This window comes from Ptiloglossa arizonensis, chromosome 8 (genome assembly GCF_051014685.1).
Source record: "Ptiloglossa arizonensis isolate GNS036 chromosome 8, iyPtiAriz1_principal, whole genome shotgun sequence".
Lineage (NCBI taxonomy): Eukaryota > Metazoa > Arthropoda > Insecta > Hymenoptera > Colletidae > Ptiloglossa > Ptiloglossa arizonensis.
The window spans coordinates 11,897,790-12,041,968 of record NC_135055.1 but is presented as its reverse complement, the minus strand read 5'-3'; the positions used below and the strand labels follow the sequence as shown (position 1 = coordinate 12,041,968).

General features: G+C 38.4%; 4 protein-coding genes, 1 long non-coding RNA gene and 1 other non-coding gene across 10 annotated transcripts; 3 read left to right on the top strand and 3 right to left on the bottom strand.

Annotated features, from left to right (window-relative positions):
* The first annotated feature begins 5,605 nt into the window (after positions 1–5,605).
* LOC143150676 (uncharacterized) lies at positions 5,606–5,906 on the top strand. Its single transcript, XR_012993131.1, has 2 exons — positions 5,606–5,681; positions 5,762–5,906. It is a non-coding gene; the product is annotated as an uncharacterized LOC143150676 (long non-coding RNA).
* Positions 5,907–76,649: 70,743 nt separating this feature from the next.
* Wrnexo (WRN RecQ like helicase) lies at positions 76,650–85,060 on the bottom strand. 5 transcript variants are annotated; one of them, XR_012993093.1, is made up of 8 exons: positions 84,802–85,060; positions 84,663–84,728; positions 83,867–83,997; positions 83,549–83,773; positions 83,320–83,464; positions 83,085–83,186; positions 80,358–80,485; positions 76,668–76,788 (listed from the first exon to the last, which is right to left on the bottom strand). XR_012993093.1 is itself a non-coding variant. In XM_076318893.1 (8 exons), the coding sequence occupies exons 1-7, from the start codon at positions 84,850–84,852 to the stop codon at positions 80,426–80,428; spliced, it is 780 nt and encodes a 259-aa protein (XP_076175008.1). In that variant the 5' UTR covers positions 84,853–85,060; the 3' UTR covers positions 76,671–76,788; positions 80,382–80,425. The 5 variants fall into 5 exon arrangements, 3 of the variants coding, with proteins under 3 accessions (XP_076175009.1, XP_076175008.1, XP_076175006.1); XM_076318893.1 differs by having other exon boundaries at positions 76,671–76,788; positions 80,382–80,485; XR_012993094.1 differs by lacking the exons at positions 76,668–76,788; positions 80,358–80,485 and adding exons at positions 82,579–82,715; positions 82,780–82,905 and having other exon boundaries at positions 84,802–85,059.
* On the bottom strand, positions 81,753–82,571 carry Lipt2 (Lipoyl(octanoyl) transferase 2). The gene has a single exon (XM_076318895.1). It carries the CDS (start codon positions 82,569–82,571, stop codon positions 81,846–81,848), a length of 726 nt encoding a protein of 241 aa, XP_076175010.1. The 3' UTR covers positions 81,753–81,845.
* A 992-nt stretch (positions 85,061–86,052) lies between the features above and the next one.
* On the bottom strand, positions 86,053–99,165 carry Sap-r (prosaposin). The gene is made up of 28 exons (XM_076318890.1): positions 98,930–99,165; positions 98,211–98,286; positions 97,665–98,019; positions 96,952–97,257; positions 96,679–96,867; positions 96,456–96,575; positions 96,108–96,371; positions 95,873–96,007; positions 95,633–95,797; positions 95,331–95,547; positions 95,069–95,206; positions 94,391–94,699; positions 93,884–94,192; positions 93,377–93,685; positions 92,870–93,178; positions 92,363–92,671; positions 91,856–92,164; positions 91,349–91,657; positions 90,842–91,150; positions 90,335–90,643; positions 89,828–90,136; positions 89,321–89,629; positions 88,814–89,122; positions 88,307–88,615; positions 87,682–87,990; positions 87,233–87,372; positions 86,918–87,148; positions 86,053–86,840 (listed from the first exon to the last, which is right to left on the bottom strand). Exons 1-28 carry the CDS (start codon positions 98,964–98,966, stop codon positions 86,787–86,789), a joined length of 6,753 nt encoding a protein of 2,250 aa, XP_076175005.1. The 5' UTR covers positions 98,967–99,165; the 3' UTR covers positions 86,053–86,786.
* A 1,427-nt stretch (positions 99,166–100,592) lies between these two features.
* Positions 100,593–100,665, top strand: Trnav-aac (transfer RNA valine (anticodon AAC)). Its single transcript has one exon. It is a non-coding gene; the product is annotated as a tRNA-Val (tRNA).
* A 7,144-nt stretch (positions 100,666–107,809) lies between these two features.
* On the top strand, positions 107,810–129,066 carry LOC143150470 (cilia- and flagella-associated protein 276). Its single transcript, XM_076318748.1, has 4 exons — positions 107,810–107,872; positions 127,516–127,775; positions 128,568–128,708; positions 128,863–129,066. Exons 2-4 carry the CDS (start codon positions 127,572–127,574, stop codon positions 129,064–129,066), a joined length of 549 nt encoding a protein of 182 aa, XP_076174863.1. The 5' UTR covers positions 107,810–107,872; positions 127,516–127,571.
* The last annotated feature ends 15,113 nt before the right edge of the window (positions 129,067–144,179 follow it).

The window sequence follows — 144,179 nt, the reverse complement described above, 5'->3', positions numbered from 1 at the left end:
TAGATGTCAGTGATTCACAGAACTCGTTCCTGAAAATGACAAATACCACAAGAGTACGTCTAATTACGATCCAATGTTCAACTTCGTGGCACATTAAGGAATAGAATAAACCTATACCGTGAACGTACGAAGTGAGTCAAATATAGACTAACACATTGAAATTTAAAGCGACTCGAAAACAGTCTCTTCGATTATTCATAGCTTACACGACTACGAATAATCGTGTAGCAACAGCGAAGCTACCGACACATTCGTTCTTGCGTATTTACCTATTTGTCACGAAGAGGGTTCGATGTTCCTTCTTCGAGGTCGATATCCCACGTTGCATTGCATATATTAGACCTTTCTCGGTGAACAACTTTCTCAAGAATGATACGCGACGCGTGTATCGAGTTTCTCCATTTTGAAATAAAGAAAAAAGCACGAGGTAATAAAAGAACGATACGAGGCTTATCTTTCTTCCCGATGCACCTTGAAGCTTAAGGACGACACGTGCAATGCACTCTTTGTTCGAAACGGTAATACCTCGCGCGGCAACAAAACTTTATAATCGTGTATCGTTTAATTTATGACACGCCCAATATATCGATCCACGCCTTGAGCAATCATTCACAATCGGTGTACACCTGTCGTAAAAAAAAAAGAAAAAAGAAGAAAGAAAAAAAGAAAGAAGAAGTACGATGCTGGGTCTCCAGGATCGATACCACGGCTTACGGTGGGCAGTAAGCCTTTAATTGACTATAATTTGCATGCGAAGAAGATACCTCGTGATTGTAAACAGCCGACCGAACTCAGTGAACTTCGAGAAAAGCATACTCTAAGTCTGAGGTCGGCAACCCCACGTACCGCTCAGAAATCGTAACTGGCAGCAGACAGGGATAACCTTAACCCTGAATATCGCTCGTTTACTTCCGTACCTTTACTTCCGCAGTCGGTACGTGTGGTATACTAGGTTGTTGTATAAGTTTCGTCCTTTTTTCCATTGTAAAAAAAATACTGTGACACTTCAGCTTTGAACAACTGGAAATATAGGAACGAGTCGATAGATCTACACGAAACTTCACACTATTTGTCGAACAGTAGTAACATCTTTAGAGAAATAAAACGACGAACTTAATAGTTACATTTCTTATCGAACGACGAAATTTATCGAGCAATTTATTCATCGACTCCTTCGTAGATTGAATTTAAAGGCAAAGTACTTTACAAAAAAGATTAGATGTTAACTAATACGCTTTTCCACTGGACCACCCAAACTGTATAATATGTAAATTTTTAAACAATTTCTCACAAAAGTACAAAAGAAGAGTATAGAAAAAATGAAATAGATTATTGGAAATTAATGAAACAGAAAATTTTTAATTTTCTTTACAACTTGATGTAAATTATGTTTTCATGCAATGTTTAATTATTGGATAATACATTTCTTAATGGATTCATCTTTTTTTTTTCAAGTACTTGGTATTTTTCGTAATCTTTGTTTGTTAATGAATGTAAATTTTATACGTTCTGCAGCACAAGTGCATTCCTATTAACTGTTATCGATGCAAAATATACTGTGAAAGTTTGTCAGATTTGTATGGTATAAATAAAAATTACATATTTCTTTCTGTTCAAAATTTACTTCGTGTATCAATTAAACCATTACAGTTTACTCGAAATACGATTTCTATGTTCTGAAATAATTATTCAGCTATAAGCTGAAATAATTTACATACTTTCTGCTACTGACATATTGACTACCAAAACAATTTACTAAAAATTTTCCGGGCTTCTTCGTAAGTTGCTTTCTTTGAACCAAAGAGTACAATTTTTAATAGAAAATTGTACACTTTGAAGCGTAGAATATTTAAAAATTAAAACTTCCAAAAATTTGTTATCCATCGTTCACGTATCAATTACCTGATTTTCTGTGAAATGTCTTTTAAATTCTTTCGTGCAGAGCCTGATCGCTCAAATATTTACAACGCTAATTTTATTCCTTCCGAAAATAATTATATTTAAATATCAATCCAAAATGTAGTGCGAACTTACATATGCATGTAAAGATGGTGCAGATAATGAATCGCAAATCGTATCGCATACATTTGAATATACTTTCTCAATGATATACATACCAAATACATTTATTATGTAGACACGTTACGAAGTTGTAATACGCAATTGTAAATATTGCAAATTAATATCCGTGTAAATTCGATTGAAAAATCAATCGTACAATTAAATCGTTTAATAGTCAAAGCATTACCTTCACGATTTAAATTCCCCGTTTGCTTTTAATTCCACTTAGAAGATACGGTATCCCTAATTGTAAATCTACGCAATAAAATCGTTCAACGATCACGAATCGAATAACCAAAATAACTCGAATTTGATATTTACGACACTAACGAGAGACTACGGTACAGGAGTGGAACGTTTCGTCAAAACCGAGAATAAATTACACGCTTGGTTGTTGCATATGCTCGAAAACGAAACTAATTTAATCTTGCCACAGAAATTTCATTACACGTTGTTTTCGAGTGCACCGCCGTTACTTCAGATTTGCTAATACACCGATGCAACGCTGATACAACGTCCCGTGTAACCTTCGATCCACCGCAAACGTAACGGAGTTAATAGAAACATTCGAAAGTATAACAGAAGCACCGTGATTTAATTAGCAGCGTTCGCGAACGAGTTCCCCCCAGCCCCTGTCTCCTCACCGTTGCTAAAAAAATCGTAAAATTTTTGACACTCGCGGGCACTCAATTTCGATAAAAGCAACGTTCGATTCCGATATATTCGTAATATTTCGTCAGGCGGTTGGTTATCGCGGACTCGAAGGGCCCGATTGTAATTTACAACGGGCGAGTTAAATGTTATCCGTTCGCCGCATTTACAGTGGCCTTTAATCGTCGAAAACAATTTTACTACGCGGCGGTTCTATATTTCGAAAGGTTTCGCGGTGCCGTTTATCGATCGTTCGTTCACGCACGCGACGCGAATTTCCGAAAAGCACTCGTAAAATTAAAACGCGACGTTCGCGATAATGCAACTTCCGCTGGGAACCTGATACGGCGCAATAATTCAGCCGGCAGCGATCATTTCTCAACGTTTTCCGCGTCCCGGTCGCGGTCGAGGTGATAAGTCAACGACAACGATTTTTAGAAGCGCTGTTAGAAAGTCGACAAAAGTCGTGACAATAATCTATCGATCGGTGAGGGAAACCGTGACGGGATGGTTCGCCATTTGTTAGGTAGCCAGGCAGACGGGAAAAACAGAGAGGCGACGAGAGTAGTATCGTCGAGGCTCCTTAAAGGGGCTCTATTAATGTCGGCTGCATTTTTCTTGCCGCCTAATCACAGGGTGTTCTCTATGTCTGCCCTCGTTCTGCCGAGTTTTTCTCGCCCGCTTCCGCTACTTTGAGAGAGTCGAACAATTTCCGGACGCGACGGAACCTCCTCCGACTCCTTTTTTCGTTTAACGAAAGCCCGGCCACCGAGGCGCCGCGTTGCTTCTTGCCAGTGTGGTACAAGCCACCGATTTAAACATGATCATACCGCTGAAATGACCTGGCTCTTGTCTACCACGGTGGCTGGCTCTTCTTGCGCGAAATTGTTTAGAAGTCTACCAAATTGCCGACAAGGACCGTTCACGAACGTTTCACCTTCCGTGGATCGTTGTTTATTTAAAAACTAACACCTCTGACCCGAAGCGATCTGACGAGGAACTCAAAGAAGCTCTCTACCATTAGGCGTTCTTTCGAGCCTCTGGTAATTTCGGATCTGGATGTTCAATTTGCGTTTGTTTTTTTTTTGTTTTTTTTTTTTTTTAGTTTTAAAGGCACGCACTCGGGGATGTGTTCCGTGAATTGTATCGTAAGATTTATAGTGTTGACGATCGTGGGTAGAGTATTTTGGAAATTGTTTCCTAATGGCGAACGTGTGATAGTAACTTCTTTCTCTTTTTAAAAGTAGCGAAGATTTTCTCGGCACTGTGTACACGGTATCTCGAAATTAACATATTCGATTGACTCGAAATTTGAACGTTTTGCAGAAAACATTTTATCTAAGTAAATTAAATTGTTGAACGTTTTCACTTTTCAATGGACAAGAGATTACACAAACGAGATAGGTTTCTATTTTGAAAACAATGTAGGTTACGCGAACACCTATTCGTAGGTGGAAAGTCATTTGTCATCGAAAGTTTTAAAATTCGTGAAATATCAGATGACGGTGACCTCGATAATAGGACTATCTCGAACCTCATCCGGTAAACTTCTCGTTGCTTCACCGTGTAATTTATAATTCATATTGCAATAGATCAAATCGAATGTCGAAAGACCAAATAATTTAGATTCGAACGAACCGATCGAAATATTCGAGTACCCGAGTATTATTATCCAAATAAGGAAGTATTCGTGTACCTGCACCAGAGCTGAGGCTACTCGACTGATACTCCAAATCATTCGAATATCCAGATGCACGATCGACGCACAAAATATTCGAATAGTACTCGAATAATCAACCGTTCGAATAGTGTTCGAATAATCAACCGTTCGAATTATATTCGAATACTCGAAAGTTCGAACGAAATGCAGAAAAGCTTCGCAAGTAGTTCCCAGTTCCAATCCGAAATCAAAATTCCCCTCTTCGATCGTCGCTACTTTTTCCAAACACCCTCGTCCTCGAAATGTCGCGATACTTCGCCACCGGGTGCTATTCCGCGCACAGTTCCTAATCCCTATTAATCAATTCGTACGTAATTATATCATTACAATGCCACGTACACTTTCGCGCAGGAAAATCAATGTCGGCTGGAATCCAGGCTCCCGACAAAGCAGCTAATTACCCGAGTAACGCTGGAATTAGTCCTCGGACGTATACAATGCAACAAAACCAGTGTCCAGTTAGCAAAATGTTTTCGCAGCGAATTTACCTACCTAGCCTCGCGTTCTGTCCTCTTCTCACCGCTCGTACCCCTACCCGTAGCCCCCTACCATCGTCCACTTTTCTGGCGCGCCGAAAAGCTCGCCGAGTTTGGGAGATGCGCGTCGACGGATGTGCGCGATTGGATCCAGGTGCGGACGTCTGGCCAAAGTCTGGACATTTCCGGACTGGTATAGGTGCAGCCGACCGGAATGGGACGAGGAGAGTTAACGAGCCAGCCGCCATAAAGTCTAATGCATTTGTCGTCGTTGACGATGCACGAGCTCCCGGCAGTGTTGGTCCGCGAGCACGACGCCCGTACCCAAGGCCGTGGAATTTACGCAGCGCTCGTAAAACCGGGGACGGATTGACACGTCGACGGTAGTAAACGTTGCCGCTTGCTACCCGCCAACAATGCAAAGTGCTGCATTACCGACTGCATCGCCGCGGTGCTGCGACGTCGACGTAACCCCCCTCCGATGTCAGTGGTTTGCGCTCGTCGACAAATCCACGTGTCCTACCCATTCCACAAACTGGACACACCAGGTTCGCCCTTTGCCCTCCTTCGTTCGGCTCGTTGGATCTTCTCTCTCTTATCCCGACTGCTAACCCCCTTTTCGTTAACCATTCTACACCCACCCTCGTCTGTGGAACATCGATTCGATCTTACTCTCGAACGGATCTGCCTACCTGTCTTCGTGACATGGAAACGGAACTTAACATTGGAACTGGTGACTGTGAACGTGTTGTTATTTGTATCGAGTTACAATTGTTAAGTATCTTTGAGGTTAGATAGGAAAAGGATAAATCTATCTACTAGTACTAAAATCTACACCCTCCCTCGTCTGTAGAATACCGATTTCAACTTATTCTTGGACGGATCTGGCTACCTGTCTTCGTGACATGGAAGTGGAACTTAACACTGGAACTGGTGACTGTGAACGTGTTGTTATTTGTATCGAATTACAATTGTTAAGTATCTTTGAAGTTAGATAGGGAAAAGATAAATCTATCTACTAGTACTAAAATCTACACCCTCCCTCGTCTGTGGAACACCGATTTGAGCTTATTCTTGGACGGATCTATCTTCCTGCTTTCGTGATATCGAACTACATCTTAACACTAGAACTACTAACGGTGAACGTATGATTATTTGTATCAAATTAGATACGTATCTTGGAAGTTAAATGAAAAACTTACTGTTTGTAAACTTAACCTCAAATTATACCACGTTGAACGAAAAAAAAACTGATGTACATATGTACACTGAATCGACCGAATCAATGTCGTAGATAAATCACAATACTGGGTTTTTACACAACTTCTATTATTCGAATTTTTCTCATCTTTGATTTGGATCTATTTTTATTATAGGTGGATTTTTTTTAAGGATGAAATTTCAATTTCTATATTTTATTTTATTTATTTTACGTCTCTGTTGCACAAATCCCATGATATTATACATATTCATTTACTGTGAAGGATATAGGAAAAATAAAGCGTGCAAAGAGGTGAGGTGCAACTCTGAGGTACTATTTTTAAACTTAACCTAATTGTGTCACGTATTGGACCATACGAGTGTACAGCGATTGCTTTATATTTTTGCAGTTACAATATACTTTTACCAATTTCTTTTCTCTAGACTGTACTGCTTTTGAAAACTGTCTATTATTATTAACTAAATATTTATATTACGTAATTTCTACAATGTTTTGAATTACCATCTGGTATTCAATCTCTAATAAAACTTGACTCGAAATTAACATATGATATAGTATATTCTAATTTCGAATTTATATAAAAAATACACGATATTGAATTTTATCATTTTGTCATTTTTATATTATCTCAAAAAGGATAAAGTGTCAATGAATTAAGTTTCAACAATTTTTTCCTCACAGTTCTCTCAAAGTGTTTTTATTTATATTTCTGAAACAAAGTTTGCGACTCTTATTAAATACAGAAACAATTGTGTTTTATCAAATTTGTCTCTTTCATTTGCAATGCATCAAACATCAATTGTCGTAATAATCCAGTCAATACTTTTAAATGCAGTCTGTTTTCTGCATGTGGAATTACTAAATGCTTTTCCATTTGTTATAAAAACGCATGCTTTGAATTCTGTTTGTATCCAGAATCAATTCTAGTTTTATTTTCGTTTAAAATTGCCCATGTTGCAATGCTTGCACCATTCAACATTTCGTAGAATATTCTCAGAGGCCATCGACACGTTTGTTAACAAAGTTGGTCGTGTGTATATACTCCTTTTGTTGGATTGTAATATAGTACTACTTCTGGCATCTGCTTTACTTGGTCTACTTCTCCATACGTATGCATAGTGAATAATAATATAACAATCTTTCCTTTCTTAGGAAAATAGGACACTGAAGTTTTATGATCGTATGCAAATGCTGTGTGAGGAGTAGTTCTTTTTTTTTTGTATAGAAATATGAAGCTTATTTTTACGCATTGTACCAACCGTAGTTAAATCATTTGGAAGTAATTTGTTTACCAAATTAAAGGAACGACAAAAAATGATAAATTAGGGGTGAAATAACCCTTACACGAACGAAACGAGTACTGCATAATCTACAGAAACGAGTACTCTTTTATCCTACGTGAAGTTTTGTAACAATTTTTTAAAATATTTTTATTTCGTATATCGTATTCTTTTCTTCTTCGTTTGTTTGTCTAAACATTTACACGAATACTTTAACACTCGTTACCGTTGATATTCGAAAGCTAGTGTCTATTCAAACTCAATTGGCTGCTCAAGGTCACTTAGAAGCTACCCTCGCCAAACGATTTGACTACTGTATCTCCCGTCTGTTCTCGCAAACTTCAAACAAAGGAGGGAACTATTACATGGGGTAAAAGTGGTGGTGGTGCTTGAAGTGTCTCACAGTTGGGGAAGTGGTCTTAAACAGCCAATTGAGTTAGCTTAGACTATAATATTCCATATTCAGGGTTAGAGTAATAACAGTATATAACTGAATCTTGGACTTTACACTACAGATCACATTGTCATCGCATTCCGCTTCCTTATTATTTTATTCATTCTATTCGTTTAATTATCTTTTGTAACTGGCGTGTATCGATGTACACATTAAATCTATAAATACGAATTACTCGTAAACTACTAAAAAATTATCCGAAAAAGAATTCAACGATTTCGAAAGAGACATAATTTGTTGTAATTATTTTTTCGGTACGTGTTTCATTTCATGTGTTATTTTGTCAAAGAATTTGTAAAATAGAACAATGAAAATAATTTATTTATTTAAATGATTCATTTGCTCGAAGACATTGACTTAATTCTCAATTCAATCTTCTAAACTAATAACTTTTTTATATAAATAGATCGATGCTCTTTTGTAAGAAATAACAAACTGCATTCATTAATGCAGTAAAAATGGAGTAATTCCGTTTAAGAAAACGTATGTCATCTTCGTGTGACTTGTACACGTCCACGTTGAGAAAAACTAATTATAACCAATTATGTTCCCCTCGAAAACGTTAATTTCCTGTCTAAATAATTTTCTATACTGCGATTAGTTTAGGAGTAATTCGCATTTATAGATTAAAATATGACACCCTGTGTATAATTATGTGTCGCGTTATTACGGGACAAATTACTATTAAATGCATTCGAAGCGAGTGAATTCTATTTCTATACGAAGCATGTATACTATCGCGTTTATTCGATCTTCTTTCCGTCCGTCAATTCGCAGAATTCTCGGCAACGTTTTCTGGACCCTTCGATATTACGATGGAAATTGAACTGCTTGTATGTACATAACGATCAATAGCATTTCCCCCAACTTCATCGAAATATAAATTGTTCCCCTTTCATTCATAAAAAAATCGCAATTAGAAGATTTTAATCGAGGGACTCCGCCCCCTTAATTTCACGGTCACGCAGTTTGATACTATAATGAGTTTTATACTTTCATTACTCGTAAAATCTATTCTTTTCTTCGAACTTATTCACGATTACATTCGAACAAAATATCTATCTGCCAAAATTATTCAAGAACTGATTCATACAAATTTTACCATTTGCTGTCAATGAAATACGTTTTTACACTTCGATAAATATTATGCTCTAAATACTATTTTGAATTAAATCGAAATACACGATAAAATGATTCAAAATGCTTGAAAGTCACAACAGATCTTAAGTTGAGAGAGGCTGTTTTGACAATTTTTTAACGGATTAAAAATTGTCGAATATCTTCATTAATAGATTTATGGAGTAGGGTTTACGTATGTAATTTAAAATTTAAGTTAATTTATGATTTAAGATTTCTATTGCAGCGATAAATTTAATATGAACGTTGTGAAATAATTACAATTTTCCTATATCACGATATTTTGAGAACGCGTTTCCTATATAACAGGACTTAATAAACATGAACAACCTTCGTATAGCACGGATTTTCCATAACACTGTTTTACAGAAGTTTGAGTGGAATTAACAGAGGATTCCTCCTTGTATGCATAATAAAAGCTTCCTCTATTTTCCTTCTAACTACTAAAAGAGAAAGCCGCGGTCATTGTGAAAAGAGATAAGTTTAAAAGCTTCACTCTCTCTCTTAGAGTTAGTTTGAAAATTAATTCAGTTGTTTGCTTCGTTTTAAACTTCCGAAGTTTGCTTATCGAAGTTTATAGAAAAAAATGACGAGTAATTGTCATCGCAAGCAATATTTTATTTACTTAAATCCTTTCTCTTGTTCTCTTTGTTTTACAAACTTTTTACGTTTTTGTTCCAGCCTTCTCTAATAAAATATGGTTAATACTGACAGTATTTAAGATATGCAGTTTGTAACTATAACTGTTTATATTTCACACTATTAATACATACTGCCTCTAAATTATATAACTTTAAAGAATTGATATAAACGAAATATAGGTTTAAGTAATATTTATTAGTTTGACATTTATATATAATTCAAATAACTTAATTAGATGATACGTAACGAAAAATATACTAATAGTTACAACCTTAATTTTCAGCATAGTAAATTTCTATACTACATTATGTATTATTGTTCAATATTGTTATAAATGTAATTAGTGTAATTTCTATCAGGAAGACGCTATATGTTGACTGAACACATTTTGTTCACTTTATACCCACTATACAGCTCTAAATTCTTCAACCTCTATTTTGGATCATGCTATATACTTCAAGATGAGGATCGTTTTATCCAATTAATACGTTTATCAATATGATGCCAATACTATTCGATATTTAATAATAACTGTTTAAATTTCCCTATTCGATTGAGCAATATCAAACAATATTTATGTCATAACTGACAAAGTACCTGAATGCTAGAATCTTTCCACAATGATACAATGATCACTTATTACACGAACACACCATATTTTAACACGGATAACTTTTTCTCTGTTTAAGCTTCACATCCCTCTGAATATCGACCAACTTTGAATCACCCTATATGTTTCTCGAGATGAGAGACACGCTACCCAATTACCGTATCAACAGTCTGCAAACATTATTCGGTATTTAACTACGATTACTCCATCCCCTATTCTAACTGAGCAATATCAAATACTGCTTACAAAACTGACAGTTTTTCTTTCAATTATAGTACAACTCTCAGTCTCGCTTAATTCACGAACACTCTGTATACCGACTGGAATATTTTTTCTCTCACTCCTTGACCATTATATGGTCACTACACTACACTTTGACCTCTAAAAATCGCTCTATTCTGTTCTTCATGACCTTTAGTGTTTAACTATAACCTCTAAAAATCTATCTACTCTTTATTCTTCGTCACCATGAGTGTTTAATACAACTGTTCCCATTCCCCCTATTTTATACAGGTAGTGCCAAATAATATTTCCACAACCGACACTATATGCGAATAATGTCTTCCCACTATAATTTCCATGCTCTATATCGACCGAAATCTGTCCTTCGTCACCTTGAGTGTTTAACTACAACTATTCCCATTCCCTCTATTTTAAACGAGTAGTACCAAATAATGTTTCCACAATCGACAATGTATCCGAATACTCTAGACTTCCCACTATAATTTCCTTGCTCTATATCGACCGAAGTATTCTTTCTCTCCCTCTTCAACCACTATATGTGGTCACTACACTACACTTTGACCTCTAAAAATCGCTCTACTCTATTCTTCGTCACTTTCAGTGTTTAACTACAACTGTTCCCATTCCTTCTATTTTATACGAGTAGTACCAAATAATGTTTCCACAATCGACATTGTATTCGAATACCGTAATCTCCCCATTATAATTTCCACTTTGTACCTTGTACATCCTTCTTTCTGAAATTTGTTTTCTTTCTCCCTATACACCCCTAAAAATAGCTCTAAACCCCTGTTCTTCGCTAGCCAGTGTGCTCGTTCCAAGACGAGAGTCGTCTTATCCAATTACTGCATCATCAGTCTGGCGCAAAGATTTCGTACGGGCGGAGTTGAACGCGGTAATGTAGCAGAATACCTTAACCGTGTATTTCGTACGCGTTGTCAACCGAATAGTACGTCGAAACGACGGTCGTCGACGGTGCGGGGATTGCGTGTGCGTGTCACAGTATCAGACAAAACGTACGTCCGTTCGCGTGTGAGCGTGAATATGCGGCCTCGCGTGCGTGCATAAATTCGTTCCAGTGTGCGTGGGCCGTGTGTGGGTGATTCTTGAGGCGTGTGCGTGTATCGAAGCCCGGAGTTAGGGGCAACGGAAAAGGGAGTAGGGGGACAATAACAGAGCCGCGTTTTCGGGCAACGACCCGTCGCCATCCCTTCAACCTCCACCCAACCCCCCATTCCGTGTTCCAAACCAACCGGCAATCCACCCCTGGCCCCTTCCTTCATCTCTTTCCCTTCTTCGGGTTCTTCCTCCTCACACTTCACTTGTCGAGGCATTACGGCCCTCTCGTCGAAAGAACGCACACGTAAACGAAGAAATTCTTGCCCTCGAAAGAAGCTAAAACCAGGGAACATCCACAGACAGAATCGCGTGATTATTAGATAAGAACTTCCCTCGCTTTTTATAAGGGAAGAAACTCTATCACCTTCCTGGTGTAGAAATTTCGCGGGGAATTTCCGATTTTTCTTGGATCCACCTTTTGCACATCGAAGCTCACCAAGAAGATATTAATTGACCCTTCTCGGGGATATTGGTACAATACCTTTCTAAGTTGTTTTAAATATTGTAAGGTGGACGTAATTGCTAATTCCGAAGGTTGAAATTTGGCGGGAAATTTCCGATTTTTTGGATCCATCTTTGTACATCGAAGCTCAACGAGAGGAAAAGGATACAAATTGACCCTACTCGGGGATACTGGCACAATACGTGTACGTTTTTATGTTATTTTGAATATTGTAAGATAGAAATACTAACTAATTCTGAAGATAGAAATTTGGCGGTAAATTTCTAATTTTTTGGATCCACATTTGTACACCAAAGCTTACCAAGAAGATATAAATTGACCCTTCTCGGGGATATTGGTACGATACGTGTACATTTTTAAGTTGTTTCAAATATCGCTAAAATTGGAAATAAATATTTTGAATAAAGTACCTAATAATAAAACGCAACATCGTCGCGAAATTGTTGGATATCGAGGCTGAACATTGGTTTAAATTTTTACGTATTCGACGAAAATAATTCGTCGTTGAAGAAGTAAAGAAAATTCCTGTCTCGAACGAAGATGAATTCGAAAACGATTCATGGATAAAATCTGCAGCCCTTCAACCACGAAGATAAATAAGAAATTTGAAATTGTTATTAAATTTTCTCCTCGCGTTGTTTAGGTGTTATTAAACGAATGCATCGATAAACTATGCGTGACTGGTACAAAATCGGCAGTTGCACACGGATGATTTATAAAAGCACAGCCCTCCGATGAACATCAAAGCATTAACGCCGAAACCATTATTTCGCGCATGCTGCTTTTAAAAATATAGTGTGAAAGGGATTTGCATGCGCCTCGTGTAAAATCTGATAACACCGCCTTGTTCGCCAATAAAAGATCTGAAGATAGAAGGCGAAAGAATTCCGCGAAGGTTCAAGCATTCGGGAAAATATTCTCTTGGAAGTCAACTTGGTACAAAAACTAACGAGAAGGAAAAAGAAGGCTAGTACCGCAGAAACTATTACGTAACGCAAATTAAACAGTCCGTACGAATAATATTCGATATGTAGTGGAAATTAGCGCGAACAGAGCAAAAATTTCTTATCGACGCAAGAGAACCTTAAAACGACTCTTCGAATCTCTACCAACCCCGCTTCTAGATTATTTCCAGTTTACTTTGCTTTCTGTAACTCTATAAATTCTTACCTCGATGTTTAATCGGCATAGAAATCGTCACGTCGCGTTAAATATTAAAGAAACAAGAAATGGAAATGTTATGATGTACTGTTAAGTAACGAATTACTGTTTCTAGATAACGATCTATCGCGGTAAGTACTACTCTGAAATGACGCGATATAGAAATACATTTTTGTCGAGGAAATTAATGTTTTCTTTTCCATCGTACTTATGTTCGCTCGTGATACGACGGTCTAATGACTGGTGTCGGTACGACTAAAATATAGCTTTTAAAATATTCTTAACTGTTGCAAAATAATTGCTCATATACGGTCCGCAACATGGTAGCACAGTGCAAATTGACCCTCGGGCCAAAATGAGTTTGACACGCGTGCTGCAGACCATAAACTTTAATCACGTTTCTGAAATCACGTTCTACGGTCATTTTTACATTTTTCAACTTCCAATTTCTCGACACGATAAAAAAAATTTGATTTAAATTTAACCGGAATTAAATTTTTCTTTCATTTATTTTCTTCCTTGCCTCTTTCCATTACGGAACGAAGCTATGTTTCTTTCCACACGTTATCGATAAAAGTCCAAACGACGCAAGTTCGAAACGCTTAATGGATACACACATACACACACACACACACACACGCTCGCGTTGAACTACATTGTACCTCAATTTGGATTCACATTTATTATCGAATTCTGTAAAGATACAAGTACCCTCCTGCCGAAATGTGTCTCGGTACGCGCGACCTATTGACCCACTTACACAATCGTACAATGAATACTAATTAATTAATCGTTCGAGAAATTCATAGCCCATTCGTAGACACATCGCGTGTCTAGAAAGAATCTAAGAAAAAGGTGTACACTTCATGGGCCTAAACTTAACGAGTATCGGATCAACGTTCCCATTTCCCCTATTTTATACGAGCAGTATCAAATAATGTTTACCCAATCAACACTGTATTTGAATACTGTAATCTTCCCACTCTGAGTAGTATCAAATAATGTCTACACACCCGACAATATATTCGAATACTCTAGTCTTCCCACTATAATTTCCACTCTGTACATCGACTGAAACATTATTTCTCTCCCTCTTTGACCACTCTATGGTCACTATACCACTCTTGGTCCTCTAAAAATCACTCTACTCTGTTCTTCGTTACCTTAGTGTTCAAATCTAACTGTTTTCATTCCCCCTATTTCATCTGAGTAGTATCAAATAATGTCTACACAACCGATAGTATATTCGAATAGTCTCTATTCGTCAAATAGTACTCTATTCATCGAATAGTACTCTATTAATCGAATAGTACTCTATTCATCTAATAGTACCCTATTCATCGAATAGTCTCTATTCATCGAATAGTACTCTAGTTTTCCGACTATAATTTCCACTTTGTATATCAACTGAAATATTTGCTTTCTCCCTTTTTTATTACTATATATCTCTAAAAATCGCTCTACTCCTATTCTTCATCACCTTCAGAGTTCAACTACGACTGTTTCCGTTCCCCTTATTTCATCTGAGTAGTATCAAATAATGTCCACACACCCGACAATATACTCGAATACTCTAGTCTTCCCACTATAATTTCCACTCTGTACATCGACTGAAACATTATTTCTCTCCCCTTTGACTACTATATAGCCACTATACTACACTTTAACCTCTAAAAATCGCTCTACTCTGTCCTTTGTCACCTTCAGAGTTCGAATATGACTAATCTCCATTCCCCCTATTTCATCCGAGTAGTGATGACACTATTTCTCTCCCCCATTGACCACTAAATAGCCACTATACTACACTTTAACCTCTAAAAATCGCTCTACTCTATACTTCGTCACCTTCAGAGTTCGAATATGACTAATCTCCATCCCCCTATTTCATCCGAGTAGTGATGACACTATTTCTCTCCCCCATTGACCACTAAATAGCCACTATACTACACTCTAACCTCTACAAATCGCTCTACTCTATACTTCGTCACCTTCAGAGTTCGAATATGACTAATCTCCATTCCCCTATTTCATCCGAGTAGTGATGACACTATTTCTCTCCCCCTTTGACCACTAAATAGCCACTATACTACACTTTAACCTCTAAAAATCGCTCTACTCTATACTTCGTCACCTTCAGAGTTCGAATATGACTAATCTCCATTCCCCCTATTTCATCCGAGTAGTGATGACACTATTTCTCTCCCCCATTGACCACTAAATAGCCACTATACTACACTCTAACCTCTAAAAATCGCTCTACTCTATACTTCGTCACCTTCAGTGTTCAACTATAACCGTTTCCATCCCCGACTTGCACACGAGCGGTACCAGATAATATTTCCCCGAACCGACATTCTGTATTCGAACGTAAAAAGAATCTAAGAGTAAAAAAAAAAAGAAGAAAAAAACGATGAACATTTTCCGGGACCAAACCTCTACCAAGTGTCTCAGCGTCGTTCTCGGAATGATTCTCGTCGGTTTGAAACCTTTTACAGAAACACGCGCGATGGCCACAAGTCGCGGGGGTTCTGACACGAGTAAAAACGACAGCAACGACGGCGCCGACGACGAACGACGCTGACGTCGAAGACAACGACGACGGCGACGGCGACGGCGACGACCAGGAGAATTTCTGAGGGGCCAATTATCTCTTTTCCCGGGGCAAAGTTTTACGCTCGATCCCGAATATTATCGTCCCTCCAGTCCGTTGTCTGACGAGGCCGGTGTGAACGAACTCTACTTCGGGGTTTGTCCCTCCCCCTTTCCGGCCCCTCTTCAAACCGCCGCTATCCCCCCGGCTCCTGGTAGTAAAGTTGGCCAGCCAGACGGATATTCGGCGTCGTGCGTGCACGATGTCCCCAAGGGTGGAGGAGGTTGATGGGACGACAGGCAGAAGGGGTGGAAACGGCCGCAGAGGATGAGAGTTGCGTTTGTCAACAGAATTCGACCTCTTGCGCGAGCCTGACAAAGGCCGGGCACTCTGGATTAATTATTGTAATTATATCATCTCTCTTCTGCGAATATCCCGCACAGCTTTTGACGATACGGACGGTAATTGACCAGACGTGCGCGATTCTCTGGAGAACGGAAAGACAATATCGAGAGACAAACGAAATCAATTCGATTTGACGCTGTTTTAATAAATCTTCAACTTTTCAAGACGCGCGCTTAACAGTGTGCGGTACGGTACCCGTACGTGTGTACACGATGTACGATCCGTGGAACAATGGTGTTCCGTGAAATGAATTTCACCTACTTGCACCACCGTACACCGCTTTCGTATCGGGCTGGTTTTTCGCGTTAGTTTTTTTCGATTGATATTTCGAAAGGTGGTGTAATAAATAAATATTGTATCCTGGTGTCGTAATTCGTTGTCTTTTTTTTTTTTTTTTTTGGAAATTATAATTTTTGGTCTATCGGTACACGTATAGAACTTTCCTTGGGGGGAATACTACTCGATACTTGCACGGGTATATTTTGATTTTGTTTTGGAGAATAAAATGCATTTGAGAATTGTGTTTTTCGTTTCAAAATCCAGATCACCGCTGAAAGCGCGTCAGTGTTCTGGAAAATTATATTGCGAAGCGAAAAGTGTGTTTCGTGACTAAAACAATTTGGGAAAAGGTGATTTACGTAATCGTTAACTCGCTGTTGGAGATACCAAAATATGGCTCGAATATGTATGATGAAATTTCAAATCTTGCGCAAGAAATAATCGTACGGTTCTATGTAAAAGGAAACTGTGCTCTCGATAACGCTGAATGCCTTTTCCAAACAATTATTTTCATTGTGCAACTTTTGCAGCAGAAACGATACCAAATAATTGAGTATCCTGCATCTGCTGGACTACAAATCTAAAAAAAATCTACTTCTTTTATGTAGATTAAACGTGCATTAAATTGCAGTAAATTATGAAAATGGTCAAATCACCTACATCATCGATGTACATTACAATATTAACGTTACGTAACTCCAAACGTTTCAAACACTTGAGTCGCAGCAATTAAACAAATTTTGTCTCCTAATAATACGACAAACTGTACAATGGAGAAGGTATTTAATTGCAATCCACATTATAGTACGATAGTGGATCACTTTTACGATGATTTGCACAAACGACCGAATAACCGTTCGATTCGACCCAAAACGTTGAACTTTTCGTTGGAACGATCGAATCAATTTTGCAAGATGGTCGCGAGACCGAGCCTCGTTCGATGCAACAAATATACACGATGGGGATGGTATCGCGATAATAATTCAAAGGAAACGTCGACTTATTCTATCCTCGATTCCCGACACCGCCTCGGACTTATGTTCGAGAACTGAATTCTGGACACGCTCGAGCGGCCATAGTGGACGAACGATAAAAAGCGAAAAACGTGGCGCGTTTTATTCCTCAGGCCGGCACAGTGTGTTGTCCGTTCTCAGAGCTTCGCGAAAGCTCCGAGAAAATTCCGTTTACGGACAACGTGCTGCGCGAACAAAGTCGACAGCTTGCTTGGCGGACGCATATCCGTGGTGCGTGCACAAAGTCCTCGATAGTGGACTGCCCGTCACCTCCTTAAAAGAAACGACGGACGAGCGTAACGCGGTGCACGCGAAACACGTTCGGATTTATACGTTACGAAAGGAAGTACAAATAAATGTCCCGTCTACGGAAAATTGATAACCACCGGAGACCAAGTAACTTCGTCGACCTAACCGCGAACACACGATTTCGAAAGTTCGAAAATTCGTTGCAGCAAGATTTCGAAAATAGGTCATCGCGAGAGAACGCGTATAGATGCACGAATAAAAGAACAAAAAAACGTATTTGTTCACGTAAGAGACTACACAGTTATCGTACCGAGAAACGTTCGTTGTTGTTAAATCGAGATTAAAACTTCGTTCTCCGTTTTATATTTCCTTGTACGCATACGGGTTTTACGCATGCGTTATTTGAATAATAATTGTGTTTGTACGATAACACGGTCCACGTAAAATATCATCTGCAATGTAAACGAAGATGAAAAGCTTGCGAAACAGAATCACGAGTCGTTCGTCATGCATGCTCGTTGCACATGTAAGGAGCCGTCGTGAGTGGGTAAGCACGATATAAAAACACCGAGACCAGGGAGGCGAAGATTTCGATAAAATCAAAACAAGCGAAACTCGTTTTAAACAACCGTACGACGTCTTGGAAGCAATTAATGTCATTGACTGCTCGCGGGAAAATATGATTACTTCGGCGACAAAATAAAAGAAACCGTACCGGCTGTAATTCCATTAATGGGAAACCAAAGTTCTCCAACCGTTACGAGAAAAGTATACTTTGTTGGATATTTATACGTCCGTGAATTAATTAATTAAACAAAGAAGTAAACACCGTAGAAAAGAACATCGTGTTCAAATTTTCAAAATTTCATCGCTACGTTTCGCAGAGATCCTTTTTCTTGAATTCTCAATCATAGAGATGGACAAAATTTTATTCGAATAACAAACAGATTTACGAGGTTTAATCGATTCAATAACGGGTAAATTTTTATTCGTTCAACGTAACATAGTTTCATTTTATGAAACTCGCCCCTTGGAAAACGTTACTTCACAATCTCGAACTCGTGAATGAAAAATATTCGGTTGTTCGGAAAGTCATTTCATTTTTTTTGGTGAAAATAATATTTTTTTAGAGTGTACAAACATTTTATTAATTTATATATTCTCCATTTTGGAGAACGAAATGGCTTTCCGGACAACCCGATAGTTTTCGTAAACATTTCTAAATAAATGAATCAATATACGCTCTCGACTTTCGTAAAACTTTCTACTCGGTAAAAATATCGTAAGAAAAGTCCCGAAATTCGTAAAAAAAATCTCCAAATTCTTAAGAAAAGTCCCCAAATGCGTAAGAAAACTCTCCAAATTCGTAAGAAAAGTCCCCAAATGCGTAACAAAGTCCACAAATTCGTAAAAAAAGTTCCCAAATTAGTAACAAAGTCCGCAAATTCAAAAGAAAAATCCCGAAATTGGTAAGAAAAGTCCCCAAATGCGTAAAAAAAGTCCCCAAATTCGTAACAAAGTCCGCAAATTCATAAGAAAAATCCCGAAATTGGTAAGAAAAGTCCCCAAATGAATAAGAAAAATCCCGAAATGCGTAAGAAAAGTCTCGAAATTCGTAAGAAAAGTCCCGAAATGCGTAAGAAAAGTCCCGAAATTCGTAAGAAAAGTCTGGAAATTCGTAAAAATTCTCCACCGAATGGTGATCCTCGTTTCGAATGGAACCACGAGGGTTAAAGCTGTCGGTTCCGTGGTAGCGTTGAAAACGAATCGATAGCCGTCGATGAACGATCGTCCCGAAAGAAATCCTCGCTGACCGTTACCAAAAAACGATCGTGGAGGAGGTCCGCGATAAGTCGCGAGGGTTGGTACGAGCGTCGTAGATGCACACTCGCAGTGCGTGCGTGAAAGGTTCGCTGGATGGGTGACCACCGCCACCCCCTGCGGGCAGAAGGAGGCGAAGGTGGAAGCGGGCAGAGGTTTGGATAGGACGCGGAGGAGAAGGAGGAGGAGGAGGTGGAGGCTGGGGGTTGGCAGGGTCGTCTGGATGAGAGAGGGGGGGTGGGACGGCGCAGGAGGGAGGGTGGGAGAGCGGGTTGCGTCTGGTAGCGCGACTTGACCCCGGTTGACCCGAGACTCCTCTTTCCTCTTCCTCCGCCTCCTCTTCTTCCCACCATCGTACCTAGCCTCCTCCCCCTCCCTACGGCACCATCCACCCCTGACGTCCCCCTTCGCGTCTTGCCATCCCCTCGCTGCCATGGGTAATTATTGATGTGTCCGCCGCCGTCGCTGCCGCCACCACCGCTGCCGCCGCCTACGCGCTCTTCAGGATGGTGCAAAACGGGGACCGGGGGAGGGCAACCTAGGGCGAGGCAGAGTGCGTGTACGCATCCGCCCTCAATGGATGTGTACGCGCCAACACCCTCGCGGAACACGCGAAACACGCCAAGTTCAGGCATTTACTCTCGCGGCTCGAAGCTAGCTCGCGCGGCGAACGTCTGCTTCCAAATAGAGAGATAACGCCGCGCGGTATAAACACACCCTCCCGTACCACCCCACACCACCCCCTCCCTCCTAACCGTGCTCTCAACTTTTCGGTCAGGTTGACGTAACGCTCCGCGGTTGCAATCGTCGCGCGAAACCGACACCACGCACACTGGAATTCGTACCGCGAAATCGTCCGCGTTCGACGATCGATCGTTCGAACCGAGTTCCTTCGAAAGAAATCGAGGAAACGGGGTTCGATCTCGAGAGCCGATTTTATCCCGATTTAATTCGACGATTTCTCGTCCGGTGAGACGGACCGCCGTTTGAAAAATGTTCGACGTACGCGGGATTATTTCGTAACGGTGATACCTGGATTACCGAAACGCCCGAGCGGCGGACCGTTTCGGTAATTATACATTGTGTACAAGTTTAGAGCTAGCTGTATTTCCCCGAGTTCATCCACGTGGATTCCTTTCGGAAAAAAAAGGGCAGAAAAAAGAAGCGAATTAAAGGCTGCTTTGATGTTACACATAAGTTCTTCTCGTTCCTTTTTTAACGTTGGCTGGCTAACAATGCGCCACGGTTGGCCAGGAAAGTGGAAAGAGAAGTCTAGACGCAGGGCTAGGCAGCGTGCGTGTACGCAACGATACGCAGTCACCGTGAACGATGGCATGCGTTTTATTACCACTTCAAAGATAGCCACCACTGTTCAATTATTTATTTCGCTATCGCGAACACGACACACCGAGATAAGATCCTAATAAATCTACTTGAGCGCACAGGAACGCGTGTAACCTAACGTATCAACTATTCTTGAATTTCATTCGTTGCCGATTTTACATACGTCACGGCGCGGGAATGGTTCTTTTTTTTTTTTCTTTCCTCTAACAAAGATTCAAGGGCTGAAATTACACGTGTAGTTGATCGCTTCAGTTCCAGTCTATGTTAACTCTTTGCCGCCGGTTCTTCCACTCTCGTGCGTCTCAGAAGGGCGGAACGTATGTACTTGCCACGTCTCACAAAAATAAAACGGTAGACGTAGAAGAATTTTAATGCTTATTTCTGGCCACTCCCGGATATTTACGTAAGTTGGAATTAATAGAACGACAGCCGGTTTCGAGTGAACTCCCTTCCACGTCGGGGATGCGTTATTAATCGTTCACAGGGTTGGCCATCTTCTTCTTTCATTTCTTCGAGTCGTTGAGTCGATTTTTGAACGATTTTATCGAAACGGGGACAGTTTAGTTTCGAAACCTCTACCAACATCAATTTCGATACGATAACGTCGTGGAAGATTTTAAGGTTTTTTAGTAAAGTTCCTAAATGTTTATCGCACTCGTATGTTCTCCTTCGTCGAATTCAAAACAGGGAGTATGCCCAATATGAATTTTCCTTGCGTTCGTTTCCAACCGATGAAAAACCACTTCATGTACAAATACAAGCTTCATGTTCAAATACAAAGCTTTCATGGATTTTTCGTGGATCGATATGGTAAAACTACTAGCTTGTTCGATAAGTTTCGTCGTTCGATAAAACTCCTTGAACAGTATAGTACTAGGTTGCTCGATAAATTTTATCGTTCGATAAAACTTCTTGAACAGTACTACATTGAACGGTTCTACATTGTAGTAGTACTACAATGAATTGTTACAATGAAATACACTACAATGAACAGTACTACATTGAACAGTTCTACATTGCATTAGTACTACAATGAACAGTTCTACATTGTAGTAGTACTACAATGAACTGTTACAATGAAATACACTACAATGAACAGTACTACATTGAACTGTTCTACATTGCAGTAGTACTACAATGAACCTTTACAAAGAAATACACTACAATGAACAGTACTACGTTGAACAATTCAAAACTTTATTAGTACTACAATTAACTGTTATAATGAAATACACTACAATGAACAGTACTACGTCGAACAATTCTAAATTTTATTAGTACTACAATGAACTGTTACAATGAAATACACTACAATGAACAGTACTACATTGAACTGTTCTACATTGTAATAGTACTACAATGAACTGTTACAATGAAATACACTACAATGAACAGTACTACGTTGAACAGTTCTAAATTGTATTAGTACTACAATGAACCGTTACAATGAAATACGCTACAATGAACAGTACTACATTGAACTGTTCGATAAGTTTTATCGTTCGTTAAACTTATTGAACAACCGATTATGTTCGCGTATGTTCGCACCGAGTCGAAAGTTCGCTCAATTAAATGGGCGAAGATTGGTGAAACGACCTAATACAACGGAGTCGTTATTAACGACCTAACGATTAAATCTGCGCCGAATTCGTGATCCAGGACGCCGCGAGTACACGAGGCAGTAACCTTTCCTTTCTCAGCGTTTCGCGCGAGTCACGGCCGTATCGTTTGGCAACAGAACAAGAGAATAATTCACATTTCGCATCTGTGCGATGACGTGTCGGTCTTCGTGCTTGAAAAGCAGGGTGTAGGCACGTAGTTATCGATCAAGTTAAGTCGACAAAATGGGTAGCCTCGTTAAGGAACTTCGTTACACCCCTTCCTCCTAGCGCCACTTGCTCTCCTTCCCCTCGCACTCTATAGTCAAAGTAGCTTTCAAACTCGCAACTTTCCACTCTACGGTAAGTAGTGTGTATCAGTCAAGTAGCAAGGTTATTAGGCGTTGTAATCGGCTGTTACGTTGCAGAAGCTTTTCCATCTCTATTCATCCCGTTTGCTCTGCGAAACGAACTTTCGTTAACTCGTCGTTGCGTGAAAGAATAGCGAAATCTTTCGAGCTTTTTTAATCCCTTCGTGGACCAATTAATTTGACGAAATTCGGGCACGACCGGTAGGAGACGACGCGTTATAAACGAGCCAGTGTAATGCGCGAAAACAGTTGCAAAACAAACTGAAATTTGGATACTTGTTAGGTAGCCATACGTTTATTTAGACGTTTATTTAGACGATTATTTAGACGTTTGTTTAGACATTTGTTTAGACGTTTATTTAGACGTTTGTTTAGATGTTTATTTAGACGTTTGTTTCGACGTTTGTTTCGACTCTTATAGACGTAGACACTAATTTAGTTCTTCTTCCTTTTTGTATGTATATATATTTTTTTTTTTTTAAATATACTGAAACAAACAACGAATAACACTTTAAAATATATATAATAATACTGTAAATCTTACATAATAGATAACAAATGACATTCTCAAAACTATATTTCATACGTAAACGATACATTAATAGAAATTACAGTCCTCTGAGGGTTTTTAAATCTGACTTCGTCAGAAGGAATGTAATAATACAACGTTTAAAAGTAAATACCATCCTGTGAACAAAAACTTTAATTATAAGGAGAAATATCTAATGGAAAATTAGACTCCTCTTTAAATAAATGTCTAATAGGGAAATACCTACAACCCTAAAAATTAATAGTCCTGCATATCGATCTTCGTTCCAATTCGATTCGTGATAGCAATTTTAGATCAAACGTGAACACGTAGAGTCTGACTCGTGATAACAATTTTGAATCAAATGTGAACATCATGAGTTTAACTCGTGATGACAATTTTGAACCAAACGTGAACATCTAGAGTGAACATCTGACTCGTGATAATAATTTTGAATCAAACGTGAACATGACTAGTCTGACTCGTGATAACAATTCTGTACCAAACGTGAACATCACGAGTCAGATTCGGTTGATGTACGTCAAGGTGTGTTAAGAAGGATCGGGTGCTAGCAGCACGTACGTGCGACACGCGTGCGAAATAACCTCGTACGGTGAAAACTTATGCCGGCGAATTTCTCCGCGCGCGGCCCTGTATCAACTGTTTAAATATCGCATTTTACCGTTCCGAATTTCAGGAAAGTAGACCCTCGTGCAAACCCGACGCCTATTGTACCACTCTGTCGCGGCCTAACCTCGGCTGGAGCGCCATCTCCATCCCTCTGTAGACGACGTTTTAAGCGTACAGTATTAATGTTGCAAATTTCGAGCATTCCCGCGGCCGCGAGTCCCTGGCACACGGCGTCGATTTGTCTCAATTTCGCGTACCCCGCGACCGGTATGTATATTCGTAAAACTATATACCCCTGTAGAAAGTTCGTTCGTCTCCGACCATTACTTCCACCGCGTTCCCAGCCGTGCTCCCCACCAGTCGCGGAAACACCTTTAAAAAGGTACCACGGTGCGAGCTCACCGCTCCGTCTCGCCATCCACGAAACCAGCGGGAGTTGGACACGCGTCCATTCATCCGGGTGAATGCCACGTTTACATGCATAATGTCGCGACCGTAATGCGTTTACCACGTCGCCCGTGGAAGAATTATGCTACTGTTTAAAAAGAGCAGTTTACCCGCCGGTTGCGTTCAGAGACACACCGGAAGAGAGCAAGAAAGAGCAAGAGAGCAGCAAGAGAGATCAAGAGAGAAAGAGCGTGCAAGAGAAAAGAAAAGAAACAAGAGTCATCGTGGCCTCGCGCGAGGGTACGGGGGAGCTGAAGACAGGGTTAGAACGTAGGTGGATAGGAAGCGAGAAAAGGGTGACGGGGGGCGAGGGAGAACAGCGTTAAATACCCACAGCTCGACGCGACCCACTGGCACACTGTTTCCATGCAAATTCTGTTTACTCTCTCTCCCCCTCCCTCTTGTCTGTCGCCTCCTCTTTCTCTTTCACCCGCACCCTCACCCGTGAAACCGAGGCGACGCACGTGTGCATATCCGGTTTGCATCATGCATACATCCCTACCCTTCCTGAGCTACACCACGGTTGATCCACATTATCCCTTATTTCGCGTCGATTCTATCACCTTCGTCTACTCCATCGACCTTACCAAAACAAACTGCACGAACGTTCGTTAATGATCCGCTGTGACTGCGCGCAGCTGACTAAGCCGGAATGCAACTGCCGTCTTTGGCAACAAACCTATCCGTTGCCTTTGTTCGTTGCGGTTGCACGTTTTTTTACGGCCGCGAGCTGAGCGCCTTGTTTCCTTGCCGCGAATTTCGGTATTTACGGTTTCGAGAGTCGAAAACGCTCCACTGTTACAAGAAACTATTAGGTTGTTCAGTTTTAGGGGCTTTTGGGGTTGAGAACACTTTACTTAAGGGAAAATGTGGACGTATTTGGGGAAAATGTTTCGAGAGTTGAAGATACTCTAGTGTTATAAGAAACTATTAGGTTATTTAGTTTTAAGGGCTTTTGGGGTTGAGAACATTTCACTCGAGGAACAAAATGTGGACGTATTTGGGAAAAATGTTTCGAGAGTTGAAGATACTCTAGTGTTACAAGAAACTATTAGGTTATTTAGTTTTAAGGGCTTTTGGGGTTGAGAACATTTCACTCGAGGAACAAAATGTGGACGTATTTGGGAAAAATGTTTCGAGAGTTGAAGATACTCTAGTGTTACAAGAAACTATTAGGTTATTCAGTTTTAGGGGCTTTCGGGGTTGAGAACATTTCACTCGAGGAAAAAAATGTGGACGTATTTGGGGAAAATGTTTCTTACGGGCAAATATTATCCCGATTACTTGCAATAGCAACAGAGCGAAAGTTAACCTTTCGAAATGAACAGAAATAATAAGAGATCGTACAATTTAATATTAATCGTTCATTATCGAAGTGCAATAAACTTCTGCCGTGTAATTTTTCCTTACACTCGATTCTCGTTAATCCCATTTTCTTCTCATTCGCACGAACGCTTTCAAACTCGAGCGATACACACACACAAACACCTCGTTGGACGCACACGCCTACGTGAATAATTATAATAGCCGAATTTACAAAGTACACCGAAGTAAACAACAAAGAACGAAGGTAAAACTACGTTGCATGCCGTACTTATCCAAAATATGCACTCATTTAAGCCGCGAAAGATTTAATGGATACGCGATTTAAATAATTTGACTCTGATCGAAAGCCGCGATAATTTGGCTAATGAGCCTCAGGTTGCCGACCCCTACTCTGTAAGGACATACACTGTTCGGATAAGAGAACGTTCGCATAGTAGAGCGATAGAATGGTCGAACATTATGGTAACAAAGTTTTTGCCATTACTTTAATTAAATCCGTTAGAAAAACTTTCGAGGCAGTACGGTACGAGAAAGAACTGTGTGTAGATCCTAACGAGGATCGTCTTCGGAAATGTATCAATTTTATCGAGTGTACTCCAAGAATGATGCGATCGTACCTGTGGTAACAATAAATTCTATTATAGACGACAGAGACAAATGACACAATTCATCAAGGGTCGTATAGATTATGCTCACTTGTCGAGAAGTCAAGATTACGTGTAGCGACGAAGGTGGATAAGTTACAAGTTACATGGATCACGTGTTTTCATCTTTACGAAAAAGAAAATTAAAAACTACCCTTAATTCTAAACCGTTCGCGTATATACAAGTGTTTTCATTTACTTTTCAAAATTAACGCCAAAAAATTATTCCATTCGACGATGCAGTTTGTCGATAATCTCGTCGACTCGAAATTTACCATTTCGAAGTACCGATAGTCTAATCGTTTTCTTTTCGATAGTGTCTAGAAAACTTCTCGAGAGGAATACGAAATTACGAAACATAAAATACAACGAACCAATATCCCCGTTACCTTTTTACCGGACTTCGTACGTATCTTCGAAAGTAGAATGAGAAAAGACGAATTAATTTAAACTAATTATAATCGAATATTGCGGGCAAAGGCGCCGTGAATAATTAAACAACTTTAACACTAGACTTATCAAAGGGGTCAATTTGACTTGTTTCAAACTACATTTTAAAATTACCCAATTACGAACAGTGTCTTTGCCTATAAAATTCATGAACAATTATGAAAATAGACAACCAACTCGTAAAAGAATTTTCCCTCTCCACGTCCAACCTCGAAGATACTAGATTGTTCGATAACTTTTTTAAAATACTACGACACTTGGACTTTTACCAACTGTAAATATACTAATCGACAGATCAACACGAAACTTCACGTGTTCCTCGAACCAACAGTACCGTCTTAAAAAAAATCAACCAACGACCCCGACAGCTCCGTATCTTATCGATCCTTCGAAACCGATCGGTCAACCTATCGCGTTCCAAACATCGATACGTTCATCGTCGATGGTCCTAACGTTAAAAAGAAATTCAAAACGTGTCAAATGACCACTTCGGTAGTTTTAGCGTTAAAGGCCACCCACTCGGGAGTACACCCTCGTGTGTCCTCTTGAAACGCCCCCTTCGTTTTTCACCGGCAACCGTTACCACTTAACCCTACCAGCCGTGGCCCAGCCCTCCCCACCCCTCTCTCTCGAACCTCGATCGCATGACCCATATCGGTCCCGAACGCTGGCAAAACTATCCGTCGATTTAGACCCGTTTCCCGTCTACTTTCGTAACGTTTAAAACGCAACGGTGCAATTTTCTCGCGTGGTCGATGCAGCCCTCTCGTAACGTCTTTCGTGCCGACCGCGCGTCGTATCGTCGACTCGAAGAGAAAGAGGCAGCGGGGGCGGCCCGGGGGATGGTAGGGGGTTGCGGAGGGGCCGGACGGGGCGAGGAGAGGGTTCGGGGAAGGGGTGGCAGCGGCGAACCGGGGTGGAAAGGGGGCTAAAATGGCATGGTTAGGACAGGGCGAGGGGGGCCGAAGCGGGGGTGTGTGGGGGGGAGTGAAACGAGACGGCGGGCCACGTTAGGTACCCGTTTCGGCAGGGTTGCGTGAGAGCCGACGAGGCCTCTGCGTGCGTCGCTCCGACGCGAGGTGGTTGAACCCCCGCAAAAAGCTGGAAGCTCAAAGCTGCTCGGTGGTGCACCCGACGATGGTAGTAGGACGGCAGCGGGAAGAAGAGAGGTTGGAAGGGCCGAGGGCGGAGGCGGTGACGAAGGAGAAGAGGGAAGAGGAAGGCTGACGACGTTCTATCTTGCTTCGTTCGCGTTTCTTCCTCTGCCCGCGCCCTCGCTCTCTCTCTCTCTATATATATATGTATATATATATCTCTCTCATTCTCTTGCCTGCCGGTAGTGCTGGGTCATAGAAGTGGCTAGGATCTAACCTCATGGGACGGAGGATGAGGGTTTTGTGCGGTGCTTTCTACGCACACACGTGTACACATGGACGCACGCACGCACGCACGCACGTACACACGTTACCGCGGCCGCGTGTGTACAGTAGTGTAACAAGTAACGCGAATTTTTGGGTACTCTCGAGGCTCGACCGACCGCGTGAATCACTTTTTCGAGAAACCGTTAACGATTCCCGGGACAGGCTAGGGAATCCCCGATAATCCTCTCGATGTTTAACAACGGATTTACCAACCGGTTAAAATGACTCGTTTCAATTGCTTTTACAAAGAAATTTACTTTAAATTTCATACTGACTAAGTTGTTCGATAAGTTTTGTCGTTCGATAACACTTATCGAATAGTACTAGGTTGTTCGATAAGTTTTGTCGTTCAACTTACCAACCGGTCAAATTGACTCATTCAATTGCTTTCACAAAGAAATTTACTTTCAAGTTCATAGTGTACTAGGTTGTTCAATAAGTTTTGTCATTCGATAGAACTTATTGAACAGTGTAGTACTAAGTTACTCGATAAGTCTTGTCGTTCGAAAAAACTTATTGAACAGTACTACATTGAACAATACTGTTCATAAGTTTAATAGAACAGTACTGTTGATAAGTTTTATAAAGCAATACTACATTGAACAGTACTATTCTTAAGTTTTATAGAACAGTACTACATTGAACAGTACTGTTCATAAGTTTTATAGAACAGTACTACATTGAACAGTACTGTTCATAAGTTTTATAGAACGGTATCTACATTGAACAGTACTGTTTATAAATTTTATAGAACAGTACTACATTGAACAGTACTGTTCTTAAGTTTTATAGAACAGTACTATATTGAACAGTACTGTTCATAAGTTTTATAGAACAGTACTACATTGAACAGTACTGTTCATAAGTTTTATAGAACAGTACTACATTGAACAGTACTGTTCTTAAGTTTTATAGAACAGTACTACATTGAACAGTACTGTTCTTAAGTTTTATAGAACAGTACTATATTGAACAGTACTGTTCATAAGTTTTATAGAACAGTACTACATTGAACAGTACTGTTCATAAGTTTTATAGAACAGTACTACATTGAACAACCTATTATATTCAAAAAACCTTAGGACTGTCCGTATTTTACTCGTATAATCAATTTCATAAGTTCCTCTTGATTTTTCAATCATTTTTTCTGAGACACTTATGAGGAACACTTTAATATACCGAAATCTATCGAACAGTACCGGTATTAAACATTCGCATAATTCTGTAATCCGTCTCGAAATGAGTTCGGAGAAGTCACCAATATTCTTTGGAACACTGCACCGTAGGTACCTCGCGTTTTCTCTTAAATTTAATTAGCGAACAAAATTTATTCGCACGTGTCCACCGTAAATACCTGTGTTTGTACACTTGTGAGATCATTCGATGAATCGTTTCGACAAAAACCGAACGTTCCAGATCGGGAAGAATTAATTCCAGCCAACGTGGAAAATTGAAATAACGTTATCGAAAGAAACAGGTACCGCGAAATCGTAAAAAACTACCCACCGTTGCGCACAGAGAAGCTTCCTTTGAAGCACTCGGAAAGAAAGTTTGCAAAATTTACGGAATTCTAGAAATGATTTATCATTTACGAAGTGCCTCGGTAAACGATCGTATCCCGATTCAGCTTATCGATCAACTCCGGTACGTGGAAACGACCGAGAACCAATTTCTCTCGATTTGCGTTAAAATAATATTCTCGTGACCGTAGGGTCAATCGAAGCGCAAAGAATGCAATGGTCGCGACCAAACCGGACGAGAACCTTCTCTAGTTTTTTTTTTTATTTCTTTTTTTTTGTTCTCGTTCCCCGAACATCGACTACCGTGTTCGGCAGCCGCAACAAGGGTATCAACTTCGATACCACTCGAGTGCGTCCCGCGAAGTTCACCGATATCGTTCCCATCGGCCGTACCTACGTTTAACGACCAAAACTCTCCCTGGTTACGTCACTGCATACAGAAACACGAACGACCATTGTGCGAGGGTGTACGTGCGGATCTATACACGAAGCGAGGCAATGCTTTCCGCCCGTTCCTTTTGCCGGTGTCCTTACGAATAGGACATCTTTATCTCCGTCGATGGGGGCGAGGCCCTCTGTTACGCCGTGAAGAACGAGCACGCCAGAAGGAGTACGAAGGAGGAAGAAAAAATTACGACTCCCGGGTAAAGGGAAAGTCGACGAACTCGGCCCGTCGTTCTCATTATCGTCTCGGCTTCGATTGTTCCGGTTCGGCGGGTACAGGTGCAACCAGGTACACGCTCTATTCCGCTTCCGTTCGATTCTTCGAGATCTACTACGAGAAAGAACCTGTATACGGGTAACTATGCGCCCGTGTACGTACTCGATACCTGTCTATGTCTTCGACCGTGGAAGACCAAAGCAGAAGAGGAACGAGCCGCCGAGAAGGTATGTCGGTCGATCTTTGATTATGTCCGACAGAGAATCCGCGATATTAAAGACAATTATGGTCTCTACAGAGGTAATCTACGTCTTCCGTCCCTTCACCGTCCCTTCACCGTCAATTCTCTGCTACCTGTAAAAATACCAGCGAAACCCCAACACGGTTGACTCGAAACGAGCAAAACTTATACCATCCCCTTTTTCAACGATTCTTAACTACCTCGCACCCACTGCGCGACTGTTGTTTCGTATCATCGTCGTAAGGATATAACTACGAACAGGTAATCGTTCTATGGACGATACGTGACATTTTTAAGAATCGTTGCAATGGAAGTTGTGGGCATTTTCGTTGCTCGGGGCTAGAAATTTTATGGAACACTTTACTCCGTGGTGAACTTACCGATCGGACGTTCCGTATCAGTGTTTCTCAAACTGTTTGTAGCGAACGTATCGACGCGGTTACGATTTCGGATGAAAAATTTTAATAGAAGAAATTATTCTCCTAGTATTTTATTCGTATTAAAAACACTCGTTGCAAAGTTTACCGTCGTTGGTAGCACAAACGTAACGAAAGGAACATCCTCCGTGTAATTTCCGCGAACCAGCATCATCTGTCTCGTTAAATTTAAGTTAATCCAATTTTTTTTCTACAGTTTCATCAACGCTGTTTTCCAGTTCAACGTGTTCGTTGCTTCCTTGTTCTGCTTCTGTTGGAAGTAATAGAGGATGTAATAAATTTTAGTAAATTTTGCGTTTCACGGATGAAACAGATTTCTCGATACTGTTCGATGAAAGAAATCGTTTCTTCTTTATCGTTCGTGCTTACTTTTATGTTTTACTGTGGTAAACGATGCGCGATGAATTTAAGTTGAAGAATACGAAACCGTCTAAATTGTATTCAAATTTATTAAATATAAATACGTTTCTCGAAGGAACAATTTGAAAATGTATCAAAAGCACGATAATTGTATTCGATTCTGCTTATTTTCCTTTGTTCGAATAATTCACAGAAGGACGAAGTTTGAGAAACACTGTGTCGTCTTATCGAAACATTCGATAAATGAGAAAAAGTGCAAGGATAAAATTAATACGTTCCGTATCCTAATTCAATATTTTATTTCGCGATCGATTCGATCGTTCCGTTAACTTCTTCGAGGATACTGTCGCATACGTGCACGTTTAATTTTTAAGTCGCGTTAAATATTGTAACAAGAGAACGACCGACAGAATCGTTGAAAAATACTCATAATTAAATAACGCAACTATTAAACACGACAATATCTAAAAAATCGTTATCGTAAAAAATTGATACGTTTCGTGGATGAAGATCGGTTTGTATTTTTATTTCTTTCGAAATGATTCGTCCCTGAAGAGGTGTTAAGATTATCGCCATTAACGATTCGACTCTGCTCGTTTCGCGTTTAAATCCGTTCGATAAAATGTTCCGCTCAATTGCTAATATTAGCACGTATTCAACCATTGGATTGTTCGGAAAGTAATTTCGTTTTCCAAAATGGAGAATACATAATTTAATGAAATGTTTGTACACTCTAAAAAAATCGTGTTTCATTTTCACCAAAAGAAAAAGAAACGACTTTCCGAACAACCCAATATTTGACACGGTGTTTTTTTCTCGTGGTTTGGTGCGCGTCGTTTTCTTTTCTTACGAAACTAATAATAACGAGCGTCCAACAAAAATGGCGCCCGCTCAGAGAACTGCTCGGGGATCCAAATTATGCATAACACCACCGTAGACAGTGTACACCCACGTTTAGGTCACAACGTTTCTATCTGCCACTTCAAGGTTGGAAGTTCTTCCGCGTGTGAATAAATGAAGACCGTTCTGGACACGGTCTACCGAAACGACACCGGCGTGCCTTCAGTATTTATAAATTTAAAGTGGACTATACGTCGACCTATGCTTCTCGGCTAAAAAATACGCGGACGAAACCGTGTCGCAAATGGGTAACCCAATTTTCGGCACATACATCAGAAAACGTGTTTCCACTACTTTAAACTGGGAACCGTGCCAACTCTGAATAAGTTAAAGACATTCTGACAGCGATCGCGTATCTAACGTTACCGGATACGTGGTGCTGCCAGTCGTGCCACATATTTAACTCTTTCGATTCTGGAGACGCTTATGAGCCCTCGATCTACGAGCATTTTGCAAATTTGCTCCTCGATATTCGCCATTACCAATTTTCCATAGATGCTCCAAATTCAAAACTTACAATTCGCCCTCGATTGACAATTATTACGAAACTTCGATCTACGAACATTTTGCAAATATGCTCCTCGATATTCACCATTACCTATTTTCCATAGATACTCCAAATTTTGACAATTCGAAACTTACAATTGACCCTCGATTGACAATCTTTATGAAACCTCAATCTACGAGCATTTTGCAAATTTGCTCCTCGATATTCGCCATTACCAATTTTCCATAGATGCTCCAAATTCAAAACTTACAATTGGCCCTCGATTGACAATTATTACGAAACTTCGATCTACGAGCATTTTGCAAATATGCTCCTCGATATTCGCCATTACCAATTTTCCATAGATGCTCCAAATTCAAAACTTACAATTGGCCCTCGATTGACAATTATAACGAAACTTCGATCTATGAACATTTTGCAAATATGCTCCTCGTTATTCGCCATTACCAATTTTCCATAGATGCTCCAAATTTTGACAATTCGAAACTTACAATTGACCCTCGATTGACAATCTATATAAAACCTCGCACAAAAATCATTGAAAAACATTAAATACCACGATATTAGAATCAATAGGGTGAAAACTACCCTCGACGTTCTAAACGATACACTTGATTACTTAACTACACAAAGAGCTAGTATTAAACACGAAAAAAGTTTATCTTTTCGACGGCCATTCAAAAGTTATAAATAAAAATTTCACCGGCTCTATATACTATCGATTCGATCGTTCTTTTGTAAATATCTGATCGGTCACAGTGGCGTCACCTATGTGCGAAAAATTTTTATTCGAAGCTAGCAACTACTCGTCAAAACCAAAACTTTCTTCCTATTCAACATTTTGTATTATTTCTCTGATATTTAACCAAGCAGGTATTTCGTCCACAATTTTAATATTAGTTTTCACTCTCTGGAACGTCGATACCAACAACAAAGATACATGTTCAGTTTCATAAAAATCGGATATTCTCGTTCGGGGGATGGTTTTGGTTAAGTCGAAAAGGTTAATGCGCAAAATGTTGCGTACCAACGATGATTGTACGAGAACCGGTGTACCTGAAAGAAAACCACGCGAATCGTGTATGTGCACACGCACACGTATATCTCGTTCCTTGGTCACAGCAGAAGGAAACTTCCGTCTAGCGTTCCATCGCTGCAGGTTCTCCTGCACGTGAATAAGTTAGCAGCGTCGCGGATACACAACTGCGTGCCCACCAACGCTGCGCCACACGCAAAAACGCATACGTAGGAATAGGGTTGCACTCACACGTACGCGTTACGCCGCTGACAGGAGAGAACCCACTGAAACCGAGCCTGACTTCATTAATAATGGAGACGATTCTATTACAATGCGAAAAAGGGGAAATGGGGTGGTCAGCAATAGCGTACGCTACCCTCGCGTGTGCGTGGCTGCGTAAACCTCTAAATACATGCGTGAACGTGCAGAGTATGCGGTGCACACGTGTGCATACATAACGGTAAACGATGTAGATAATACCAACGTGGTAAAAGGTATAATAAAAAGTAACAACGCTAATTGATCTAACCGTTGATTACACGAGCGAAGTTTACGACGTGAAATGAAAAATTGATATTGAGACTCGATGACACGTAACCGCAACTTGCATAAGAATGCTTATACGCTACGCGTGATTATACGTGTGGTCTCGATGAGAAATTCAAAGGAATTTTTTAGAGCAAGTTCATTTTAGAAATTGTTCTCGAATTTTGTCCGATTGTACAACGACTAACCTTCGATAACTATGGAACAATTGATTATGTTTCTAACACGTCTTATCGCTCTTTGATATTCGAGTGTAATACAATTGAATTTTCTCCCCTTTCCTAATATAATAAAAGAGCTGTTTGAAATTCTTTTCACGATACAAGGTATTTTTACTAACAGTATTAATAGACGTCTAGAGGAACGAAATCTTTATGACGTTGTCAACGTACGACTTCGATCGATGCAAAATGATATCAATAGTTATTAATAGGGAAGACTTCGTTCAATCGTCACATTTATTGTGCAATACGTTATAGAATTTACACGAAGGATACAATTTTGTAATTTCTTTCTTTCTCGATAATTCTTTAATAACAAGTATTTGCACTTGTTGAAAATTAACAAACGTGAGTGTTTATAACCAACATACAATTATTAACGTCAATACTACAATCTTTATACATCGAATTATTTATATTTAATAAAGTCTATAGTAATTTGTATTACTGCCTAAAAGAGACTGTTCGTTTATAAATAAATTGGGAATGTAAAATTACAAATTGGTTTCAAAAATTCGTTGCACACGCATGCACTCGAATTGAATCTCGCCCGAATGCATCTCATCGTTAATTCGAATCTTATTTCACTTCGATTTTATTTCGTATGATCGCACTAAGGAAATAGTTACGGCAATGAATATCTTTCATAGTTGACAAAAAAATTATTCCAGTCCTGCAAGTAACTGAAGTGAGAATAGTAAAACGTTTTTGCTATCAAAAGAACATAGCCTCTATTCGAGCGCATCTGATCAACCGGACATCGTTTTATAGAGGATATCAAAAAGAAACGTTTCGATACTTTTAAGACATTGACATCAGAGATAATAGCGATTTTCAATTTTGATAACGATGGTTACTTCTGCAATTCTTCAATAAGAACGATATTACAATACTATAAAATAGATAACTACAATTTACAGTTGCACTTTCTTAACATTGGAATGTTATTGTATCATAATTTACGATACTATAAGAAGCGATATTTTCTTACTTTGGCAAGTAAATAATAATACTAGGTAATAAGAAAAATGGTATATTGAATAAGTAAATGATATGTAAGAATAAAAATAAGTAAGTAAGTAACTACATATTTACTGTTAACATGTGTCTACTGGGTGACGGTATCGATTTCGATTTCGGCGTATCGAAATACGAAATTAAATACCGCAACTAAATTTGTACTCAGAATTGATATTTTCATCGTATTTTGAAATCGATAAACCGAAAGAGAGACCGTGCGTATCGTGCGCAATCAGGTGGTATCGAAATACGAAATTAAATACCGCAACTAAATTTGTACTCAGAATTGATATTTTCATGATATTTTGAAATCGATCGAGAACGAATCGATGAACCGAAAGAGGGACCGTGCGTATCGTACGCAATCAGGGGGTATCTACTTATAAAGTCTCGGGTTACAGGAGGTTAGACCGCGGACTGACCAAGACGAGATAATTGCGTAATGCCGCCAATTTGAAGAAACCTTTTTGTGTCATGAACGTGAAGGTAGAAACCCGTGTACGTAGATATCCTGGCGCATGCCTATGTATAACTCGCGCGGGAGCTATCATCTTCTACGTAAAGCAGCGTAAGCACTTGTACGCGCCGCGTTCATAAGATAATTGCGTAATCTACTCGTGCGCCACAATCAACCCCCGTGGACGCCTCTCCCCTACACCACCACCCCCCTACGCCGCCCCAACCCCTCGTGCTAACGCTGCCCGCGTATGCACGGTACGTGCATGCACTTACACATCGAGTCGCGCTGAAATCCACGCAGGATCACGTTCCGCGAAGTATAGAAAACAGAACTTACCGTCCACGTCTTATGGACGGGCCACAATTGCACTCTCTGTCGCTGAAAAACAGTTTACAGATACCGTATTTCCGAAACGAGTCGAGTCTTCGCGAGAATCGAGACAGTTGTTTAATTAGACACCAATGTTACGTATTAGAAGAACGTTCTCGTCGTATGGACGGGCCACAATCGTTGAAAAAAAATTTACAAATCCTGTATTTCTGAAACGAGTCATTTAATTAGACACTAACTGTTGCGTATTAGAAAAAGACAAAAAATCCGAAAAGAATCACCCAAATCGTGGAATTGATTCAGCTCGCGTATAGAAATGTCTAGTTGTGTCTATAAACATATACATCGTGTTGTTCGGAAAGTGATTTCGTTCTCCAAAATGGAGAATATATAATTTAATAAACTGTTTGTACACTCTAAAAAAATCGTACAATATATTGTACGAAACGAGATAAGTATACGAGTGAGAAAAAGTGAACAGTATTTAACGCAGATGTTATTGCTTTCGTCCAGAAGTCAACAAAATTGCAACCTTCTAATAAAAACTAATCTCTCTGGGAACAAACACCCGCACAATAATTTCCATCACTTCGAAACGTTAATTGTTCTCACTTTGCTCCAACACCGAACTATTCAAATTTTACTTCGTAATAATTAATAAAGTAAAATGCACGGAATACGAACTGACGCGATATTGTTACACAAAGATGACAGAAACGAAGAATGGAATTTTTCGAAGAAAATTAAACATTTTCCTGGAACATCGTTCTCGAAATATGGAAAAATATAATACATCCTTGCTCACGATACACCACCACCTTTCTCGATACCCGATACAGGCCATTCGCACGTAATATATCCCGTGAAACGATCGTCGAAAATTGATTACCATTTTCTAATGGAAATTTAAAGATCGCCGTAAAGGAGGATCCGGGAATCATTCAGCGCGCTTCAAGGTCATCGAATAAAGAACGGCACGTTGCACGGCGGCGAGAACTGCATGAAGAAATCGATTGGCCGCGCTCCTCGTGATCGCTCGATCCGCTCAAGTGCGTTCGAGTATTTCGACACGCGTATCCCGTGCGTTTCTCGCGGTACCGGTCTGCCTGTCGAACCATGAGAAACTCAAAAAGACAAAGAAGAAGCGCTGTTCCGATAAACCGTCTCGTGCATTCATTCAGCCCCCTCTGCCCGCTCCGTGCTGAAATCGCGTTCGAGCGTTCGATGAAACGCAAAGATCGAAACCAGGACTGGGAAGTGGTAACGCGCACTGGTATCGATACCTGTTCCTCGATCGACCAACCGACGAAGGAAACTCTTGTTTCGTGATTCAACGACACGTTCACCGGGTAACGCACGATGACATCGTGCAATGAGTTTTTTTACCAGATTTAAGATTCCCCAATATGTACGAAAGTTAGAGAATAATTTCAATTTGTCCGTTGCAAATGGGAGAAAATTCAAGTTCGTTGAAGAACGTCGAGGGGAACGTCTTCTTTTAGCCAATCGAAGAGATGGTATAACGCGATGGAAAAATAATGGTAAGAAGATAGAACGTAGAGCAATACACTCGAATGCAGAGAAAGTGGAGAATAACGGCTTAAGGTAACAAATATGAATTTACAGGGTTAAATATCCGTGCAGTTTCAAATTACAGGCTTTGTAGCGTGGATTGTCGTAATTGATGTGGAGAATAATGCCAAACGGAAGCTTGAACTAAAAGAAAAGGAAAAATGATTGTACAGTAACGAAAGATAGCAATTATCTATATATATATGAAGTCGATATTGCAAAGAGAAGTCTAGAATTTTTACTTGTTTTATTACCGATCCACTCTGTTAAGTTGAAGATTATTACAAGAGACCGACAGAAGCTATAAATGTAACGAATTATTGCACGATGAGTTGTGCATCAGAGTTGCATCGGTAGTGTTCGAAACATCCGTGTCGTGCTACAGGTTGCACAACAACTCCAAACACCGTATAATTATCATTTAAACGATCGTATCGAAGAAACTTCTATACGGTGCGATACGTGTCGAAACTATTTTACGAAAAATCGCTACGTTCGCGACCTGTATAAAGTCCTGAATCGAAACAATTAAATTGGCGAGAACATCGTCAAATACGTCAGCAATCGAAGATGTCAAGCAAGCACGTGTCTTCGATGGTGCAAACGCAGCGTCTGAGCTTATTCGATAACCCCGAAAGAATATCGTACGTGCAATACGAAACGACATCTCCCACACGAATTAATAATAATTTACGAGAGCCTGTATTTTATAACCTTATCGATTCTCGTAAATATAAAACGAACGAAACTACATTGGTCTGTCACGGGATCTACTCAATTGCCACTCAAATTCAACGTACCACCGAAACCGAATTCTTCTCGGGAAGAAGAGTCCGGTATAAAAGAATTTTATTCCACATTTTCGACTCGTTTTTCGACGAAGGTATTGGTCTTTGATCGTATCGCGAGTTACAAGGCATCCTGTATACGAGGACTGTCCAATATGTACGTAGACAGTTGTGTCTCGTTGCAAGCAACGCTTTCAGGTTGTCGTGTTATTATCCTGTCGAGTACGTTCTTTTATTAACATGTTTCTCGGTGTACGATCGAAATGGATCCTTCGCTATGATAACGCTCGGACCTACTTGTTCGCGAGTTCGTCGAGCAAAACTCGATCAACGACGAATCGAAAGTCACGAGAGGTCTTCATTTTGGAGACTCGGGGACCGTTAACGCGTTAACTGCCGCGTCATGTCTACGATCCAATGGGTGTTCGAAAGTTCGGCATCTGCGAAATCTGTTCCGATTGATCGGAGTAAGGATACCGACTCAAGTGTGTAAATTATGAAGAAAACAGTTTCGAGTGATTTTCAACTTTGACGAAATCTGCTTGACAACGAACGCATTAGAAAGTTTCGGAAATGTTTCCAGCAACGGGGAGACTCTGTAATAAGCGTGTATCGTCACGAGAGGAGTTCAAAGGAAATACACTCGAGGTACTCTACAACTGAGTACACGATTTCGAAAAGTTATCGAGCAGACCTTGTCAGCGTTGAAAAATGATCCGGTAAGTTCGAAAGTCGATATTGTAAAGAAATCTACAATGTTACTTATTTTATTAGCAATCGACTGCATTAAGTCGCAGCTTACGGTAAGAGAATAATAGAAGCCATAGATATAACGAGGTACACCCGAGGTACTCGATGATTGAGTACACGATTTCGAAAATTTATCGACCTTGTCAGCATGGAAATATGATGCGGTAAGTTCGAAAGTCGATATTGTAAAGAAATCTACAATGTTACTTATTTTATTAGCAATCGACTGCATTAAGTTGCAGCTTACGGTAAGAGATTAATAGAAGCCATACTTATAACGAGGTACACCCGAGGTACTCGACGACTGAGTACACGATTTCGAAAACTTATCGTCCACGAACTTATCGAACAGACCTTCTCAGCATGAAAAGATGATCCTACAAGTTCGAAAATCGATATTGTAAAGAAATCTACAATGCCGCTCGTTTCATTAGCAATCAAATGCATCAAGTTGCATCTTACGGAAAGAGACTAATAGAAGCCATACTTATAACGAGGTACATCCTAGGTACTCGACGACTGAGTACACGATTTCGAAAACTTATCGTCCACGAACTTATCGAACAGACCTTCTCAGCATGAAAAGATGATCCTATAAGTTCGAAAATCGATATAGTAAAGAAATCTACAATTTCGCTCGTTTCATTAGCAATCAACTGCATCAAGCTGCATCTTACGGAAAGAGACTAATAGAAGCTATACTTATAACGAGGTACATCCTAGGTACTCGACGACTGAGTACACGATTTCGAAAACTTATCGTCCACGAACTTATCGAACAGACCTTCTCAGCATGAAAAGATGATCCTATAAGTTCGAAAATCGATATAGTAAAGAAATCTACAATTTCGCTCGTTTCATTAGCAATCAACTGCATCAAGCTGCATCTTACGGAAAGAGACAAATAGAAGCCATACTTATAACGAGGTACACCCGAGGTACTCGACGACTGAGTACACGATTTCGAAAACTTATCGTCCAGAAACTTATCGTACGGATCTGGTCAGGTTGTAAAAATGGTCTGCCGAGTTCGAAAGATGCCGAGTTCTGCGTGTACGAACTCGGTCCGCGTCTCGCGTCTTACGTTTAAGACAGGGAATCGTCGGGAGGCTGAGAGGCTGATGACGCCAGCCGGACCCGGACCTAGGTGGCGTAACGGAAGGGAAGTGGAAGTCTGTGGAAGGAGGCGCGCACAGACGGCGGTATCGACCGCTCCGGACCTGCCCCACGCCACTCTCTAACGCCACCACATCGCCACCCGCCGCCATCCGCCGTGCTGCCCCACTACCACACTGTACCGTCTTGCCTTCCGTTCCCGCGTCAACGTGCACGCACACGCGTGCAACTTTAGCATTACGCATTGCACGCGTACTTTGCTAAAAGAGCGGGGGAAAAACAAAAAAAAATACACTTCGCGCGCGCAACATTTCGTACACGTTCACCGAATCGAACCACCGTACATCCGTCGACGGTGGCACGAAGTCTCGCGATGCGGAATCTACTTTGCGAAATAAAGGATCTGGAACAATTTATAGATCGGCGATGGAATTCAACGACCAATGGTAACGATACGTATCTCTGTACTGAGAACCGTATCGAGGTATTCGATAAGTGTTGAAATGAGACGTCGATGTTAATAACAGTGAGTAGGGTAAATTAATGTAACGAATTCTATTGTTAAAACAATACGGATCCTCGTTCGGATTCTCCTATGGATTGTTTTAGTTGTATTTTTCATTTTTGTAAACGTGTTTCCTGATTATAATATCAGTGAGGAAACACGTACTAGATTGGGAAGAATCGTTCTTTCTTTTAATAATTTTTGGAAGATTAGATATAGTACAAATGGAAATGTACGATAGTAATTAATTTTTTAGATATCAAATTATTTTTAGACGTGAATTGTTACCATTATTGTGGTATTATTATTGTTGTTGTTGTGCTGGTTACGTTTGTTTCTTCTCCTTGAAGATCTCTATGATTAAATTTTCAACTATGGAAAATTCATCGTATATTAACTTTACAAAGTAACTAATTATGTTCGACCTTCGGACCAATTGTTGGCTTCTTTTATTTCCAATATGTTACGAATACAATGAAACGGCTATCGTACATACTTTGTGTAATTGATAGGTATCGATAGGAACAAACGCGTGACTCGATGACTCGCAAATTAAGATTAAAGACATTTCTTAGAACGAGCTTATACAAGAATATAAATTTCAAATGCAAATGTATCGATGATATCAAAACACGTGTCGATTCAATAACCAGATACAGTATTTCATGTAGAATATTCTATTCGCGGAGGATCATAATTGTACGAACGTTTGTTAATATTTTCTTAGATTCGTTAATCTACACCAATGAATCACGAATTTTTTTCACCTACGGGCTCTTTGTTTTCTAAAGCAGATCTCCAATACCTGATATTCTATAAAAATAATACTACAACTCATTGAAAAGAGAATATTGTAAATATTTGTTTAAATACGAACGTTATACGATTTTACGTGTTGGAAAAATATTATAAAATTTGATTCCAGCAAAATCGTATACTACAGAAATCTACCTATGAGAATACGTCTCCAGATCAATTCTGAAGAACGATCAATTATCAGAAATAAATGTGCTAGGTTCTTTATGCAAGACCATAATTCATTAAATATTAAAACAAAAAATAATTAGACATCTTGCTAGGAAATAACTACGTTTCCTAGTAAGAACCTCCTAACTATATTGAACAGTGTCTATGAACGAAGAAATCCTGTTTTTTAAGATTACAAGGGAATTGTAATTTTAGTTTTGTCAAAATTTTAATTGCTTTCGATCGAATATTTCGTTTCGTTAGATAAATTCTAATAAAGGCCACGTTTCATTTGACCGTACCCTTTGATTCACCTCGGCTGAAAATGTTATTTCTCCCACGCAAAAAAAAAACATAAAAATGAATTCCTCGCGTTAACAGACACGTTAAAACTTGCTAAATAGAAAATCGAAAGGAATAATTTTTAAACACGTATGATATCGACGTACCTGCTCGAACCGTTCTAAAATTCTCGAAAATAATCCAACAACGATTCCCGAATTGCGCGTTAAGAAGAACGGTAATCGGGGAATCGTGGTGTTCGGTCGAACATTTTTAACCAACGGTCGTCCCGAAAATTCGGCGAACGGCAGCGAAACGGAATTAAGAAGCAAAAAGTTGGACAAAGGTTATTAAACTAGATAATTTGGTTTGTTTGGTCGTCGTCGCGTTCAATAGCATTTTTCGCGCGATACTCGGAAACAGTGCACGCGCGACTGTATCCTCAAGTGCACGTGCGGGCCACGCACACGCGCGGTGAGCAAACTCCTACGCGAACGCGAGTTTCGCGAACGCCACTTCAGCACGCACACAGGTGCGTGCCTTTACGTAACGCAAACGCGCGTGATACGCGCCGTATTTACACGCTGACTACCAGCCCGTTCGTATGTGTTCGAGTGTCTGTGCACGTATAGTTACGTATTGCAGTATTCATCATGCAAAAGTATCGACGTACTTGATATCGACCGTTCCGGAATTATCAGACCGAAACGCCTCGTGGTAACCACCGATTTTCGCGACGGGCATTATTCGTTGGAATTACCGCTATTTATCCGTATAAAATGAAGAAACATCGTGTACACATCGAGCGATAACGCGCAACGTACTCGAGCTACACCGAAGTAGTCCGTTAATTTGATATCCTTGCGGTTCGAACACGCGAAAGCGTTAACCCTCGTCGCGCTCTGTCATCCTTTTATCGCCCCGAGATTGCATCTCCGGGTATCCACGGTTTCCTTATCGCTCCTACGACCGAACGTACGCCCACCTTTGTCGCATATTTAATTACGAGTTCGGTGCGCCTCTCTTAACCGTCTATACGCGATATTCGTTGCATATTTCACTATCGTCGGCAAATATTTGTCCTATTTTGCGTCTGCGAATAGTTGAACGCGATGCTGCTGGCGCAGACAATTACCAAATCAACGTGCAATTAAATATCGATGCCGTTTGCATCGCCGGGCGTTTCAACGGAACGTTATACATCTGAAAGGTAAATGCTACCGTAGATAATAGTTACGTGTAAACTTCATTTAAATATTGACATCATTAGCAACAATGGCTCGGTCTACGAGGCCGCGTTAAACATTCCGACAGTGTAAATAACAAGGTGCGTGCCAGTTACACGCGAATTTCCATTGAGTAATGACACCGTTGCCGCCGATGAATACATGCCCCGTGAACCATTTACCGGTTACAAGTGTGACAATTCGGAACGATTCCGCTTCATCGAAACTCCATTTCTCCGTTCTCGTCTCGGTACACCCTCGAGTCATATTTAAAGGGGACAAAGTACCCTTTGACGACGTAACGCACAACATCGAGTTTGGTTATTGTGGAACCGAGGGGACAATTGAATCGGGGGAACGATGGATAAATTCCACCCTTTAAGATTGCGGTTAAATGGGTATACTCCTCCGCTTGACGGGGCCAGCTTTGTTACACAGCCTCCCCTTAATCTAGACACACTTTCCGTGTTATGTAAGATAATCGGCAATGCGCTAATTGCACGGTAACTGTTACAACTACTGTTATGTATTTTAACCCGACAGTTACGCGAACACGGAACGAATATAATGGGCTATTGTAACCTGTTCATCCGTTTTATCTCATGTACAGACGCGTACATCATACCGCCTTGTTGCGTTACCCGGGTTAGTACCTACTCAACTTCGAAGTACGCCGTGATAGCAGTTTCTACTGAGTTATTACTTACCATAAATTCAAGCGGACGAATGATCCTCGGCCAGCCCAATTGTTAATATATTGCGTATCAACCGTCAATGTACCAGGTTGTTCGATAAGTTTCGTCCTTTTTTCCATTGTGAGAAAGTAGTGAGATACACCGACTCGTTGCAAAGAATAAGTCGAGGGTATCTACCAACGAATTATTGCTAAATTTCGTTTGTAATGTTTACGGGGGGAACTGGATGGTTCCTTGAAAGATTGGCAAAAAAGATTTCAAAAGTATAATTACGTTAAAGGAAATTTTGTTTCAACTTACGAGTACATTGTTACGGAACTGAGATTCGTTGATTCGTTACAAAGAATACTAGGTTGTTCGATAAGTTTTGTTGTTTCTTCCATTGTAAAAAAATACTGTACTAGTATAATACTAATACTGATACTTCAACTTTGAATAACGAACGAGTCGACAGATCTAGGTGAAACTTTACACATGTTCGTCAAACGGTAGTACCAGCTTTAGAAAAATAAAACGAAACTAATTAGCACCGTTTCTTATCGAACGACAAAACTTAGCGAGTAACCTATTACACAACGAGATTAAGAGAATTAAAATGTATTTCCCGTTTCTGAAATAAAAGAAGTATCTATTTTACTTTCACGAATAGACTGGAACTGCGAAACGTTGAGACACTTAACGAGTCGTTCCAAAGCCCATTGGCGTAACGATTTATTGTACGATGAGTTGATCGAGTTGCAACGATGATCGTACGACGTGCTGCGCAATTAATGTTCAAACGATGTACATATCATAGTTGTACAAATTATTTAACCGAGCAAACTTTCGACTTAACCCTTAAGTTGACTTTTCTAAATTACAAGTAATTATCATTTTTCACTATCTTTGTTTTATACTTAGTATTTTGAATATTTCTTAATTTAATTAAAAAAGAATCGTTCTAGTATGGAGTCTAGTAGACTCTCATACTTAAGCGTTAATCTAAACATACACAAACGCGGTCCTACCGGCTCAAACCGTATGTCGTTGAATCGAATGATTAATACCTTTCGATTGAAAACAAACGCGATGAAAATTCGTGTTAAACGTAACCTGTTTCTCGAATTTGACAAAAGAGAGTCTACAAACCCAATTCGCGACAACGTCGAGACAACGTTCTCAAACCGAAAACCTTGAACAAACGAGGCAATCGATGCGACGTGAAACGAACCGACGTAAAGAAAAAAAAATTAATGCACCGACAGGAAAGAAAAGTCGTACAATGGACGATTAACATTTGTCACATGCACGTACACACATTCTCCCCGGGTAGAATTTGCTTAAACAAAACTACGCAACGACTTGCGAAACGACCCGATACACGCGCGATCGTAGAAGTACAGCTGGCGAAACAAATGTTCGGTGAATACTTCGCGCGAACAACCGTAGAGCAAGAGAGAAACTAAGAGAGAGAGAGAGAGAGAAAGAGTTGTGGGTAATACGTGCGCGGTACGCATTCATTTTTCATCCGACGCCATCAAACGGAATCTCGTCATAGCGATAACCTTATTACACGTTGTCAAACTTTCTCGCATTTTTCACGTTGCGCGGTACCCCAACGCGAATGTAAAAAGAAAGTGCAGAAACAGAGAGAGAGAGAGAGAGAGAGAGAAAGAGAGAGAGAGCTAACCGAAAGAAGAGAGAAAATAGGACAAGGTCAATCTGTGAGAGAAGCACACAACATGGTGGAATAATTCCCACTAAACGGAAGCATTTACCCCCGGCAGTAATATAAAAGCGTTATAGGGTAAAGTGGCGGCCGTTATCCAACAGGGGGTAGATGTGGGGTGCGACGCCCGTCAAATCTCAGAGAGTGTACTCGTAGGAGGGCAGTTTCGGTTTCTCCCTACCCTGGCGCGCACCTAAGTTTAAAGGGAGCGAAATATCGGCGGCAACAAGGCAGTTAACGCTGCAGCGGCTGTCGTAAAGAGCGAGGGAGGTAAAGAGACGTAGTAAAGGGGGCCCCCGGGGGTGGCCGGGGAAGAGACGGGCAGGTAAATTCCCATCCCTCGATAGTCTGTCGTTAAACAGAACCCCCGCGATACGGGGCCAGGGTTGTGACGCAGTCTCTCCCCAGTCTAGACGCAATCTCTCTCTCTCTCTCTCTCTCTCTCTGACACTCGTCGGTTCGCACTCACCGGCACGCATCCATAGTCATTCCGTCTCACTCACACGAACAAAGATTTACTGCCCTATCCCGTGTCCCCTGCACCACCCCCGCGACTACCCTTCTTTCACCGTTAATGCCGCGCCACGTACTCTCGAACACGTACACGCGCATAAAGATACGGGCCGTAAACCCGAACAAGCGCGAAGACGTGCGTTTTACTGTGTGCGCGGCAACACACCGACTCTAACCAACGATTACCACCAACGAACGGTAGTAAGCGCCCGCGCGAGCACCACGGCGAGGGGGATACCTTCTACGAGCATAATGAAAAGCAGATTAAAAAGTTTCGACGGGGACGGCCAAGAACGACGCGAGATGATTGGGGGATGAGAGTTTCCTGGCTTTCGGTCTGGTTTTGTACCTGCTTCTCTCTCTCTATCTTTCTCTCTCTCTCTCTCTTTCTCGCGTTCGATCGTTCGCTCTCTGTCTCTCTGTCTCGCTCTCGCTCTACGCCCTGGCTCACGAGTACGATAGCGGCAAGAGTTATTGAGTTGGGCTAGGTCGTGTTTATGATCTACTGTGAGCGGGTACGGCACCGCGCCGAGTGGGGATTTAGATTCGGCCCGCGCGATTAGCCGAGCGTTTCGGTGTAACATTTTATTGTATCAGGTCGTTTCGCGAGTCTCTGCGGTTTTTGTTCGGGTAAATTATATTCCAGGTAAATGTGTACGCGCGTAGAGACAAAAAAATATATATTACCGTTTGGACGGTGCACGCTCGGACACCGATGTTTACCAACATGCGGTATAAAGTTCTTCGATGGTGCTCTATAATTTGTAATCGCGTGCAATCGTTTTCCTCTTAATGCGCACCAGGGAAATGAATTTCAAGAAAAGAAAGTTAGGTTTAGTTTTCCTGCGTGAACGATTTACGGGGGATTTGTACATGTAATTATGCACGTGGAATGTTTTCGAACCGTGTAAATCTTGGAATTCATTTTTATTTATACAACTGTGTTGTGTACGTTACATCGAGTCTTTTGTATTTACGACACTACTCGTTAGATTTTTATGCGTAAAAAAAATAGTTTGGTTCAATATGTTCTCGAACGAATAGTCATTTTAATATCTATCGTAAATTTGGTCGATACTGCAAATATCACGGTTCTCCATGTTGTGCATAATATGACTTTTTTCGTTCGTCTTTAAACGAAAAATATTTAAAAATTATCTTTCTCGAACTGACTACGATATCTGGTGGATGACCGAATATAAAGAATCGATACACGACGTATGATTTGAACCGGTAGGATCGCGTTTATGTATGTATTGAATCGTGTTAAAAATTCGTATAGAAAAATTTGTAAAAACTTACGAAACGTCCTGATATTTACAATCGTGCTGGATCCTGGGATCGGTTTCCAGCGACTGGATAGTAAATTTCGGTTAAATTTTATGAACGTAGAAAAGTACAATTGTTTTAAAAGTGTCGGTAATTAGAGGGCTAATTTATCATCGAATAGTGTACTTTTAAAAAATGGCCAGTCGATCTCTTTCGTCGTTTCCGACAGAATTTTAAATTTAAAAAAAATTTACACGACGTCGCGTTAAATAAAACGTACGATACATAAAATGATGCATTTTGGTAAAAATTTTAGCTTAAATACTCGACCCCAGTGAACGATAATGTCCGTATCTTTTACAAGTTTTACGTATAGTAAAATGGCAGAATTGTTCGTACACGAAAATACGAATCCACGATTGAACAAATATTTTCTTCGAACAAAACACAAGCGTATACCAATATGAAAATTTGAAATGGTGAAAAACTTTTATTTTAAATCGAATGCATCTCATTTGCACAGTACATATGCGCACAGTTTCGTTGGATTAATCGTCAAAGATTGGAAGTTAGGTCAATAACGGTGTATAACTGTACCTGGTCTCTGTTCCGTCAGGTACCTCCATTTTTCGTTTCTATAGTTCATTGATTTTTCCTCGCTCCATACCTCAGTTTTCTTTTTCCATTTACAGCCTTATTTACATCGTGTAAAAATCAATCATCGAACTTCTTTTCACCGAACCAAAGACACAATATCACGTTCAATTTATTTCACAGTTTGCGCAAGAAATAACACCCGTTTGAATATTTTAATTATATCCCGCGATAAACCGTTACGCGACACCCGGTTACCGAACAAGGTTAACGTTCTTTGTTCTAATCTATTAAACGCAAGCGGCCGAATGTTTACAGGCTGCAACATTATGCAAAGAAGGCATCCTATCTAATGTACGTAATGGATAAACGGCAGCTTAGGAAAGAAGATAAACCGCGAGCGCGGTCTGATGCAAACGAAGAAAAAACCCGGTAAGGGTGATTTTTTATTGTCAACTTCGATGGTATACCTATAGTCTGGTTACGTCCACCTGGAAGTGGTTCCCGCCGCGTCGAGCCGGCGTACACAGTAGCTATGGGCTTTATTAAAACGGTATATCGGCTGTTTTATCTTATACCTACAGCCTTGTATTTAAGGTTTTGAAATTCAAATGAAGCGGCCCGGTGCCTGCCATCTGCTATTGATATGCGAAATATCGCGAGGCTACCGGGCCCGTCTGGTCTCCTATGAACGGTGCTATAAAATCACAAAAGAATATACTTGCCGCGAAGAAGAAAAAGTTCACGGTTTGCCGAGCGAAAGGATACTCGAACGATTTCAACGATAAGCCCTTTGTCTGTTTACAGTTCCATTTGCATAACAAGTAGATTCCCTGTTACGGTCTATCGTCGACGTATACGCGTACAATAATATCCGTTAAGAACAAATTCGCGCGAATTTCTACCGTCTTTCGATATTTTTCAACTTTCAACCCTCCGAAGAGAACGGGGCGGCCAATTCCCGGTGCTCCGTGGAACTACGAGGACCACGGGGAACACCGTGAAGAAGACGTGTCCGTGGAATTGGTAAAAAATAGTTCTCGGATCGCGTAGCCGATAGAGGTATTATTTCAAGCGGACGCTGCAAGGATTAGACGATAGAGGTGCCTTTTTCTTTTTACCCTTGCCGCGTGGCCATCGATGTTAAAACAGCCCGGCGCGAGCTAACAGAAACGTCGCCCCGAGACAATTTCCTTCCCCACGCATCGGATCCTTTCCGCCTCGCGGACGTAACAACGAAAATACCGACGAGATCCTGCGAATTTCACACGATCCGTCTCGCCCGGTAATCCAAACAAACGCACACCGGCGCACGGACACAAAAGGTATCCGTTGGCTTCGATTGATCGAGGAACACAGGGGGTTGAGGGGGGAGGGGAGGGGGGTACTTTCATCGAGGGATATCTTTCGGACACGTAGCCGCCTAACATCCCGGCAGACCGAATTTTCCACGGATACGTGTGCCGGAATGACGCACGTGTACCGTCGCGGCGCACGTACGCGCCACATGCATCGGTGTCCCGCACGTACACGCTCGCCCGAACCTTGCAAGAACGGAAAATCGAGAGAGGAAGAGAGCAGAGGCGGGCAGAAGGCGCGCTAGAGATATATATATCTATATATATCTATATATATATATATAGAAAGAGAAAGAGAGAGGTAGAGAGGTAGAGCGAGAGAGAGAAAGAAGGATGAACGCGGTAGAAGGAGAGAGAAGCAACACGCAGACACTCGCGAAATTACGACCTTCGCTTACGTCTGGATACATCGCTCGAGTGAACGAGCTAGCGCCAGCAGACGACCAGGGTTTATAGGGTTGTCAGAGGCATGATGAGGGGCAAGAGGAAAGGGGCGGACAAGTGGCAAGAGGAAGACGGCGAAAGAGAACGGGCGTTCACTGGTTAAAGAAAGACGGAGGGAGAAACAGAAAGAAGGGGATGGGGTTGGTTAGCGGACGGTGGGACGGGTTCGGAGTAGGATGGTGGTTACGGGGACGCACACACCGGCGTGGTTTTACTGTTTCGGAAGTCTAGCCGCCCCTAGGCTATCCAACCCCTTTCCGGCAGTACCGGGGTCCCACCATCCACCCGACGACCACCCATCGGCCTCCCATGGGGGTGGACCGCCCGCTTATACGACCTTCCATCCCCTTTGGCCAGACTAGCGCGCACCGAAGTCGTAAACCTGCACCCTGCTCTCTGTTTGTCTCGTTCGCTTCCCTCCCTCCGCCACCGCCCCACCGCCGATCCCTCCCTCCCTCCTCCTCTAGTCCTCCACCCCCCTCCTCCCGTCATCTCGTCCACCCGACCACCCACAGCCAACTCTTGCTTTCGCACTTGCTCGCGCACTTGCTTCTCCGTCCCTCGGCTCGTTCCACCCTCGCTCTCGTCCGACCAGCCTGCTTCTACCTACCTACCCGCGTCCCTTCAACCTCGCGCGGATACCTCGAATGCACCAGCTCTTTCTCATCGTCTGTCTGACACGCACGCACGCCATCGCTACCGCTGGATGGATACAGACACGTATCGCCCGGGCACGTGTGCGCGCGTACGAACGCGAGAACCCGGTACCCGCTCGACGCGTGTACGTACGATCTTTCGTAAGAGGTATGGGGAAGGACCGTAATTCCATCGACACCGGTGGTGGTACCGCGCCAACGACCCTCCCTCCCTCCCTCCCTCCCTCCCTCCTTTCCCTTTCCGACCCGCGTTTCAGAACCGTGAGCGCCTGGATCACGAATTCGTTTCGACGAAATTGTTCGAATCCACGTTCAGCATTATCGGTGGGCTCGAGCGGTTAAACGGCAATCCAGCCTGCTTCCTGGCCGGCCAGTATGTAGATCAAGGGATGTGTACGAACTGTACTACCCCGCGTCCCGGATACAGACCAACGCCAAGAACCCTCGTCTCGACAAACTTTTACGCGTCGATTAGAACCGTTCGGGACACCGCGACCACTCTACAACCGAATCGAACGATATTGGGCCCTTTGAGATCGAAAGGCCACTCTAGGTCCTCGTAAATTTAACGCGGTAACTCGACTCGTATTCCGTCGTGAAAAATTGATTCAAAGACTTTGTTCGAGTGATCGTGCAAATTGTAGAAGGGTACATCGAGCGAGTTACATTCGTATGTAGTTTTTGTTTTAGGAAATTATTAGCTGTCTTCGTCGCGGAAGAATCTTCGAGTGCGAAGGACTGAGACGAAGCTGGACCGGGGATTCCCGATAAGTTCCGATCGGACGATCGTAGCTTCCGTTGCTCCGAAACCACCGCGGGACAAGCCTCGCGGATATATTGGGTTGTTCGGAAAGCGATTTCGTTTGAACAAAATGGAGAATATATAATTTAATAATATGTTTGTACACTCTAGAAAAATCGTGTTTCATTTTCACCGAGAAAAACGAAATGACTTTTCGAACGACCTAATAATTCCCCGCTGGTTCCAATTTGTACTTGGGATCTTGAAAACGATCCAAAATGTTTGTTTCAAAAATTTTCTACCCCTTCTTCCCTTTTATTACTACAAAACCGGACGTTTCGTCTACACAGATCGTGTATCTAGATTTTCGAATTTAGTTTCGTTTAGTTTTAGTTTCGAAGCTACAGCCACTCGAATTAAGTATCCGCGTTGATCTTCGAGAAAGTGTCGTAAAATTTTCCTTCCTGACCAATTTCATCGAATTTCGGTACATTCGATACGATCTTTTCTATTTTCGATATTTTAAGAAACGGTAACATTCGCGAATCGTTAATTTTTCCAATGGTTCTACTTCCGCTACAAGATTTTAACAAGAGCTTCTTCGACTTCTTTACGGTACACCAGGATATTTCGACATTCTTCTCGTGATTGCGGCACTTGTTCATGCTCTTTTACATTTGTACGCGATGGGACTCGAGGAAATAAAATATTAACGGACCTTCTACCCCGTAGGATCTCGTTGTGCGTTTCGATAATTTGTTCGACGATGGAATTTTTGAAATTTACGTCTTCGATGGCCACGAGTGCGCTCGTATAAATCCACCAAGACAATGTATCCCCGCAACTCTTCGTTCGTTTTTTTCTTCTTTTTTTTTTTTTTTCTTCCGTGTACGTACGTTGCATCGAGTATTGGATAACTCGAACGATAATTCTTCTACGAGAAGTCGGTTTTTCAACGTCGCGTTCTTAAACCGTGCCAGCCTCGATTTTATCTCTTGTCTTTGCGGGGATATTCGCCGCCAAGAGAATGCAACAGCAACGGAAATTCAGTTCGCACCGACATAACTAAGTTTATAGTGGATTTTAGGTGTGTTTTCATGGAATTAATACAGAGTTTAGTTTTGCGACCATAAACTAGATCCAGACGGCAGTAAAGCGAGCGAAATGGCCGGGGACAGTGCCGTCTCGCCGCGGGCCATTAATGGATCACGAGACGCGGCTAACTATAAATTGATAAGAGAACCTGACCTGCTCCATTAAGACTAGAAGTTCGGCGGACTCCTGCCTTTTTTCGCGGTGACTTTTTAGTTTCGCGGCGGCACTTATTTAAACTTACGGTTGTAAAATCGTTCGCTGACAGACGGAAGAAAGTAGGGGCTTAACGACCTCGACGTTCACCCGGCTTAAGGTTCAAGTTAACGCGTCGAAGGATCATGTCGGTTTATGGTAGCCAACTTCGTTTCCCGACTATTTTCAAACGCGGGGACATTTTTCTCGTAGCGGACAGAGATAACTTATCGAACGCAACCGGATACTTCTTCGAGAGATTATACGTCCAGAGTCAGCTCGCAGAAATTCACCGAAAAAATTCACTCTTTCGCTCCGCCGTGTTGCGTTCTCGTAAATAAATGAAAAGAAACGATTGACACGTTCAGAGCACGCAGGTGGTAAAAATAATCTTACGCAGGACGAACAGAAATTGTAACTGATACCTGACCACGATGTGCATCGATCTTACCACGATGTCGTCGCGGTTAGGAAATTTAAATTATTCGCAAAACCGTGACATTCGTCCGATGACCGTACGACTCGAAGAAAAATGTCGCGGCAAAATGAAATTGCACCGCGTATCCCTGGAAGAAACATTTCGATCGAACGTGTACGCCAGTGGATTAACAAAGGTGTTCAGCAAGGCGGATAACTAGCTCGCGTGGAATAGACGTTAAAAGAGCTAGAATGCGAGCCGCTCGCGCGGCCCGTTCCGCTAAATATTTGTCTACCCGGAGATTTATTCGGGGCGGTAATTTTTATTCATCGTCTCGCAACAAGTTAATTTATGTATAAACTGCAGCGTTCGCCGTATACGCGATCCCGTCGCATAAATTCTCCCGAAGTATTTGGAGCATCTCCGGCGATGCGAATCCAGTGGATTCTGCGGGTCGAGTGGCGTCTCGTTAATACGAGCCCGGAAGATGATAAACGAGGCCAACTTATCAGGAGTCTACGGTCACGACCAAAAAGTTTCAGGGACCAAAGTGGCGGCGCCGACGAAAGTCGGAAAGAGGAACGCCAGAGGAACAAACGGAAGCGGCGAAAGGGGAACGAGGATGGAGGAGCAGCCGAGGGGTCGGTAAGTCGGTTTTCGACATTGACTAAACGAGACACGGAGACATGGCGTCCGAAGGAAGGATGGTAAGTACATCGACCACCGCCCCCGGTCCCCGTTCCCACCCGCCCGCCACCGTCTCTCTTCGTGCCCGCGTCAACCCCCTTTTAACTTCCCCTCGAGCCCCCTCTCGGCCTCCCGTTCGCCAGGAACTCTAGGCATGTAACACCCTCTGCTCCAGGCTCCTGCCCACATTCAAAGGGCACTGCCTCGCGCTGGAAAGGAGCCCTTCTTCCTCCGATGCCACCCCTCGGACCCTACCACACTCACCCTATTCCGCACTCGCGCTACTTCTAGACCCTTTCAACCGCCTCCGTCGTCCCTCTCTCGAACCCCATTGGCAATCATACTGCCATGGTATCTCCGCTGCAAAATGGCCACCTGACCTTCTGCCCTCTTAACATCCATCCGACTACTCGCCGAAAAAAAAAAATCAGCAAACTCGGCATAATTAATCTTTCGGACGTAACGCCGGCAATACGCTACGGAGTACGGTCTAACGGAGGTTGACTTCTTCGAAATTGCACAGTCGCGCGAGATTACTCCCGGTTAACGGTCCTTCGACACATCGAAACGACAGCTAGGAGAATGGTATCGGCTCAAGGATTTACTTTTGCATGTTAATCCGTTAACGCGTTCGCTCCTTGCGTATGGTATACGATGGTTCGAGAAAATATTCGGCCGGAAAGGAGGAATTTCTTTATATTACATGGAAACTTCACTGATCTGTAAGTTTGATTTTAACGAAAGTTTGCATGTACATAACGCATAATAGTGCATATATGGAGGAGCAATTTTTTAATTAGTGGCTCCAAAAGATATTTATTCATACATTGTATTGATGAAGAAATTTTTTCTTACTTCTAAGACTGATTTTTACGAATCTCTAAATTTTCAATGGTCTTTTATTTTTTTTAATGTAATTTTTCTTGAAACAGAACGATAAAGTACTGAGAGCTAAACATTTTTCGTACGAAAAGATTCGCTCTATTTCGAACGGTTACAAAATTTTAAAGACTGAAAATACTTATGCAAAGATATTTCTTATTTCACCTTGTTTACGAGATAAAGCGAATTTTTGGTACTTTCCTTTTGTATGCGATTATCTTGACAAGAGACACTCGAAACGATTACCATGCATTTCGACACATGCACAAAGTCGCTTTGTCATCGATGTACTGTAACTACGCTTTCGATACTCTCTGATGTTGAAACGTTTGTTGAAACGTTTGTCTCGAATTTGTTGAAACGTTTATTCAATCCTCCACCGGAGTGTTTCAACACTTTCAATGGGCGTTGCGTACACAAGCCACAACGCATCAATTTGGTACGTATCGATCTTATCGGAAAGATAAACTAAACTATGTAATTCATAGAGCGCTACAAGAGCACATGAATCACGTGAATGATATCAAACATTGTTTGTAAATAATGGAACAGAGTAAGTAATAACAGTTTGGCTTATTGGAGTATCTATTATTATTTGCTGTACAAAATTCACTGTATCTGGTAAAGAAGGTGAAACAGGACATTATAAACTTTCTTCATGATTTTTAGATGCTGAATCGATACGTAAAATATTTCCCACCTATTCGGTTACATTTTAGTCAATTTATCGGAATATCTTGTAAACAATTAATTTACAAAAAAGATAAAACACGTCTTTCATGATTTTGAGAGAAGATTCAAATGGTATTATTAGTTTTTTATTGCACGAGCCTTTCCAAGATCGTTTCAAAGTCAACTTATTTTTTTTATCATAAATCTATATTTTTCTATTCAAGAATTCCATTTTACGTAAAAATGTGCATAATTTTTGTCCGAAATATTTTTTTTCAAAACCTCTTTCTTTAAGATATTTAATGAAACATCTACAAAATGGTTATCTGCTAGAATTGAAAAAGTTTCGATATTTCTCTCTATTCAATGTTCGTATTTCGCATTTATTTTGATTGTTTAGAAGCTATTTGTTTATAAACACAGTTACCCATAACTTGTACACGATTAAAAAATTACAGATCATAAACGAAAATAATCTAGAAGATATTGTATCGTTGTGAGATTAAATATGGAGTATTTAACAGTTATAGAAAAAATTGAAATAATTCTCACTTATAGTGAATCGAGAAGAAAATTGACGAGGCTGTTAATTTTTATGTTTTACGATATCCTGGAAGATGTCCATCGCGTCGTTCATTTTATAGTGTCGTTAAACAGTTTTCTCAAGATGGTAGCGTACAAACAAGAAGATTCACACGACGACAAACAGCTACAAACGAAAATAACGAAGTTTGTGTGTTATCTGCAGTTGCTCACAGTTCAAATACGAGTATGCCTTCAATTTCTCGCTGTTTTTGAAATATCCCGAACAAGTATTTAACAAATTTTAAAGCGTTATAAGTTCCACCCACGCAAAGTGTCCTTGTACCAAAAATTTTACGGAAATAATGTTCAAAGTTGAGTTTACTTTGTAGGTGGGCTTTTATGATTTATTTTAAAAATAGAGGTTTTAAAAAATATATATATATATAGATGTAATTTTTACTGTAGAACGTTTGAAAAAAATCAAAGTTTAATGCAGTAAAATTATCCATTGACCAATGGAATATTTTGCACAAATTGTTCGTTAAATATTATCCAAATTGGAATACTTGTAAGTATCAAGAAAAATTAAGCGAGGATTTAACGACGAACAACACAATGATCAACATTCTTGGATAATCAGAGCCAAAGAAGAACCTAATCAATCCGTCGAGTTCTGATTTATGATCAAACGACAAATGTTTCAAGTTCGTAAAACGTGCAATAAAAATATACGCAAAGAACGTTCGAAAATACTACATACCAATTGTGTGTAATAAATAAAACACTTTACTTTATACGACTCGTGAATTTCTATCTCCTATTGCCCTTCTCAAATCTCCAATATTTTCCTACTATTGCCAACGTTCACTGTTTTATGCAGTATTCAATATTTTAAAAGAACTTTCTCATAGTAACCACGATAAAGAAATCCCTTTACGTACACGTACCGAGTTTCGACAATAATAACACAATTCTAGTCTCACAAATTTTACACCAACATGTACTTTGAGTCCACTTGAATTTGAATTATATTAATTTAACGTACTCTTTTCAATGAACATGAAAAAAAAGCAATTGAACGTTTAGAAGTAATCGTTGTCGCTGTCAAAAAATTATTGTCACTGCCAACGAAAATACCTTACACTCTCGATAACAACACACTCTTCCGTTAAATTTTAAACGACAAGATCACAATACGCAATTCTTCGTTCGCTCTAGAAATCCATTCCCGGAACTTGAGAATCGGAATGGTTGGAAACGATCTTTCTTCAATTTTAATTTTCGATTCTTTGTTTAATTTTTCGCGTCGTGTATTGTCCCGCACGCTTTAAATACGATGTCGTCCTTGAACTCACGGCGCGATTCGAAAAACGGGGCAATCGGGGTGTGCTCGCTCGTTGGTACCCGAAAAAATTGATTCTCCCATTTGGCGGGAGTTTCGCAACGCGGATAAACGCGTTGTAAAGTGCGCGAGGACGATTTCTCCCGCGACCTCGATTCTCCACGCGCCTCATCGTCGCCATCGTCGTCTGCTTTAGAGAGTGGATGGGGGATGTCGGTGGCGTTACGTGCCGTGAAAAAGGAATTTGTGGGAGAATTTCGGATTTCTTGGCGCGACGAGCGAATGTCAGCAACCGCCCCCCTAGCGCCCCACCGCGACGATTTTTACAGCAATGTTAACGCTTCAAGGGTGAGGACGAATCGCGAATGCGCCGCGTACCAGATGTAACGTTGAAATCATTTCAACGGAATCGAATCAGCAGTTACACATTTAAAAAAAAAAAAATATTTCCAACGCGGATCGTTCTACGCGACGAACAACAGCGATTGGTACAATTTATTCGACCATTTGTTTTATTTAAACTTTCCAGAGCCAAATCACGACAATTCCTTGGTTTTAACATCTCGATGGAAGTTCTGTGAAAATAAATCGTGAAATAATTTGAAATTAATTAATAAGAGAAAGTCAGGTGTTAATTACTTTGGATCTGTAATGTAAGAAGTGTACGAGTCGTTATTGAGAAGAATTATACGAAACAGTGTGTCAGTTTTGGAATATTTGTAAAGTTGTCTTTGCAATGTGAACGATTGGAATACTTTATATTAAATGGTAAATCCGGTAGGTTGAAATGAATATTTAATAGAGCGGTGTAATAGGACGAAGAATACCAACCGAGTGTTAAAAAGAGCGAAAATTTTGTTTAATATTTAATATTTTTTACATCGATATCCACGAATTTTTGGGCATACTGAGGAAAAACGAAAGGACATTGAATTTCATACTGTAAGAAGGTAATTACTTGTATTTGTAACACAAATGCGAGTACGAACAAATGTTGTCTTTCTATTTGAAATTTCTAAAGAGAAGCAGAGAATATAAAAAAGGAGAGGAAGAAATAAGTAAAAAGTCTAACGAAACAGAAAATAGATACTTAAAGAAGAGTGGGTTAAACCAGTGCACAGGAAGTGAGATAAAATAAGACTAGGGTGTGATTTTGTATGAAATAGGAGATGTAAATATAGGGTAAGCTACATGTACTTATGTCATGCACCAAGCACGTTTCGTAGCCGGAAGATAAGAACGACCAATAGACTATCGCTACTAGTCCTTTACACCGATAAACATTTCAGTTATTCGCGAATCGTTATTTGCGTTTACACTGTTGTGAATCGAAAGTGAGAGATCTTCGATAAAGAAATGAACGCGGGAAAATTTAAAAAAAACGTATGTTAAATGGTACGCAAGTAACGTTTTCCTTTTGCAATATTGTATTTTAACTATCACTATTACTACTTTACACCGATAAATATTTCAGTTGTTCGCGAATCGTTATTTGCGTTTACACTGTTGTGGATCGAAAATGAGAGATCTTCGATAAAGAAATGAACGCGGAAAAATTTTTAAAAATCATACACGAATAACGTTTTCTTTTGCAATATCGTATTTTAACTATCACTATTACTACTTTACACCGATAAATATTTCAGTTGTTCGCGAATCGTTGTTTGCGTTTACACTGTTACGAATCGCGTCGAAAGTGAGAGATCTTCGATAAAGAAATGGACGCGGGAACATTTTGGGAAAAGCGTACGTTAAATCGTACGTGAATAATGTTTTCCTTTCGCAATATCGTATTTTGGTAGCGTACTTGGCATTCCGGTGCGAAACGTTTCTTCTCGCATCAAATCTACCGTGTCCCGAGTATTTGAATTACGAATGGTACCCAGCCAGAAATGTCGCGCCCGACGAGAAAGACAAGGGAACAGAGTGAATAAAATAAGTGGGGCAAAGAATGTTCATAGATTTCGTATTTTTTGGCTCTACGTGGCGAGCTGCGGTGTCGCTATTTTCTTCGCGACAACGTTACCGCGCTCACGGAGAAAGAGCTCGCATAAATGTAGCGTGAACTGAACTGGATGTTCGCGGAAGATATTTTTCTTTGCTCAATTGCCGCAAAAAAAGGCGGACTTCCGCGAAGAAACACACACTGCGCTCTCGAATGCTTCGAGTACGCAAGCAAAACGTTTGACAAGTATCTTTCGCGCATTCTTTAACATCTCAGCCGAGAAAATAGTATACCCGACGCGTCCAACACCGAGAAAAGAAATTTCGAAAACGAAGATTTTCACCGTTTTAATCGTTCGGTTAACAAAAGTAACGATCGAGCACGTAATATCGTCGAGAATTGAAGCATGTACTTGAAATTAAAATTGTACTTGGAATTGAAATTCGAAATCGAGAAATCGACGAAAGAGGACGAAGAGATTTAATCGAATCTTAATCTCGTTCCAGAATGATTTCGACCGAGTTTTATGCAATTTTTATTTTTTTTTTTTTTTTTGTGTGCAATTCATAGAAAAGTGGTGCCAGCTTGTTAAAAATATCGTAATTTTATTTCATATCGTAATGGTTATCCATGAACAATAAGTTACAGAGAAAGAAAATTGAAAAGGATTTAAGGCTTAGAATAAATCCTGCCTGCGGCTACGACGTTTTAATGTTATAAGCTCTTTGTTCCTTTTCCGCTTGCTCTCCAGCTGCCATCTAGTGGATGCAAAGATATTACATCGGGTAAACTAAACGTAAGCAATAAACAGACAATTAAATTCGTGTAACACGAAAGATAGCAAAATATGATCGATCAGCAGCTCGAATTACATACGAACGATGGATAATTCGATTGACTTCGTTTTAACGATGTATCGTCTGTTTGTTTCGTGGTTCTGTTTTTTGTTCGAAAGCAATTCACATAGAACGTTGTTCGTAACAACGATATCCACGTTTTGTGGATCATTTGAGGTAATTTAATACAGAAAAATTGTATATAAAATTAATTACTTTCCAACCGCCAATAATTTACGATAATTAAAACGAATAAAACTTATTTTTCCATCGAACGAGCAAAATTACGTATTCCTTTTTTTACCGTATCATTTATTCCAATGATGAACCGAAGATTTTAAAAAATCCAAGAGGGCGCGTAATGTAATTTTTATCGATATTTCGCAAACTTTATCGTTCCGTCTGTCTGGTCAACCTACTCTCGTCGAATCACGCTATGATATTAAACGGTTAACGTGTTTTTGCATCGTAAACTGTAGTTAAAAACTCACTACTTCGACAATTATCATAAGTATTTCAAAAGTCGCGGACACCTTTACGATAAACATCCTACATATATACGAGTGAAAAAAGTCAACATAATTGAATATAATTTAAACATAGTTGAAACCTCTGTTCAGGATTAATATTGCCTATAATAATAATAATAATAATAATAGTAATAATAATAATAATACATAGTCTGTAATACAAATAATGTATACAAATAATAATCAATATACAAAAGCAAGCTGTAGCCATACGTTACTACCAATCGCCAAAGAAAATATAATAACATTGGAACGTAAAAGAGGAAAGAATGAATCAGAGAGAAAAATAAATACGACAATTACCCCGATGATATATAGAAACGAACGAGTAAACTAAAATAATAAATCAATCGGTTAGATGGAGTTTAAGCGAGCGAACATCGAGATGCGCGATGGAGACGGTTTTATTTTCAGCAAAGTTCGGACGAAGCGACGAAGAGCTGTTTCTTGAGTTAGCGGCGTAGCGCGCCGGATGAATAATAATTCCGAATATAAAGTTGCACTCGCCCAGCGGTGCGAGGCGACGTGTATCGAAGAAAAATAACGCATCCGCGATACGGTTAAATTCATCAGAACGTTACCATTCACCGATTGGGTGCACCAATTTTCCACGGGGAACGAAGCTTGTAATTTTCCAGCAAAGATGACGGTGCATTGTCGCAAAGAAATAATATACACGATTAAATTTAACGATGCACTTGTTGCCTGTGACAAACAGCGTGAAGATCGGTAATCGAAGATTCGAAAAAAAAAAAAACAGAAAGAATTGCAACGAAATATTACTTTCTACATAAACATAAGACAATAGAAATTTTGAAGACTTATTCTTTGCAACGAATCAGTGTATCTCAGTCCTATAACAATTTACCTGTAAGTTGAAATAAAATTTCCTTTAATTACACTTTTGACATTTTTTTGACAAACTTCCGAGGAACCACGAATCGAGTTACCCCCATGAGCGTTACGTGGATGTAGAACCGAGAAAGTCGTGTCTGAAATTGCAGCGCGATGCAATACAAAAGATTGCAACGAAATACTTTCTAGAGAAACCTAAAAGAATAGAAATTTTTCAAAAGAAATTTAGCAGTAATTCATCAGTAGTCGCTATTTTCGACCTAATAGGTTGCTCAATATGTTTCATCGTTCGATAAGAAATGGAGCTATTAGGTTTGACGTTTTATTTTTCTAAAGATGGTACTACTGTTTGATGAACATGTGTGAAGTTTCACGTAGATCTGTCGACTCGTTCGTTATTCAAAGTTGAAGTATCAGTATTAGTATTATATTAGTATAGTATTTTTTTACAATGGAAGAAACGACAAAACTTATCGAACAACCTAGTATTCTTTGCAACGAGTCAATGAATCTCAGTTCCGTAACAAAGTACTCGTAAATCGAGAAAAAATTTTTTTTTACATAATTACATTTTGAAATTTTTTTTGCCAATGTTTCGAGGAACCATTGAGTTCCCCTCGTGAACGTAAATATTACAAACGAAATTTGGAAATAATTCATTAGTAGTCACTATCCACGACCTACTCTTTGCAACGAGTCAATGAATCTCAGTTCCATAACAGTGTACTCGTAAATAAAAAAAAAATTTCTTTCAACGTAATTACACTTTCGAGATGTTTTTCGCCAATGTTTCGAGTAACCACGAATCGAGTTCCCCCCGTGAGCGTAACGTGGCCGTAGAACCGACAAAGCCGCGTCCGAAATTGCGGCACGATGTAATACAATAGACCTAGGCCGTGTCCCGTATCGAATTACGTAAGACAGCGCGGATAATGACGCGCAGGAGGTACCGGCCGAGAGGTGGTGGATCGATGGAATCGATGTAAAAGAAAAAATTCTTCCCCTAGGTTCGGGGTCTCGGGGCTTTTTGGTGGTACGCTGTAAACCGTCAACGTCGTACCTTTTCTTCCCCCGGTTCTTCCGTGACGTTCCTCTCCTAACATCGGTGTCGGCGTGACAAAGCAGAAGTGGGTGGACAGAGTGAGTGGAGCGCGGTCCAAAATGTGGCTCCTTCTCGCAGGACACCGAGGACGAGGACGAGGACGAGGACGAGGACAACGAGGGGGGGGTTCTAGGGACTAGCGCGAGGGCGGATCAATACAATCGCTAATCCGGTGCATTGTGAGGCGAGGCGTGGCGTAGCAAAGAGGCGAGGTGAGGCGGTGGTGGTCTTGCTTGCCTTCTCATCCCCCCGCGTCTCAACCGCCGGTTTCAACCCTCTCCGCCCGACTCACCCTTCCATCCCGGCCTCCTCCTGCACCGCTCTCTACGTTTCAACCCCTCGACGAGCCTGCCTCTGCCTTCCTTCGTAGCCGTTCGGCCCACCCGCGCCCCTACAACGTCCGTTGCCTTCCACCGCCGGCACCGTCTTGCCGCACTTCCGTTTCCAACCCTTAACCTAGCCGTCGACGTACCAACAACCCCCTTGGCGAGCAACGGTGTAGGATCACCGGCGCTCCGCTACGAAAACGTAACTCACGCCCAGAAGTAAATTCGTCTTTCGACGACTTCTCTTCCTTTTTTCCTCTGAAACCAACCCCCCTCCCCTCCCCTCCCCTCCCTACCCCTGGCCCGTCGTTTCCTTCCGGCCAACTCCGTTCTCCTTCCTTTTTCTACGCCCGTCCGCCCACGGAGCGAAATCACCGATAAGGGAATTGCGATGAATTAGAGCAATAAGGGATTTCTCGCTCGTTCCCGAAACTTCGCTCGGACGGAATTCCACGCTGCTGCGACCCTCTTCGGCGAATTAGTTTTCCATCTGGAATTCCAACCGGGCTTTTCATTCGGGAATGAATTCGTTTCATTTGACGCCAGTCGGAACGAGAAGCTACCCCTCGAATCGCGGTCGAGAGGGCGCGTAGAGTTCGCGGTTTGTTTTCTTTTTTTTCTTTTTTTCTTTTTCTTTTTTTCTTTTTCTTTTTCTTTTTCTTTTTTTCAGTTGTTACGATGCACGGGGTCTCGAAGATTACGAAATCGTTCGCGACCTGTTCTTCTTCGTTTCCGCGATTATTCGATCTTCGTCGTTTCTCGATGCGATTTTTTTATTTGCCTCACAAATCACGCGTTACGTTCATAGTTAGGAAAACGAGGAATGGAAATATTCCAATCCGTGTACTGGGCTGTTCGATAAGTTTTGTCGTTTTTTTTTTCTTTGTGAAAAAATACTACACTTTAACCTTGAACAACTGTAAATGTACGAATGCGTCGATAAATAATTATTAAATGCAGTCGTGATTGTACGACTGATCTACGTGAAACTTTACACATGTTCGTTAAACGGTGGTATCATCTTTAGAAAAATAAAACGACGAAGAATGATAAGACTGATAGCTCCATTTCTTATCGAACGACGAAACTTACTGAGCAATTTATTACATTTCGTATAAATTTCAGCGACTTTGACATTTCTTTTCGAAAAATTCGAGACACTTTTTAGTGTCGCAGCAATTGGGTACAATGTCGATTGTTTTTAGCCAGTGATAATCTTGCTTACAATTATCACAAGCGAACGTGTACCAAATTTAATTTTTTGTAATTAACGTTACTTTTCTTTCGTAAATGTTACAATATTCGTTTAATTCGAACACGGTAAAATTTCAATTAGTGACGGAAATGCAACTTTTAATCGGATACGAAAGATTGTTCGCGCTGTAGAAAAGATCCAATTACTTCGATTTTTCAAGAGTTACAGAAAAAACGATAAAATTAAATTATCCAATTCAAAGGAATATCGAAGCAAGTATTTTTACAAAAATTTTTCATACGTAGAACTTCTCTGATTGTTTATTCGTACGAGAAGATAACAGAATCGATTTTCGAATAGAAGCGCAGAAACGAATACAGTCTTCGTTTATTTATCGTTTTAATTATAAACGGTAAGTTGTCTCACCAGACTTTAGTCTTTGCTGTACAATCGAGGTTGCGTGTATACCAGAAATTGATCCGTCGATGTAATTTTAAACGGTGAGAAAATAATTACAACTGTACCTACGTTGACAAAATTTTCATCGCTGGTTCACACAACCGTGAATCTTTATTTTTAAGAGTGTGACTCTGTACATTATAAAGTTTGTAGGATCTACACCGTGAAAGACTATACTACTGTTAACGGTATATCTTGTAACACGCCTCGTTACTGCGAGGTAACATCTCTATAATATTACAAAGCAGAATTGTTGCTCGCGCAATAGCATAAAACCACGAACACAACTGCGAATAAATGCATTTAATTTTAACGTCGCTCCTTCGTTGTCAGGATACCCTCTTGATTTATACTTTTGAGGATACACTGTTTTAACATTTCATTATTGTTATTTTCACCATCGAATATTTTTCCCAACGCAAGTAACGACCAATATTTATATATATACATATTTTCTTAATGTATTGGCTCTCGTAAAAAATAGAAGAAACTCGATCGACTTCGTAACAACCTTTAATCAGGATTAAAAAATATTTACGGAATTACCATTCTATAGTTCCTTATCGTTCAAAACTGTGGAGATATATTTTCTCAATATATATATGAAAATATACCCAAGTCAGTTACTTGTACTCTTTCTTGATAATTTTCCACGTGACAATTACTTTTAGGGAAAATACTACAGTCGCTTGTATTTAACTTTCGAAAATTTTAGTGCATTGGTTTAGGACATTGTATAAGTCTTCCTGTATTTAACTGTGCAAAATTCTAACCTAATGTAAGTATATGTAAATATAGTCCTACTACAAAATGTCTGTAAATTTTTGGTATTTAATGTTCTATCGGTCGTTGAAGTAAGTCGAGCAAGATGGTTGATACTTTTCTGTTAAAACTGAACGAAAGGAAAATTCGTATTAGTCATACTGCTTTCTGTATTTGATAAAAGAGAACAATCCACAATTACCGTAATGTGGATACAATATTGTAGAGAGAATGAAATATTAATTCCGAAACTAGGGGACTGTGGTGTTATGAGCAACTAAAATGTGGACAGTGTAGAATAATTTTTGTTTACTTGCAATTTTTTTTTTTTCTTTCTTTCTTTCTATAATATATTCAATATATGTGTGTATATGACACTTATTATTAAGTGTAATACGATATTATTTACACATATCGTAGATAGATAATTGCGTTCGACCGACTAACTTAAATATTCCACAGAATCGTTAATTTTTTTAATTCTGTAATCAAACGTACAGTATATATGTTTTCAAGACTGTACGCTTAAAAAGAAAATGCAACGAAAGGAAAAATCGATGGTAATTGTTCACAAAAACTTACACCACACCGATAACCTTGCCCTTGAGATACATTATGCAGGATGGAGACCCGAATAACCTGCACTTTGAATCACGAGGAGGTCGCTCGTGGTTACTAAAATATACTGTTTTAAAATTTTCAAATTTCTGAACAAAATCTAAGTCAATGTCACGTAGAAGAAGATGCAAAATATTTTAGCGAAAACAGTGTGTAATTTTTAAAGCAAGTTAAATTATTGACACACACATCGTGCACAGATAATTGTTTACGTTAACGACTACCTCGTCGACTTCAAAGGTCTTAAAATATACTGAAAGATATACATTTCTGAATGCTCCAATGCAAAAAAATAATCGTACTTAATTTTCGAGATAAAATTATCACAAACCTTTTGTTATCTTGAAAACAGAACTAGAGCAACCCGAACCGCTACTTTTCGCTCGTAATAGTGTACTTTGATTTCCCCGATTACGAGAAATTACGATAATTCGTAACAACAAGTCACTCGGTACAATCGAGTACAAAAACGACAATACTTCAAAGCTGTGCGTCTCGACAACCATAAACGTCCACCGTACAATTCGAACCACAGCTTGCCCAAAATTCCGTTCTCTACAAACTAAATAAAGAATCGTGGTACGGGACGCGAGTTTTGTAAATAATTATCAAATCTCTCTCCACGTTCGAAATTAGCGGACCCTTGAACGAGTGGAACGCAAACGACGATAAAAGTTCCAAGCATCAGGGAGCAGCCACCGCCAAATGAAAAAGACGTCGACGGTGTAGGTAAATTGGACCGTTTGCGATGCGCTCTCCTCGCCGCGCGGATCGCACCGCGTGCTCCATAAATACGGAGAAAATATGAAGGGTGCACGGTGGTGTCCCGCGCCACTGGTTCGCCCAACCCCCGCGTTTCCCAGCCATACCACCCCTGCATCCTTCGCAGGACCGCCTACTCTTAAGCGAGATGGACCCAAACAAACTCGTTCGCGAACAGCCGAAACTGTGTTACTAGAATAAACTCCGTCGGACGCAGAAGCAATTTAACGGGACACGCGCGGGGCCAGCGGCCACCGTTCCCATTGGCGTAGCCGCCCGCGCCCGTCTACGTGCACGCGCGTGAAACTTCTATTTGCGCGGGCATTTACGTGTAAATGTGTGTACAAGTTACGCCGCATTTACGCCGACCGACACCGCCCGGCGTGGAATTCCCTTTCGGTTGGCATCAGAAGTGGAAGAAAGTGCGATAAATTCGGCGTATAATACGACAACTAAAACTTCCAGACGACCGCGACCTGGTACACCCCGCCAGTGAACGGTGCTCGCGCGAGAGGAGGCAGACTCGCGGGCAAGAACGACGCAACAAGCGTCCGTTTTATTGTTCCTTGAAAGGCTTGCACTTTATTGTGCGCCAGACGAGAGAGAGAGAGAGAAAGATGTAATTCAACTTCGCTAAATAGACGGGAACAAACTTGTAAAGATACGTCCGATTACTCGCGAAAACTAAGGAACTGCACCCTCCTCCTTGGAATTGTTAGGTTTCGCGGGCGGCCAAGGTCCCCGCGACGTTCAAGTGGCAATTATTATTAACACCTTGCACTCGAGGGGCAACTGAGAATCACCCGACCGATGTACTGGAATTTTTCTAAATTTTTTTTGTTTTTTTTTTTTTTGGTTTCCAAAAAGAATTTCCTTCGTGGCTTGAGATGAAAAAAGTGTCTTGTAAAGGGTGCGAAATATCTCGATAAGTTTATTGTATCATTTATTCTTATTTTAGATCTAGAAGATTTCTTCGAGGTTTTCAGTTTCTCGTGTAGAAAAGTACTTCGAGAGCAAAGGGTTAACCATTCGTTTGTTCTGAGTGTTTCGTGTACCACGGTCGCTTAAAGTATTGTCTTGAGTGATCATTTATCGAAACGTAACTTATCTTGCGTCGATAACAGTTATTCGTGATAATAAGTTATGTTCTTTTTTATGTGGAAACTAATACAGCGTATCATAAAAGAAGAATTACCCTTTTGTTTTCACATTACTTCTATTTCGTTAACAATTGCGTAGCATGAACTGTTCAATTTTATCTTGAAACATTTAGCGTCTCAACAATGTGTAATCGTGATAAAAATTGTTATCAAAATTAATCGTCCGTTTTGTAAATGTAAAAAAAATTACAAGAAACTTTCAATCGTGAACGTAACCTTATATTCCCTGTATAATTATAAATTTAGAAACGTTATTTACCAGAATTGATGGACCAAAGAGTAGTCCTCGTAGTACACGTTCCAACAAAACATTATACCTATAAAGGATAATTAATGGAGAACTTGGAATAAATCGACAAACAGCAAAGGCATTAATTAAACAAGATTTACATTTCTATTTCTATGAAACTCAACTGACACAAGAGATGGAAGAAAATGATCGTGATCAAAGAAGAAATTAAAGTATAAAATTGTTACGGTCGAATATCGACGATCCTGATGTTTGGCGAAATTTAATAACTACCGACGAAGCTCACTTCAACACGAGTATATTTGTCAATAAAATAAAATAACGCGTAATTTAAATATCGAGCAATATACTTTTCGGTGAATTAACGCAGTAAAATTTATTTCTCTGCAAAAATGAAACCATACGTGTCGTTATTATTTTAAATAATTATATATTTTCATTATACTTCCAAGAAATGAATTTTATAAATTCGTTGACTTTCCAGCGAACGATAAGACATTTAAAGTAAACATTGTATACACGTATAAATCTGTGCAGGTTACCGCAAAATTTACCCCATCGATTACTCGGAGATTCGATTAATTATAGAAAAAGTAATTGGAATATCTAAATCAGTCGATCGCCATAATCTGCTCGAATCTCTTTCGATGGTAACCGTCGAATTCACAAATTTGCATCGAGTCGTTTTCGAACGATACTTTTCCATTTAAACGTGCTCCGTTTGGGGTCTCTTTTACGAGTAATTCTTGACGAGCAAGGAAATAAAGAGGGCGATTAAATCGATGGAAACGGTTCGCGATAAACAGCCGAATTTCTTTCACGAGAACGTGCGTTTGTGGGATCGTATAATAAATGAAACGGAAATAACGAGAACTTCAACGACTGAGTAATTTTCATCCTTCGAATGGCCATCTGAGGACGTGCGCACGGATAGGGACGTGTGCATACATACGTGTAGTGGAGCCAGCCAATTATCAAGTGATTGCTCGCAGATTATAGGAAATGCAGTTCCACAAATGGGAGGTGTGCATTGGCACATGTACGACCGACTACCTACACATGTCCACGATTCTCCACTTCCTCTGTCGTATCCTTCGCGAATTGCTTATCGGTGTTTGCTGTCCGTCGCAACCGTGGTTCCAAAATTGTAGCTCACTCGGAAAGCTTTTAAATATTAATTTCGCTCTCAAATCGAAGCGAACAGACACGTACGCGCATATATTGTACACAGAACCATTAATAAAATCTGGACAGAGAAACACCCGATGTTTGTAGAAATTCCAAAGTGGAATTTCTTAACTTGAACATCAATGGAAACGTTAATAAAAATATCTGGGCACAGAGAGATGCAATATTTGAAGAAATTCCAAAGTGGAATATCTTAACTTTATAAATGGATGATCGTAGTATCAAGTATCGATTACGATGCTGATTTATTATCGAAGTAAAAGAATCGTTTCGAGGAACCAATGATGTATATAAGGAATGTTTGCAAATTCATCGTGCAAAGTTTGCACGAGTTTAACGCTCGTGAAGGGTAAGAATGTTGGCAAACGTAGGTTTGAATAGTAGCTGTTTTAAAATTACGTTACAAGAGCGAGAAAATTAAGGACAGAGATCCATGATATTGTTTTTTTATCAATCATTGAACGTATTCTCGATTTAGATTTCTTGTAAAAAATTGTAGGAGAACGTTCAAGGTTCTTCGTTCAATTTATTAAAATCGAGAACGACACGAAATTATAATTCTTGCAAATAAAAGTTCACACCTAAATAGTACAACTTACATTTTTTTTTATTTTAAATCGAACACTAATTTAAATTGAATATGCTTCCAATGGTTTTCATTCCGAATTCTCCAGAAATAGGTCTGCTCGAATAATCGAAACGAAACGCGGTAACATTGCTCTCTGGAATCAAAAATGTATTATTTAACGTTTTACGAACGCGTGTTGGAATATTTCTGAAAGATTGGTCACTATAAATTGATAAAAATTTGATTTCCTCGATACGTATTAACGGTTCATCGACATTCTTTATTTTAACTACATTATACTATTATATCATACTACACTATATTATACAACTCCATATTATTTTCGTATATACAAATAAAATTTGTAGCATCGAAAGTTGGTACTTTAAAAGATCTTTCAATGTACGATATCCGCGATAAAATTTCTTTTTTACCAAAACTAAAATACACCCATTGACGCGTCTCTTTCGTTCAAATAAACATTAATTTTCGATACAAATGAAATTTCTCCTCTTCCTTACAAACATCCCGGATGTTCCGTATCAGGTATTTAACCATTGTAGATACGTAACCGTGAATTTCGAAACGTTGAAAACCTCCACACAACTTACATACGAACATCTATCGATTTCGTGGTGCTTCGACTTCCATTTGGTCGCGAAAGAAACCGTTTCCCCGCGCTTGGCAAGCTTTTAAAATCCGATGTTTCGTAATACGCGCGCGGTTAACCTACAGGTTGGAGTAATTTTTACACGCGCGTTGTTTCCCACGCCCGTTCCGCGCCTACCGCTAGGTGTCCCGACCCTGATGCACGAAAGTGTCCCGTCCATTAATTATTTCTTACCGGGAATGAAATAATCAACCGTTCGAAGAAATTGGCAGCCCTCCCGGTCTCGTGCAAGGTGAACGCCCCGGGGGACAAAAAAAAAGGAAAGAAAAAAAAAGAAAGAAAGAAAAGAAAAAAAGGTAAATTTGAATTCTCCCGTAGGACGCGAAACGGCGCTGGGTATCGTGTGGCGAAGAAGCAAGCCCGTGTCCACTTAGAAGGGGCTATCGGTTATTAGACGACCCGGTTCCAACGGAGCACCGTGTCCAGCCTGTCTGCGCCAAGTTCTGCAATCGGTCCACCCTTTTTCCGTCTCTCTCGCGACACGGATGCTCTGTTCCTGACCGGAGTGCTCTTTTTCCCCCGGTGGCCCATCCCCCATCCACCTTCTTTCCCGTTCTCTCCGTTGCTCCCTCTGTTTCTGCCCGAGCTTCCGGGTTTACCTCTTTCTGGGCGTACGGCCGCCGCCACCGCCACCACCACCACCACCACCACCACCGCCGCCAGCCCCTTCATCGCTCGCCACTCAGACTTCAATTAATTTCGCTGGTTCTGGACCGGCCGTTTTCCAATTTCGAGTTTCTCCGGTGAACGCGAAACACGGCCCTCGATACGATGAAATGGTCGCCGGACGAAGGATCCGTGAACGTGTCCCGCGTCGGTGTGCCCGTTACCACGCGGGATGCGCGCGCCTAACGCGAAAAATTAATTACGTATGCACCCTGCCGCGATTTCGGCCCGTCTGTACCCCCACATAGTACCCTAAGGGGGCAAACGGTCGGATTAACCGTTTGGATTGCACAACCTGGAGACCCCTCTCCTATCGTCTGAACCCGCACCTCGGGTTTCTCGAGGTAAAAGTTCCGCGTGACGTATGGACGCCACGGTAAAAATTTCGGATAAAATCTCGCGCGAAGTTCGCGAGCACGCACGAAGGGACGCTCGTAAATTGGTGGATTCCGATATGCACGAGCCAGCCCTCCACCACTCCTTCTTCTTCTTCTTCTTGGTAAAGTTTTATCGGACTTTGGTCGAAGTTCGCGACACGGCGGTGTTTACTTGGCTCGATTGTACGCCGTGGCACCCGGTGGAATTTAGGCCACGCGCGAGTAGACACCGAACGGGTGACAAAACAGGGGCCATCGAACGCAAAGGTGACGACTGTTGGGGGATCGTGGTGGAGGAACGGGTTATTTGTTTCTTGTTTCCGGATCGATCGGTGGAAAAATAATTACCGGTGCGCGTACGACTACTCTCGGTTCGCAAGATCGAGATTCGTATGTGTTTGCACAGCGTGTGTCGATCTGAAATTCTGAACTCAAAGGAGTTCTGAACCTTTCCATTGAAAGGACTCGTGCCAGCACCGTACTCACCAGCAGAGAGAAACCGACCACTGATAGTTTTCTGCGAGTTCCCTTGCGGAGGTAGTCCCAGAAGTACCTGACCTAAGAAAGGAAACACGACAAATTTGGGAAGAAATATGTTTGTTTCTCTATATAGTCTCCTTTTAGATCGATACACTTTTCTCAATGATGTTCAATAGCTTCGATACCCTGTTTATAGAGAGAATCGTCGAGCTCTGCTCCGCTTTGATATCGGTTGGAGTGAGGCCTCTCAAATGAAACTATTGTACAGCATAACGATAATCAATTTTTCCATGTTTACAAATTCACTGAGACCGTTCACTATTGATAGCTGTCAAACAAATACTAAACAACGTAGCGTCGTCATCCTTCAAACTTAAGCTTCGTAAGTCGGTACTTTCTGCCTCGGTCATTCTTTTCAAAACAACTACCGCCATCTATGGGAAAGGTCGGGTACTATAGTCTGAGACTATCCTCGTACTAGCTCCGATAGGTATATAATGTAATATAATAAAACGCTCTACCTTCCTTTTTCTATTTTCATTCATTCGCTTCTTCAACGCACCCTCTAGACGTCGCCACAAGACTGAACGAACCGAGTGAGGCGACACAGATGCACGTATTCAACAATAAACAAATCTTCTACAGCTAGACTGTTCCCAAAACTACGTCCACGGTTGCTTTGACGAGGATCGACTAAGTGAATTGCAACGATTGACCCAAGACGAAATTCGAACTAGTGAGAGTTAAACTTGACTGGAGTTGGATGCAAACTAAAGTCGCATCGAAAGGCAAACTAATACTTGGGTCGAATCGAGATGCAAAACTAATACTTGGATCGGATCGAGATGTAAGACTAAACTAAGAGCGACGAGTTCCAAATTAAGGACGAGAGACGAAACAAGCAAATGACGAATCACGGTGGGCCCAAGGTACCGCCAGAACTAATCAAATGTCCGCCATGATTGGTCCCAAAGTAGGTGTCGCGTCGCATAGTGAGTAGTTACGGCCAATATCCGGAAAAAATTATAAAACATTAATATGGAAGGACTGATTTACACCAAAATTGGTATCCGAATGTTTTCGAGGTCGCTAATTACGAATCTGAAATCAAAATTGCTGAAAACAAAATGGTACACCCAGTTTGTTGAATGCATATTTTAAGTAATTGTCATATTTACATATTTTATTGTCATATTTACCTTAGTATGCATATCGAATTTATTTATTACGAATTACTAATAGGATAATAAATATTCGATAAGAACAAAATGGCGGACCCAAAATTAAGGTTACGGTAGACTGACAAAATACTAATACTAATTTCCGAGAAAAAAAATATTCGTTTATTTAAACATTTAACTACGTATCATTCTGACACTGACCTATTACCTCATCAAGGTTTATTTCTTGTTGCATAATCAATGTCACCTGTACCCTAAAAATTGATCATTGTTGCAATTTTAAACAGTGGAAAAGTAATTATTACGAGTATACTTACGTTAACAAGATTTTACGTATATTTGACAAAGCTTGTTCAAATGTAACGTTATCAATTTCCGAACAGGAGCGCTATTTTCAATATCTTCGTTCATTTATTTTTCTAACTGCGAGTAATAGATCGGCTCGCTGAAACTTATCCCTCGTTGTACAGTCGAGGTCACCTATACACCAACAATTGATCATCGATGCAATTTTAAACGCTGAACAAATAATTATAGAGAAAAGCGGGGTAATTTCAGATATCGTTATTCCTTAAAACAGAAAACGGGTTACTCGGCTCTCTTGCCACCTAGTAGCGATTCGATCAGTTAATATTCATCGTTTCCGTCATTTCAGCGATCTTTCTTTTAAATCACTTGGCGAGCGTTTATTTTCGAACGTAATCTTATAACGGTGCTCGATTTTTAAGCAAGGTAAGTCGGTACTTGGAATTTAAATAAAGAAATACTTCTACCGCCAAACTCGCGTTTAGTTCCCGGTAATATTTAAATTCAACCCCGTGTATTACCTCAAAGATCCGAGCACAAGGCGCGGGGATAATACCAGCCAAAATGAAGGGGTAATTCCAACCAAATTTTAACTTTGTTTTTTTTCTAGCTTAGATGCCACGGGCCTATAAGGGAATTACAAAGGAGACCTAATGGAGTCACGAAAACTGATTAGAGGCCATGGAGGTAATTAGTAAGGGGAAAATGTCCATATATAAAGTAGCGTGATTGTTTGGAATACCCTGTTCTACGGTTCGAGGAAGAATTAACCCTTTCGCCTGCAATATCGTGCGAGACTTCTGATAAGGACATTGGACCGAACGTAAGAATAGTACTAGGTTGTTCAATAAGTTTTTTCGTTCGATAAAACTTATTGAGTAACCTAGTACTATACTGTTCAATAAGTAAATAAAACTTATTGAGTAACCTAGTACTATACTGTTCAATAAGTAAATACAACTTATTGAGTAACCTAGTACTATACTGTTCAATAAGTTTTATAGAACGGTAGAAAAACGTAGTTTCAGTTTGAATGTTCTAATGTACGGAAACTTGAATCTAAACCTTGATTAGATGCAGAGGTGAGATGTTTGCCCAATAATCAAGGTCTAACGTACGAGTTGTGATCCAGAGAGAAATTGTTAATAATATTTGACCCAGATTAACGTCTGCTGTACAGATATAGCTAAACGTATGGTACCGATAACACGTAAACGGTATCCAAAAGTTGACGAACCTTTGATTTAGGTTTTCTGAAAATTCCAAAACCGAACACTCTGTATTATCGATGACTGTTAAGAGAAAATGTCCTTACAACTGATGGGACTGGAGTCTTCCGTACCCACTGAGTGTGAATTCTGTGTGTAACACCCACTGGTACCGAGACTTTTGTCTATAACACCATCGCTCGGAGATGACAAACTATGGAAGTATCTACTCTCTAGTATCCATCACTACCATGAGACCTAACTCGAAATAATTATATATTTATTAAAGAAGTGCCATAACTCGAAGTCCTTCCTTCGTATTCGAATCATCGTGAATGAATACGAGAAACTTTAACTTCAGTCTTCAGTAGTTGTAAAGATGTTTGCTCTTGGGTCATTTTTGCTGAAGTTTAACAAACAATTCAAGGTGTTTGCCTCGTATATAAAATAGTTTATCACACGTAGCGGATTAAAATATCGTAAAACTAAAAAATAATAAGAAAAAAATGTAAGAAAAATCATCGAGGCAGTATCACGCCTCCACGCGAAACGCGAAAGAACTAAGATCCCGAATAAGTTAACTCTCCCCGAACTACGCGTGGGTCTCTTCGGACCCAGAGACACTTTTATATTCCTCTGCCATACCGTTAGTACAACTTTCCATAGAAATTCAAAAAACTGCGATAAAATAACGGAATCTCCCTGTTGAATTTCCAATACCATCTAAAGACGATACAACAAAAATCATCTCTAGTAACCGTATGCATCTATGTATATATATATGAATATACAAATGTATATACGTATACATGCATGTGTACATATAGAATATTTTTCTAGAATCTTCTAGAACGTTCCAGAAGATTCTATTAGATGGATACGCGATATTTATTAAACAAAATAAAAGATATATCGAAAGATACCTTCCGGAATATTGATAAAGTTTGATTTATTGATAAAATAAAAACACCGAGTTATTATTTAACCACAGCCGATTGACCAAAAATTCCGATAATCCCTTCGAAGTATTTGTGCTAGCGAGGTGAAATCACGGGTCCGTTTGGACCCAGAGGTGATCTCTTCCGCGGTCGTTTAAGTCGCTCGCTGGTACGAAGACACAGACGAACCGAAATGTAACAACGAAAGAAATTGCATCCGGCATGATTCACGATCGAAGAAGCGGCTTCGAACGACCAATTGAATTCGATCTTTCCACGGCGCGTTAAGGACCCCCTCGTCCTGTGCAACGTGTCTGTTCCCGATTCGAAGCTCTACGAGCACGACTCCCCTGGGCCAGAGATTGGGATACACCCAATCAACGCGTCTGCACAAAGTACGAACTACTAGTGCGATATCGGGTTGCAAGCCTCGTGTATCCGCAATTGGTTGCTGCCAAACCTCTACTGTTTCTGCTGGACGAGTTAATTAACCACAACTGACACGGAAAGTTGAAACTGTACCCGGCGATATGGAGCTACCGAACTGCTGCTACGATAGACCTCCACGTCGAACGGTTAAGGGTAGTCGTGACAACGCACCCTGACGATCCTGGAGCTTGTAAAGAACAGGACCTTGGATCACTCGAATCGGTTGACTCTTCCATCGACAACCGCCGTACCATTCGAACCAAACAGAGGCCTCCATCGTCGGCATCGTTTAGAGTCGAGTTGTCTTTAGCGCCTCTAGCACTCGAGAACGCTACTCCCCAACAGCCATTATTTTCCAAAATGGCCGCCTTGGGACATCAAGGGGGTATTCCGTTCTTGAACCTTAAACAAATCGATTTGAGGATGACCTAGTACTCGTGGACGAGGATTTGTGTGTGTATCTGTGTATACCTATAATTTGGAAAAAGTGATAGTGTCAACAGATCGTGTGTCAATGGTGTGGATAGTTAAGACACGTGGGAAAAGTATCTTAAGCGGTTATTCTACTCTAGAACCTTGAAAGAATTGATTTTATACTTAAAATGTTTTAAGTATATAATGTTCTCATTTTAATAGATCAATAGATTTTTTACCAAACGACAATTTTTTAAATAAATATTTTAAATAAAACACAGTTTATGGTTAATTTCTTTAGTGCTACTACTAGTAACATGTTAATACTTCAAACATCCTAACAATATTAGGACAAAAATCCTAACAATACCTCCACCTCTCGTAAACCTAATATTCCAGCGCTAAATGCAATAACATTGGAACATCATTCGCGAAGTGTATCGGTCTGTCTCGAGTGCGATTTCCTCCTGTCTCCGTGAAGAAATATTCCGCGCAACGTTCTCCGGATGCACAATCGACAGAGTACCAAAGTAAAGGGCAACGATCGGACCAATCGACGAAATTACGAGCCAATTAAAAAAAGAAAAAACAAACTTTCGCGAAGCTCGCTTCACGGGAGACGATCTCCGAACAGTTCGAAAGAAAGAGTCTCGCGAGAAAGCTCGCGTACCGCGGAAAGCCCGAGACTTCTGCGTCTAGGTCCATCCAACCGATTGATTTACAATGGCCGAAGGTGTGGCAGAATCCGACACCAATATCACGCCGATACTCCGGCCTGGTGGACAATTATCCTGCTGGACAAAGGCTACGGGGGTGTATGCAGGGTATCCCACACGTACGTACGTGGCGGCGTGGCGCGGCGGCTAGCCTACGGCTCTTTACGCAGCTGACGCGCCTCGTATTAAGAATCGCGTGGGCACCGCACGTGCGTGGGCAAAACACCCGCACGTTGCAGCACACGCAACTCCCAAGAAAACTCGAACGCTCCTCCAACGCGGCTAGAGGAGGTGCAAGGACCTCCCGATATTTATCTGCCATTGAAAGCGACGCAGAAACCTCGAAAGAAACTTACGAGACGCGCTCGTCACTCCTACCTGAAATGGACGACCGCATTTCTGACCGTTCAGATACCGCGCACGTGGCCACGGACCGTGTACCCGAGACGGTCACTCCTCTACAGCGGCGCGCAAAACTATCGGACCGGTTCGTTTACTTTCCCGTGATGAATCTCGGATACGAGATTGCTCTCGTATCGAGCAATTTCACGATATTTCGTACGAGATGTTTCACGATCACCGGTACGGTGCTTCCTAACCTCGAAAATATGGATACCTTTTTGCGTAATGGGAACGCTTGTGCGTTACCCGCGTTCGGTCGAGTTTCTCGTTTTAGAGTAAAAGCGTTACACGTTTCCGTAGTAAACGACGGAATCTGATTGTGCCGAAGCTCTCGACTCGATGTGAAATGGTGTTGAGAAATTAAGAGAAAGACGACTGTCCGATCTACTATTGGGTCTGTTATACTATTGGGTTGTTTGGAAAGTCATTTCGTTTTCTTTTTTCGGTGGAATTGTAACACGATTTTTTTAGAGTGTATTAACATTTTACTAAATTATATATTCTCCGTTTTAGAGAACGAAATCACTTTCCGAGCAACCCGATACGACGTAACGTTGCATCTGCTTGTGCTAAAGCTCTCGACTCGATGTGAAAGGGTGTTGAGAAATTAAGAGAAAGACGACTGTCCGATCTACTATTGGGTCCGTTATACTATTGGGTTGTTTGGAAAGTCATTTCGTTTTCTTTTTTCGGTGGAATTGTAACACGATTTTTTTAGAGGGTATTAACATTTTATTAAATTATATATTCTCCGTTTTAGAGAACGAAATCACTTTACGAACAACCTAATAGGATATATTCGTCCGAGGAATGTACTATATTTTGTTGAATATTTTGGGAATTATCTAATACTGGTGGTGGTTATTATGAAATAAAAGTAAATAAAGTTCTAGGATATACGTGTACTGAATGAGCTAGTAGTAGGAACAAAACATTGACGAAGCACACAAATAATGACTACGCTGACTACGCTGACTACACTGCCTACGCTAACTACACTGACTATACTAACTACGCTGACTACGCTAACTACGCTAAATACGCTGACTCGTCCTTTAATTCTCACGCATTACCGCAATATTTACATGCATCGTGTCAATTCACTGTTTAACGTAACTGTAAGTTTTTAAGAATATTTCACAATAGATTAAAAATTGAAGAGAAAGTCACGTCGGTGCTTTGTCGAGTTCTAACGTGCCCCAGTGTCTCTTTACTTTTCGATAGAAACGATACACCGGCTTGCATAATGAGTCGGATGAATGGTATGGAAATGCTGGCCCATTAGACGTTATATTTTTATTAAAAATAAACCAGTGTTTGTCGACCGGAGAAACCAAATTGCTCTGGAGTTAAAGTATGAAGAGTATTCGATGATGATGAATGGATCTACGAAGATGATGAATTTCTGAGCAACCGATGAATATTTATTATTAACGAGTACGAATGTACATATGCAAACATATCGGAGCGAAAACAGTCTTCGATACGAATTGCAGATAATTGTCGATAGAAATGAAAGGTTTGGATTCACTAAGATTGCAAACTACGAATAGATTTCGATACTTCGTCGTTTTGCCCTTTGCAGTAATCGTTGCTCCAGATCTTCGAGACATTACCTCGGTTAATGCATCGATTCGAGATATACACCCGTAATCGCAACGTGAAATTTGAGATATTGTATTCTGTTGTACCAATTATTATCACGAATAAAATAAACAAAGTACGAAATTTATGTAACAGAAATTCGTTGGATATAACGCTGACTCGCATTGAATATTTTTGTACCTGAATCTGTGTTGCATCGATTATTGTAATTTTATGTAACGTTCCTCCAGTGTTACGCGTATACCGTTTACTTGGTATCTTTCCCTTCGTGATGAGATCGAAACGTTTGTATATTTGAATATTTGTAATAACAAAGTAATTTTTACAAATGAACTCTGAAACACCTCGTGAAATATTATTTTCCCGTTAAAACTTTATCAGACTCGATCGAACGCTCGTCAACTTCACGAGCAGAAAATAAAGGAAGTTGATTTGTATAAAAAAAAAAATGTTTCAGTAACAGTATTAAGGAAAACTGCAACTGATATTTACAATAACCAGTTCAAAGGCAAATATAAATAAATGAGTAAAAAATGTTTCGGGATATGTTTCGTTAATTTCTAATCGAAAATTGTTAAGTTTACTTCTTCTTCTCGTGTTACGTTGTGTACACTTTCTAACTAAAGCGTCAAGTATATCTTACGGGGGTTTCCCGCAAATTGAATGGAACACATAAATGCCGCGATGTTTCAAATATTCGAATAAACTGCCGCTCCACGCGTTTCATCTTTTCGCGGGTTGCTACTATTGTTCTTCGAGTGATAATGAGCTCGTAAACACACAGCAATCATCGAATAAGGCGCAACCATCGTATATTCTTCAGAGCATACGTACGCAAATAACAACCAGTCGTCGTACCTTCCTTCATGACCGACAGGTTTATGTCTTCGCTCGTCACGCCTCTACGTGCTGAACAAGACAACCCGACTGACCTTCTCTTCCTTCTCCCATTCAGTCTTATTCTAAACATTTTTACCGGAAGAAGGAAAGAATGAGTCAAGACGAATTTTAACAAGTTACGTGCTATGCACGCCGTAAATTCAATAGGCATTACGCAATAATTCGCACGAGAAAGATTAATCATCGTAGTAAATAATAATCCGATGTACGCCAATATCTCCAAATTCCAAATGAGAAATGGAGCTGCAATCACATTTCTGTACAATAGGATAGAACAAACGAAATACAGTAATTCTCGTTTAAGTGACAAAATCGACAGTGTACGGCAACTCGCGTTAAAATTCATAAAAATTGTGACTTGAACCACATTTAACATTAAAAATAAATCAGGGGCGATGGTTACAATTCTGTTTATTGAATCCGATATAAAAAATTGTCATATAAAAGCTGGAATGGCAGTATCCAGAATGAAATAGTACACTTTCTAGTGGAATATATTATTGTAAGGGTCCTTGTAGTGTTGAACAAACGTATTACATTTTTTGGAAATGTAGAATTTTCAAATTTAATTTCTTAACTGGAGATAAGAAAAGATTAGTATAATTAAAGTATTTGTAACTCGCTAGACATAGATTTGCAAACCAATTCATTACCGAACAGTTGGGAATAGAAGAGAAACTGAAACATAAAATAGTGCACCTGCTGCCATCTCGAAATGCAATGATACACTACACGTACAAAGAAATAGTATCAACATATGATTATACGGATATCTGTACATAGTAAATTATTTTAACAAAAATTAAAAAATTATTAATTTTTTCATAAAAAAAATGCCAAACTAGTATCGGGCATTTTGCTTGAAACTTTAATTTTTGCCTTCTTTGCATTTTCATTGAAACGAGAATCAATAACTTTAATCGTATTTTTTATCCTCAATTTTATATCACTCATAATATTTTATCTGAGTGATCAATTTTTTAAGAGTGTAAATCATGTAAATGTTTCATCCTATATATTCGTCATGTACATTTAACCCCAATTTTATAAGCTTTATAATTACTTTTTTAGATTAGTTAAATAGAATGGTTGATATTGGGTTGTTCGGAAAGTCATTTCGTTTTTTTTGGTCAAAATAAAACACGATTTTTCTAGAGAGTACAAACATTTTATTAAATTATATATTCTCCATTTTGAAAAACGAAATGACTTTCCGAACAACCCAATAGTTATCAGTATTCTTGAAGTAACAATGCTTTAGAAATAGCAAATTTCGATGGAAGTCTTAACATGTTACTAGTATTAGTACTAAAGAAATTAACCATAAACTGTGTTTTATTTAAAATATTTATTTAAAAAATTATCGTTTAGTAAAAAATCTATTAATCTATTAAAATCAGAACATTATATACTTAAAACATTTTACAGGCATGCATTATGATTCCATAAATTTGAAGCATTTCCAAGTAATTCTGAAGATTCTTCTGGTGAACACTCTATTAATGAACATTCAAACTGATCCTGAAAAGCATTTTGAAATAATGGTAATACATCTTGAATAGTGACATTTGTGTGAAGTTCTTTACTAATACTAGTTACTCCCTTTCCTTCGATACCACAAGGTACAATGTGATTAAACCAACTCAAATCCGTATTACAATTTAAAGCTAAACCATGTGTTGTTATATAACGACTACCATGAATACCAATGGCACAGATTTTTTTGTCATTTACCCATACACCAGTATTCGATGATGTTTTACCATTAATGCCATATTCTGCACACAAACGTATGATCATCTTTTCTATTTGACACACATACCATTTAACGCTACTTTTAAACTGTTTCAAATTTAATATAGGATATGCTACTAACTGTCCAGGTCCGTGAAAAGTTATTAGACCACCTCGATTCGTTCTAAAAAATTCTGCTCCTAAACCCTTTAATTTCTCTATATCTTGCATTGTATAACTCTTATCTCTAATACCAACTGTATATACTGGATTGTGTTCAACTAATACTAATGTATTAGAAGTATCTTTTCCTAAATTTTCATGATGTTGAGTAAATAATATTTTTTGCAATCTGAGTCCAGCAGTGTAACTTAACCGACCTGCCCATAAGACTTTTACTATTTTTGAAGTCATAATAATAAAATAATGAAATATTCTTTTTACGAGACAGAAAACTCTTTTTAAATCCGATTTTCGAATGTTTTAGCAATTCACTGTTTCTTCTGTATTTTTTTCATCAGCTTTCGTTTGTAAAGCAGCATGTAGAAGCCATGAGACCTGCCAAAAGAATAAAAATAATTGTTCATTTAACAAATGTAAATATATTAACCTCTGCACCTACAATATCATGTGAGACTCGTGGTAAGGAAATTTGACCAAACATAAAACCCATAGGTGAGTCTTGTCCACATTCGTACATTCAAATACATTTTCTTAAAAGTATTAGATAGAAACCCTTATATAATGTCTGCAAAAAGAAAATTTAGCATTCACAAGGACAATGAGAATTATGACTGACTTTGCTATTAGTTATGATACACATTATTAAAATTCAAATCGTAGAGCAAGGGGTTAATGATAAAATGATAAAATTATATTAGTATATAATGCTTAAAAACGATATTTTACTTAAAATGATAAACATACATAAGCGTCTGTTGCAGCATAATTTTTTTGCTCTTCACTTAGAGGATGTATATGCCATTTACTCATTCTAACTTTTGGGTTTTTATCAATTCTTTTTTTTAACTAGAATAAAAAAGAAAAAGTTTGTATACATTACAGTGACAATAGTACTAATATTTATTGTTAAACTCCATTACTTATTTTTATACTGTATTACAATTTTTAATTCAAAATTAAACTTAATAAAAAAACTAACCACAAATGCTGTTAACTTTTCCAAACTCCAACGACAAGATCGATTTAATACTCGGTTTGCAAATGGACCACTGTCTAAGCAATTATTTTCTACAACTTTCTGAGCAGGAAATTCTTTAAAATCTCTACCAAGTTTCCAAATATCACTATAAATTAAGAAGTTATATAACATAGTATAAACATACCTAACATATACCACATTATTGTTGCATAGTATCATATTCACTTACTTTTTTATATTGACTCCAACAAGTTTTACCTTCGGATGACTTAAAAGAATTACAAATGCAGCAGGTAATTTTTTTAATGAATATACATGTAACAAATGACAAATTGTTTCATTTAAACAAATTTGTACCAAAGCAGTTCTTCCACTGCCTGTTTGAAAACTAAAGGGCCACTCCAAATCAAATCCTATTGGTACTACTTCATTATTGTAATTCTCTACTTCATTTCTAAAAAGACCATAAGAAGAAATGCAAAAATATAGGTAAATATTTATAAGGGTATATTATATTCATCATTAATTATAATAATGTAAATCTTACATAATATCATTACAGATACTAGCACAATCATTAAAATCTCTGGTATAATTAATATATCCCTTGAAGACAATTGATGGTAAAAGACTGATATCATCGTCTCTTTTTATAGTAGATTCTTTTTCACATTTTTCCTATTCAAAATACTTATATTAAATAAATATAAAACATTAAAAACATTTAGACTTGACTAATATTAAAAAAATATGTCTTCATCAATGAAATATATAGATGATTCCATACTTAAAAAAATTCTATGACTGGATAATAGCAGATACTAAATATCAACTATTAGTATATTAAGTAAAATAATATACTTAAATGTTTTACATGGAAATGTCTAATAAAATGTTAATTCAAAGTACATATGGAACATTTTAAAGACAGTTCTCCAATAATATTCTCTTTTCAAAATTCATGTCTAAACTTTGTTAAATATTTGTAAGTAGAAAATAAAAACAATTGAAAGTTTTAGTTCAAAATTTACTAAATTTTTTACAAAGTATGTAATACAATCTAATCAATATACAATAATATATTCTAAACTACAGTATTTAGTAGTATGAATATTTTTAGCATTTATTGCTCTAATTATACAATTAGTGCATTACTTGTTCTTAAATAAAATCAGTAGTTTTAAGTATTCCTTTAATTTAATGTATCCTTCACTTTTTTCTAGAAAATTTGAATTATTTAAATTTAAAAGTTTATAAAATACTACTGATGTTCTACTTAATATAAATACAAAAATGGTGTCATCTTTTAAAAAGTTACCGGTAATCAAAATACGTTAACATACCTTTAAATGTGCTGGAAGATTCCTGGGCGATCGTCGCACAGAATATTCTTTAACCTCTACTGTATTCTAAAAATATTAAAGTCATGTAATGTCACTAATACGAGCAACAAATGCAATAAATATAGTTACGTATATTAACCTCTTCAGGGTTATTAGCGATTAGTAATTGATGTGAACTGCCTGTTATCATTGTAATTAAAAGGAAAAGAATATTTATGCCTATTACTTAACAATTTATCTCATGAATGTTAAACAAAATAAAATTAGAAACTATTCTCGAATATTTTAAACGAATATTTTCAAATATTTGTTGATTAGTAGCTTTCCCGCTAATGCTTTATAGAAATAGCGTTCTCATCCACGTATATGAGTTACTGCTAAATAAAACTGATTTACAAAATATAACGTTTTTAAATTTATCGCATATTGTTTTTTTTATACATTCTTTATATTGCCCAGTTATTACTTATAAAATGTTGAAAATAATACATTTTTTTACGATTTAATAATTCTACTATTTTCAATGTCAAATATGATCGAGAATAAATTTCATGACTGTATTGTCTATAAACAACTTCACTGTCTTTAAGGTAATGAAGAGATAAAAAATAAAGCATTAGTATGACTATATGATACATTCAGTGAAGATTTTTAAAGAAAGCTGTAATATGAACTTAACAACCTATAACATGAGTCTAAATAGAATAAAAATTGATATTGCCAGAATTATCATTATAAATAGAGCCTACAGCAAAATTACTAAACACACAATGCAATTTCTAATTTAGATATCTCTTTCTAACTAAAATGATAGAAATTAGAAATAAATCAATAAGTTTTTACATAAAGTAATATATATTGAAGAAGATATAATAAAATTATGGCATAAAACAACATTATTGTAAAAATTAATTGTCAACCGTAAGCCCAGTTTTTTAAATAATTTAAATACTTTCCGTGCTTTTAACATCTTACGAATTGGTTCTATGCATACGCGAAATTTAACACATGCACGTTCACATATTTCTAGATTATAAGTAAAACTTTTATTATTTAATATTCAAGTAACATTGCAATTACAATATGGTCAATTCTGTTTGTTTTATGTATACATGTATAACTTAATAAATTTTATTAGGTTAAAAATGTTCAGCAGACAATCTTCAAATGTGCCTCAATCCCGTGTTACGGTACTTTAGCACAGAAATTAACAAAATTCTTATCTAAATAATAGTTTCGAACAAGAAATGAAAGACGAATACCTTTTTATCTCTTACATTATTTGTTTAGTAAAAATTACAACCTGAAATATAAAATAGAATTTTATGTTACGTTAAATAATAAAAGCTTATTTTAATGATTTTTCTATCAAATAAACATTGCAACTAAATCTCTATACGGTATTTTGTTTTATTATCTACATTTCGAGTACAATTTTGTTCATCACTGCTCGAATATTTGCTACATCTCTTGCTAACAAGGCGGATCAGTCTGTAAGAAATTAAACTGAAAACTCAGATACGATAATCGTATTTTCTTTATTTTTCTTCTTTTATTCTTTCTGGTTGAGAATAACTGATACAACGTATCGTTAATTTCTACGTAAAGATAGCCCTGTTTAATTGTAGAATAAAGTTCTCGCAACACAATGATTGTAACGTTCTGAATAGATATCTGCAGTTTTCGAAGTTTTATTCACTATATACACATATAGGATATGCAGTTATATTTTCAATTTTATAGATTTTATACATACAGCAATTATTACAAAGTACTTACTTTAACACGGTGAATAGCAATGTTATTGTAATAGTGCAAAAAGCTTAATTTTATCTGTATTTCTAAAGTAGCATATATAATATTCTATTTCTAATCTTCTGTTAAATATTATTTTGGAAGAGTTTGATAGAGGCATCACATTTTTATATCATACAAGAACAGTGCATTATTACATTACAAATTAATATTAGGTTCCTAATAATATTCAACATAATATTTTGAAGAAATATGAAAATCTTATAATTAAACACTTTAAAGTGCAAAAACTTCGTATTAAGGAGTAATTCCATTTATTTTATTATTACAAAATTAAACATTAGGTTTTGCCTTGCTGAAAGTAATTTGCTAAGGTGGAGCAAAATCAGCTTTCCACACGTTTTGCTTGCAATGTTCAACAGCCTTAAAACAAGAAGTTCATTAAGTGATGTATATATTCTGAAAATCATATGCAATAAACTTAAATTATGTTTACTCACTTTACATTCAAGAGCTGTTTCGTTAGTCGAACACACGTAAGCAGGTCCCCATGTACAGTGCTTAATACGGTTTTCCTCGTAGGATCGTTTAATTCGTGAGCCGTCCAAAGATACTGTTGAATAATCTTCAGTTGCACAAAGACCTATTTTACCACATATCTTATTTGACTTAATAGATTGTGTAAAAAGGTTAATTATGCTCTGCCCATAATAATCTATCATATCCTGGCACTAAAAGTGATTAAATATTACAATATTAAATAATTATTAAATAGAGTAGACAAATAATAAAACATTGCCGATTAATTATACTACCTCGCTTTGTTGACTTGCAGGTACATGTTTACATACTTTGGATACTACCTTTTTGATAGAATTATCAACTTTTTGATTTCCCAAAATTTCATCTATTACCGTAATAACTTCTTTACACAAACTACATTGTTTTACAGAAGCTATAAATATAAATAAGAACAATAAAATAACAAACGTACATGAGTCGTTTATTTTAAAAGTGACCTGAATCCATTTATAGCCAATGAAAACATGTTACTTTTTAATAATATTTATTATACTAATAGGTAAAACAAATTAAAGAGTCTTAAAACTACAAAGACATAACATTATTGGGACATAAACTACCAATGTTATTAAAGTAATTAAAACGCAAACTCTTAAATATTTCGATTTGAAGATAAAAAGATTTAGGCCATATTTAAAACGTACATTAAATAAAATTATATCTGCATAATACTTTGAAATACCTTTCAATTCCTGTTCCATAAACAGTTCGCAAAATCTTAAAATACCACAAACTTCCTTGGGACTAACATCATGTGTAATAACATCTATTATTGCATCACTGTGTTTGTCAATAAATGCCTTGCAAGATCTAGAAAGTCCAAGCGGAAGATGCATACACACATGACGCACTATACTTTCCACTCTCCTCCTCGCTCTATCCGTACCAAGTTCTTTATCAATGAAATTCATGACTACTTTACATACAGAACAGGTCCTATCTTCTTCTATGCTTTCCTTGGAAGCCATAGTATCTGCTACCACATCAATTGCTAAAGAAAAAAAACCAATAGATTTTAGAAGGTTCTATTAATTATTTAAATATATACTATATTTTCATTTTAGTTCGATGATTAACTAACAATTGCAGAGATTTCAATGTACAACGTAAAGAAAATCAAAATGACCAAATTCCTAGAATGAAACTGGATAACAGCAAATTGTATACAAATAATAATCTGAAATACCTTGTAATTCCGCAGGTCGCGCAGGTTTCAAAGTGTCACGTAAAAAGAAGTAGTAAATGACCAAATTTTTATAATGAATATGCACTAAAACGAATTGTATTAACATGAATCTTTGAAATACCTTGTAATTCTGCTTCGACAGATGCTGTGCAGAGTCTTATGGCAGTACAAACTGCTTTAGGCATAACATTTTCTAACAGAAGTTTAATGATGGCATCACCATGCTCGTCAATCATCTTGTTGCACGGCCTAGAAAGCAGCTTTGGAAGATGATTGCAAACACTATGCACAGCATCTTCGACTTTATCCTTCCTCCTGTTGGTCCCGATTTTCGAATCTAGGTACTCCATGGCTTTCTCGCAAACGGTGCAAGTGCCAAATAGTTTGATGCCTTCTTCCGAAGCCATAGGCTCCGGTATTACTTCTGTTACTAAAGCAGAGGACAAACACAGGCTCTTACCAAGTGCTACCCATTATACAAACCTGGACTGTAGTTCCATTTGTGGTACCATGACTGACTAACGATCGTGCAAATTTCAAGATATAAGGCAAAGAAAATGCAAATAACGAATCTTTTATAATAAATATGCAATGAAACGAGTTGTATTAACATGAATCTTTGAAATACCTTGTAATTCTGCTTGGACAGGTACTGTGCAGAGTCTTATGGCAGTACAAACTGCTTTCGGCAGAACATTTTGTAACAGAAGATTAATGATGGCATCACCATGCTCGTCAATCATCTTATTGCACGGCCGAGAAAGCAACTTTGGAAGATGATTGCAAACACTATGCACAGCACCTTCCACTTTATCCTTCCTCCTGTCGGTTCCGATTTTCGAATCTAGGTACTCCATGGCTTTCTCGCAAACGGTGCAAGTGCCAAATAGTTTGATGCCTTCTTCCGAAGCCATAGGCTCCGGTATTACTTCTGTTACTAAAGCAGAGGACAAACACAGGCTCTTACCAAGTGCTACCCATTATACAAACCTGGACTGTAGTTCCATTTGTGGTACCATGACTGACTAACGATCGTGCAAATTTCAAGATATAAGGCAAAGAAAATGCAAATAACGAATCGTCTATAATGAATATGAATTAAAACAAGTTGTATTAACATGAATCTTTGAAATACCTTGTAATTCTGCTTGGACAGGTACTGTGCAGAGTCTTATGGCAGTACAAACTGCTTTCGGCAGAACATTTTGTAACAGAAGATTAATGATGGCATCACCATGCTCGTCAATCATCTTATTGCACGGCCTAGAAAGCAACTTTGGAAGATGATTGCAAACACTATGCACAGCACCTTCCACTTTATCCTTACTCCTGTCGGTCCCGATTTTCGAATCTAGGTACTCCATGGCTTTCTCGCAAACGGTGCAAGTGCCAAATAGTTTGATGCCTTTTTCCGAAGCCATAGGCTCCGGTATTACTTCTGTTACTAAAGCAGAGGACAAACACAGGCTCTTACCAAGTGCTACCCATTATACAAACCTGGACTGTAGTTCCATTTGTGGTACCATGACTGACTAACGATCGTGCAAATTTCAAGATATAAGGCAAAGAAAATGCAAATAACGAATCGTCTATAATGAATATGAATTAAAACAAGTTGTATCGACATAAGTCTTTGAAATACCTTGTAATTCTGCTTCGACAGATGCTGTGCAGAGTCTTATGGCAGTACAAACTGCTTTAGGCACAACATTTTCTAACAGAAGTTTAATGATGGCATCACCATGCTCGTCAATCATCTTGTTGCACGGCCTAGAAAGAAGCTTTGGAAGATGATTGCAAACACTATGCACAGCATCTTCGACTTTATCCTTCCTCCTGTCGGTCCCGATTTTCGAATCTAGGTACTCCATGGCTTTCTCGCAAACGGTGCAAGTACCAAATAGTTTGATGCCTTTTTCCGAAGCCATAGGCTCCGGTATTACTTCTGTTACTAAAGCAGAGGACAAACACAGGCTCTTACCAAGTGCTACCCATTATACAAACCTGGACTGTAGTTTCATTTGTGGTACCATGACTGACTAACGATCGTGCAAAATTCAAGATATAAGGCAAAGAAAATGCAAATGACGAATCTTTTATAATAAATATGCAATGAAACGAGTTGTATTAACATGAATCTTTGAAATACCTTGTAATTCTGCTTGGACAGGTACTGTGCAGAGTCTTATGGCAGTACAAACTGCTTTCGGCAGAACATTTTGTAACAGAAGATTAATGATGGCATCACCATGCTCGTCAATCATCTTATTGCACGGCCGAGAAAGCAACTTTGGAAGATGATTGCAAACACTATGCACAGCACCTTCCACTTTATCCTTCCTCCTGTCGGTCCCGATTTTCGAATCTAGGTACTCCATGGCTTTCTCGCAAACGGTGCAAGTGCCAAATAGTTTGATGCCTTCTTCCGAAGCCATAGGCTCCGGTATTACTTCTGTTACTAAAGCAGAGGACAAACACAGGCTCTTACCAAGTGCTACCCATTATACAAACCTGGACTGTAGTTCCATTTGTGGTACCATGACTGACTAACGATCGTGCAAATTTCAAGATATAAGGCAAAGAAAATGCAAATAACGAATCGTCTATAATGAATATGAATTAAAACAAGTTGTATCGACATAAGTCTTTGAAATACCTTGTAATTCTGCTTCGACAGATGCTGTGCAGAGTCTTATGGCAGTACAAACTGCTTTAGGCACAACATTTTCTAACAGAAGTTTAATGATGGCATCACCATGCTCGTCAATCATCTTGTTGCACGGCCTAGAAAGAAGCTTTGGAAGATGATTGCAAACACTATGCACAGCATCTTCGACTTTATCCTTCCTCCTGTCGGTCCCGATTTTCGAATCTAGGTACTCCATGGCTTTCTCGCAAACGGTGCAAGTACCAAATAGTTTGATGCCTTTTTCCGAAGCCATAGGCTCCGGTATTACTTCTGTTACTAAAGCAGAGGACAAACACAGGCTCTTACCAAGTGCTACCCATTATACAAACCTGGACTGTAGTTTCATTTGTGGTACCATGACTGACTAACGATCGTGCAAAATTCAAGATATAAGGCAAAGAAAATGCAAATGACGAATCTTTTATAATAAATATGCAATCAAACGGGTTGTATTAACATGAATCTTTGAAATACCTTGTAATTCTGCTTGGACAGGTACCGTGCAGAGTCTTATGGCAGTACAAACTGCTTTCGGCAGAACATTTTGTAACAGAAGATTAATGATGGCATCACCATGCTCGTCAATCATCTTATTGCACGGCCTAGAAAGCAACTTTGGAAGATGATTGCAAACACTATGCACAGCACCTTCCACTTTATCCTTCCTCCTGTCGGTCCCGATTTTCGAATCTAGGTACTCCATGGCTTTCTCGCAAACGGTGCAAGTGCCAAATAGTTTGATGCCTTTTTCCGAAGCCATAGGCTCCGGTATTACTTCTGTTACTAAAGCAGAGGACAAACACAGGCTCTTACCAAGTGCTACCCATTATACAAACCTGGACTGTAGTTCCATTTGTGGTACCATGACTGACTAACGATCGTGCAAATTTCAAGATATAAGGCAAAGAAAATGCAAATAACGAATCGTCTATAATGAATATGAATTAAAACAAGTTGTATCGACATAAGTCTTTGAAATACCTTGTAATTCTGCTTCGACAGATGCTGTGCAGAGTCTTATGGCAGTACAAACTGCTTTAGGCACAACATTTTCTAACAGAAGTTTAATGATGGCATCACCATGCTCGTCAATCATCTTGTTGCACGGCCTAGAAAGAAGCTTTGGAAGATGATTGCAAACACTATGCACAGCATCTTCGACTTTATCCTTCCTCCTGTCGGTCCCGATTTTCGAATCTAGGTACTCCATGGCTTTCTCGCAAACGGTGCAAGTACCAAATAGTTTGATGCCTTTTTCCGAAGCCATAGGCTCCGGTATTACTTCTGTTACTAAAGCAGAGGACAAACACAGGCTCTTACCAAGTGCTACCCATTATACAAACCTGGACTGTAGTTTCATTTGTGGTACCATGACTGACTAACGATCGTGCAAAATTCAAGATATAAGGCAAAGAAAATGCAAATGACGAATCTTTTATAATAAATATGCAATGAAACGAGTTGTATTAACATGAATCTTTGAAATACCTTGTAATTCTGCTTGGACAGGTACTGTGCAGAGTCTTATGGCAGTACAAACTGCTTTCGGCAGAACATTTTGTAACAGAAGATTAATGATGGCATCACCATGCTCGTCAATCATCTTATTGCACGGCCGAGAAAGCAACTTTGGAAGATGATTGCAAACACTATGCACAGCACCTTCCACTTTATCCTTCCTCCTGTCGGTCCCGATTTTCGAATCTAGGTACTCCATGGCTTTCTCGCAAACGGTGCAAGTGCCAAATAGTTTGATGCCTTCTTCCGAAGCCATAGGCTCCGGTATTACTTCTGTTACTAAAGCAGAGGACAAACACAGGCTCTTACCAAGTGCTACCCATTATACAAACCTGGACTGTAGTTCCATTTGTGGTACCATGACTGACTAACGATCGTGCAAATTTCAAGATATAAGGCAAAGAAAATGCAAATAACGAATCGTCTATAATGAATATGAATTAAAACAAGTTGTATCGACATAAGTCTTTGAAATACCTTGTAATTCTGCTTCGACAGATGCTGTGCAGAGTCTTATGGCAGTACAAACTGCTTTAGGCACAACATTTTCTAACAGAAGTTTAATGATGGCATCACCATGCTCGTCAATCATCTTGTTGCACGGCCTAGAAAGAAGCTTTGGAAGATGATTGCAAACACTATGCACAGCATCTTCGACTTTATCCTTCCTCCTGTCGGTCCCGATTTTCGAATCTAGGTACTCCATGGCTTTCTCGCAAACGGTGCAAGTACCAAATAGTTTGATGCCTTTTTCCGAAGCCATAGGCTCCGGTATTACTTCTGTTACTAAAGCAGAGGACAAACACAGGCTCTTACCAAGTGCTACCCATTATACAAACCTGGACTGTAGTTTCATTTGTGGTACCATGACTGACTAACGATCGTGCAAAATTCAAGATATAAGGCAAAGAAAATGCAAATGACGAATCTTTTATAATAAATATGCAATCAAACGGGTTGTATTAACATGAATCTTTGAAATACCTTGTAATTCTGCTTGGACAGGTACCGTGCAGAGTCTTATGGCAGTACAAACTGCTTTCGGCAGAACATTTTGTAACAGAAGATTAATGATGGCATCACCATGCTCGTCAATCATCTTATTGCACGGCCTAGAAAGCAACTTTGGAAGATGATTGCAAACACTATGCACAGCACCTTCCACTTTATCCTTCCTCCTGTCGGTCCCGATTTTCGAATCTAGGTACTCCATGGCTTTCTCGCAAACGGTGCAAGTGCCAAATAGTTTGATGCCTTTTTCCGAAGCCATAGGCTCCGGTATTACTTCTGTTACTAAAGCAGAGGACAAACACAGGCTCTTACCAAGTGCTACCCATTATACAAACCTGGACTGTAGTTCCATTTGTGGTACCATGACTGACTAATGATTGTGCAAAATTCAAGATATAAGGCAAAGAAAATGCAAATGACGAATCTTTTATAATAAATATGCAATAAAACGAGTTGTATTAACATGAATCTTTGAAATACCTTGTAATTCTGCTTGGACAGGTACTGTGCAGAGTCTTATGGCAGTACAAACTGCTTTCGGCAGAACATTTTGTAACAGAAGATTAATGATGGCATCACCATGCTCGTCAATCATCTTATTGCACGGCCGAGAAAGCAACTTTGGAAGATGATTGCAAACACTATGCACAGCACCTTCCACTTTATCCTTCCTCCTGTCGGTCCCGATTTTCGAATCTAGGTACTCCATGGCTTTCTCGCAAACGGTGCAAGTACCAAATAGTTGGATGCCTTCTTCCGAAGCCATAGGCTCCGGTACTACCTCTGTTACTAAAGCAGAGGACAAACACAGGCTCTTACCAAGTGCTACCCATTATACAAACCTGGACTGTAGTTCCATTTGTGGTACCATGACTGACTAACGATCGTGCAAAATTCAAGATATAAGGCAAAGAAAATGCAAATGGCGAATCTTTTATAATGAATATGCAATAAAACGAGTTGTATTAACATGAATCTTTGAAATACCTTGTAATTCTGCTTCGAAAGATGCTGTGCAGAGACTTATGGCAGTACAAACTGCTTTCGGCATAACATTTTGTAACAGAAGATTAATGATGGCATCACCATGCTCGTCAATCATCTTATTGCACGGCCTAGAAAGCAACTTTGGAAGATGATTGCAAACACTATGCACAGCACCTTCCACTTTATCCTTCCTCCTGTCGGTCCCGATTTTCGAATCTAGGTACTCCATAGCTTTCTCGCAAACGGTGCAAGTGCCAAATAGTTTGATGCCTTCTTCCGAAGCCATAGGCTCCGGTATTACTTCTGTTACTAAAGCAGAGGACAAACACAGGCTCTTACCAAGTGCTACCCATTATACAAACCTGGACTGTAGTTCGATTTGTGGTACCATGACTGACTAACGATCGTGCAAAATTCAAGATATGAGACAAAGAAAATGCAAATGACGAATCGTCTATAATGAATATGGATTAAAACGAGATGTACCGACATGTAAGTTTGTAATACCTCTTAATTTCGCTTCGACAGTTGCTTTTTAGTGTCTTACGGTGGTACAAACCGTTTTGTACACAACATGTGACATAAGTTTCGTGATAGAATTACTAGGTTTGGCTATGAATTTATTGTATGACCGAGAAAAACTATATGAAAGATGGTTACAAACGCTATATTCTGTACCTTCAATTTTGTGGCTGGTCCTGTCGCTCCAATTTTTCTTACCGACGACTTCCATTGCTTCTTTACAAAGAAAACAAGGTCCACTTATTTTGATGTTACTTTTACGATCCACTGGAGTATTTGGTATTTCATTAGTTACTAAAGGGAGAAGTACATATAGGTTTTTAAAATGTTTTACATTTTCTTTAAATTGATACTATGTTCTATTCCAGGATTGGGCACACTCAAACTGGTCTGTATTATTAATGGCTTAAATACATACAAATTTCGCCATCTCCGTCTGTAATGAACTCGCTAGTTGGTTCAGTGTTTTGTACAGTACACAACTTGAGATAAACACACACTTCCATAGGTTTGAAGTCTGCAAGTAACAGTTCTACAATCTCTTTGCTATAAGCTTGCACTAAATCGGTACATTCTCTAACTAAACTGTTTGATAAATGAGAACATAATTTTCTGAGTGCATGTTCTATATTAGTCTGTAATATAATAATATATCTTTAGCTATCTACATTTTAAAACATATTGTTAATAAAGGCATATAAATAAAGCATATTTTGTAACCTCTGTCTTGTTATTTCTAATAACTTCATAAATTTCTGTTATAGCAAGCAAACATAATGGACAATTGGGCTTATTCTTTTGTTCTTCAAGCATATATTTTGTTGGAACACTTTCCCAAAATTTCATTAACCGTTCAGTGGGGCATAAATGTAACATTGGACATACCTAGAATTACTTTTTCTGTTATTTCTACTATAACTTGTAATAGTAAGAAATACATAATACATTGTGTATACTGACTTGGGATGGATCAATTTCTTGAGCTATTATAGCTGTAATAGCATCTCCATAAGTATCTATGAATTCTGTACATTCACCTTTGATAGATTCTGGTAATTCCTTACATACTTTTTCCATTACATATTTTACTTTATCCTGTACAATGAAATATATTATTTTTTTCTTTGATACATTGTTTTATTTCCTATAATTTCTTGAATCTGACATCATGCAAAAATATTTTCATAATTCTTACCTCTGTAACAGGATCTGTTATACTCTGTTGTATGTAATGTAGCACATATTCACAAAGTGCACATTCTCCTGTTCCTTTAACATCCAGTGAGCCTTCTGATATGGGGAAAGGTAACATCCTTTCAATAGGTAATTGCATTGCTTCCACTTCTGTTTTAGTCAGATCGTCGTGTTTTTCATTTTCCAATTTCTTCTTTGAATCTTTCAAAACATGTAAACCTATTTCTGCTACATTTTTAGGTACTAGAGGCCAAATTGGTGCATCCTATATAAAATTTAAAATTAATACTATACATGTAACTATCATGTAATCCATACATGTACGTTATTAATCAAGAAAAATATACACCTGCATGGTTTTATCAGGAGCAGGACATATTCCAGACATTTGACAAACAGCATTACTATTTAAACGTTTTGTTAGAAACTCATAAATTTCTGGGTAGTATTCATCAACTATGGTGGCACACTTAAATAATATATATATTATTATTATTATTATATATATATATATATATATATATAAATTATCTTATAAATAAAGACATATAGAACAAACACTAGATGCTTACTTCAGTTGTAAATGACTTTGTTTGTTTACACAATCCATCCAAAACTTGACGGAATTCTATTTCTGTAGTATTAGCTACTAAAAGATCTCTTAAATGTCCCACAAGTTGTTCACATAACTTGCATGGAAGATCATCACTAACATCAACCATACCAACACTTGATAGTGGTCTAATTTCTACTTTTGGAGTCTAAAATGTGTTTTATACATTTAATTTCATTATAATATCTAAAAGCTATTACACCATTAATATATAAAGTTTCCCTGAACATACCTCATCTGCACTTTCATGTTTGTGAAATTTAGCACTACATTGGCCAGATAAGTGACATATATTTTGAGCATTAAAATTTTCTTGTAAATGAGCATATATTGTATTGAAATAAGTCAAAATGGTTACTGAACAAGCATCCGTAAAAGTACCAAACTCTGTGCACATATTAAGCATTTGCTGCAACATTTTATCGCGTGAAGTGTTATTTAGTTTACTTTCCATATGTGCTGCAACCGTATAACATTTGGTACATTCATCAGGTTCAAGTTCATCATCTTCCAAAGAACGAGTCTTCATTTCATCAATCTAAAGCATAATGTATATAAAATAATAATCAAACTTCAACTCAAATATTTGGGTCCGAAATATATCCTATACATCTTAAGAAATATATTTTAGTTATTTTAGTAGTAATTGTATAATTACTGGAAGAAAACAGTAGAAAAATATTTAATATATGATTTTATATACAAGAGTAAATTTATGTGCATCTTATCTTCTCAAATATACATGAAATTGTTGAACAAATTGTTGAAACAAAATAAATTTGATTCTAAGGAATATTCAACATATTATACTGTTACTATATATATATATATATGGGAAAGGATCCTATGTGACATATTACTGGTTAATCAAAAATTACATGAGTAATTATAAAATACATATAAATACCTAGCAATAGTACTGTTAAAATGCTATTTTTAATTTACCTTAATTGTGGATTCTTCTAATAATTTATCAATATGAGCAGAATTACAAAGACCAGCTACTGAACAAACAACCGATGGATTCATTTGTGATGCCAATGTCTCAACAAGATCCGGAATATATTGATCTACGATATTTATACATTCTTTTACAATTGGTTGAATGTGAATCAATTTGCAACTTCCTTCAAAAACAGCCCTCAAATCATTCTGTGTTTGATTGCTTTGTAACTGATCACGAGCCTGCTGGACCATATCTTTACAAACGTTGCAAACATTATCATTGTCTTCTGGTACTTCCATATCTGTCCATATTACTTTAATGCAATGTTTAGTTGCATTACATTCAGCTGCATTTCTGTTTCATATTAGATCAAACATTTTAATATCATTTTACTTTGTAATAATAATATATCGTAACTAATACAAAATTATATTATGAAAATTGGTAATTGTAATTCATATAATTAACTTAAAAATTATGTCAATTCAGGATTTTATTTGTTATATAAAAATATGTATTATTTCATAATATTTGATGTAACTTACTTTATATTTTCACACCAATATGAAGGTCCCCATGTACATTTCTTTTCACCATAACGAGGAATTCCTGCATTAGATACTGAAACCGATATAAATTTATGAAACATTTAAAAATCATGTTACACGTTTAAAAAACCTAAATACACATAATGGTACAAAATATATTTATGAAAAGTACACTAAATAAGAGAATGCAAATTGTTTATCCTTTAAGTTATATTTATTCAATAATAAATGGATTTATAGTATTTAATATTTTTATTTAAAAAGATACACAGTTGACAACTGCCTAAAATTTTTATTTGAGAAGATATACAGTTGAAAATTAGTCCATATGTGCATGAATATCTGCTTATTAATATTCGTATCAATCATAAATTATTTCATTATAAATGCTGAAGCACTGATTCATCTTATGCATCTGAATAAATAAGTTCCATCTTTTGTGAACAACAGCAATATAATTAATAACTGCAATAACGTAGAAAAAAATTCATACTACTAAAGAATAATATTCTTTAAATGGAATAATCTTTGTAATGGTATAATTTCAATGTACAATAACAATATTGCGTATTTTCGATAAGATTTACCATGGTGTAAATTGTATCGTTTTCAATACATGGGCAAAAACGATTAATTAATAAGAAAGAACAGCGCATCACAATTGTGTTCTAAACAAAGAAAAAGAATATTGTATGCTAAATAATTGTGACACTCACCAGCTAGAATCGCGCAAAGCGCGATTAAAGTCTGCATTTTTAGTGCTTCACTTCTCAATTATTAGAAAAAACGTATAAATTGATAGGGTAAAAATTCAATCACGTTGTTACTTTGTTACTTTATTATCCACAATATTTTTCAACGATGACGTGCTAACTACTTTCGTAATGGATTCCGTAAGTAAAACAAAATTTCAATAAACCACCCGTACTCCATCAGACACTACTGTCAAATGACTATTCCTAACGCTTATACGCATTCTTTGACCGATGTATTCTCTCTGTCGCTCTTTTTCTGTTTTCTTTAACAGCCAATAGGAATTTCGTATCGCTGTCACGTGATATGCATATCCTCCCTTACTTCCTGTGACATGGAAACTGATAGTGTCACTACACATCACATTCTTAAAATATGAATCTTCTTGAATTTTTTTCGAAGTAGAACTGGTATTGTGCATATTTTCTGTTTTTGTAGGTATGATGGAAGGAATATGTTTTGTAGTTAATGACTGTTGGATTGATTTTCGCTAAAGTAGATGGTGGTGTCCTCTGTCGATATAAAAGTGAGAAGTATAAGGCACATGAATTGGTAAAAGACAAATGTTTCTGATTATTCAAAGTATCTCAACTTCAAAGTTCCTTTCTACTTAATCGTGTACAAATGTAAAAAAGAGAGAAAAGAACAATTCATCATTTTCTACAGTAAGGGAAAAATATGGTCGATGCGTATTTATATATAATACTAATATGTTCACAATAAATAAACGACTTTTTGATAAAGTAACAGCATTTGATCGATTACTTATTTTGATATTCTTTTATCGCAGACGAGCAAGAACATAAATACGGGCAGAATTACAATCACGCATTACAATTTCTTATTGTTTTATATAATTAAAGACAATATAAAAATAACTTTTTTCGAACAAAATTACGTTAATATAAAATTGAAAATATATACGTTCTACTATAAAGGGTGTTATTCGTTGAGGGCTTTCACTGTGTTTCTTTAAATAGAAATTTATATTTTTATATACAGATGTTTATTCTACAGGAAAAAAGTATCAACTTTTAAATGAAACATTTTTTTTCCTCTTAAAAAACTATTTAATAATATATACAATTTTTTCAGTTTTGATATCCTTAAAGTGGAAGATGGATAATTAAGCCTTTTTTGATTATGATTAAATAGATTCATAAGATCAAATTAATAACAATTATACTTTTTTATTCCCTCATAGTTCGGGTTCTTAAAAATCAAGTAGATGAAAATTAAAACATGGAAACTGATAAAGATCTTACATGATTTTATTTTTATCCGCTTATAATTGAACACTTATAAGCAGTTTGTATTAAAAGGCTTTCTTAATTTATTTTTATTCTTTTTTTTTTAAGGAATAGTTACCATCAGCGTACAAAATAAATTATGTTAATTTAATGTTATACACTTTTAACAGAAAGCAACACATTGTCATTAACTGTGTTTTATGGAGAATTATGTCAAGATGCACAATACTATTCACTCTAAATATACTTTTCGAGCAATACATTTATGCCAACTGTACTGATCCATTCTATCGATTCACTTCTATTTATCTATATATTCATTTAAAAAATATAAATAACTCCTAAAATTTATTGAAAAGAACCATTTATATCAACCGTTTCCGTGGTGTAGTGGTTATCACATCCGCCTAACACGCGGAAGGTCCCCGGTTCGATCCCGGGCGGAAACATTATCTTTTTTTTTGTTTATTCGCATGTCTTTTATTAGTGTCGAAGATCATGAAAATCCTCCTTTACAAGCCTTTACGAATTTCTCTGTATTTTGATCTTTTATTAATTGTAAGTGATAACAATTTTCATTACACAATAATCAAAGAATTGATTAACAATATATATTGTCTAAACAATGACTATAAATATCATTGTTTTTAAGTATTAATGTTTGGCAAAATAATTTTTCGGTTAGATAGAACAGGTAGTCGAAGTAACCGTAAATCTGACGATGTCTTCCAACCCTTTAAAAGTTCCAAAAGAACCTTCAAAGTGAACGAACCTTTCGATTTTAAATCAGATTTCTGAACAACCATGAATACCTTCTGCTTCCCGTACCTTCTCCACAATATTTAATCGTTACTGACCACTACCGATCGTTCAAACATTGGTGAGCACTCGAACATTTTGAAACGTATCCGTTTTACTCTAATCATTTCATTTGACTCTGGACCTACGATAATCGTATTTAACGCGGCTACCAATTTTATTTTTTCGTTCCTGTAATAATTATAAATATCGCCCTTAACATGTGAACCTATTCGGGATGTCCTCCAAATCTACAGAACGTTCGGAACAAATATTCTTCGAATGGACTGAGATCCCTTTGTGTTATTTCGCATCGAACGAAAAGAATTTATAATAACATACTATCAATGCGTATTGGTTAATCGCTTACTACTTTTAATGCCTCGTTATTTCTCGATGCTTTGTGTCTCCTCAGCTAGGCATATTGATACCGAAAGAAGAGGGTTTGTACAAAAATATTTTATTTAATTGCTTGATATTCTTATTTTCGAAATATTTTGTAAACTCTTTGAAAAAAGCTAGGTATACGGGGTGTTCTGAGATTAATGACCAATCGGTGCCAGTCTGTTCTCTGAGCAGAAATAAGAAAAAGAAGTTCTAAAAACAAGATCAAATAAATGCTTTATTTGAAGGTTATAACAAAAATATGAATTTACGACGAACCTTCTCACAGTACATTATAACGTGTAAATAAATCGATGATATTTGTACGACGCGTTTATGCGCATTATGTTCATCGGATATTTGAAATTGTTGAAGGTGACCCGTGTCGTTTCTGTTAATACTGGTTACTATTAGTTAGTTGTACAATCTGGTTTCATTTTTCAACCATATCGACGAGCACGGTCATCATTTTTTAAACGAAGTAGTAACAGTAAGAGATTAAAAGAAGTTACATCAATCATTTTCAACAATATTGAAGTCACATAGAAAATATACTCGCATCGGCTTATTCTTATGTTGTAATGTGTTAATTGTAAGAAGAAGTACGTTATGACTTCAAATTTTGTTTTATTACTTTTTAACGAGGCGTTTACTTTACTATGTTTACGAGACTCTTTTTCTTATTTCTATTTATAGAACATGGCACAGATTGGTCATTATCCTGAGATACCTTGTATATCGTCACAAGGGATAATGTAAAATACGTAGAATTTTATAGAATAACTCTACCCTTTTACATTGTACTAATTGTCTTAACTGGATGTTTCATTGGACGAAGATATCGAAGGAAAAGGATTTACAAAAAGAATAATTTTAAGTTTACATACTGCCTTTTATTCTTCTTAATAATATTGGGTTGTTCGTAAACTCATTTCGTTTTCCAAAATGGAGAATGTATAATTTAATAAAATGTTTGTACACTCTAAAAAAATCGTGTATCATTTTCACCAAAAAAAAAAAAAAAAAAACGAAATGACTTTCCGAACAACCCAATATAATACAGTCAATTTTTCCATTTCTTAGTTAGGTGTTACATGAAATCATAAAAGGAAGTCTGGTAGATTAGCAGATTAGTGAAATTGAATAATTACGTGCGGTGGACGAAGTGCGTGATTATTGTACCGATTCGCGTACTGTGATTAAAAAATAGAGGTGTTTAAATATTTGAATATTTGAGCAACTCGAAAAAACCGAGTGGCTTGAAAAAATTGAGTAGCTCGAATTGAAACGAGTAATTCGAATGAATCGATCGCTGTGAATGCTTCAAATGAATCATACATTATTCGAAGCTCATTACGTGTAATGGAAATATACAGGGTGAGCCAAATTTCGTAGTACAACAGAGTAAGTGGTGAAAAAATAAGAAAAAATTTGGTGTAATTTTTTCGAGAAAATTCACTTTAAAGTTTGTTCATCTTTGTGAACGATTTAGTGTACGATATTTCAAATGTTACACATTCGAAGTAAAGGATTACGGAGGAATTCGAGAAATCAAAAATTAATTTCAGCTTACATTCAGTTCAGGTATTATTAATTCATTGAGTACTATTATATTGCGTTATTGCAATAGAAAGTAGTAATTAGGAATAAAATATTAATTATCAGTAGAAACACTTTGTACTGCTTCAACCACACAATAGACAATGTTTGTAAATACTATCTCAGTAGAAGAGTAAGCGACAACCAAATCGTTCGCAAAGGTGAACAAACTGTAAAGTTGTTATACCAAATTTTTTTCTTATTTTTTCACGTAGAATTGCCCCTTGCTCGGTTCTACCACGAATTCCAGTTTACCCTTTAAGCGTTTCCCGCTGTCTACCAACAGTAGACGAAAGACGCATTTAAACGTCTCCCGCAAACAACGTGTTAATAAAAATATATTAACAATACTACCTTACGTTTTGTCTATACGTATACGTATGTATGTGATCCGCTTATTTGGGATATTGGGGCGGGGTTATCACCGAGTGATGTGTGAACGTGAATTTAGTTCATATAACATACGTAAAGAATACAAATTTAATGCTATTTATACAGAGTAATTTTTTCACCAGTGGACTAAAAAAGGGTGCCACCGTTTGAACGTTCCAGTGATAACTCCGTGCGAGTCTCGTTTTTAATTCACGGAAGTTATAAATACAGCAGTCTTCGCTACAGTAGTGTTGTCGTCGACCAAACGATGACGCAACAGGGATATCTGAGACTCGTCACTATATACAAACACTCATTGTAACATATCATTGTAATTTTCATCGCTGAAATGTGTGCGTGGTTTCTTAAAAATAAAAACTGATTCAGAGGTTAATAAGCAAACGGTTAGTATAAAGAGATCGCTGAGCAGCGAACAAAGCGGTTCTCACGGTTGCATGTGTGTACTCAATCGCATACACTGATATGTTTTTGTTAATATTTCGAAAATTACAAATTTTCGAATATTTCGGACCATCACTATTGTAATTCCTGAGACACAAGCTTTCGATCAAAACAAACCTCCTTCCCTCCCCATTGCCCCAATAACTGAAGCCATGTTTGTAAATACCAAAGAAATTATAAATGTATTATAGATACCGTTATGAATATACGACATGCAGGATTTAAATTTACGTAAAAACTGCTTAAGTTGAGTGTATGATAATGTAGCAAGTAAAAGAATCATCACGGTATATGATAATGGCTGAGAACCGCTAGCTGATAAAATTATGTATACGTGAGACCGGGCGACGAAGTATTAAATGACCGGGCGGGTAATTAATCCAAACAGTTGATTAGCATCCTGTAGTGAGTTCAATTCAAAGAAACATGTTTCGCCGAAATCAGAAACGTCCCAATCTCCATGCTTGAGCGACTTGTGATGGCATCTAGGGAGAAATGGGATACCTGTTTCAATGGCGTCGACCATCTTTCTCGTTACTTGGACTCATTAAAAACAAGAAGAAACGGGACAGGGCTAATCTCATGGTTCGTGTCCCGTTTTTGCAATTTTGTCTGATTTTGTTTGACAAAATAACTACAGTTTATTAATCTCGATTGTAATGTAGAGAGGGTCGATGAAACTTTGATTGCACCTCACAGGGTGTTCGCATCAATTTAAACCTGTTTTTTTTTCATAAACGGTAAACATTAGAAAAAAATGAAAGAGAAGCAAGTTACACTATATTTTATTGACAATATGACAGTGTATCTCAATTTTTGATATTTTTCATATTTTTCGAGATACAAAGATGACCTTCATTTTTTTAAATGGAATGCTACATACTTTTTTACATTATATGAAAGCGTGCATTAAGACAAATTCAACCATATAGTATAGTGTGGTTTTCAAAGTCAAAGAAGGTCAGAAATAAAAAAAATACATTTTTAACATTTTGTTGTATTTATTAGTATATGTAGTGATAAGATTACATAGCATATGTAAATATGCTGACTTTCAATGACTTTTTGAGTTATGCTGACCACATTCCTGGTAGTTTTTACTAATGTTGTACTAAATATGGATACACGTGCTTCTTTTATCTTAGTTTGCAAGTTGTCCACATTTTTCTTACCGAAATAAACAAATCTTCTGGAAAATGAAGAAGTAGTTCTAATTTTTTGTTTTCTGAAACAGTCATTTGATGGATCCTCTGATGTTTCGACTCTATAGATCCTGTTTTATTAAAATGAATTGAATTTCTCCACCTTTATTAAAATGGAGAAATTGAATTTCACTGGGTTATACTCTCTGTTGACATCTTCTTCCATATACTAGTTTATTTTGTCTCTTATTTTTATTGCACTCGTAAAAAATCTATAATATATCTATTTTTTCATGCATAGAATAAAAATACATAATGATAACGTATTATTAAACACATTAAATTCAATAAGTACTGTATGGGATTATAACAAGGCAAATGTACCTCATTGTTTCTCACAAAAGTATTGAAACTAAAGGAATAAGCTTGCCTTTTGAAAATATAAACACTTACACAGTCAGCAGAAGTCACATTGAACACGCTATGTAGTTTTATCACTACAACATATTAATAAATATAATATTACGAAATGTTAAATGTATTTCTTTTATTTCTGACCCTGTATGACCCTGAAAACCACAATATATTACATCTTTAAATTCGTCTTAATGCATGCTTTCATATGATTGTAAGAAAGTATGTAGCATTCCATTTAAAAAAATGAAGGTCATCTTTGTTTCTCGAAAAATATTAAAAATATAAAAAATTGAGATAAATTATCATATTGTCAGCAAAATATAGTGTAACTTCCTCCTCTTCTGTTTTTTTCTGTTTACCGTTTTCGAAAAAAACACTGATTCAAATTATCGCAAACAATCAGTATATATATGTACAATGTCCTTTTAAGTCGCCACTTTGATAATATTTAACATTCCTTATGAATAACCCTTCGGCTGCAAACTTCGAATGTTAGAATAATTTCTATTAGCATTGGTAACTGTCAGTTGGTTGTACAACCTAACCTTGTTTGTCAACAATGTCTGTTTCGATAAATATGGTTACTTTAAAACGAAGTAGTAGGAATAAGAGATTAAAAAAAGTCACTTCTGTCATCTTTAATAATGTTGAAGTAGAGTAATAAAACAATACTTTTGCAATTACAAAAGATTCTTAATTTCCGAATTTAGAATGTTAGACTAGTTTCTTAACATGTAAGAATAAATATATTGTAATATAGACAACTTCTGTAAGAAAAAAGACTCTACAGGACTTTCCATATTTTAATGGTACGTATCAATTTGTACAAGTAACAAATAAAGAAATATTAAAGTTTCAAATGTTTTATGGTTATTCTTTCTTTACAATATAAAATACTACAGAATAAGTTTCAAGAATAGATGGAATTGGAAAATGTAATAAGTTACTAGGGTAAATGTTTCATCTGTTGTCACATCTGTAAGAATGAATGCAATTTATTACAATATTTTATGAGGTTGGTAGGTTTGATAGAATCACAGACGATCGTTACAGGAATCACATTTCTATCTTTATCGACTTCGACGGTTTGGTTGAATATAGTTCTCAAAATCACCGTTCTTAAGAGAAGAGGTCGTTTCAGAACCATTGATATTTTACGAGGTCGGTATTTCAGATCGTCTAATATCGAACAAAGAAGATACATAATACGTTGAAGTCTCCAAGCATCATATGGATTGGAAGCACGCGAATCCTTTACCATGTTTTTCGTGTCATTCAACGTTATCGATTCACCCTAATCATAGTCACCCTCTTTATACAAAGAATTTTTAGTTACTTACACTTTCCTAATCTGCAATTCAAAAACGATCCTGCTTGAATCGCTGTTCGAAAAACCAACAAAGATTATACTTTTCAGCAGAATCTGAGCAATTCAAAATGGAGCACCATGTTTTGCAAGAATTAAATAGAAATATGCAATAGCACAATTTACATATTTTGCTTTCGTTTCTTTAACATCTCATTTGCGTTTTTCACACCCAACAAGCGGTATTTGCAAAATTAAAAAATTTATAAATTTAATTCGACATAAATCGAATATACCAAGTATCGTATTGCAATTTGTGTACCTTTTCAGGATTAGCTTTTTATTTCTCATGAAATTATGCTACGATGGCGAACAAATTTTGATCGATGCAAAAAATTCTGAATATCTAAAAAAATATACACTAATATTCTTTCGAAACATCTGCAATTAAAAACTGACTACATAATTAATTTTCCTCGTGTTTGATCTCAATTGTTACACCCGAAATTAGTTACATAATTTATAGAATAATGCTAAAACTTTATTTCAGCCCAATTTGATAACGTTGGAAGTGACGTGGAAATGGTAAGGGAGCGATAAAAAAAAAAAAAGCCCATTGCCCGCAACGTCTATTTTACATACACGCGTACATATAATTCGTAACACCGCTTCTTCAATATGGAATGTTTATTTTATATCTTGTCTGTGACACCAACACCTGTAAAATGAAAAGTTTATCTTACATGTGGTTCGTGGACGTAAATTGTACTTTGTCCGTGAAATTGTTGTTCGTTGCGTATTGACATTAATTATTGCGTATTGACATTATACTTATTTCAAATATAGTAATATCTAATCTTAACAACTATTAAACTTACCGAAATAATATAGTTCTCAATCGTACATAGCGGTACCTTCCGTTGATAAAACAGATATTACGAACGAAAAGGTTGATGTGCCCGACGATACCTGGTCCGTGATTGAATTAATACGATAAGTGTTGCTAAATATAGACACTGTTTCCTTGACAAACACTCGGTATCGACTTAATGTTGTCTTGCGCGGATGCACAATAGGTAGTTCTGTAACACGTTGCTAAGAGAATACATTCGATTCTTAGTACGCATTTCTCTTCGCTTTGTGATTTGTCGATACGGTCTTTCTCTTTTTGCAAAGGTACGTACTTTCTTAATTCGCTGCCATTTTTTACTCATTTTTCTCGCAATTTATTATCTTCTTTCTACAGTAAGAATTTAATATAAAAGATGGTTTATAAGTAATACATAAAACTCATAGGATTAATCTTTAGTTACACGGTACGTATACAGTAAGAATTTAATATAAAAGATGGTTTACAAGTAATATATAAAACTTATAGGATCAATCTTTAGTTACTGTAACGACATTCTTACTTGGTAATTTTACAGCTTATTATTATATTATACTGGTCGGTGTATCATAAATTCTATGCTTTACTATTATTTCCATTATTTGTTTTATTTTCGTTTATCGGTATTAAATCGTAGTTAAAAATCAACAGATATGTGTATGGAATGAAAGTTGTATTTCAAAGAGTTGTGTTTCTTTAATTGTATTAGAATGGAATAAAGTTAAAACACATATGTTAACTTACTTTTGGTATGAGCTTTGGATATAAAATTAATTTTATATATCTGTTTCCGACTCGAATTTTATTTAGACTAAGTGGTAGACAAATTTGGAACAAATCGATCAACTAAAATTTCAAATATACTGTCAACAGATTTAAAAAATTACAGTCTCGAGAGAAACTCGTCGAAAATGAAAATAAATTGCAATCTAAATACAAACGTACATCGCTCTCTTCGAACCTCTGTAACTTCTCGAATGTTGCAAACTCGAGGAAATTCTTTCCCATAGAAATTTACGTAGACATTCATTGCGTGCCTCGAGAAAATTAAAAAAAAAAAAAGAAAATCGTTTTTCGATGACAGATTATCGGAATATCCGGTTAAGGATCGAACCCGGTTAGGCGAAACGCCCTGTGCGTTGGTTCTTTGCAACCCCACTGTCGATCGGGTTTCAAAGTCGTTTGATTAACGAGAAGACATTCGATATCTTCGCGTTTTCAATTCGCGTGCACGTTCTCGGAACGTAATCACGGTGGCGAACGCGAAACCTATCGGTGTAATAATATTCACAGACCGAAACAACTAACTCCCACAGGTGAAATGATCAAAGTTTACTAGCTGGGTTGTTGGCCGTGGCTGTCACCGTCAATTTCCACCTAATATGTCACGTAGGAACTACGGAATTGCCCGTAGGGCGTCTTTGATCTCGCAACCCCCGGAAGCGTGCTTGTCCACCTTCCGAAAACTCACCCCTCGAGTCGCACGCCACGTAGAAGCGCGAGGGTCGCTAAATCCAATTTTATTGTTCGCACGCTCGGGAAATCCGAAATTACGCAACTCGGCCAACGAAACCGTGGAATCGTTCGACTCGATTTCGTACAATTTCAACACCGTCGCGATTCTATCAAAAATCTTCACCGACTCGCGCAGCTCGCTCGAATAGAAGGGACAGATCAACCCTTTGCGCTCGAAGCTTTTCTGGTACCGGAAACTTGTACTTTGATGAAATCCTTCGAATCGTAATTAATTTAAAACGGAGCATTTTTGTTTCAATATTTTATATACATGTGTTTACATCTTACAATGATTGAATTTGAATTGAATTTAATTGAATTAATCACGATGGTTTTTCGAATTGGAGAAAGTACACCGAATTAAATGGCGATCGAGGATCTAAGCTTTTCTGCTACCAGAAATTAGCACCTCGATGAGATCCTTCGAATCGTAATTAATTTAAAATGGAGCATTTTCGTTTCAATATTTTGTATACGTGTGTTTACATCTTACAATGATTGAATTTTAATTTTTCAAACCACGATGGTTTTTCGAATTGGAGAAAGTATTACACCGAATTGAATGGCGATCGAGGATCGAAGCTTTTCTGCTACCAGAAATTAGCACCTCGATGAGATCCTTCGAATCGTAATTAATTTAAAATGGAGCATTTTTGTTTCAATATTTTATATACGTGTGTTTACATCTTACAATGATTGAATTTTAATTTTTCAAACCACGATGGTTTTTCGAATTGGAGAAAGTGCACCGAATTAAATGGCGATCGAGGATCGTCGAGTGGAAAGGGTTAATAGCGACACGAGGTGAGAAGATAATTTAAAATTATGCTATTGTCGCAAATTTTCTATGTATTGTGCGAAATTACAATAAGGTAGTCGCATCATGTTTGTTAGATAAACAAGTCCAGCGAATGGAATGATTTTTCGACATTGTAAAGTGTCGTTCACTCGGTGCTTTGAAATTGTAATATAAATATTCCACGTGCTGGTAAGTGGTTTTTCCTTCTTTTGACATTGTATGTCTCGTGTAGGAGAACCCAGAAAATAGTAGATTATTATTTACATAATTCGTGGAATACAACTTTTGTGGACGAGTGAACGGTCAATATTTTGAATAGCTTGCCTAAAAATTCTAGCTCGTGTTGATAGATAATAAATTAAGTTCAATTAAGAGTACAATGGTTACTTTATTAACGTTATTTGTCACGTTTAATGTATTAAACGTACCTTGAGAACGCGTTAAGAAGCATCGTTAGTAAATAAACCTTGTCTGTTATGGAGTTCGCGATATTGTTTATTAGTTACTTATTGTTATTTTTTGGGGGGGGGGGGAAATTTATCGAATCGTCAAGATGTAAACGAGGTAATCGGGATGTTTAAATTTTGTAATCTCTTCCCGGTGTCGATTTTATACGCGAAAGTTAGCAAAATATTTTTTTTTCTTTATCTTTGTAAAACTAAATGTAGTGCGACACAATGATAATTTAAATATTTTCGAATCAAACGTTACTGGATATTTTTAACAAGTTTTATTCTGTAATTTTTGCTACGCGGTCGTAAAAAGATAACGAACAAGTAATATTTTACCTGCTCCGCGATAATGTTGCTTTTGCTACTTACGAATGCTATTTGTTATCGACGATAAGGCATCGAAGTAAGAATACGGTGATGTACTAACGTATAACATTCTTTGCGAGCGTAATATTACCATACAGTGAATTATTACTGCTTCCGGTCAGGGACGTTTTAACGTACGAGTAAATCCGACGTTTGCCAGTGGTTTCGAGCTTTAATGGCGCCTCAAAGTGAGATTAATGTAGCAATGCTGGTAATTAAAACAGAAGTGATTTTTCTCTGATTATTTCTTATCGTATTATACGATTGTAGTTTATAAGATTTATAAAATATGAATCGTGAAATCGAATGGCACAGTTGCTCGTAAATTACTCAATTCGATGAGCATTGAAAATTATAATTATTTTAGCAGAGATCGACTCTGCGGATGTACGTATTAATAACTCGTGGCTTTATAACTTGTAAATGTCGAAAAGTTATTCCATTGGGGACCTAAAAGTTAATTTAATTAAAGGAAGAGCGTTAATTGAAATGCACGCGTTGAAAGCTAGTTTTTATTATTTAACTGTGAGTTTCTTTTTACGATTACTATTACTGTTATCATAATTGGATATCACTATTGCAAATTCTTTCAGAAGACTTAGAAAGCATAAGGGTTAATATATTAAACGACAATGAAGAACGTGCGTTGCAGTACACTTCAACATGTAACGTATTTGTTTCTAACTTTGTAACAAAGTTTTCATTACCGAACTTTGTGTAATATTTTTTTATTACTTTCACCAATAGATCAGTGTACAATACAGAGTCACGACGTTTAAATTATCGCTTTAATTCCCGTTCGTTACGATTGTTTCTTTTTCCATCGTTTAGTTACAACTTTGGCAAAAAGAAAAAAAGAAACGAAATACAACGTTTGGCAAAACGTTGTTACAACTTTGGCAAAAAGCAAAAAAAGTGAAATACAACGTTTGGGCGTTCTTTAATAGAAAATTAATGTAAACACCATGGAAAGGAGGCGTTCCTGGACCGAAAGGAGCAAAGGAACGTAAATAGCGTGGAAAAAAAAAAGAGAAAGGGCGGCAGAAGGGCGAAAAATTGACTCGGCGATCTATGTTTGGCACGATCGTAGATCATTCCATTGTTGCGAAAGGGGGTGTGTGTACACATTATAACAGGGACATAATGGCGCACCAATGTGTACACACAACGGGGACAGCGGCGACACAGAATGTGCGGTGTTTGGTCTCCATTAATATCGGATCGACTGGATGGTTGCTGCAGGCCATCTCTTGTATCTCTCGCGCTTTTTTTTTTTATGGGGCCATATGTCTCCTGTGTATCGGGTCCCGGTGCGGGCCGCTCATTTGTCAGCACGCAATCTGCCATTGTCGCGATTTGATGTCGGCAGTCAAAACACGTAGACGATTTTCACGCGACTAGGAACTTACAACTCGGTGCTGCTCGTAAGTTTTGCTACAAGTGGGCCACCGTAACGAGAGTACGAATTATTAGCAGTTTAAACCAGGATTGATCGTCATCGAGATAACATTGTAGCGGAATATAAGATTTGTACCATTTTGGTCCTTGTTTGCTCTATCGTTCTTGTTTTATACGAGATAATAACGCACGTACAATGTAAAATAAGAAATAATAGTTTCTTGTTGTTGTTGCAAGCGTATTCGTTATCGTAAATTACAAGAGTGTTTCATTATACAATAAAATGGTATTGGAATATACGAATTACACGCGTTACGTTAGAAAGAGGTACAAAATGAAAATGAGCCAAATTTTAGCGCGATAGGTAACTATTAATGGCATAAATTATAAACTGTACAACGAACCATCGAGATTAGATTTAGAAATCTGCATCTCTGTTGCATCTCGCCTCTTTGCACGCTTATCTTCCCTCTATCTCGTCTCTCGTTGTAAACGAATGTTTGCTCTGCGTGTATGTCGCGGACTTTGTGCAATAAAAGCGTTAAATAAATAAATAAAATAAACGTCTACGAATCAAATCGTGTACAACATTGTGAAATAGTAGGACGTGTACCGTTTGATTCCAAAAAGTTATAAATACTTTGTAGATTTTGGTATTACGAGCCTTGTTCCAAGTAACTTCAAAATTGTAAACATTTCTTATTTTTTTTTTGCAACAGCTCGTTATACAGGGTGAATAGTTACAATTGGTTTAATATTTCTGAAACCAAACGAGGCACAAAATTCTTATTTTTCAACGTTCGTTCGGTATCGAAGTTAATTTTCTCCGAATTCGTTAAGATCGTTTCGAGTACACTGTGATTCTTTCAGTCCACAATATAAACATATTACGTGCAATAACAAATCGTTTCTCAACGAGTAAAATTACCATTCATGGCCAAGGTCGTGCCAAGGTTACGGTGAAGAAGCATGCGCGCGAAATATAATTTGCTTTAATTATAATTTTGACCTTGCCTCGTGTCAAATTTTTCTCGCGGTTCTTCTATTAACTGTTTATGTATATTTCTTCATTTGTCGTTGTATTGCACGTGCTGCGTTTGAAAAATGACTGTACACGCACAACGTTCGACGAGAATAAATTATTTACAGTAGCTCGTCACGGCTACATTGTGCTTTGTACATCAACATTCTCAACTATTCACAGTTACTGCCTAAAACAATTTAAATGACAGTTATAAAGACACTGACACTTACTGGAACATTTCCAGCAAGTATCACTGCGGAATTCTAACAATTATAGCGCATTTTTGAGTAGCAGTTTCTTATTTTCGCATGGAACAAACAATTTGTAAAATCAGTAGGATAATCGATTTATAAAGTGCACATTGTTAAGGGACATTGTTAAGTAACATATCAAAAAGGCTTCGATGCCAAACATGAGACCCATAAATGGAATTAAAATGTAAAGAATAGACAGTAGATGTTGTGAGTTTTTTAACAATTACCAAGGCTGATGTGACAGGACTATGATACTCCAATTCTGTATTTTTCAACCCTGTAACTTTGTTCTTTCCTCTACGTAGAGAAATTTCGTATTCTAGCAACTATAGCATATTTTTGAGTAGCAATAACAAACCCTATTTCTTGTTTTCATATAGAACGCACGATTTGTAAGATCAGTAGGATAGGTGATTTACAAAGGTCTTTTGTGACATTGTTAATTACCTTATCGAAGAGACTTCGATGCCAAACACGAGACCCGTAAATGGAATTAAAACGTGAAGAGTAGACAGTGTATGTTGCGAGATTTTTAACAATTACCAAGGCTGGTGTGACAGGACTATGATACTCCAATTCTGTATTTTTCGACCCTGTAACTCTGTCCTCCCCTCTAGAAATTTCTAGAGGAGGGAAGTTTCGAGAAGAGCAGAGAAATTTCGTAGAGCGACTGAGAAAGTCATCCCGGAGGTAGAATGGAAGTTTGATCGGTAGAAAATACCGAAAGGCCTAGAAGAAGGGGGATTCCCCGTGGTGTACAATATCAATGGACGACGGCTGGCTGGCGATGATCGTATCGCATTAGCAGCGAAGCGTTCTATGAGCGACTACCACCGGTGTGGCCGCGTCTACGCTCGGCCAGGACCCCATTGCGCATATACATGTATTATAAGCTGGAAGTGTCACCCTAACTGCGGCGCCTCGGTGTAAAATAAACGATACCTAATTATACGCATCCCGTCCGCGTGAAAGCCGAACGAAGATCCCCCCCTCCGAGCAAGTGCGCGCGAAGGTGGCCCCCTATTTAATGGGATTGCGAAATTACAATTTAGATCGATCGTTCTCGCTAGCGTGCATATTCGAGCAACCGATCCGATACGAGAATTCGAAAAACAGAGAGAGTTTTGGATTTTTTTTTTTTTTTTCGAAACGATCGAGATCGTGGATGTTTCGCGCTGATCGATATCATCGAACAATTTTCTCTACGTCGAACACGATAAATGTTTCGGTGAAGAGAATATTTACGTAAATAACGAATTATTAGGTAAAAATTTTCCATTGGAAAATGGACGAAAATATGAGTTCTTGAAAAAGTATAAGAGTGAAAGAGTACTTTATAGATAAGTAATTAAGACAAAAATGAGGGTCAATGAATTGCGGTTTAAATATCAATGGAATGAACGAAGAAGAAAATTTTACTTAATTGTGATACTTCCTCTTGACAATAATTGTTTTTCATAGAATTTATTAGGATTGTATTAGGAATCGTACGATTTGGATAGTGTCGCTCTTATACAAGGTGGTACGATCTTTTTCGAAAATGTCTCAAGAACGAATACTATTAGTGTACTCTACTCTAGGTATACTCTATTGATATAGCTAACATTTCTGACTTAAATTACCATACCTTCGACGATCGAACAACCGTTGATCGAACTTCATCGGTTGGTTACTCAAAGCTCACGTTGTTACCGTGTCATCGTTCCGCGACGTGTTTCGAGAAGGGAAAAGAAAAATAAGGATCGCGTAAATACGTTCGAAGTATCTGTAATTGAATAATTGTATAATCGTCCGGAGCCGCTCGGTACGGTGGGAATTCGGTCGATGATGATCCCGGTTCGTAATTTCTCGCGTAATCCGAGCGAGCGCGATCGCGCGGCGACATAAATTTTTGTTACTCACCGCGATCGTTTTCAGTGTTGTCAATTCCATTTAAAAATCTCGCCGCGCGCCTGCCCGCTTCGACATCTGGATGTACCTCGTAATATATAGAGGTGTCTGCGTTGCGGACCTCGTGTATATATATATATATATATACATATTTTTTTTTTTTTTTTTTGTCCCCCGTTCCACCAGGCTCCGGTTGCTGCCAAGAGGGTGGCTTGCAGTGGGTGTGCCCGGCGATGATTAATTAGCGTTTGATGAATATGTATGAGAGAAAGGCAACCAACTCTGCCACACGCGCGCGCGCACACACAGCCGAACGGGACATCCCCTGCGTTACAATAACGTCCAACCCCCTTCGTATACCTAGCTTCAACCCCCGGGTTACTCTCTATGCTTCACCTCGACGAATTCTGCGACTCCTCCGTGAGCTGTATAACAATGCGTTTTCGGGCAAAAATTTTCGTTATAGGACGACGTTGCTTCCCCCATCTGTTATGATTTACGTCCGACCTGCAAATTCGGGATGCACGGAGAATTTTGTTAAAATATGCCGCGGTATGACAAACACATCGTAATTTAACGCTCGTTCGAGATCCCATTCGGTGTTACATTCTCGTACACACGGCCCACGGACGATGAACTTTATCAATTCGTTGATCGAGTCGGATTCGAAAAAATGAGAAACACGGGACGTGTTCGATTGGTTTTTTTTTATTGGGCGAGCTTACTTACGGTGAACGTGCCGCGATAATCGACGAGTGAAGTGAGTTTAGAATCATGGAAAATATCATGTAGATGGTAAATATTAAGAATACTTGTTTTATTCATTAACTTGCGTGTATTTTCTTTTGTATTAATAAAGAATAGTCAGTTTTACATTGTAAATAAAGTGATCGGACAAGTGTCTGAAATAGTGATCGTTAACGTACTGAATGTAGTTTCTCTTTTAAATTGTATTATCATAATTATTGTTCTCTTATTTCATTTTCTCTCATGAGAGAGCTACATTCTGTTCTTCATTTTTTATAAAGTATTACACGAAATTGCAATTCTCACAATACTAAGGTAGGAGACTTAATTCACTTGTCAACCAGGGGGCTTAAATATTTAACAGTAGCCTTTAAAGGGAGTCTCTCTTCGTATTCGATCGAGAACAATCTTGTCGACAAAAGCATCGGTTTACGGTGTAATTTCGCGATAATTAGGTTTACACACAATGCAAAATATTCGAACACGTGGTAAATCAAATTTTGTTTCTTCTCCGTACGAAAGATCGATTTTTAATACGCACAGAGAGAGTAGAGATTTGCACACAGCATTTTAATTTTCATTACAGCCATAGGAATTTGCTTATCGATTTTATAATCGTAAAATAAAAAATTTTAAATGTCATCTATTTTGGTAATTTTAAATAAAAATTCACATCGACGATTTTGATCTATGGTCGAAGTTTAGTCTTTAATACCACTCGTACGTTACGTTTTTTAAATCTCGAGTATTGACAATGGTTAATAACGACATTGCACGCGATGGTAGGGGAATTGGTAGCCTGTAAATTAGAGTGGGGATATAAACATTCGTTTGTCTTCTTGTCCACGGAAGAAATTTCAAAGTCTGGCACGAAGATTGGTGTCTCCATCTTAATAAAAATACAACGAAACAAATCTATTTGTTCTCGCTATCTTCACCTGGAACGTTCTAAAATTGAAACCAAACGATTATCGTGGGAAACGGTAAAATGATAAATAAATACTCGGTAATAGTAATAATACTAACAGCGATAACAAAAAAAAAAACCTTCATTCGTTTCTTCTGAAGCAATTTTTGTTTACAAGACCAATTCAGAGAAGATAAAAAATAAAAGTAAGTTCTATTCAAAATATCTAAAAAATCTCGAAGATTGGGCCCAACGTAGAGCGTTCATCGGTAGAAAAGACTTTGTTGCACAATTTTCTAAACCATCATTTTCCTCGTTTTCTCCTTAATTAAAAAGTACCTTACGTTAAACGTTTCGTGCAAATTCTATCGAGGTACGTTTTCAGAGAATAGTTCAAAGAATCTTTGGAAATCGATCTTAAAGTAATCGTAAAGAAAGTTACACGAGAAAATCAATCGCGGGTTCGACTTTCGTTATTTCTCTGTATTTAAAAAAAAACAAAATGCGCGCTAACTCGAATCCAGGTTGGTCGAATCGGGTGGCCTTTGAACTTTTTTCACTCGATATCCATCGGTGATGCATAAACTGGCGTTGTATCACGGACAAAATATCATCTCGGGCCACGGCCGAGGGGGTTTAGATTTCGCCAAAACGCGAAGCTGAAAGGCTGCCGCGCGGATTGTTCGCGCCGCGAGGAGAACAATGCAAACAATGGCGGGGACGAAGCGCTGCGGTGAGACCCGGCTTACGCGGTGAATACAATTACATTATGAACTCGATTACCATTTAAATGGAAACAAACGTGAAATGCTAAAATACACCGACGACTCCTCCGCCTCTGGCCAGCCAACCTGCGCCGCCGCGCCTCTGCAACACGCGCGAAAATGTGCAACCAGCTCTCGAGTCCTCGATCATCGGTATGCAAATGGCGTTGCACGTGTAAGGGTGCACGCTCGCGTTCAACCCTCTCCACCCATCACCCACCCCACCCCCTGCCACCCTTCCTCCTCCTCTGTTTCCTCGCTGAAAACTATCTCGCCCAAGAGAGAATTTTGCCTGCCGTGGAATCGGGATTTCAAAAAATGATTTGTTCGAATAATTCCTTTTGATCCGAACGGAATTAATTTTACTCCTTTAATCTCGAAACCTCCGAGCGATCGTTGACTTCTTTATTTGGACAGAGAAATACGTCCGTAAAACGTTCTTTTTTTTTTGGTAAATTAAAATATTCGATTCGTTGGAATCTTTCTACGGAAAGATGTTGCTAACGGATGATCGAGTAAATTGGCACTCGTTCGATCGGTATCGTTGTTTGGGTAGGCGTTGATAATTTTAGGGATTTTTATCGGTTTCTCGATTTTTTGAGAAAAATTAAAAGCGTATGTAGGTTTACGATGTTGGAAATATAGGGTTGAGTTTGCATATTCTTCAAATATATGCCTCTAATGACTTCAGTGACTCCAATTTGCACGGGATGTGTGTAAATTAGGGATAGAGTAGTTTTTGATGCAATGTGGGAAATAAAAATTGGAAAATATTCGTATTTTGTATTTCGGTCTCTAGTTTGCGCGCGTAAATCGTTGCGGAAATTTATCCGTATTTTACGAGAAAATTTAATATGCATTCATTAATTTTTAATATATTCATCGCTGAAGAGTGCATAATTTTCACATTATAATTCTTTACGTCGAAGAGATATCGTACCGAGTAAGTTTTTCATCCCCAACTTTGAGGGCTACTTTTTTTCCTTTGATCGTGGACGACAGAGAATACAAATAAAATAATAAAATGAAACGATTTACCGAATCGTACCTCTCGAATGAAAACAACGTCGAAATTCCTGTGGATAAATTCAATTTTCTTTGCAAAAGACTTTCCATTACTAATACTTACTTAAAATATTAATTCCTTCCTGGTGAAAAATAATTTCAAGCTTTTCGAGGATGTATCGCGACATTCTAAAATTTTCTTTATTTAAGTTATAAATTTACAACTTGGCCTAGCCGAGTCAACTAAACAATTACATGAAAATTGATTAAAATCTTTTTAAATTTTCAAACGCACAGTGAACGTAAGGGTAGTTTTCCCAATACAAGTGATTTCGATGTACGCTTTACCTTACAGATCGAATAGTGCACAGTTTTGGGTTTAAAAAGTAACTTGTCGCGTCTGCTACGTTCACCTTTGTTTTTTTGCGAGAGACATCGCCCTAAGTGTATTTATAGTTGCACCGTGTGGATTTCTTTTTGTCGAGATATTTATATCACGAGACGAAACACCGTCTCGTGTGAAATTTCTCCTATCGTTCGGTCGTCCCGTCGTTGGGCGAAAAAGACTTCCGTTTAACGTGTCCCATCGGCACCCCAATTCTAATTATTATACATTTAATTTCCTAATGAACCGTATCGAACGCCAGGGTCGACGAAACGGCGTACTCGTGCACTGATTTCACGGGCCACCTGTCGCACTGCTGTCGTACCCTCCCCATTGGTTTCATCGAATTGGACACGCAGGGTGTAAGACATTATTTTACGCGAAGGGTCTGGGAGAGGTCGACGAAGATACAAGTATTTCTCAGGCCATATACTCTGATCGAAAATTAGTCCTTTTATCAAAGGTTTCTTATATCGTCCGATCGTCCGTGAAATTCCCTCGCAATTTAAGCGATTTTACGATGCGAACTGTTGGATACTCCAGTTACACGAACAGGTATTGGGTTATCACGGAAAGAGAGAAATAAGTTTTATATCGGACCAAATAAATGGGAAGTGTATTAAATCGAGTTGTATTAAAGCGTATTATAAAGTGTATTAAAACGAACGTTCAAACAAGCATGCGATTCGTATCACATTTTTCAATAAGATAATTCTACTATTTGTATCACAATTTTCAATAAGATAATTCTACTATTCGTATCACATTTTTCAGTAAGGTAATTCTACCATTTGTATCATATTTTTCAATAAGATGATTCTACCATACGTATCACGAAAGTGTACAGTAATTTTTAATTACATAAAATGTGTTAGAACGATCCAACTCGGTTTAAATATCATCGAAAATGTTTGGAGTGATTTATCGAGAAATATTCATGCTGATAGAAGACTATTTAAAAATGTTAACGAATTAAAAGAGTAGATTGTTTAAAATGGAATGTACTGACACAAAAACGAATAAAAGAATCGCACAAAAGAATCTGAAAATAATAGTCGATGTCGTACAACTAAAAGGAGATTTGACCCATTTTTATGAATGAAACGTCAATTTTGTATTATTGTCTTATCATGTTGTCCAATCGGAGTTAATTTTCGTTAACATTTTTTTCTCTAACCTTTTACGACCTTCGAACTTCAAATTGTGTATACTCATTCTTGATACAATGTGCAATATATAAGGTATATAAAACAATATAACATTTCTAATGAAAAAAGTCTGTGAGAATATCAAACTATTTGGTTAAAAATTTCACTTTTCTTTTTTCGGTAAACGTACCTGCATTGTTAGCAATAAGTTTACAGATATTTCCTTTCAAATGAAATTAGGAGGTTAATTATACGACCTACACCATTTTTTAAGAAAGCCCAATAATTTTGTTTTCTGTTGGAATAGTAGTTAAATTAAAAAATCAACAAAAAAGAATTGCTCCCCAGTTATATCAGTCCGTGGACAAAAATCGGATTACCTAAGGTTTTTTGGACAATATACAAGTTGAAAAAGTTATAGATCCTTGTATAAAATTTCGAGAAAAGTAAGCTAAATCATCCAGTTACATCGGTTCTGGCCCACCAAAACATCCATGAGCGTGCCACAGACCGCACTTTAAGAAAGGCTGACCTAAGGGATCAAGGGACTGGTCTTCCACGGTCAATATACCTTTAGGGTAGTGTTCATTTAACCAATTTCTTACTTATCGCGCATTATGTACCTATTAGAGCACTCGTCCGATCGTATTCAGTCATTTTTTCGAATAAACAAGAATATATTTTGAGATTGATTTGTCGAGGTTCTACTAAACACCTTACCTTGTGATAGTTTACAGGTGCAGTTATATCGAGTGTACGTATTCATTTTTAAAACAAAAATAGGTCAGATCTTTTATGTAGATAAAATTTGACTAATGCAAATGTAAATAACTAATGTGCAAATGTAACTATTTCCAAGGACAAGGAACGCTGGATACGATAATATCGAAATTGCTTACTGAAAATACGATACTATTAAAATGACACAATAACATTATACGAAGTTTAACTGTTTCTAAGGAATAACCTTTTTGTTATGGTGTCACCCGATATTCGGTGAGCTTGTGTGTTCTTCGTTTCAGGATTCATAAAAGAACGGAATTCAGGGGCGTGTCGCTTATACTTTCATGTTTGGACATTTTCGAAAAAAAACTGTGACAATATTTATTTCGTTTTTGTGGTCGTGTAACGCGATCAGTTACATTCTTCGTAGTTTGTGAAATGCGACACTCGAACGAAAAATATTTGAATCGTTTTCGATAAATACAAACTTTCAGTTGCACTTTCTCAAGTATAGTAGCGAATTTTTTATTTCATTAATTACCACAATGTTGCAAAGGCGATGATTTTACATCTGTTCCACAAACTGGATCAATATGTAAGAATCCTCTCCAATCCAACTTTTCAGGTAACAGTAGTACATTGGACATCGTTGTACATTTTCCATTAATTAATCAATTCGTGGTATTCAATGTAAAAAAAAAAAATGTTCACGAATAGTAGAAACGTTGAGCAACGTTACGCTCCAATTTGGTACAATTTTTAAGTTAAGTATCTTCCGAAACAATGCCCCCGAGTCACGCGATAAGCTGAAAGTGACAGTGATTGGGACATCTACCCCGTGACGTACGAAAGAATGCTTTAGGGTTAACTTCGATCGTCAATGAAGTTGGAACAAGAAAGAGGAAAGTAACGTATTTTGGAAACTTGGATCGTTGTGCGGTCAAAGTCGGTTGTTCTTCGACGTCGAAGAACTATCAGCGAACATACGGTGTTAGAAGAAAGAAAGAAAAGGGAGAATGGATCCCTTGTAGATAGATAGGTGCGGTCACTGTCAGGAGGGTTGACAAAGGCTGACCAGGGGTAGGTACATTCAAATGGTAATCGGCGCGCGTCTAACATACACCGACCCTCCGACCCCCGTGCTCACGCTTAAGGGGGTGCGAGCACACCCTTGGCATACACCCTGCACATTCGCACCAGAATCCAACCAAATATTGGCAATATCATCCCCGGCATTGCTCTCAGCGACCTGCCTCCTACACTCGGTGGGAAACGATGTCCATTTGAATGCACGATTCCATTACCGATGTCGATATATCGGTCGGAGGATATTACGGGATTAGGAATTCACGGGAAATCTGAAAGAATACCTCGAAACTCGGCCATACTCGGGATAATACACTTGAGCGGTTTAACGGTGGCTTGCATCGCGCGCGGTACAATTTTGCACGTTTGTATTATTTAACCGGTGCTCGAAACTGCTGGTGGAATCGATACGATTGCATATTGATGGTACTCGGCCGATTCGCTATCGATGTATTTGAGAGGAGATTATTGAACTTGCTTTCCTGTTTTTTTTGCAAGTATTCGAACAGTATACGAGTACATATTTGAATCGAGAATCGATGCCACGGTGGTGTCCCTCAAGTTGTCATACTTAAAAGAAACGATGAAGTTTGATCGCTGAGATTTCTCCGGTTCGCTTAATTTTTTATAGATTTGGGATTGGAATTAAAAATCGATATCTTGCGCAATATTGCCTCTTAAGTTGTCACACCCGAGAGACAAGTTGATGAAATTTGATCGCTGAGATTTTTCAGGCTCGCTTCATTTTTTATATATTCGGAATTGCAATCTAAACTCGATATAACGTGCCTCTTAAGTTGTCACACTTGAGAGACAGATTGGTGAAATTTGATCGCTGATATTTTTCTAGCTCGGATTGGAATTGAAGATTGATACCATGCGTGGTACTACCTCTCAAGTTGTCAAACGTGAAAGACAGTTAGGTCGATCGATCGCTATTTCTTCTGCTCGTTCGACTTTGTACACATTGAGGACGAGAAATATATAATTAACAGCGTCGAAGATAACTCTGTGACAACCTGACAGGCGGTATGTGGTGGCAATGGTAGGGAGTATACTGAAAAGAAAATCAAACGAATCGATGTTCCAAAATGCGTGAAAAAATGACAAAATCGTTAAAATTTTGTCACATCTTTTTGCCAACTCGAAACCTAATATAAGTACACACGAAGTGTCACTTATTTTTCGTCAAAACTACGAAAACCACATCTTCGAATTGTGTTAAAAATTTGTACGAAATATCGATACATTGTCTTCGAAGGGTTTCACTTCGTTAATTTTTTATATTTTTTATTTCTTTTCAGCTCCAACTACACCCATACCCCTATACGTATTTGATCGATCGTTTTCATTCGGATCAGGTGTGTTAAAATCGATTAAACAGCATCGACAACGAATGCTCTAACGTACTATCATTCACGTAATACAGTTACCATAAACACATAGAATCCTTGCACATTTAAACAAATGATCGTTTCTCTTCTAAACGAACGATGTTCAATATGGAAAGAGCGATTGTAGAAAATATTTCCGTACAAAAGTATATACACGCTACCAAGTTTCAAACCGATGCAATAGTTTTCATTTGACGAAACTTCGAGTATCCTCCCTTAAATTCGAATTTACCCCCTTAAATTCTCGTCATCATCGGTGCTGCGTTCCCCTCGTCCCTCGAGGTTCTCGATCGTTCGATAACGTAAGCCGGCATTCTTCCGTTTAAAGGGCTACTTATCTCGCTGGTCGTGTCGTTACCGGAGATCAGGTGGTCGCAACAATTATCTCGTAAAACGGTTGGCAAGGCTTTGCTAGACCGTATTCGGTATTCACGAATCGGTCCGTGATTCGCGATCGGTGTTGATTCAGTGCCGTGCTACGTCGCACGTGCGCTGATGTAGACGTACGCAAAGCTCCCGCAACCCGAACTTCAGCACGCGCCACGATTATGCGATTACGCGATTTACGCGTGTCGGTTCCTGTATAGTAGTCGGGGTGGCAAAGGAGAAGACCATGGACGATACAGTGCAATGACGCGGAAGATTCTTTGCGCTTAAACACCCTCGTCCCGTACTGCAACCGGCGCATCTGTCGGGATTGCACATTCTTCGAGTTTGGTCTCGCCGACCCTAATTTGACTTTTTAGTTTGTCTTTCGTTTTCCATTACGAAATACACTTTTTCATCAAAACTACGAAAATCGCATCTTCGAATTGTGTTAGAAATTTTTACGAAATATCGACACATTGTCTTCGAAGCGTTGTCATTTCGTTCATTTTTTATATTTTTTATTTCTTTTCAGCTTCAACCACAGCCATACCCCTATACGTATTTGATCGATCGTTTTCATTCGGATCAGGTGTGTTAAAATCGAGTAAATTAGTTACTCGATAAGTTTTATTCGGTTTACACTACTTTCTACTCGTATCGATTACTTTGTGGATAAATCGAACAGTGATAATATTCTTTTACAATGTAGCACAATATGGAGATATTCTTTAAGAAAGAAACAAAAGGAAAATAGTTTTTGGTAGACTTTTTTCATATTATGTTGTTGCGTCGTATCGTGGAATTGCCTTTGAATAATCGTCGAGACTTATTGTTGATTATTTTCAGGAACATATAAAAGTAAATTTTGTTTAAATAAAATTATCAATGTTTTGCTTATTTCGATTTCGAAGATACATTTTAAAGATTCTCTGCTACAAGGGATAATCGTAAAGCAGAATTGTTTAATTTCACAGAATCGTGCGAAATAACAAGTAACTCAATAAGTTTAGTCGTTCGATGAGAAATTGAGCTATTAGCTTCGTCGTTTTATTTTTCCAAATATGATACTACTGTTCGATTTTACACGTGCAAAGTTTCATGTAAATCCGTCTATTCATTCCTATATATACAGTTGCTCAAAGTCGAAGTGTCAGTAATTTTTTACAATGAAACAACCGACAAAACTTATCGAACGACTAGAATAATTTCAATTGCAAGAAAAATTAGCGCGAATATTCGATCTACAAAGTATTCCGATAAACTTATCGTAATTAAGGACCGACCTAACGATCCACGTTTCATTCAATATCGTGTGATTGGAGAAAGATCGACGAGATCGTATATTTTGAACGGGATTCGTATCACGCGTACACGTTATAACTATAAAGGGATGCAGCGTGTTTTTTCGCACACTGTCGTGCGTTTAAAATCGTAGTAACCTATCTATGCACGATCGTGTATGACGCCTGTGAACCGACTAGCAGGAAGAATTAAGGGAGGCAGGAGTGATACCCAGTGCTGGCACGAGCCGACACGTGGCGGTACCGCTTTATACAAACAGCATTATGCACGCTCGTGCTAACATAAATTACTGCGGGTTTAATATTGGACGTCGACGTTGGCCATGGCCGACCACCTCCTGAGCAAAACATGTTAAATGCGGGGAACAGGGTATAACTCAGTCTGCAATGCATCCTCCCTTCGATTCTTCTTGATTTCAGGTGTTCACCTACCAACACCTTGCCAGTGACAGTCTTTCAAAACAATCATGAATATAGTTGATCTCGCCCAAGATTACTCAAGTTTCTAGTCGCGACGATACGTTCGAGTGCTTCGTGGGTGGTTCGAACTAGAGAATAAGCTGCGACGACGTTTTCTCAGAGTTTTCAAGGTCATGTATATTCTTTTCAGGCGAAATGCTTCAAGACGCCAATCGACTCGGTATTTTTCTTTCTTTATAAATGTACATTTACGAGTGCACAAACTGTGCAAGTTTGTCACTTTTTAAGATTTTTTGTAACTTACTCGTTGCGCCTGTAGGAAACGTAGGAATTTAAACAAAATTGATCTTAAAAACAATAGAAATATACATGTACATTACACTACGACATCATTATCGTCGGTTGAGAACCTCTACTAGTTAAGTATATCCATTTAATGGCAGTCTTTCCAAACGTCACACTTTTTCTTTTATAACTGACTGATAATCTACAATTATAATTCCACGTACAATTGTTCTACACGTGGACCTGAAAGTTTGCAAAATTTTACTAAAATCGATGGAGATCGGTATATTCCTCTTGTTAACGATGAACTGGTTTGATCATCCCTAGCTATAATTCCCCATACGATGTTGTACACTTGAACCTGAAAGCTTGCAAAGTTTCACTAAAATCGATGGAGATCGGTATCGATATTCCTCTTGTTAACGATGAACTGGTTTGATCATCCCTAGCTATAATTCCCCATACGATTGTTGTACACTTGAACCTGAAAGCTTGCAAAGTTTCACTAAAATCGATGAAGATCGGTATCGATGTTCTCTCGTTAGCAGTGAACGCGTTACAGAGGAAACAGCTCGTATTTCGCGAGACGTAACAAGCGGAAAGAAGAACTTAATCACCGTATCGAGCACGGTGCAAACAGCTGACTACTTGAATGTAAACGAAGACGGAAAGTCAGCGGTGTATGAATGGCGGCATTCGGGGAAAGTCTCCGGTTAAATTTTACAATAAGCCCTTTCACGGTAGCTGAACGTGAAAGCGCTTGTAAGCGACTTTGGGGAGTCTTACGAGACGCCCTTGGAAAGTAGCCTGAGCGACTGTAAAGGCGAGAATGAACGAAAGGAGGGAATGAAACGGGCTCGATAAGTGGACACCCCGCGGAGAATGACGGGATGCAGACCGCCTGCATGATTTAAAAGGCGTCCGTTTATGAATGGGCGCGGATCGAAATCGAGATTCCTCGAAGTAAATGTTTCGAGTGTGGCTGATCCCTGCTCGACGACCAGTCGCGTCTTAATCTGCCGAAAAAGGGAAGCGAGGCCGGATGTTAATCCTTGAATCCAGCCATTCGAACGATCTTGGTGAACAGAGTGGCTCCTAAATACCGTTGGGAATTTTTATCGATGTTTCGGTGTTTTGGAATTGGGAACACGAACTTAGAAGGCTGTAAGAATGATTAATGTAAACGAATACATTCGTTTAATAGGTGTGATTATATTTATCACGCGATGGTTAATCGTAATGTAGCATTTATGAGTAAGTTAAGCATTTGGTCGAAAGTAGGAGGGACAAACCGATTTCACGGGTAAATAATAAAATTATAAAACGTTGAATTCGAACACATTTCTCTGTCCGAATATTTTCGTAATTCGTTGTATATTTGTACCATTGGGAAAGTATAAAAATATGTAAGAATAAAGCTGTGAATTGATCGGAGAAGAACCTTGGATCGTAGAGAACTCTGTAGAAAATATGTAGAAAAACGATATTTACTTTTGTAATTATATTTTATAAGTTACGATACGGTACGATCTTTCTATTGAATTTTTCTATTCTGGTAATTGTCATTTCCTCGAATCGATCGAGCTGAAAATCTCGAGCGTGGTTCACGTTACTCGTGCGTGAAACAATTCGCTCGATACATTTCGTTGTGCGTGCGTTATCATTATGTGAGGTTCTAAATAAAAATTTCTTATTCAGATACGATACATCTTTAGACGAAATCGCAAGCGTCCACGGTCGCGGATCGTGTTAGAATGGAGGAAGTGACTTATATACGAAATCCTTATCCCGTGCCGGATGTAGTGCGCGAAGGAACGTGGATACGACGACCTGTACTGGGTAGTAAAGTTTCGCCGAAGGATAAACGTTGGAGCGCCAACTTAAAATCTCACGAACGCCTCTTTGCTCATCATACTCTGAATAGTATACGGAAAGACGCTAGACTTATGAGATTCGAGGTAATACATCGTGCGTTAACCTACATTTCTTGTCGACGTTTAAATATTGTTTTATCCGAAACATCTTCTCTTGTATTTAGTTGTTCGAATTGGAAGACTATCGAACGGTGTAAAAACGTAGTTCGTTTCTCAAAATATCGATTTAACGTTTTGCCAACAATTTTAACTCCGATCCTAAACTACAAATACAAATTTATTGTTTAATTAACGAAGAAATAGAAAGGAAAATTGGTTCGTTGATTTTCAATTTCTAACCGATGTTAGTTTACCGCGTTAATTCTATTCTGAATCATAGATTATGCTCATATATGGGTTTGTTTCTTTTCTATGATTTACTCACACGCTTTGGCTACTGTGCGCGTAAATTAAATTGGTCGTTCAAGGTCACTCGCCTGATCGCGATCAGATTCTTTTACGGTACCGTTGCGGGCCAATTTAACTCAATTCTATAATTATTTATATAATTTTACTCTATTATTATTATTATTATTAAACATCTTTCTTAGACGTACGTGGAAGTAAAATATATACGTGCAGCTAAAAATGCTATTACGAAATTTAATATCGATACAAAACCTAACCTCGATTAATGTTTGTGAACGATAGAAAATTATATTCGGTAAATATATTAAATATATTAAATTTATTAAGTACATTAAATACATTAAATATATTATTGGAGATAACTTGGTCTTCGCAGTTGTATCTAGTTCGTTTGAATAAGGTCGAAAGAATATAAATTCTTCCATTGTGTAATATAATTTTCGATTAACGTTATTTCATGATTTTCAGGTACCGAAGGATGCTCTTGATTTGGCGTTGACGACCGTATACGTTCACAGTAAAGACACACTGGTGCCGAAAGTGTACGTCGCCATGCAACCGGAAACATTGGGCCAGAAGACTTGGCGTGTTCTGAAAAACGAGATCGCGGTAAAGTAAATCGTAATCTACGATAATTCGTGCTGCGTGCGCCATCGAGTTTTACGTACACGTTTCGTTCTCGTACGACGACGTGGCACGCGGACTCTTCGATTATAATTTTCTCCGAACACACTTAAGTAATATGTTTCTTCGATTAATCAAGGTTTACAAGAGGTCAACATTGTTGAAAGATGTCGACGATGATCCGGTGTCATTGCTACTCTGTAGAGAGCTCTGTTATCGTGGCCCAGTGCCAGAGAGGAGAATTCATCCGAGTAACGTGAAATTAAATATCACTGGTCCACACTCGGTTCAATCTAATCCCGGATACAGTCGCAAAATCGACGGAACTTTTTACAGTATTTAAACACGGATTTGTACGATGTTTGAAATGAAAACTCCGCGGCCGAAGCTAAGCTAACAATCGTATTTGAGGAAATTAAATCGACGATTTTATAATTATCATAGGCACCCGTCGCTTCTATCTGTTTACGAATACATTTCATTCTCGAGCAATGTAATCGATAAATCTCCACACTCGCGATTAATTAACATGTCGCTCTCGTTCATCGTGTCTTAATCGATATTTCTGTAACGGTTTTAGGGGTAATTATATTTGTCCATATTATATACCGATATTTGTAAGCAACGAGTAGATAGAACATCGTGTAAGTTGTAATTGTAATTTTACAAGAATCGGACAGACACTCGAACACTTCGCGCAAACCTGCTTAGTATTTATCTCGAAATACTCGAATTTTGTATTTACTCATCTTTTCGCACATTTAACGATAAATTTCACTCGTTAGGAAACATAGTTTGTAGAAATCATTCGATAAATGAAACATTGTACGTTCGATATCTCTATGTGAATGCAAAATACAAATCGTGCAGTTATTAACTCAATCTCGTATACAATAGTAGTTTTCGAATACGAAATAATAATAAGACAGCGAAATAGAATAATAATAGCAATAATAAGGCTATGGAAAGAAACACAAAGCTCAAAACGAATAACGCGAAGAGGTCGTGTGTTATGGTCGGTAACGAATTTTCTCATTGTCATTATACATTATTTAACAACTTTCTAAGTTTGTTAGAAAACTTTTCAAGATTATGTTACAGCTTTCTGAGCTTACATATGCTGTCCAACCTAACTTTTAAAAATGTGGAAGAATGCGTAATATAAACTTAAAGTAACGAACAACTCCTTAACATTTTCGTTATCGAACCATTTTAAACAATTTTCCATACGGTTTGCACAATTTTGTATTTTCGATTTTTTGTAAAATTTCTTTATAGACAGATACGCAATCTTTCTTAGATAGATATGTAAATTTTAATTTTTTAAAAATTCTATTTGGTACATTTTGAAATATAGATAAATGACACGTGTATACGTGTGAATTCTAACTACGAATAAATTCTATTTTTACGTTCTTTTCCTACTTATTAAAAAATTAAAAACTAGAAAAAAATAGAAAACCAATTGTTCTAATTCTTCGAATCGAGTAATCACAATTTTCCGAATCTAGAACAACAAATGAAATTTCCCTTTTCGTGTATCAAAAAGAGATTTTTCTTGTTGTAAAAACAAACTCGTTGTCCCGAACGACAATTGTTCTTTCCCTTTTGTTCGTCTACGATCACAACTGCGAGGAATACACGGCGAAAGAAATTGTTAAGAGAGCGTGTTAAACCGGACAACACCGTACAAAGATGTAACGCGACCTAAAACGTTATAAAAAAAAAAAATGGTCGTCACCGCACGGAGGTGTACGCGTAATCGTAAAACGTGTACAAGAACGAGCCCAACCCGGTAAAGCGTAACATAATCTCGAAAAGGTGTAGAAGAACGGTTGACTCTCACGAAGTTGTAAAGTGAGCTCGAAGAGACGCGTAAGAACGACGACGGGGGAACGGACTTTCATTCGTCGGGGTCCTGGTAATATCCTAAATAAGTTTTACAAAATTGCTCCGGCAAACGAGGGAGAGTAGCAATCGTTTGGCGGCACATTAAAAAGTTCGCGTCTATCGGCCCGCGCAAACAAGTTAACCGTCCCATCTACGCTCGGCTCCCTTCGAAACCGTTCGTATCTGCGTCGATCGTGTTGACAAATTTGTTCGGTAGATATCGCGATATCGTGATGCAGTCCCTCTGGAATCTTGGCGAGGATCTCCCGTTTCGAGTTTCGGTTTTGCCCTTTCGGACAACGGTCCACGAAGAGCGTGAGTCAGTGCACAGGACGTTCTCACTGTTCGAGCAACCGAAGGGACAGAATGTCCCATTACCCAGGGTAATCCTTGTTTGTAATAAACCAGCACCCTGCTGCCAGGGGGGTGGCAGCCACCCTCGCCGCATAACGTCGCAGAGGTGGAGCCATCTCCGTACGCATATGCTCCTCATGGAATATCATTTATGTTTCACCCCGTACAGACGTCTATCTTGCCCCCGTTTGACCTGCTCAACCCCTCTGGCACCCTCTTTCGGTAGGCACCTCGATCCTTATACATACGCCTAATCCGGCCATGATTGCCGCGGCGACCGCCTCGTCACGAAAACTCCTCCTCGGCTCGTGCCAGCTCACCCTTTTTCACTGGCGCCCTTATCTTTTTAACGACATTGGAAGGTGAATTGAAGGGAACAGAGACCCAACGGGACCGGTTCGCTCGCGAGATTATTGTTTCGTTGTCGCTGCGCGAGAATGTTGTCCAACGGTGTTACGATTTACCGGTGGTTAAATACTGGCTTGTTCGAGCAGTTTTGTCGTTCGATGAAACTCGTTGAACAGCACTGGGTTGTCGATTCGGGTTGTTTCGAATTTTCGAACAATTTCGAAAGGTTTCTATTTGGAAAAATAGCTCCCTGTATGCGAGACGAGTGTAGTATAAACGATTTGATCATTGTCACTCTAAACTATGTCGATACGCGGCCATTTCATTTTACATAAACGCTCGAGTACGAACGAAAAATATTGGGTTGTTCGGAAAGTCATTTTGTTTTTCAAAATGGAGAATATGTAATTTAATAAGATATTTGTACGCTCTGAAAAAATCGTGTTTCGTTTTTATTAAAAAAAAAATGAAATGACTTTTCGAGAAACTTGATATTAGATTGTTCGATAAGTTTTGTCGTTCGATAAAACTTATTCAACAATTGATTACCTAGACCTAACTCGGGTGCAAGAAGATGACCGCGTTTAGAACAAATATCATAGGGTAGTCTCGAACGAGTTTGTTCATTTTGTGTCACGACTTGAGAGTTCTCGAGTTTTTTTTTATAATTTATTTCGTGTTAACCCTGTCGAGGGATTTTACGTTTTTCGTATTAGGTGTTTGCTGTTCTTCTTTTTATTGGTGGCAATTTACTTTCGAGTTATCCTCGGAAAGAAGTATCCGAAGTAAGATCTTGTAGATTGTGTCACTTTATACTGTTTCTTTTCGAAGGTGATTCGAGAAACGACGTATCGAAATGTTAAATGAAAAGGTTGGAAAATATATTTCTTAACACTAGGAATTTGGAATTTCGAGAAACGAAATAACTTGAGACCTGAATACCTCTTTTGGATTCTCAGATACAAAATATAATAATACTTTGGTAATTAAATATTTCGAAAAGTGTCAGTTTTAGTATAGATGTGCTTTAACATTTTTACTCTTAAGACTCGTTACCCTTTCTAATTCTACTATAGAAGAGTGGACATTATTGTTGAAGAAACAATACTAATCTTTAAATTTTAAAAATTTTGTAATATTCTAAAAGAAAGAAGCTTACTCCGGAAAATAATCCAACATCGTTATCACATCGTTAATAACGAGTAGAAAATATCGTTACACCCTCCAAAAGAAAAATTCTATAAAATATCCACTGTGAGTATTTAATAATCTTATTACGTGCAAATGTTTTAAATATCGCAGTAAGAGTGTTGACCAGATGATTTGCACGAGTCAAGTGCACGAAGTTCTGTCATCAAGGGGAAATATCGAATTAGTTAAAAAATGGTAGATTATCGCATTTTGATTTACGAACGCGTTAAACGAATACGTTCGGGTAGCGTTGTTTACGTTGTTAAATAAGTCTCGATCGCGGCATCGAATCGAATAATTCTTCCGTGAATTACATCACGTCGAATGTCTATCGACGTGGATACTTTTTCTTTGCCAGTTGGGGTGCACGGAAAGTGCTGGGAATAAGGGTAGAGAGATCTCAGACCGTCGTGGGTAACGAGCGAGGTAACCAGCCAATTACTTGGCTGAGCGGTTTTATTTGTATTTAATTCTTATTTAATTTACTTTTTACGGCCGTCTTCGTCGGGACACTGTTAACGAAATGGAAGATTTCTACGTCGTTGCAAATTCACGGTGTTGCGAACCGTTGCAACGGTTGCAATTATTTTTCAACGAAAGAAATAAATTGCTTTCTCGTCCACGTCGCGTTTCCGTAACGTACGAATGTGATTCACGTATGAACGAATATCTTAGAAATCGTCGCGAAAATTCATCGAGAGTCGTTCGTTCAACGGATCGAGTTTATTATTTTGATCGTCGAAGATACGGTGAAAAGGAACGCGTTTCGAGTTTTCACGCGTTCGACGAACAGAAGGGTAAACGGAAACAATAATCGATTTACCATCTTTTCGATTCCTGCCCGCATACGTTTACTGGAAAGGAAATTCTGCGTAAAAGTCGCGGGAAAGTCTCATTGATCCCTACGGGATGAAGTTGTTATTCCAGTGAACTTGTTACGTTATATTTATCAGCACGGTGCACACTGCCGCCACCCGTCGAGCTTTATCGTTCCTTTCGGTCCCATTTTTGCTCCCTCGACTTTATTCACCTACGTACTGTCAAGACAAAGCCGCAAACGACGTTATAAAGGACAGCCAGAAATAGGCCGTATTAAACGAACGATAGCAGTGATTTCTCCTGACGTTTAGCATTCCTGAAATAAAGTAACGCGTCGAGTGGTCGATAAATTATTGTAAATATAGATACCGCGGGCGTTAATAATTTTCATCATCGCGATTATACCACGCCTAGAGTTTTACCTTGGGTTCGTTAAATTGCGATTTTACGCGCTCGGGTTATATAACGTTTCTTAAATATTCTTCATTATTTATTTATTATCGGTTGAAAAATAGCACGGGAGAAATATGCGTACACTGAATTTCTACGGAAAAGTCGACTTGATTGATGAAATTGAAAGTGGAATTCTTGTGAATTACAATGGCGAATATTTTTCGCAAGGAGGCGTTTAATATTTAAAAATACATCGAATCGTGCAATTTTCTCCTACGATATTTTCATTCGAAATAATTGCCCTTGAAACTGCACGGGACGTGCTTACGATGTTATATATACGTCTATTATATTTGCAAGCGACTTTTGGAAATGATAATTTATTATTTGCAATACTATGTTTCTACTATCGATTCTATCCGCTTTGCACGTGAATACGACAAAGAAGAGATCAATCACCGAAACGCGATCTTAGATTACAAATCTTTGATATTAATGATTTTTTCAAAAACGACACTCAACGCAAAAATAGTTTATTCTATTACGACTTATTTTTCATCGTCATTCTTGTCGTTGTTCATTACGAGACACCCTACATTAGATATCTTGACTATTTTTGCGTTCAAATCAAATATCACTCGAGATTTAATACCCGAAATATCTTAAATGAATAAACATCTCGTCCAAGATCGACGTCGTTACTCAATTCGTTGTAACGACAATCGATTCTTTCTTTTTGTTCTTTTTCGTCGTGCATTCGAAAAAATGTAAAAATCGCAAAGCTGTGTACGAATAAACACAAAAGAGCTCGAAAGGCACGTGCTCAATCAAACGGTAGAAGGTCCGTAGCTGAAAGTTTACCCTCTATTCGAGTCGGTATGGTTCCTCAGCCCCCATAATACAGAGAGGAAGCCACCCGCTTTCTAGGAGGTCAGATCTATACGAGCGGTAGCTTACGAAGCTTATTTTTTAATTTCTGTTCAATATGTTGCCACGCCACCGGAGTGTTTGTTCAACGTTTTAAAGTTATTTCAAAACAACTCGGCGCCGCTCGTTCCAGCCGAGGGGTTTCCGCTTCAATTGTCTTTTCTATTAGAACGGGGGGAGCGAAATCACGGTCGTGCGATCGCGGATTCCGTGAGAACGTGCGACTCTTCCGCTTCCTCTGTTATTCAAATAAATATTACGCGCGCGTTTTCACGAGTCGTTCTCATCGTTTCCTCTCGATTTCTTTTTTTATACGCCGCGATCGTTCGATCGTTTCTCTAATCTTTCAAGCGGCTCGAATTCGGTTTCTTGTTTCGAATTAAAATATCAGCTTGTTCGGAGAGTCATTTCGTTTTCCAAAATTGACAATATATAATTTAATAAAGCGTTTACGCGCTCTGAAAAAATCGTGTTTCATTTTCACCAAAAAAAAACGAAACGACTTTCCGAACAATCCTAAGAATTTTCTTTCCGATGTTTTGTATTTAAGTAAACGATATCGGTAACAACTACGCGCTGTATCACACGCACGGAGAAACATAGACTATTGGGTAGCTCGAAATTTTCATAGACAGTAAAAATGATTTATTGTACGTGGAGTTTCTTCGATGATAATTCCAATATAGTATTTTTTTCTCGCTACGGAGAGGTAATTCTATTCAGGAATATAATAGAACGCGATTCCGATCGATATTTTATCAAGAATAATTTTAAATACTATTTACTACACGTTGATTTTGTTCTATTCGCTATTAATAATTTTAATATCTTATCTTTCTTCTTGTTACGAAAGGACAGGGTACAATAAAGTTTTCTATTCGTGGATATAAACGAAGGCGGCTTCGATCGATATTTCATCAACAATAATTCTAACAACTACTTCCTCTATTATTCTGGGTGTTGGATCTGCTCAAACTCAGACCTTCGGGTCGTTCAGAGTTTCCACAAATTATAAATACTATTTACTACACGAAACATTCGTTACGAACATCGTTGATTTTCTTCTACTCCCTATCGATAATTTGAATATCTTATTTTTCGTCTCGTCGCGAACGGGCGAGGTACAATAACGTTTTCCGGTCCGTGGACGTAAACGAAGGCAGCTTCGATCGTTCTGGGTTCTATTTTCGTGAAGCTCGGGGGGCAGAAAAACCGGTAGCGATATTGCTTCCTGTACGCCTCGGAAGCGGCACGATTTTCTCTTTCTTTTTTTCTTTCTTTTTTTCCCCTCTCCTCTTCCTTTTCGCCGGGCGCGAAAGGAAACCGGATTAAAAAGTGAAACGGGGGAAAAAAGAGGAGTTTCTAAACGACGGTGGAAGGTCAAGCCCGAGATTACGAAAGGCTCGTGCGACGTTTGCTCGTTAATTAGGGAGTTCTAATTATAGTAAATGCGTGAGCGGAGGCAAGGTACGCGGAGATCGTGCCGCGGCAGAAGCTCCGGGGATCAAAATGCAACCCTCCGCGAACGAGCCAAGATTACCTTCGAGGGTCCTCGCCGCCCTCTTACTAAGGCCGGGCCCGCAACCTGCGACGAGTCCTCCCCGTGCTGTTCCGTTCCCTCGCGCGCCCAGCCACTCTCAGATATCACCTAAAATAACATCAGCCTAGATCCGCTCGCCAGGATAGATTTTACCGCTCGGTGTATAACAAATGGATTAGTATTTCGGTAGACGCGTCTAATCCCCGTTCGTTATGAGCTCCCGAAGATTATTCCGATCATCTATCCTTGATTTTGGTCGATCGACGTCGACGACGACGCCTCCTCCGTATCTATTTACGTAACGAGTCTTTCGACGAAAGAACCCTACCTTTAACTTATAACGAACCGATGCTCCGCGAACGTTCGATATTTAGCACGGTGTTTAACACCGAACCTATTACCAACAGTGGTAGGTCAAATGACCATTTTTTAAATTTTGATTAGAATTTTCTATGTACAACGTAATTACAGTCTACCAGTGGTAGGTCAAATGACCATTTTTTAAATTTTGATTAGAATTTTCTATGTGCAACGTAACTGCATTCTACCAATGGTAGGTAATTGCATCGCCTTTGAACTTCATTTTGTTTTAAATGTATTCAGTACATTTTTTAATAGTCATTTCTTATTTTATTGTTTCTTCTTGAGGAGACTCGAGAATGAGAAAACCACTTGACTTGAGAATGACCATTAGTCACCGATGATGTGTTCCAAATATCTTTCATAAAACATCGGTACATTACACGTTTCGAGATATTCAACGCGTTACATTCTCTCCTCTCTGTCATTACCCCCCTCCCCGGTCGATTCTAAAACCAAACAAAATTTTCAACGTAGCTGTGACAGAACTTAAGCAACAACGAGCAACGAGTCCGAATAAATGTTGTCGAAGGTATGCTCCAGATATAATAATCTCCATTTACCGGCAGAAACGTTTACTCGAGTCTTGGAAATTGGCCCTAATTGCAGGAAAAACATGTCTGTGTACGGATTAGGGTCTGCACACAAGCAAATAGGATGTATCGTTTCACGTGCGCGGGGTGGTTATTTGCAGAAAATTTCAAGAATCCGTTTTATCTGGCCGGTCCACTTATGGCTGCGAACCGAGCAAATATGTGTTTTGCGTTCGTACGAATGGAAAGTGTGACGTTGCGACGACGTAGGGGCGCATAGAACCCCCCCTTGTGCGAAGATTCTGCGACGTCGTCACGTGGGAATTCGGACACGCGTTTCTGTTCCCCGAGCAACGACCCTTTCGTACCCCGTTGCAACTCGTAACGTCGCTGTTAGCCTTCTCGCCATTATTGACGTTCGTCGATTTTCACCGCGACCAATTTTACGAGCACGACGTTGCAAAATGTTTTTACGCGACGTCCAACCCCCGTGAGCCGACTGAGTTACCGGTTTGTCACAGACAAGCGTGCACTTGCACATGCACAGTGCAAGTGCATAATCTTCTTATGGATGGACGAGTGCAACGTGTGGGTACGAAAAATATTTTGTCGACGAATGGAAAATATTTTGTACGAAAAATATTTTGTCGACGAATGAAGAATATTTTGTACGAAAAATATTTTGTACGAAAAATATTTTGTCGATGAATGAAGATTACTTTGTACGAAAAATATTTTGTCGACGAATGAAGATTACTTTGTACGAAAAATATTTTGTCGACGAATGAGGACTAAAGTTCGTGTTATGGTAACAGGTGTGCACGTAACGAGTACGTGGTATGGAGCATACTAGGCCAGGTGTATGTACGATATGGTTTGAGAGAGACCGATCGAAAACAAAGTGTGTAACGAGCATTTTAAGAGACAATGTATCTAAAGAATTGTTTCTTGGAGAGAGTGAGAGATTTATACGCGAGCGATCTGTTCAGTTCATATCATTTTCTTTCTTTCTTTTTGTAATATATTATCTGTTAATTAAGTTAATCAATCGATTCACTCGGAAATATTTCGAACGAAATTTCTTGCATTCGACGAGATCTATTCAATTTTTTCACGTCTGACATTTCTCGAGATATCGAGGTAACTTCAATTTTTTTAAATCGTTCCATACTTGGATCATTTCTACAATTATTAAAACTTTCGAGAAATCGAAATAAAACATTTCAGACAACAGTCTCTGGTTCATGAATCGACGAAATTTTTTTATTCGAAACGTCCTAGTTCTTGTCAACCGACAAACAATGTTTCACCAGAAGGGGTTTTGGGAACATCGAGTAACCTCTTCATTTTCTACGAATTTTACTTTCGGAAAATTGTAAACCGAAACCGAAAGTTATATTTCCATTCCCTGAGAAAGACTGAATTTTTTATTTAGTAACTACTTACGAAAAAAATTCGCAAAATTTAGCCGTTTCTCGACGTCTCGTAGTGCTGTCCCCCCTTAAACGAAAAGTATCTCGAGGTTCGTGGTCCCCGCAATTTTCATCCCCCTTGACGCGCCAGGGAGCTTTTTCTCAAACGTTCACGAGGCTGACATAAGCGTCGATTCAGACACGCGGAAAATATGACGAGAACGTGGCCACGCAGCCACGTATAATGGACCGATAACTTACGAGTTTCGTCCGGCAACGTGTACGTAACAATTACTAGCTCGAAAGTGACTGACGTTTATGTCAGGCCAGCCCGCTTATCCAGAGGGTGTGCCGGGAGTTCCTTATCTGACGATTTCGTGCTCCGTGAAACAAATCGGGCAACGTTAATACGCGCTCCCATACCAAGCGGAAAATGCGAAGGGATGCGAAGAGAGAGATATATATAATCGTTGATTCGAACGTATTGAATTTCAATGAGATATAATTGTTCGCGATCCGAGCATCCAGCGATTAAATTATAGCTACGAACAAACTGTTGATCGCGATTAAGGGCAGAGGTCACTGGGATAGGTTGTAACACTTCTCGTATCTGATCTCGATGTTCATTCAAAGTGCATACTCTTTTAGTATTAGAAACCACTATTACGTTATAATGAAACAACGAGGTTGAAAATAATCATTTCACGGGATCAGTTGTTACGCATTAGGAATCTTAGAACTCTTTTTATAAAGATCTTCTTGTAGCAGGTATGAGAATTATTTTTATTCACTAGCACGTTTATTGTAGTGTTTTTACAACAACGAATGGAAATTTAGAAATCGATACCTGCTTGTTGAGTTATCCGTCACCATTTTGTTGTATTTTATTCTTGTTTCAATGATTTCGGTACCTGTTACAAAGACAACTTTGCGAATTAAATACCATTGTAAATTATTTATCTCCGAGCAGAAGAATTGCGTAAAAGTGTGTACGTATTCGTGGAAGATTATCGATTAAAATACTTTGTAATTTCTATAAAGAAAAGTATAATAATTATCTAGTTTTGGCTCGAAGCAAACGGAGTACTTCTTTAGACCAAATTGGAACGCGACGAAGAAAGAAGAAAAAAACAATCCATTGTAACAAAAAAGGAGAAATTAATTACTTAATTAACAGTAGAAATTTAAATATTAATATTAACATATTTTAAATTCGATATTCTTGTGTTTCAATTTAATTAAAGGTTTGTCCGTATCTAAAGTAGTTACTAACGAATAACGAACCATGTACACCTTATGTTCGATACGATTAAATAAAATTTATATACTTGCACGAGCGAAAGAACTCGATCTTCGTGTCATTAATATGTTATTATATTCACCGGAAAACGAAACTCAGAATTAATTCAATATCTTAAATATCTACTATGTAGATACTTGTTGCGGAACGATGGTAACTCGTGAACAAGTATACCAAAGGGTAGCTTCGTATCATTAATATGTTATTATATTCACCGGAAAACGAATCTCATATCTTAAATATCTACTATGTAGATACTTGTTGCGGAACGATGGTAACTCGTGAACAACTATACCAAAGGATAAGTTCGTATCATTAATGTGTTATTACATTCACCAGAAATCAAATCTCAGAATTAATTCAATATCTTAAATATCTACTACGTAGATACTTGTTGCGGAATGATGGTAACTCGTGAACAAGTATACCAAAGGATAAATTCGAATCATTAATATGTTATAACATTCACCAGAAATCAAATCTCAGAATTAATTCAACACCTTAAATATCTACTATGTAGATACTTGTTGCGGAATGATGGTAACTCGTGAACAAGTATACCAAAGGATAAATTCGTATCATTGATGTGTTATTACATTCACCAGAAATCAAATCTCATAATTAATTCAACACCTTAAATATCTACTATGTAGATACTTGTTGCGGAATGATGGTAACTCGTGAACAAGTATACCAAAGTATAAATTCGTATCATTAATGTGTTATTACATTCACCAGAAATCAAATCTCAGAATTAATTCAACACCTTAAATATCTACCATGTAGATACTTGTTGCGGAATGATAGTAGATACTTGTTGCGGTAACTCGTGGAGAGGTATAGCAAAGGATAGGTGTAAAATCACTCGACTGGTCGGTGTCATAGACAATTTCGATAAAAATGTCTGTATCGTCGTTTCTCTATTGCGTTCGAGCTGATAACGGTGTTCTTTTGAAAGCGTTAAACCCGATACAGGGAAATATCATCACGGGCGGTCGGGGAACGCGCCCTTTGACCAGCTCCGCCTTTGCCGCGCGCATCGAATCGCACGTAGCGCGTCGCTTCGCCCGGGACGATACTTTATTTCGTCTCGTATTTACGGAACGTGCTGCCGCCAAAGCGAGACCCGTACGTTCGCGAAGTTACAGTTCCGCGCGTAATGCGCACCACGTGACAACACGATCACCGATAAGATAATACCCACGATCGTGCGATTAAGCGCGATGACCACTCGGGCCGCGCGTTTCGGATCGAATTTTCGAAACGCGGGAAAACGGAAGGTCACGAGCAGCCTATTGCGAATTTACCGGCCACGTTCGATCACCGCTAATAATTCCTCGAGATTTCTCACCGGTACCGATAATCGTCCCTCTTTATTCCGCGCGAAGCTCAGTGAAATAAATAAATGAAAAAATATCGATCGTAATTCACCGTGGATCGTTGAGCGCGCGTCAAACGCGAAACTTTTCTTTCACGACGATCGTTGTTTCCGAACTCGTTATAAAATCAGAAGGCGTTCAACACTCGAGCTACCAAAGGCAGCTTTGATCTCTTTCGAACTCTTTGAAAATTATTCAAATACCGACCGGTGCTATTACGACATCTTTTCGTGAGAATTGTCCTAATAGAGAATAAATTGTATCGATAAATTTGTTTTCTTAATTTCAAATAAGCAAGACGTGGTCTGGTATAAATAATTCTAGGCTCGCCTATAAACTGCCAAGTTCAGCGTTGAATTCGAACAGTTCTCGTTCTTCGAATACTTTGAGATTTATGTACATGTCTGGTAATCTATGAGGTAACTTTACAATAATATCGCGAGACCTCTGTCAGAGATCGGTATTGAAAATACGTAATAGGGAATACGAACAGGCCTTTCGATGATCGAGCTACAATTTCCAATATCAATTTGCTCACTATTTGTTACAAAATCGAACACGTAGGATTAAATAACTCTAGTGGTAAAATTAGTACAACTTTCCTCTGTGTATATTATAAAAAGTACGTGTGTATAATACGATATATAATATATATCGTGGAAGTGGAGTTGCAGAGAACGAACTTAATTTCTTTACGAAAAACATTGTGTACACATGGCGTGTCAGAAACGACGTATTCGGTCACGTGTCTATTGCGCAAGACACATGTATGTATATTACGAGCGTCATTAATGTACCGATTTCTCGGTAAGAAACAAAAAAAAGAAAGTTGCAAATTATCGTTAAAAATTTCGAATAAAGTTTTCACCGTTTTGTCGGTACCAAAGTTCCCAAGGTAATAAATTTGTAAAGAATTTTCATCGTTACTATTTGAATATTTCGAAAGAAGAATTATTCGTACGCATTCGTTGTGCGTCAAAAGCAACGTTTCCATTACGTGTATATCGTGCTCGATACATGTGTATACGTTACAAGTGTTATTTATATACCGATTTTTCGACGAGGAAGTAGTGAATTATCGGTAAAAAATTTCAAATGAATTTCTCGAATGTTTATCGGTATCACGGTCTTTAAATTATTGGTAAAGTATTTGAAGGAAATTTTCGTCGTTGAGATTCCCGATTTCTCTACGAAAGAAAAAAATGAAGAATTTCGTACAAATGTAAGAAAAAATTCGACGACGAATTTCCACGGTTTGTATATGCGTATCACGAGCGTCATTGATAGATTAATTTCTCTACGAAAGAAAAAACTTAAGAATTTCCTACAAATGTAAGAAAAAATTCAACGACGAATTTTCACGGTTTGTATATGCGTATCACGAGCGTCATTGATAGATTAATTTCTCTACGAAAGAAAAAAATGAAGAATTTCGTACAAATGTAAGAAAAAATTCAACGTCGAATTTCTACGGTTTGTATATGTGTATCACGAGCGTCATTGGTAGACCGATTTCTCTACGAAAGAAAAAAATGAAGAATTTCGTACAAATGTAAAAAAAATTCGACGACGAATTTCCACGGTTTGTATATGTACATCACGAGCGTCATTGATAGATTAATTTCTCTACGAAAGAAAAAAATGAAGAATTTCGTACAAATGTAAAAAAATGTAACGAATTTTCACCGTTGGGATTCCCGGGTCACGAGGCCCGAAACAGGAGAGGATACTCGTCATCGGCGGACGGGAGGAATTTTCGTGGAGGAACGCGTGGAAGCTGACAAGATCGGGCGCGTTTAATCGTTTCTCGTATTTGCGTAAACCGAAACGAGGCGATAGCGGACGGGAGAACCGCTCGGCTGCGTCTGAACAACACACGATAAGGTTTTATGGCCCGCCAGTCATCGTCGAGACGAGCCGCGCGAGCCGAACTCGGCGAAATTGATATCATCCGGCCGAACGACGTGAATTCACTGCACGCCCGAAAAGGAGCGAGAAAGGGACCTCGTGGCTTTTGCAAATAAAACGAGAGAAAAAATAAGAAAAAAAAAAAACGGGGGGAAACGCGGCGCGATTTAGCAAACGATGACGAATAAGTCTCCGCTAATTCCGCCGCGGAGAGATAACAAGAGCCCGTGGATTGGTTTATTGCCCGTTCAAATTAGCGCGACGCGATGAATTGTTGACGCGTTTCAGACTTTTCGGGAGAAATTCGCTACGACGCGTATTGCACGTTTCGGTGAATTACGGTTCGATATTTGCTCGTGCACTTTTACTGGAAAGTTTCGTATCCTCGCTGATTCTTGTTCGCGACCGGATTCGACGCGAGATCTCGAGTTATAGACGAATGTATCGCAGCTCACCGACGACCCCGCGAACTTCAAAACGACTCCACTTTTGTTTCTCGATTCGAAACACCTTTTCATTGCTAATCACTGGTATCGTTAGCTTAATATTTCTTAGTTATACCTACAATTTTGTGTCAGGAACACTGTATACACTCCAATTTCTTATTCTTTTGATTTTAATCTACTATCTGGGTATTTCGTTATTACTTTCAGAGTATATATAATAATTTTTATCGACGTACCTTGAGTAAATGTCACAAACTTAAGAACGATTCTACTTTTATTTTTCAATTCGAAACACCTTTCGATTGTTAATCATTAATATCGTGCGCTTAATATTTCTTAAATATAACAATTTTAAGTTACGAACACAATGGACACTCAAGTTCTCCACTCCATTTGATATTAATAGATTTTAATGCATTACCTATATATTTGTCATTATTACTCTCAGATCTGCAAATAATTTTTACTAATTTATCTTGAATAGATTCTAACTAATGCTCTCGTGCAAATTTCGTTGTGACTTTTTTTGTTACTCTCGGTTTGTAACCGTTGTTACATAAAAAAAATGAGAAAAATAAAGATTCGAGTAAGGATATTTTTCAAAAGGTTAAAATATGTATATATTACTAAATATTACGTCTATTTATAGCCGAAAG

Excerpts from the sequence above, each read along its gene's own strand:
- Lipt2 (XM_076318895.1), bottom strand. The coding sequence starts at position 82,571 with ATGACTTCAAAAATAGTAAAAGTCTTATGGGCAGGTCGGTTAAGTTAC.
- Wrnexo (XM_076318891.1), bottom strand. The coding sequence starts at position 84,852 with ATGATAACAGGCAGTTCACATCAATTACTAATCGCTAATAACCCTGAA. Across the intron at positions 83,465-83,548 it reads GTTGGAGTCAATATAAAAAA|TGATATTTGGAAACTTGGTA; the intron begins GTAAGTGAATAT and ends CTTAATTTATAG. Across the intron at positions 82,716-83,084 it reads ATGCTGCAACAGACGCTTAT|GTCTCATGGCTTCTACATGC; the intron begins GTATGTTTATCA and ends TTCTTTTGGCAG.
- Sap-r (XM_076318890.1), bottom strand. The coding sequence starts at position 98,966 with ATGCAGACTTTAATCGCGCTTTGCGCGATTCTAGCTG. Across the intron at positions 98,287-98,929 it reads GCTTTGCGCGATTCTAGCTG|TATCTAATGCAGGAATTCCT; the intron begins GTGAGTGTCACA and ends TATCGGTTTCAG. Across the intron at positions 96,372-96,455 it reads CTCCTGATAAAACCATGCAG|GATGCACCAATTTGGCCTCT; the intron begins GTGTATATTTTT and ends AATTTTATATAG.
- LOC143150470 (XM_076318748.1), top strand. The coding sequence starts at position 127,572 with ATGGAGGAAGTGACTTATATACGAAATCCTTATCCCGTGCCGGATGTA. Across the intron at positions 127,776-128,567 it reads CTAGACTTATGAGATTCGAG|GTACCGAAGGATGCTCTTGA; the intron begins GTAATACATCGT and ends CATGATTTTCAG. Across the intron at positions 128,709-128,862 it reads TTCTGAAAAACGAGATCGCG|GTTTACAAGAGGTCAACATT; the intron begins GTAAAGTAAATC and ends CGATTAATCAAG.